Here is a 144179-nt window from a genome sequence, read left to right as displayed (position 1 = left end):
TATGTTTAGGATTGTAATGTCCTCCTGTTGGAGTGTGCCCTTAATCAATATAAAGTGACCTTCCTTATCTTTCTTGACTAACGTTGGACTGAAGTCTACCTTGTCAGATATTAGGATAGCAACCCCTGCTTGTTTTCTAGGCCCATTTGCTTGAAACACCATCTTCCAACCTTTCACCCTAAGATAATGTCTATCCTTTGTAGAAAGGTGAGTTTCTTGGAGACAACAAATTGTAGGATCCTGCTTTTTAACCCAGTCTGCAAACCTATGTCTTTTCGTTGGGGCATTGAGGCCGTTGATATTAAGAGATATTATTGAAAGGTGTGTATTTATGTTTGCCTTTTTTTTTTTTTTTTTTTTTTTTGTGGTTCTGGTTCTACCTGTGCTCTCTTAGCAAGTATTTGATTATTGCTTGTTTTTTTCTAGGTTCCTTATATGTGTGCTTTTCCTTTTCTTCAGCATGGAGGATTCTATCAAGTATTTTCTGTAGAGCTGGTTTTGTCTTCAAATACTCCTTTAACCTGCTTTTGTCATGGAATGTCCTTATTTCTCCGTCTATTTGAATGGATAACGTTGCAGGATAAAGTAACCTTGGTTAACAGTTGTTATCTTTCAGAACTTGGAATATATAACTCCAAGCCCTTCTGGCTTTAAAAGTTTGTGATGAATAATCTGCTGTAATCCTGATGGGCTTGCTTTTGTAGGTAACTTGATTTTTCTCTGTAACTGCTTTCAATATTTTTTCTTTGGTGTGTGTGTTTGGAAGTTTGATTATAATATGGCGAGGAGAGGTTCTTTCCGGGTTTTGTCTGGCTGGGGTTCTAAAGGCTTCCTGTATCTGCATTGGCACCTCTTTCCCAATTTATCAAAATTTTCTTCTGTGATTTTGTTGAAGACACCTACTATGCCTTTGGAGTGGAATTCTTCTCTTTCTACTATGCCCTGAATTCTTATATTGGATCTTTTCATAGTGTCCCAAATATCTTGAAATTCCCACTCATACTTTTCTATAAGTTTGTCTTTCTCTTTGTTGGACTGTATTAGATCTGCCACCTGGTCTTCTAGCTTAGATATTCTGTCCTCTCCCTCATCCATCCTACTGGTGAGATTTTCTACAGAGTTTTTTATTTCATTAACTGTGTTCTTCATTGCTAGTAATTCTGACTGGTTTTTCTTTATTATTTCTATTTCCTTATTTATGTCTTGTATTGCCTTCTTTATTTCATTAAATTGGTGTCCTGTGTCTTCCTTGATTCCTTTGATTTCCTCTTTGATTTCTTCTTTGATTTCTTTGTTCTTTGACCTCTTTGAACATATTTATAATCATTCTTTTGAACCCTTTCTCAGGCATTTCCTCTAAGTCGTTCTCACTGGAGGACATTTCTGATGCATTAATACTTTTAGGTGGATTTATATCGTCTTGCTTTTTAGTGTTTCTTGTGTTATAATGTATATATTTTTGCATCTTGGATTAAGTTAATGCTTGGATTTTCTAGCTAGCTAGGTATTCTTAGCTGTATCAATTGATTTGATGTTATATATTTTCAGGGTAGGAGCTTAAGGTGTTAGGTGTGGCTCTTAAGACTCTCAGAGTATCTACAAAGGTGTTCCTAGGGGTTGAGTTTCCCTGCTATGGGAGTATTCAAGCAGGCTGAGTGGAATAAAATACAGGTAGATTCTAAAATTTAACTAAACACTCTACACATTCAATCAAAAACAGCCCCAAGTATGTATGCACGAGTAGTTATTATAACGACCAGATTCTCTATCACCATAGAAGTGAAGATTTCTGGTCTGTTGAGGGATCAAAGTCAGCTTGTGACCAAGTGAGACCCTTCCCTGGTACAAACCCAGTTACCTTGAATGAGTTTGGTCTCAGTCAAGTTGCTGCCTGGGTCGTCGGGCTGCTGTTCTGGTTTCTGGAGCTGGGCACTGGCTTTTCCTGCAGGGCAAACCGAGCCTGGCAAGTTTGGCCCTGTAGATCAACACCCCTGCTGTTGGAACTGCTGCTGCTAAAGCTGCCACTGCTGGGTCTGTAGCTGCTGCTCCTGATGCTGCTGCTGCTGGGCCCACTGCTGCTACTGCCTCTGCTTCTGCTGTAGCTGCCACTACTGGAGCCACCACTGCTGCTGAAGCTGCTGCTGCTGTGCCCACTGCCCTACTGCCACTGAAGCTGCTGCTGCGGGATCTGCTGCTGCTGTTGCTCCTGGGTCTGCTGCTGCTGGCTCTGCCACTGCTGCTGCAACTGGAGCTGCTACTTTTGGGGCTGCTGTTACCGTGCCGGAGCCACTGATGTTGCTGCCAAACTCTGCTCCTGCTTGGGTCCCGCAGTTGGCTCAAGTTGGCGTGGCCGGGTCCCGGGACCATTGCTCTGTTTGCTGGAGCTGAGTTCAGGTGGTGGGGGAGGGGAGGGAGCCGCAGCTGCTCTGGTTCTCTCTGTTCCACGTGTGCTTCTACCTCATGGTCTGCTCCTCCATTGCTCACTGCCACTCTCCCTTCACATTTCCTGAGTTGTGGAGAGCGCTGGTGTGAGTGGAAGCTCCCGCACCTGGCTTTTCCTGCGGCTGGAGCTGAGTCTGGCTGCTTTCTGTTGCACTGCCACTGCTGCAGTTGGCAGAGCTGCCGGGGCCACTTTTGCCAACCTCTGTGATCTCTGGATGCTCTGGATCTCTCCTACTTCTCCGCTGCCGCTTCAATTTCCTATACACCTCACTTTTTAGTAAAAGTGTGTATTTTGCTGAGTTGTTTTTGGTCTTTTTTCCCCCTTAGGCTGCTTTGGCATGGTACCTATGCCGCCATCTTAACCGGAAGTCCCCTCTTTATATATTCTGGATATTCATCCTCAGTCAGATATATAGCTTGCAAAGATTTTCTCCCATTCTGAAGATTGTCTCTTTGCTCTATTTACAGTGTCCTTTGCTATGCAAAGGCTTTGTTATTGCATGATATCCCAGTGATTGATTAGCGGTTTTATTTCCTGAGCAACTAGGGTTACATTCATAAAGTCATTGCCTATGCCGATATGTTGAAGAGCTTCCCCTACTTTTTCCTCTAGCAATTTTAGAGGTTCAGGTCTGATATTAAGGTCCCTGATCCACGTGGACTTGATTCCTGTGCATGGAGAGAGACAAGGATCTATTTCCGTCCTTCTACATATAGATATCCAATTTTCCCATCACCAGTTGTTGAAGAGGCTGTCTTTTCTCCAATGATTTTTTTTAGCATTTTTGTCAAAAATCAGATGGATGTAACTGCCTGGATTAAAATCTTGGTCCTCTATTCTGTTCCATTGATCTACATGTCTGTCTTTGTGCCAATAACATGCTGTTTTTGTTACTATGGCTTTGTAATATGGATTAAAATCTGGTATGGTGATACCACCAGCTTATTTTTGTTGCTCAAAATTGTTTTGGCTATTCGATGTTTTATGTGCTTCCAAATGCATTTTAGGATTTTTTTTTTCTATTTAAATGAAGAGTGCCATAGTAATTTTGATGGGAATTGCATTAAACATGTATAATGTTTTGGTTAGATTGACATTTTTACAATATTGATTCTTCCAATCCAAGAACAAGGGATGTCTTTCTATTTCCTAATGTCTTTTGCAACTTCTCATTTGAGTGTTTTAAAGTTTTCATTGTAGAGATCCTTCACTTCCTTGGTTAGGTTTATTCCAAGGTAATTTATTTATTTATTTATTTAATTTATTTATTTTTGAGGCAAATGTTAATGGGAGCGATTCCCTGATTTCATCCTCTGCATGTTTGTTTTAGTATACAGGAAAGCTACTGATTTCTGTGTGTTTATTTTGTACCCTGCTACATTGCTAAAAGTGTTTATCAGCTGTAACAGTTTGCTGGTAGAGTCTTTAGGGTTCTTTATGTATAGAATCATATCATCTGCAAATAAGGTTAATTTTTTTCCTCTTTCTTTACATTTTGTATCCCTTTTATGAGTGTCTCTTGCCTTATTACTATAGCTAAGACTTCCAATACTATATTAAATAAAAGTGGGAGTAGTGGACATCCTTGTCTTCTTCCTGAATTTAGTGGAAAAGATTCAAGTTTTTCCCCATTTAATATTATATTGGCTGTAGGTTTGTTATAAATAGCCTGCACTATATTGAGATATGTTCCTTTTATTCCCAGTTTCTGTAGGAATTTTACTATGAAGGGATGTTGTATTTTGTCAAATGCCTTTTCTGCATCTACTGAGATGATCATGTGATTTTTGTCCTTCAGTCCACTTATACAGTATACTATACTTACAATGCTCATCCATCCTTTCATCTCTGGGATAAAGCCTACTCGGACATGGTGAGTAATCTTTCTGATATGTTCTTGTATTATGTTTGTCAATATTTTATTCAGAATTTTGTTTTGTTTTGTCTTTCACGGTAGGACCTCATTCTAGCCCATGCTGACCTGGAATTAACTATGTAGTCTCAGGGTGGCCTTGAACTCATGGTGATCCTTCTATCTCTACATCCTGAGTGCTGGGGTTAAAGGCATGCACCACCACACCCGGCTTTGTTCATATTTTTGCATCTATGTTCATGGGGAAGATTGGTCTGTAATTTTTTTTTTGTCCTGTCTTTGACTGTTTTTGTTATCAGGGTAATGCTGGCTTCATATAAGGAGTTTGGTAGGATTCTTTCATTTTCTATTTTATGGAAAAGTTTGAGACGCATTAGTGTTAGTTCTTCCATGAAAGTTTGGTAAAATTCACTAGTGAATCCAACTGGGCCTGAACTTTTTTTAGTTGGGAGATTCTGCCTGGATCTCTGTACTTGTTATAGATCTATTTAAATGGTTTATATCATCTTGATTTAATTTTGGTAGGTCATATAAATCTAGAAAATAATCCATTTCTTTCATATTTTCTAACTTCATGGAGTGTATGTTTTTAAAGTATATAATTATGGTTTTTTAATTTCTTTGGTATCTGTTGTAATGGTCCCTTTTTCATATCTAATTATATTAATTTGTGCCTCTTCTTGCTTTCTTTTGACCAGACTTGCTAAGGGCTTATCAATCTTTCAATGAACCAACTCTTTGTTTCATTGAATTTTTGGGCGGGGGTTTCTATTTCATTAATTTATGCCCTAATCTTTATTATTTCTTCCTATCTACTGATTTTTGGTGTGCCTTATTCTTCTTTTTCCAAGGCCTTAAGATAAAGTATTAAGTTGTTTACTTGCAACCTTTTTAATTTCTTTTTTTAATTTTTTTATTTTTTATTTTATTTCTATTTTTTTATTTGTGAGGAGAGAGAGAAGAGAGAGACTGTATATGTGTGTACCAGTACCTCTTGCCACTTCAAACTCCAGAAGCATGAGCCATTTTGTGCAATTGACTTTACATGGATACTGGGGAATTGAACCCAGGCCATCAGGGTTTACAAGCAAGAGCCTTTAACCACTGAGCTATCTTCCCAGCCCCTTCCACTTATATTTTTAAAAAATTATTTATTTATTCGAGAGAGAAAAAGGGAGGAAGAGAGAAACAATGGGCACTCCAGGGCCTCTAGGCACTGCAAATGAACTTCAGACACATGCACCACCTTGTTCATCTGGTGTTATGTGGGTCCTGGGAATTGAACCTGAGTCCTTGGCTCTATAGGCAAGTGCCTTAACCACTAAGCAATCTCTCCAGCACCCCTCTTATATTTTGGTGTCCCAATCTGCTTTCTGTTTTCTTGTTTTGTTTTGTTGTTTTTTTCCTCAAGGTAGGTTCTCTTTCTTGCCCAGGCTGGCCTTAAACTCCTACCTCTGTCTCCCAAGTGCTGAGATTAAAGGCACGTAACACCATGCTCACTCAGCCTCACCTGTCCTCTGTTACGGAATGTGGTCATGGAGTATCAAGTAAAGGCAATCAGGAGTTTTAAACTAAATTTGTTGCAATTTTATCTCTTGACAAATGGGATTATGGAGTCTATTAGGGAAGAAAAATATTTTTTTGTAATTCATTTGAATCAGAGTTGATCATAGCTTTCTTCTTCTTCTTTTTTTTTTTCCAAGGTAGGGTTTCACTCTAGCCCAAGACCTGGAATTCATTATTTAGTTTCAGGTTGGCCTCGAACTCATGGTGATCCTTCTACCTCTGCTTCCTGAGTGCAAGAATTTTTTTTTAATTTTTATTAGCATTTTCCATGATTATAAAAAAAAAATCCCATGGTAATTCCCCCCCCCCACTTTCTCTAATTTCTTAATATAGGCAATTATAGCTATAAATTTTCCTCTTAGGACTGCCTTCATTTTGTCACAAAACATTTGGTATATTTTGTTCTCTTTATCATTGGATTCTATGAATTTTTTGATTTCCTGTTTGGTTTTTTCAATGACCCAATCAGTCAGTAGTGTACTGTTTAGTCTCCATGATTTTTTATATCCTCTATAGTTTTTCTTGTTGCTGATTTTTAGTTTAGTCCCATTGTGATCAGATAGCATACAAGAAGTTATTTCAATTTTCTTGTATTTGTTAAGATTTGCTTTGTATCCTAATATATGGTCTATTTTAGAGAACATATGATGTGCTGCTGAGAAAAGTGTGTATTCTGTAGCATTTGGCTGGAATGTTCTGTTAAGTACATTTGTTCTATGACATCATTTAATCCAGATCTTTCTCTGTTGATATTTTTGCCAAGATGATCTGTCAATAGAAGAAAGTGGGGTATTGAAATCACTCACTACAATTTTGCTTGGTATTATCTGTAACCTTAAGTCTAATAGTGTTTGCTTGATGAAATTGGGAACACCCATGTTAGGTGCACATATGTTTAAAATTGTAACATTTTCCTATTGAATTTTTCCTTTAATCAATATAAAGTGAACTTCTTTATCTTCCCTCACTAATGTTGGTTTGAAGTATATCCTGTCAGATATTGGCATAGCAACACTTCCTTTTTTCCTAGGCCTATTTGCTTGGAATATTGTTTTCCATCCTTTCACCCTAAAGTAATGTCTGTCTTTTATGGAAAGCTGAGTTTATTGGAAGCAACAAACATAAGGATCCTGCCTTTTAATACAATCTGCAAGTCTGTGTCTTTTGATTGGGGCAATTTTTGGTTGAGGCCATTGATATTAAGAGTTATTATTGAAAGGAATGTATTTGTACTTGCCATTTTCTTGTTTTGTAGTACTTTCTTTTCCTCTGTCCTTTATTAAGTGTTTTTCCAGTATGATTTGATTTGCCATGTTTCCTCATATGTATGCTTTCCTTTCTCTTCAGTGTGGAAGATCCCTTCAAGCATTTCCTGTAGAGCTGGCTTAGTTGTCATAGACTCTTTTAGTTTGTTTTTGTTGTGTAATGTCCTTATTTCTCCATCAATTTGGATGGATAGCTTTGCTGGGTAAAGTATTCTTGGTTGACAGTTGTTGTCTTTCAAAAGTTGGAATACATCAAACCAAGCCCTTCTGGCTTTTAAAGCTTGTGTTGAGTAATTTGCTGTCATCCTGATGGGCTTGCTTTATAAGTGACTAGCTTTTTCTCTCTAACTGCTTTCAATATGTTTTCTTTGGTTTGTGTGTTTGGTAGTTTAATTATAATAAGGAGAGTTGCTTTCCAGATTTTGTCTGTTTGGTGTCCTAAAGGCTTTCTGTATCTGCATTGGCATCTCTTTCCCAATTTGGGGAAAATTTTCTTATATGATTTTGTTGAAAACACCTATTGTGCATTTGGAGTGGAATTCTTATCTTTCTACTATACTATACCCTGGATTCTTATGTTTGATCTTTTCACAATGTCCTAAATATCTTGAAATTCCCATTCATGCCTTCCTATTACTTTGTCTTTCTCTTTGTTGGACTGTGTTACATCTGCCATCTGGTCTTCTAGTTTAGATATTCTGTTCTTATTTCTAGTGGTGAGACTTCCTACCGAGATTTTATTTGACTTACTGTGTTTTTCATTGCTAGTATTTCTGACTGGTTTTTCTTTATTATTTCTATTTCCTTATTCATGTCTTCTATTGACCTCGTTGTTTCATTAAATTGGTTTCCTGTGTGTTTTTTGATCCCTTTGATTTCTTTGAGCATTTTTATAATCTTTTTTTTTTTTTAAATCTTTCTCTGGCATTTCTTCTAAATCAGTCTCACTGGAGGTTATTTCTGAGGAATTTTGGAGGAATTATATTTTCGTTATTTTTTTGTGTTTCTTATATTGTTGAGATTTTTGCATCTTTTGCATCTGGGGTTAACTTGGTGCTTGGCTTTTCTAATAATATGCAGTATCCTTATCTGAATCAATCAATCTGCTATTATAAATCTTCAGGGTAGAAGCTTAAGGTACAAGATGTGGCTCTTAAAAGACTCTCAGAGTAACAAAAGTGACCCTACATGTTGGATTTGCATGCTATGTGAGTATTCTTGTAGGCCAGGTGGAACAAAATGCAGGCAAATTCTAAAATTTAACTGAACAGTATACACATTCAAAACCACCACAGAGAATTTATGCAAGAGTAGTTATTAAAACAAACAAATCCTCTAACAAAGTCAAAGTCCCTATGGACATGTGTTGCCCACACCCTTAATCTTGTCAAATGGGAGGCTGATATTTTTGGTCTGTAGAGGGTTCCAAGGTCAGCTTGTGACTGAGTGAGACCCTGGCCCAACATAGGCCTGAAGAGGAGAGAAAGGCACTATAAGTTAGGAAACAAAAAAAATGACAAGCCCCAAAATGTTTCTTATTTAAGAGTCACAAATCCAACTACCCATCAGATTTAACACATAATTTACCCTGACATGGAATGTGCAACTAGCACTTCAGATGCAAGCCTATATCCCAGGCTTTTTTGGTGGATACTGACCTGGTGGAAGCCCAGTTACCTTTTGGGATGGCTTTGATCTCAGCTATGCTACACACCTGCTTGAGTGCCTTTTTGCTGCACTGTGGGCTCAAGTAGGCTGGCTGGGTCTGTGGGTTGCTGCTCTAATAACCTGTGCTGGGTGCTGTGTAGGTGAGCTCTCTTCCTCAAGTATCTGGTAGTTTCTGGTTCTTGTGCTGGCGGTGGGTGATAGAGGCTGTGGATGGTGGCTGAAGTTGTTTTGCTGGTCCCTGCAATCCTCTTCCTCACTAGCCACTCTGCTGGTCCCTTCAGGTTTCTTGAGTTTGCAAGGAGATTGGTGTACATGGAAAATCCTCTCACCCGGGTTTTCCTGTGGCTCAGGCATAGCCTGGCAACTGCAGCCAGGTGGGCCTGGTGCCACGCTGCTGGAGCCACTTCTGCCTGCTTCTGTAGTCTCTAGCCATTCTGGATCTTTCCTACTTCTCTGCTATGGTTAATTATTTCTTATAAGCCATCACTTTTTAGTAGAAGAGTGTATTTTGGTGCTTTTTTTTTTTCTCTCCTCTAGGCTGTTTTGGCATGGCTTCTATGCCACCATCTGAACTGGAAGTCCATTTTTTTTTCTTTATGAGTTAGAAAGCATTCTTTTTATTTCTCCCCCATGAAATGGGTTATAAAAGCCATCAAAATTTCTCCTCTAAATATTTAGTATTTTATTTAGTTTTTTTTTTCAGTGAAAAGGGCATTAAATGTTGACTTAATTTCTTTAATGCTTGTAGGCCAATTAAAGTTGCTTTTGTGTGAATTTTATCACATATTGTCTTTCAAGTAATTGATGGATTTTATCTATGTTATCAACTTTGTGAGCATAATGTTATTCATAGTATTTATTATCCTTTTAATAACAATGAAATTGTAATGATGGCTCCTTTCACGCCTGACACTGGTAATAGATATTCTTTGCTTTGTTTTTCTTATTTTTAGTTAGATGATCATGATTTTTATTGATCATTTCAAAAACTAGACTTTGGAGTCAGTGATGTTTTTATCTTTTGTTATTCTATTTTCCATTTCCTTGATTGATACTCTAATTTTTCTCCCTGTCATGAGGATTGACTCCAGAGGCTTACACAAATTCAAGAAAGCTCTCTGCCAATGAAGTAAAAATTCAGCCCAATTTTACCATAGGTTCTGGTAAGTTGTCAAGGATGGTCTTGAACATATGATCAGCTTGGCTCAGCCTCCCAAGCAACTCAGATTGCAGGTGTATGCCACCATGCTTGAATTATGCTATAATTTCATCATTTCTTTTCTATGTTTTTCAATTCTAGTGATCAAACCAATGGCCTTGAGTATGCCAGAGAAGTGATCTACCATCAGACTATATCTCTAGCCCTTCCTTTTTTTGAGTTAATGTCTTACTCAGTTGACCAGGTAGGCCTTAAATTTGTGAACATCGTGAACTGGGATTATAGGTCTATATCACTAGGCTTTTTCTTGTTTTGTATCAACCTTTCTCTCTCATTTTCATCTTCTTCCTCATCCTTGTTTTCTTATTCCCCCATTTCCATTTTCCTAAGGTAAAGCATAGTTATTTGTTTTAGAGCTTCTGAACACATATATTAGGCCTACTATATATGAGTTCAAATATGCCAATACATTAGAGCTAATATACATATTTAATGGTATCAGTTTTCCTGCATATACTAATTTTTCTTTTCTTTTTGTTTTAAATTTTTTACTTATTTACTTGAGAGTGATAGACACAGAGAGAAAGACAGATAGAAGGAGAGAGAGAGAATGGGCGCACCATTTCCAGCCTCTGCAAACGAACTCCAAACGTGTGCGCCCCCCTTGTGCATCTGGCTAACGTGGGACCTGGGGAACGGAGCCTCGAACCGGGGTCCTTAGGCTTCACAGGCAAGTGCTTAACTGCTAAGCCATCTCTCCAGCCCCTAATTTTACTTTCCACAAGCAATGTTTTCTGCCTTAGTGTAAATCATTTCCACAACATGGTAAAATTCAATGGTGAAAAACAATTCAAATACTTCTGATGTCTGACTCCTTCCTGTGTTCATCATAGTATTAAGGGCTGACCTATGCCACTGAGTTCAGACACAAAATAAGACACCATACCCTGATATTGCTAGACAATACAAACAAGGAGGTGTAGTTGTTACTATTAGGACTGAAAAATCAGTGACAAAAATGGTAGTATTCAAAAGACTTCTGATTAAGATGGCAGTGTAGTGCCATGCCAAAGAGCCTAGGAAGGGAAATAAGCAGAAAAACAGCACAATACACTCTTCTATTGAAAAGTTAAGGTGTATAAAGAATTATCAACCACAGCAGGGAAGCAGGAGAGCCCGAAAGCTTCTAGCAAATATGCAACCAGCCAGGATTGGCTCTTACTGAGGCTCTGCTCCAGTGGCCTGCTGGAAAGAGCTATACACATGTGAACATAAGTAGGGAGACTCTCTACTCAAACCAACCTCCTTTCAGAGTTGGGAAACCTCAGGAAGAGGACAGCAGGGACCAGCTAAGCAGCTCTTGAGGAAGAGAATCATGGGGACCAGCTGGGCAGCTACAACTTTGGCTTTGGGCACTCTGTATAGCCTCCCCTCCAATAACCACCAGTGCTGGGAAACACTGGAGGCCTGAGGAAGGGATCTCAGCCATACAACATCCAGCACAGCTGATTGGAACAGCCTATTCATTGACCAGCCAAACCTGTAGTGCAGTTTGAAAGGGACCCAGGCAGGCACACAGCATAGGTGAGACCAGAAGCCATCTGAAAAGGTAACAGCCTACATACACTGGGTCACTATCTGCCCCAAAGCCCAGTATATAGGCCTGCACTGGAAGTGCTAAATTGCACCTTCCAAGTTAGGGAAGGTTATATGTGATTGATGGTCAGCTTTGCCATTCTTAAATAAGCTGTATTTGAGGGTTGATTTTTGTGTCTTTTACATTTCCTTTGTCTTCTTCTTCTATCATTCCTGGGGGCAGGGTCTCACTTGGATTCAGGTGGACCTGGAACCCTTTACAGACCAGAAATCTCAGCCTCCCAGTTGACAGGATTGAGGGTGTGGAGTAACATACACCATTACAGGCTTTGATTTTGTTAGATGATCTGTTTGTTTTAATCCCCACTCTTACACATGTACTCCATGCTGCTTTTAATTGATATTGCTTAGTTCAATTTTAGAATTTGCCTGTGATTTACTCTACCAGCCTACTGGAGTACTTGCATAGCAGGCAAACTGAACACATAGGGTCACCCCTGCTGTTCCTCCAGGAGTAATATGAGAGTCACACATGGCACCTAAAGCTCCTACCTTGAAAATGTATAACATATCTAAGGATACTATAGATAATTAGACAAGCCAAACAGCAATTTAACTCAAGATGCAGAAATCTCTACAATATAAGACAAAAAACTCAGAAAAATGAAGATAATATAATTTCACCAAAATTATAAATCCATCAGAAATGACCTCCAGTGAGACTGATTTAGGTAAAATACATGACAAAGATTTTAAAAGAATTAATATAACTGTTTTCAAAGGATTCAAATAAAGCAGAGGAATCAAAGAAGAAAAACTCCTTAAAGAGAACACTGGAAACCAACTTAATGAAATAAGGAGGTCAATATAAGACATGGGTAAGAGAATAGAAATACTGAATAAAAAACAACCAGAAACATTACAAATGAAAAAGACATTAAGTCAAATAAAAAACACTATAGAAAGTCTCACCAATAGAATGGATCAAAGAGAGTACAGAATATCTAATCTAAAAGATGTGGCAGATCTCATACAGTCCAACAAAGAGAAAGACAAATTAATGGGAAGATATGATTGGGAATTTCAATACATTCTGGTCACAATGAATAGATCAACAGAAGAATTCAGGGTAAAGTAGGAGAATTTTACTCCAAAAGCATAGTAGAAATTTTCAATAAAATCACACAAGAAAATTTTCTCCCAGTAGAGAAAAGTTCTGAAAGATAACATCTGTCAACAAAATTACTTTATCCACCAAAGATACCATCCAAAGTGATGGAGGCATAAGGACATTAATCATCATCAACAACAGCAACAAAACAGACTAATGGAATATATGACGACTAAGCAAGCTCTACAGAAAATACTTGAAGGGATCCTTCAATCCGAAGAGAAAAAAACATACAAACATGAGGAAACAGGCAAAAGTAAAGCATACTTAAGTAACACTTAATACAAGAGAGTAAAGGAAAAACAGGAAACACTACAAAACAAGAGATTAAATACACACCTTTCAATAATAACTCTTAATATCTATGGCCTCAATGCCCCAACCAAAACACAGAGGCTTGCAGATTGGATTAAAAGGCAGTATTTTTCTCTTTGTTGCCTCCAAGAAACTCATCTCTCCATGAAAGACTGACACTATCTTAGGATGAAAGGATGGAAAATAGTATTTCAAGCAAATGGGCATAGAAAACAAGCAGGTGTTCCTGCCCTAATATCTAACAGGACAGACTTGAAAGCAACATTAGTTAATAAATATAAAGCAGGTCAGTTTATATTGATTAAAGGAACAATTCAATGGGAGGACATTATAATTCTAAACATATATGCATCTAAGATAGGTGCTACTAATTTCATCAACAAACATCATTAGACTTTTGGTCAAGGATAACACCAAACACAATTGTTGTGGGTGACTTCAATACCCAACTGTCATCCATTGACAGGTCAACCTGAAAAGAAGTAAACAGAAACAAGTAGATTAAATGATGTCATATAACAAATGGACCATCAGATATCTACAGAATATTTCATCCAAATGCTGTAGAATATACATTCTTTCCAATAGCACATGGAACATTCTCTAAAATAGACCATATATTAGGATACAAAGAAAATGTTGACAAATACAGGAAAATTGAAATTAATCCTTGTACTCTATCTGATGATAATGAGATTAAAGTACAAATCAGCAGCAAGAAAAACCATACAGCATACACTAAATCATATACACTAAACAGTACACTCTGAGTGATTAATATATCTTTGAAGAAATCAAGAAGGAAATTGAAAATTTCACAGAATTAAATGATAATGATAATACAACATACTAAAACCTTTGACACAATAAAGGTAGTCCTAAGAGGGAAATTCATAATTTTAAGGGCCTATATTAAGAAATTAAAAAGGCTGCAAGTAAACAACTTAATGCTTCACCTTAAGGCCTTGGAAAAGCAGAACAAGGCATACCAAAAATCAGTAGATGGGAAAAAATAACTAACATTAGGGTGGAAATTAATGAAACAAAAATCCAAAATCAATACAAAGAATCAATGAAACAAGAGTTGGTTCTTTGAAAGAACAAGCAACATTAATAAACCCTTAGCAAATTTGACCAAAAGAAAGAAAAGAGACACAAATTAATAAAATTAGAGATGAAAAAGGTACAATTACAACAGATACCAATGAAATTCAGAAAATCATAAAGACATATTTTGAGAACATATACTCCACTAAGTTTGAAAATCTGAAATGGATGATTTCCTAGACTTATATGATCTACCAAAATTAAATCAATATGTGATAAACCATTTAAACAGATCTAAAACAAAGGAAAAGGACGGCATGGGCAGGGGTTGCACCTCATTTCCTAGCTAACTTCAGGTGGAAAACAGCTGCAAAAGAGTGTGCCAAACATTGGCAAGGAGAAGCTGGCTATAACATCCTTAAGTCCACCTCCAACAATATACCTCCTCCAGTAAGGATCCAATGCCCAAATTGACATCATTTGGGGACCTACCATTCAGAACATTTCCAACAAAACAAAACTACATTGCAAATTCAATGAATATCTCTTTCCTACATTTGTTATACTCCATAGTGCCAAGTAGGCTACCAAATTTGTTAATTCAGGGGGAATAAAGTTGACTTTAAAGAGCAGGAAACTTCTTTACCATCAAGGCCACTTACTTTCAAAATAGTCTACATTCTTTCTGCTGTCCCAATATAAATCAGCTGGCCCAATCTTACTAGTTGCAATCTTTCAAATAATTGCAGATGAACTGAGCTGTTGTCTTGAGCTTGAAGCTTTAATTTCTTTCTGTGCCATATTCATCTGCTTACACCAGACCAATTTATGCAACACAACCCTGCACAAGTTCTCAGGACATGAGCATGACAGCACGCTTTTCACATAAACTGCCTTTATCCCAGTCCAGACAAAGCTCTTTCTTCCCCTCATGATGCAAAACCCACAGTCCACAGTTCCTACATTTAAGTCTTTCAACTCTAAGCAGAATCCATCAAGCTGTATCTTCAGCATCTCTTAGGCCAAGATTTCAAATCTCTCCACATCCCTACTGCAAATGAGTCCCAAAGCCAAAAGCTACACAGTAAGGTTTCTAGCAGAAATGATCCCACTACTTGCATCAATTCAAATACCAATACAAATTTAAGAACATACAGAAAGGATCCTGTATCCTGACCAAGTGTGAATCAGCCCTTAGATATGACATATGTAACTTTAATCAATGTTATACTTCACATCAATAGAATGAAGGATAAAAGTCATAAGATCAGGGCTGGGGAGATAGCTCAGTTGTTAAAGTACTTGCCTCACACACATGAGAACTTGAGTTTGATTCTAGCACCCACATAAATGAGGGGTAAGGTGGCATATTCCTGTAATCCCAGGGCTGTAGAGGCATAAATAGATGGGTTATGGAGCTTCCTGGACACCAAATCTAGCTTAAATGGTGAGTTCCAGGCCAATGAGAAATCCTGGTTGTTGTGTATAAGAAAGAACACCTGACATTGTTCTGTATTTTCCACAGACATGTGCACACATACCCACACATACATGCACCCATACACATGAATATGCCTACACATGTATACACAACACATATGCAAACAAAATCATAGTTTGTCTTATTACAATAAATCCAAAAAAGTATTTGACAAAACTCAGTTCCATTTAATCTTTCAACACATTGTATATAGAAGAAATTTATCTATACACTATAAAACTCGTATATGAAAAGCTCAAAACTAATGGTGTCGTAGTTAATAAAAGCAAACAACTTTCCCTCTCAGAGCAGGAATAAAACAAGGATTTCCCCTCCTTTCACTTCTGCTTGTTATGGTACTGGAAGTCTTAGCCTGGCATATTGGACAGTATATAGAAATGACACCATCAAATTGTGAAGGAATAATTAAGATAATTTCTCTTTGTTAATAGCACAATCATATAGGTAGAAAACCCTGAGTCCTGATAGTAATTAGATTTAACAAATGAATCATTCACCAGTTTAATCAGACAAATTAAGAACACTTCTAACAAATGGGGTTATTTAAACAAAAACATTGCTCTGTCTTAATAATTACTGTGGTCTACCCATGACAGTGTATGGGCAGGTAGGTGGACCAGCCTGGGATGAGCCTAAACAATGGTACTAAACTGCCTGTATTTGCTGAAAAGAAAACTAATAAATTAAATAAATAAATAAAAATTAAAAAAAAATTTTTTTAAAGATATCTCTGATTTGGTGTTCTCTGATGCATTAGTCACTATAGCCAAGATACAGAAATGAGAAAAATGTCTAAAAATTAAGAATGGGTAAATAAAATGTGGCATATGTACAAAAAAATAATAATTACTGTGTCCCCAGTTCCTGAATCCCATGCTCAGGAGGGTATATGGGTGGAGTGAGTACACCAAAGCTCCCAGTTCCTTCCATACCTCCAAGTTCTCTAGTTCTGGTTCCCCTGCTGCTGGCTTTGGGCTGCCTGGATCTTGCAAGCTTGCTGAAGAAGCAGGCCCTGTGGTCTGCCTTTTAAATGGCCACTGGGTCCCCAACTCCCAGATTCCCTGCTCCATTAGAAGTGAGTAGGCCAGAGCTTTCAGTTCCTTGCCCATCTCCTAGTTCCCTGGTCCCAGTACCCCTGCTGCTGCCTTGGGGCAGCCTGGTCCCTGCATGTAGGCTGCAGAAGCAGGAATTTTGCTCTGGTTTCCTAATTGACTGGCCCTGGGTACCCAAATCCCTATCCCATTGAGCCAGAGGGTACATGGGCCACTGTAGAAGCTGGCCTCTTGTCCCTGGCTTTCCAGCTTCCTGGCTCCTAGTTCCCCACAGCTGATCCCTGTGTGCTGAAGATTATGGGCAAGGGGAGTGAGCAGGCCAGAATTCCTAGTTCCCTAGGTACCTTTGACTTACTTGCAATCTACACAATCTGTGCATCTCTAGTCATAACCATATTATACACCAATCTGGTTCACACTTGAAACAGGACAACCACTGAGGATCCTACAAGGACAAATACTTGCTTCACCCTCAATAGAATAAAAAATTCCCCCAAGATGGGTAGACCACAATGCACACACACACACAAAAAAGTCAGAAAACTGAGAGATCTCCATCAAGGATGCCTAGTCCCCCAATGAAGCCTCCAATGAAATAATAGAGAAATCAACAGAAATTGAATCCTAAAATGAAAACACAACAACCAATGAGACCCGGATCAAAAAAATTTCTGAACTGGAAGCAAACCATCAAAAAACCAACAATTGTATCAGTGAAATTGAGCAGAATACTCAGCTTTTGACACTAGGTTTAACTTAATTGAATAAAATCATAGACACCTCAAATAGATATAAATGAATTGAAGGTGCATCAACAAATGGGAAATATCAATAATCAGTTGAATAAGCTTAATAAAGACTTGATCAAATGCAAGAATAAATTCCAGGAAGCATTAAGAAAATAGACCTTGAACTGAAATTGTACCTCAAAAAAGAAATGGACATGATGCAAAATAACAACAGAAAACAAAAATCAAATAGAGGTTTTAAAAACCTTTCTAGAACCCCTCAATAACAGAGTTACTCATGTGGAAGACAGAACCTCTGAGCTGGAAGATAAGACAGAAGAAATTGATTGAGAGACCAAAAACTTTGCCAAGTTCAAAAAATCATGTGAACAGAATCCTCCTTAACTCATTTCATGAAGCTTGCATCATCATAATTCCAAAACCAGACAAAGATAAAACAAGAAAAGAAAACTACAATCCTATATCCCTGATGAATTTGAATGCAAAGATCCTGAACAAACTCTTCTCAAACCAAATTCTACAACAATAAAAAGCATTATCCACCTTAATAAAGTAGGCTTCATCCTAGGGATGCAGAAATGGTTTAACATAGGAAAATCAGTGAACATAATATGCCACATAAATAAATTTAGTCAAAAGAATCACATAATCATCTCAACTGATGCAGAGAAGACCTTTGACAGAATACAACACCACTTCATGAGCAAAATTCTAGAAAGAATAGGCAAGGAGGGTTTATATCTCAACATATAAAGGCTATATATAAAGCACCTAAAGCGCAATAATATTTAATGGGGAAAGACTCAAAAAGTTCCCACTGATGTCAGGAACAAGACAGGAGTGCCCACTCACAACACTGCTCTTCAATGTAGTACTAGAAATAACCTAAGCAATAAGGCAGATATTAGTAAAAAGGGATACAAATAGGACAGGAAGAAGTCATGTTAGCCCTATTTGCAGAAAACATGATCCTGTAAATAAGTGACCCAAAAGTCTCCATATCCAAACCTCTAACAATGATTAATTTCCTTCAGTAAAGTGGCAGGATACAAAAACAACACAAAAAATCAGTAGCTATTCTATATGCAAAGGAAAAATATACAGAGAAAGAAATCAGTCAGGCGTCCCATTTTCAACAGCAACAAAAATTAAATACCTTAGAATAGCACTACCCAAGGATGTGAAAGACCTATATAATAAAGACATATTAAAAAAAAAAAACTCAAGAAAGAAATTGAGAAGAACTTGAGTAGAAGGAAAGACTTCCCATGCTCCTGGATAGGTAGAATTAATATTGTGAAAATGGAAATTCTATACCAAAAGCAATATACAGATGTTATGCAATACCAATAAGAAATTCCAGCATCATTCTTCACAGAGATAGAAAAAATGATCTCAAAATTTATATGAAATGCCACCAGGCTTTGGATATCTAAACATATCCTCAGTAAAAAAACACCTCTGGAGGTATCACCACACCAAATCTAAAGCTATATTACAAAGTCATAGTAACAAAACAGCATGGCATTAGCATAAGAACGGAAACAGACCAGTGGAACAGAATTGAGGATCTAGACCTGGGAAGAAATCTTCACCGGCTATACCACTGACAGAAGTCTAATATCTAGAATCTACAAAGAACTGAAAAGCTAAACAATAAAAAAATCAAAGAACCCACTCCAAAAATGGGGCAGAGAACTGAATAGGAAGTTCTCAGAGAAAGAAATACAAATGACTAACACACATTTAAGAAAATATTCAACATCTCTAACCATTAGGAAAATATAAATTAAAATAACTATGACTTGGAGACAAAGATTATACTTTCCAGTGTCAAGCTCTCATTAGTCTTTGGCTAAAAGAGAGGCTGCATAATCAAATTCTCCCTAAATTAATAACTAATAACTTGCTGGAAGTCATTAAAAAATCTCACAACATGGGCTGGAGAGATGGCTTAGCAGTTAAGCGCTTGCCTGTGAAGCCTAAGGACCCCGGTTCGAGGCTCGGTTCCCCAGGTCCCACGTTAGCCAGATGCACAAGGGGGCGCATGCATCTGGAGTTCGTTTGCAGAGGCTGGAAGCCCTGGCGCACCCATTCTCTCTCTCTCCCTCTATCTGTCTTTCTCTCTGTGTCTGTCGCTCTCAAATAAATTAAGAAAAAAAAATCTCACAACAACAGATGTTAGTGAGGATGTGGAGAAAGAGTGACACTTATCTGTGGGAATGTAAATTTGTTCAACTACTATGATTCCTGAGAGCTACCAAGAGACCCAGTTATTCCCTGACTGGGCATTTATCCTAAATAGACCATGTATCACTACAGATTTATTTGCTCAACCATGTTTATAGCTAAGAACTGCAATCAACCCAGGATCCCATCACTGGATAAATGGATAATGAAGTTGTGGTACACTTACACAGTGGAATTCTACTCAGCAGTAAGAAAAAAAAAAAAAACGATATAATGAAATATGTAGAAAAATGGGAAGGCTTGGAACAGATCATATTCAGTGAACTCACAAAGTCACAGAAAGATAAAACACTGTATGGTGTCACTTATCTGTGGTTCCTAACCTGTAGAAGTGAGTTGCTGCCATGTCTGATAGGCAACTTAAGGTACAAACAATAGGAATGGAAGGATTTGGGTGAGGGGGAGGGAAGAGTGGGGAAAAACAAACACAAAAGTAAATCCAATATGAACTGGTACCTTAGAAACCTTTATCCTTGGAGATAGACTAAAAGATACAATTCTTAAAAGGAGTAAGGGTGGAGCACCTGGAAAGAAGGGCCCTGGAGGGTGTGGGAAGAAACTTAAGCTTAAAATTTTTTTTTTTTTGTCTCTAGCCTATAACTCCCTGTACCAGAAATCAGTTGCTATCCACAATGAGCTGTTGATTGGAAAGACTACAAGTTCTCCATATCAAGGCAGGTTTCTATCAAAACACTTGATTACCCACCTGAAGCAAAAGATAAGACCCTATTGCTGAAGACACCATATTCTGCCTACACAGAGCATAGAGAGACCTGGGGGGAGCCTGGAAGAGAGCCAATCCCCAGACAGTTAGCCCATCTAGTGCTGGAAAGTGCTACACAGCTACTGGGGGAAAGTGGCCAACAATGATCTGAGCAACTAGGGGGTCTAAGATACTCAGAAGCAAACACCCTGACAGGATGTACTCACCAATTTGATAGTGGCACACAGCCTTAGTGGGTAAGCAGTAGCTTTCAGATTGGCTAAGAGAGCCATGCAGTGTAAAGGGACCCATATCTGGAATTGGGAAGCACTTCAGAATCCTATGGAGACATAGATGATACTTTCCAGTGTCAAGCTCTCATTAGTCTTTGGATAAAAGAGGAGCTGCATAATCAAATTCTCCCTAAATTAATAATGCTTATCCCATTTACACTATGCTGACTTCACTCTCCATTTGAGAATGTGTTCTTTCTTTTCAGAAGGCAGTGAGACCCAAGGAGATAAACTACTCCTCTCGCTTCAGCCAAGCCACAGCTGAAACTACAGAGGAATTGCAGAGACAATCAAGAGTGCTTCTTCCATGCTGAACCACATAATCAGCTCCAGAGTGAAGGAAACAGACCTGGAAGATACTCAGCCCTTAGCAAGGTAGAGATCCAGTGGCTGCTAAGAGCTCATCACTGAAGTAGACTTAAAACTCACCCACCATAGCTCAGGGAATTTTGTGGAAGAAGGGACAGAAAGATTGTAAGAGCCACAGGTTGAGACATCATGCCCAGAGGCATTTCCTCCTCACAAAAAGTAATTGTCTGCTGCTCCCACATTGCGTAACTCAAAACCCCATAGGGAATACCTGCAACCTCACTGAGGAGGATCCCCAGTAGAATGGGGGCAGGGATAAGGGAAAAGAGGGTACCAACACATGAAGCATCCTACAAAATATGTTGCTAATAATAATAAATTAAAAGTAAAAACACTATGCATATTCATAAAGAGATAGAAATTATGTAAAAGAAACCAGTGACTTTTTGGTACCTTTCTTCCTGTAGTGAAAAGTATAAACACTCGCCACATAATCCAAGAAGAATATCAAAGCTGAATAAGGTACAAGAAAACAAAGATAGGCTCTTGTGATACAATCTAAAGAAAATAAAGGAAGAAAGAAAGAAGAAAAGATGGATGGATGAATGGATGGAAGGAAGGAAGGAAGGAAGGAAGGAAGGAAGGCAGGCAGGCCAGACAGACTGGGTTTAGTTTCTCTGTATCCACATTGCACCAGATGCCCAGAGTGACACCTGTATCTGGAGAGTGTTTTCAATGGCAGAAGGCCCTGGCATTCCAATACTCTCTCTTTATCTTCTTGCATATAAAAATATCTATAAAAAGAATGGGGACCATTTTTTCTACTAATTTTCCTTGGCTGCTCCTTCTCTCTAAAATTGTGTGTGTGTGTGCACATATATTTGTATATATGCATATGTGTGTTGGCATATATGTGCCATGGTGTGAATGTGGAGGTCAGAGGGCAACCTTGATTGTTGGCCTTCTCCTTCTCTATTGTTTGTTTTTCAGGTGGCCTAGCCAGTAAGCTTCTAGGAGATCCTCCCATCCCTGCCTCCCATCTTGCCCTAGGCTTTCTGGGATTATAGGCACTTGTGTTACTACATATAGCTTTACATGAATTCTGGGGATCTGAACTCCAGTACTCATGTTTGCATGGCAAGCAATTTATCCACTGAGCTATCTCCCTAGCACCTGTTTCTAAAACTTCTGTTGTCTGCTGTCAGTCAATAGCATACAGAGTTGTATGTCACTAAACTAGAAGGGCCCCAATTTTCAAGACTAGTACAGTCTCTAGATTTAGGAACCCAGCGACCCTGCCCCTTCTGTAGCATAAATTGGAAAAATCCCTCTCCTATAGTTGGGAAGAAGCTCCTCTTGAATGGATCATAATTGTGAAATATCTTTTTGGAATATTCCTCTCCTGTTCCAACCTGAACCCAGAGGAGGCAGAATTGTTACATCACAGCATTTCCTTGACTTGACTGAGCATGTGGCAGGCTTGGACCAAATTTTTATAATGACTTTAATGAGCCATCACTCATAGCTACTACTTCTCCCCCAACTCTTATTCAGGCAGTAACCTGGCACATGTGCTAACGCCTTGCCCAAGAAGCTCATTGGGAGGAACCTACATTCTACAAATAGACTGTGGCAAAAAGCTATTGCTTGCACCCAAAAGTAACACAATTACAAAGAGGACACAGATTATGAGGGAACATAGTCTAAAAACAAAACAAGAAATAAAGAATTGCACAACATTCATCCATACTAATGTTTGGGATGTCGGGCACCCAACACAAGATTCCACAGGAAGATGCTATGGGAATATTTACTCTTGTTTCTCCAGGGGGTGCCATTTTGGTGGTAATTAGAGCTATACTTCTTCATTTTCTTCCTTCCATTCCACTGTAGGCCATCATGGGAAACTCCTGGCCTAACAGTATCTCTTTTTGGTGTATTGTTAATCATTGGCAAAAGTTTGACACAGACAGGCTTTGGAAAAGGCATATCATTATTTTATTGCAACACAGCCTGAACCCAATAAAAACCGGGGGACAAAAAGAGATGACCCAAGAATGGCAGGCTTAATTATATCTTTTATATAAAAGACAAAGGAAATGACCTGAAATCCTTTGCTGAGGACATTATGACCGTGTACCACGACTCCTCCATTTTAAGTTGGCTAAGGAAAGACAGAAAAAAAGGGCACTCGAACCCTGACCCTGACATTGCAGATGATCCATTTCTGAGATGCCCACATGTCCCTCAGAGAGATTCATAACACCCTTACCGTTCTCCCATCAACACTTAATCAACCGAAGGTCAACAATGTCATCAGGTAGCATCTGTGGCACTCCACATGTAGTTATCTTCAACTACAATCACAATTGGGTGCCTGAGGAACTTCCTTTAACAGCATTTCTACCTCTCCCTTCCTTCCTGCCTGCCTGCCTGCCTGCCTGGTTTCTTTCTTTCTTTCTTTCTTTCTTTCTTTCTTTCTTTCTTTCTTTCTTTCTTTCTTTCTCTCTTTCTGTTCTTTCCTGTCTTTTTTGCATTTTCCCTCATTCCTCCTTCCCACCCTCCCTTTTTTCGTTCCTACCTTTCTTATTTATATTTGTATTGTTTCCTTTTTAAATTATTTTGTTTTATTATATGCAGAGAGAGTGGGAGAGAGAGAAAGAGTGGGGGGGGGAGCGCAAATGGGTGTACCAGGGTCTCTTTCCACTGCAAATGAACTCCAGATGCATGTGCCACCAATGTGCATGTGGCTTATGTGGGACCTGGATAATCGAACCTGGGTCCTTAGGCTTCACAGGTAAGCACCTTAACCACTAAGCCATCTCTTCAGCCCTTGGTGATTTTTTTCAAGGCTGGGTCTCTCTCTAGTCTAGGTTGGCCTCACTATGTAGCACAGGCTGGCCTCAAACTCATGATGCTCCTCTTACCCCAACCTCCATATGTTGGGATTAGAGGCATGTGCTACCACACCCAGCTTCCAACTCTCACTTAAAAAAAATATTTTTAATGTTTTATTTATTTATTAGCAAGCCAAGAGAAAGAAAGAGAGAGACAGAGAGAGGGAGCAAATGAGAATAAGCCTGGGCATACCAAATCCTTACAGCCCCTTATACATTCTGGTTTGAAAGTTTCTGTTATGCTTTAAAGTTTCTTCTTCTTCTTCTCATTCCCCTTCCTCATCCTCTTCTTCTCCTTTTTCTTTTACTATTTAAAAAATATATTTTTTGGTGTGTGTGTATATGTGTGTAGTAGGTGTGGTGGGGTATGTGATGCAATATGTGTGTGGTATATGGATTTGAGTGCACAGATGCACATGCCCTGCGCCTTTGTTTGTGGAGTTTAGAGGAGAATATCAGGTGTCCTCTCTATTCTCATCCTCCTGTTCCTGGAAAAAGACTCTCAATCAACTCAAAGCTACCATTTTCAGGTTTATTTAAAATCAAAATACTCCAGTGATTATCTAGTCTCCGACCACCTCATGACTGGGGTTATAGATGTGTGTGACCATATCTAGCCACTGGAAGATGGATCATGGTTTACAGTGGAGACTCAAGAATGTTTAGATATACCAGAACTGTGCAAGGGAACCATAGAGGCTGTTGGTTAAGGTTGGAAGTTATTCCCATCTACTCAGCACAGCTGGAGGGACAGAAATGGAAAATCTGGAGACTGTCAGTCACTGGTTATGATATGGAAGTTAACCTGAAGATGTTTGATGTTTGCTTGATGGTTATTGAATTCATCATTCTAATCTCTCATTTTTATGCTTTATAGCAGTTGAAAATGTTTACTCTGTGCCTTCATATATTGCAAATGTATAACTTGTTTATACATTTGTTACAAACTCACAGCTAAGAGGCAGTCTTAAGCCTTTGATGAGACTAGACACTTTTATACTATCTGAATTTGGTAAAGACTATGGTGACCTTTGAAACTGAACTAAATACACCTTACAAGATGTAGATGGTTATGAATCTATTGGAGGGCAGTGGCAGAATGCAGTGGTTTGAATGAATGTTCCCCAATTGATTCAGGAGTTTCAGGAGTTTATTAAAGCTTGTAATTTACATCTGAAGAAGGTGTCACAGGGGGAAAGAATTGGAATTCCAGCCTAAAATATGCAATTTTTTGACTGGTGTTCCTAGAGTATGCTAGCATATGCTGGTGATTCCTTTTCTCTCTGCATGGACTTGTGAAAGGCAGCCAACTTATTACATTTTGTAACTTCCCCTAGATTTATAAGCTTCAATAAATCCCTTTCTCTCATAAACTATGTCTGTACTGGAGGCTCATCTCAGCAACCTGAAGCTGTCTACAACAGCATTTGTGTGTGTGCATACATATGTATGTGCTCATGTGCACTTGTAATTAGGTACTGATCCTTTAGAACTAAGCCCTTGAAGAGCTTAGCAACTTAATTTCCATGTTTCTTTCTAATGATAGCTTATTTTATCTCATGAACAAAACTTTTTTTTGAGATATATGAAAAAGATTATATAAACCCTGTTATTCCTTTCTCTCATTGGATCTGTCTAGATTCAATTGCCTAGCAAAACCTATCAGACCACAGCACATGGTTGCTTGTATTTCACATTAGTTTTCTAAGGCTTTGTGCATAGGGCAATGGAAAATAAATGGCTTCAACATTATAAATTTAGTTTCTAATATGTTGGAAGGCAAGATGTCCAATGTTTTGATATTCTCAGGGTCATATTTCCTCTGAAGGTGCCAAGAAATATTTATTTCAATAACCTTCCAAATTGGCAGTCCTTTGGTTCGTGGAAACATAATTTTACTCTTTTGCTGTTCTGGTTATCTTTTCATTGTTGGTGCAAAATGCCTGATAAATGCAGTTTACAAGAGGAAGGTTTTATTTCATCTTACAGTTCCAGATTACAGTCCAACATGGTGGGAAAGGCATGGGAACAGGAATTTGAGGCAAACGGTCACATTCAGTCCACAGTGAGAATGTAGAGAGGGTGGAATGATGCTTGCTGCTCAGCCAGATTTCTCCATTTAACATACTCCAGGACCTACTTGTAGTTAAAGTGGGTCTTTCCACCTCAAACTAATCAAGATAATTCCACACAGGTGAATTTATGTCATCAAGTTGACAATCAATATGAACCATCACACTAGCTTTGCTCTGTGTCTAAAATACTATACTTTCATAGGATTACCTACTTATATCAGATAATATTTATGTTAAAGGAAAAATTATTACAGGAGATAAGAAAGGTCATTGTATCAGACAAAAGCGCAATTAATCAGCATGATAATAATAAGTACCTATGTACAATGTCAGAACACCTATGTATACTCAACAAACTTTGACACATCTGAAAAGTGAAATGAAAGGAATATGAAAATAGTAGGAGACTTTGATATCCAACTTCAATAATGGCTGTACTATTCAGACAGAAAATAAATAAACAACAGATTTGCCCAACATTATAGGGTAAGTGAAGCAAACAGGCATAGACAGGATGTGCACCCAACAGAGGTGGAAAATACATGAGCATTTTTCATGACTTGTCTGTGATATACAGAAGAAATTACAATGCTTTTTTAAGAAGATTGATAACATGTATCTCTTCTGACAACCTATAAGGAAAACTAGAAATCAGTAACAGAAATAAAGCTGAAAAATTTACATATGTGTTTAAATTATGTATTACCCCATGGAATACACAATGGGTCTCATGAGTTAAAAGGGAAAATTTAAAGACATCTTGAGCTAAACTAAAATTAAGTCAGAATATTCCAAAATTTATAACAAAAGAAGGGGAATATGTAGCATATAGGAGTTGGAAATATTGGGTCAAACTAAGATGAAAAATAACAGAGGAAGGATAGCACAAAGATAAGAATAGAATAAATAGGTAAAAAATGAATAGAAATAAAAATGAAGCAAAAAGTAGTTTTGAAGTTGAAAAAGAAGCCAGACCTGGTGGTATAGGCCTGTAGTTCTAGATACTTGGGATTGGTGTGCAGAGTATGTTGAAAACTAATTTGAGTAATCTAGTGAAACATTATTTCAAAATAAAAATGTAAAAAGTGTTGATATAGCTCAGTAACAAGGTGCTTACCTAGCATTTCCAAGGCCTTATAGTCAACCCTCAGTGCTGCAGAGTAAGTAAAAATGAGGAAAGAAAGGAAGAAAGAAAAAGAAAGAGAAAGAGGAAGGTAGGATAGGAAGAAAGGAAGGAAGGAAGGGAGAATGGAAGAAAGAAAGGAAGGAAAAGAAAGAAAAAAGTCAACAACAACAAAAAATCCAGTCAGTAAGTGGGCAAATGATCTCAACAGATACTTCCCAAAGAACAAATGGCCAAAATATATGAAAAAAAAGAAAAGTCCAGCATGATTAGAGGAGGCAAATCATTTTTAGCCCATTTGGAATGGCAGTTATCCAAACAAAACAATACAAACAAACTGAAAACCAAATTATGGGTGAGCAGTGCCACAGGTCCACCTCTGCCCCAGCATAGACTAGGCCACTCACTTCTCAGGTGAGTGATCCTCCTGTATCCCAGTGTGTGCAGACAACCTGTCAGTACCCTCATCCCCACCACAGTATAGAAGACTCGATAGGCCTACTTAACTCTGCCCACACTCTCCCATGCACTCAGTTCTGACATAGGGCTAGACTTCTCTCCCATGCAACTCTTAAGCAAGGCAGGCTAAGTTTCTCAGATCCCCAGCAAGCAGCCCTACACTTGCCTAGGTTGGCATACAGACCACACATGTGCCCTGGAGCACAGGGCACTAGGCCATTTAGGTAATTGCTGAGCATGCCTGCTGTACCCAAACCAGTCATGCTTGTAAAAAAATACACTACCATTCACCCCTTTCCCCAACCCCATAACAGGGAAGACTAGGTCCTCTCTGATTTGACTCTGCTCTATACTCAGCCTAGGTATGTATGTAGACCACCCTCAAAGTTCTTCCCAGAGAAAAGCTGGCCAATAAAATCTCCAATGTAGCTGCAGATAATTGCATTCTCACCAAGACAAAGAAATTATATCCAGAGAGAGAAACCCCTAAGCAGAATGAAATAATGAGAAGACAAAAATGATTAGTCCCATATTTGATGCCTCCAATGAGAACTACCTAGAAGAAACTCTAGACATAGACTTCCAAAATACAATTGTGATAAGCAGATAAAACAAACATGAAGTACATGAAGGAATAGGTAAATGACACTCAAGACAATAAAAAATTCAATATACATCTGAATGAGTTCAAAGAGGACAGGAAAAAAATGCATAATCAATAAACTAAATGCAATGATAAAGTAAAAACAAGTAAGGAAAATTGAATCCAGAAAAGAGACAGAATTGCTCAAGAAAAACCTAATGGAAAAAAAATGAAATAACTTGAATAAAAGTCTCCCAGCAAAGCCTTGCCAATAGACTAGACCATGTGCAAGACAAAATATCAGTACTTATGAGTAAGGATGAGAAAATAGATCAGGCGACAAAATACAATGATGAATACAAAAAAAAAAAAAAGATATATGGAAGAATATGAGAGAAATTTTGGATACTTTTAAAAGACCAAACTTCAAATCATGTGCATACAGAAGGAAAGTCAAGGATATAGAAAATACCTTCAATAAAATTATAGTAGAAAAATGTCCAAACTTGACAAACATGAGGCATGTAGAATGCAAAATAGTTAGGACCAGAAGACATATTTCCCATGTCATATTATAGCTAAACCACTAATTAAACAAACTCAGAATGGAGTATTTAAAATTTTGAAGCACAATAGCTTTCTATCCAAACTACTATGCCTAGCAAAACTATGCCTCATAAAAGAAGAAGCTTCTCCTGCTGAAAGCTTGCTATATAAACAAACATACCAGCCCTATAGGGAATACTAGTGGAATATGTCATACTGAAGAGTAGAGTAAATAGACTCAAGAGGCTACAGAAGGGAAAAACATAACAATAATCAAAATTAGAACAGTTGTGGAAGCCAATGAAGACCAAGAAAACACCAAATGCACAAAATCATCAACATAGCAGAGATTAACTTACACCTTACAATTATAACTCTGAATAGCAATGGATGCAATGCCCTCAAAAACAGGCTGGATCAGTAAACAAGACCTATCCAATTGCTGTGTTTAAGAAACCCTCCTTACCGTTAAAGGCAGTCAGCAGCATGGGATGACATAATGGAAAAAGATTCTCTAAGCAAAGGAAAATAGGGAACAAGCAGGTGTGGCTATTCTTATATCTCACAAAACAGACTTTAAACCAAAAGTAATCAACAGAGATTAAAACAAAATCATTTTTTTTAAATTTTTTATTTATTTATTTGAGAGTGACAGACACAGAGAGAAAGACAGATAGAGGGAGAGAGAGAATGGGCGCGCCAGGGCTTCTAGCCTCTGCAAACGAACTCCAGACGCATGCGCCCCCTTGTGCATCTGGCTAACGTGGGACCTGGGGAACCGAGCATCGAACTGGGGTCCTTAGGCTTCACAGGCAAGCGCTTAACCACTAAGCCATCTCTCCAGCCCAAAATAAAATCATTTTATACTCATCAAGAAAGCAATTCAACAAGAAAATATAATTCTCAACATATATGCCCCAAATAATGGTGCGCTAAATTTTATAAAGCAGTATCTACTATATTTTAAATTGGACATAAATGCCCACACAACAGTAAGTGACTTTAATACCCCGTTATGTCAATGGACATATCATCTAAACAGAAAATGGATAAATAATAGAGCTAAACAGCACTTTAGATCAAATGAACTTAACGGACATCTACAGAACATTACATCAAAACCCTACACAATACCCATTCTTAGCAGTTCACAGAATCTTCTCTAAAATAGATCATATATTGAAACATAAAGCAAGTCTCCACAAATTTGGAAAAATTGACATAACTCTTTGTATTACATTCAACTATGATGCAATAAAGCTAGAAATGACAAGAGAAACAAGAGAAAATACAAAAACTCCCAGAGATTGAACAACACACTACTTGATAATGAATGGGTGATTGAAGAAACCAAAAAGGAAAGAAAAACATTTCTAGAATGGAGTGAAAATCTTACCAAGGCCTAGGAGAAAATAAGGGAGTTTTAAGGGGAAAGTCGAGAGTTCTAAATGCCTACACTACATAAAAACAGAGACATCAAATAAATAACTTAATGATTCATCTGAAGACTTTGGAAAAACAAGAACAATCCAAATTCAAAAGTACCGGATGGAAAATCAAGATCAGAACAGAAATTGATGAAGTAGAAATTAAGAAAATAATTTTAAAATTTATGAAACAAAGATGTGGTTCTTTGAAAAATGTAAACAGGATTGATAAAACTCCACCCAAACCCACAACAAAAGAAAGAGAAGACCCTTATCAACAAGATTAGAGATGACAAAGGAGACATTACAACAGATACCAGTGTAACTGAAAGAATAATAAGGACATATTTCTTTTTTGTTGTTGTTGTTTTTGGCTTCTCGTGTGCTTGAGTGACAGGTATGTACCACAAGGCCAGGCTACAATTATCTTTTTTTAAATTAATTAGTTTTTTATTCAGCAAATACAGTCAATTTGGTACCATTATTAGGCTCATCTGTGACCTACCCCCCCCCTTGGCCCCTCCTTGTTGAGTTATATGGGTCATGCATTGTGGAGTTAGCCCACATATGGGTAAGATAAATGTCTCTGCATACCATGACCCAACATGTGGCTCTGACATTCTTTCCACCCCGTCTTCCGCAAAATTTCCCTGAGCCATGTTGGGTTCATTTTTGGTCTGCTTCAGTGATGAGGTGTTGGGGACCTCTGGATCTTGGGCTCTCTGATTTGGTAGTTGATTTTTCTCTGTGTTGGTCTCCTTCCCCCTTGTGCTGGTATCCAGTTCATCAGGACTACAGCACCCTTGCTTGTTTCACCAGTTTTTCTTAGTTTCAGCCAGGGCCCTTTTGAGGTATGATGGGGTGGCTCCCTCCTTAGAAGCTACATCTATCTGAAAAAGAGAAGCAGACTCTCCAATGGAGAATAAGTTAGCACAAAGACAAGTGAGATAACTCTTACTTTTTTTAAATACAGAATTTAATAGGTGTAGGCCCTCTTGTAGCCCATGATTGATGGTAGCTTGATAATGGAGAGAGGGCTTATGTTTGGATGTGGTTCTGAGTTGTTTCCTAGCTCCAGCTATGGGTCCCATACCACTGAGGGGATCAGTAAGCCAAATCATGAGCAGTTAGTTCCCCAACATGGCTGTGTGCTACTACTGCACTTGTGTGGGCATCTCAACAGGTTATTTGCTGCTAAGGGGGGTTAGACCATGAGTTGCTTGGACAGATATTGGTCATTTTCCCCCAGTCGCCCATGTAGCACCTTGTGGCCCTAGACGTGCTGACTGTGGGTGGACTGACTCTTCTACCTTCTAGCCATGCCATTGCATTTTACGTATCAACCACATAATGTGTCTTCAGCCGTAGGGTTTTACCCCTAACTTTGGTGGGTCATCAAGTACCCTGACAGAAATCTGTCTGTCTTTTAGGAAACCTTGTACGTCTCTCTGATCAAAAGCTCATTGTGGATGATGGCCACATGCTGGTTCTGGGAGTTATAGGTCAGTGCCCACTAAGAGTAGTAGGAAAAAGATAACTAATACACAAGAGTTAGAAAGGAGAGAGAGAGAGAGAGAGAGAGGGAGGGAGGAAGGGAGGGAGGGAGGGAGGGAGGGAAGGAGGGAGGGAAGATGTAGAACATTAAGGTTAGTCTTCATCATACCCTCTCTGGTGTCTTGTGATTCAGGTGTTCTCTGTAAGGACCTGGTGAAGGTTCAGCCATTTGTTCTGCCTTTTAGGAAGTAGAATTTTATGGTACCATTGCCATTTGAGTCTAGATTTGTGTTTCCCACCACTTCTATGCCCACCACACCCAGCTGAGAATCTGTTTTTGACTGATGGCAGTGAATATCAGACCCATCAGTGAAAAATCCAATTCCTTAGCATGAGATGAGCCATGTCTTTTATATTTACCAGGGCCCAGGAAACACACGCTTTAAGTCAGGTTTGCATTGATGGTGAAATTATCCAACCACGAGCAGCTTGAGGTGGAAAATGTTTATTTTGGCTTACAGACACAAGAGGAAGCTTCATGATGGCTGGGAAAAATGATGGCATTGGCAGAGGGTAGACATTACCTCCTGCCCAACATCAGGTGGAAAATAGGAAAAGGAGAATGTGTCCAACACTGGCAAGGGAAAACTGGCTTTAGTATCCATAAGTCGACCTCCAACAATACACTGCCTCTAGGAGGTATTAATTCCCAGTTCCCCCTTGGCTGGCAACTTGGCATTCAGAACACGTAAGTATATAGGGAACACCTGAACCACCTCTTTCTGTTCCTGGCTTGTTTGGCCCTGAAAGGCCCAGCAGTGAGGCCTAGTGGAACTTCCTGAGCCTAGCTAAAGTTTGGCGACCTGTCTCTGGCCAGCTAGGACTCAGCAAGATGCCTAATGGCTTCTGGCCTTCTACCTCCATGTGGCAATGGTAATTACCATTTCAATAGTTAAAGTTTACTATTGGCCCTTACTTCTCCCCCTCCCCATCCTACAATCCCCACCTTCATCCCCAACATGATGTAGGCAACCGCTTATAGCAATAAAACACATTTTTCTGTGAGTTCCTGCTTCAAAAAGACTCCCAACTCAGTTTGGTTTTTCTCTGGTGGCCAGGAGAGGTTTCTGAGTCGTCATACGCTCATCTTCCTCCTTAATCCCTTGGGAGAAACCAGCAGGCCTCATCCTTCCACAGTACTACCGGTGCTCTCAGAGTCCGGCAGACTAGTACCCCTGTGAGAGGCAGCCCTTGAGGAGGTAATCAGTGTACATGTGCAGGTAAGCATACCCTCATGAGTTATAAGGCAATTTTCATATTTAATGCTCTAATTTTGCTTCTATAGCCTGTACTTACTTGTCGATATCTCTTCATTCTCTTTCTCTTTCCTTTCACTTTCAGTTCACAGACAAACTGCATCTGTGGCTTTTGTACAACACGTTTACCTATCTTTTGGATCCTTGTGGTTGTGTTGTACTCGTGTGTATGTGGGTTGCTATTGCCCTAATTTTATGGACATTTCTCTCTCAACTTTATAATATGGGACAGTTTACCTCTAAATCCAATCTGCCTTAGAATCTCTCAGGGAACTCCTAAAGAGTAGAGAGCTTAATTTGACTGATAATCAGGCTCGACAGACCTGGGATTGCCTTCTTAAGTTGGCGCCATGGGTGCCAGAAGGAAATCTCTTTGATTGGGACACGTGGGATAGAGACCCTTGTTTTTCAGGCACAAGCAGAGAAGGGTCAAATACCCCCCTCATGGGCCCTCCCTATGATCTCAACCCTCAAGGAATGCTTCCCTCCAAGGCCAGCCAAACATAAACAAAAGACAGAGGAAAAAGATAGTATACAGCCTGATCCAGCTACTCCTCCTAGAGATACAGCTTTAAAAGCCCCAGAAAAGGGTACATCTTTATACTACTCACTTGATCCCTTTGAGAGTGCTCCCTGGCCTTCCAGGGGACTTCCTCCACCTCCTCCATCGACTAACCCTTTCTGGATCCCCTCGGCCCCTCCTTCATATTCAGTCACCAAGCCGCCAGAAAATAAAGCTACTTTTTACTTCAATCTATATCTTGGGGGCAATTGCCCTGCTGCCTGGTATCCGTGGGAAGCTCAGGACCTTAAAGAGCTTAAAAGGGTGGTCTTGGAGGATGGACCCAACTCTCCTTGGGCTGTGACCCTATTACAGGGACTTTCCCATCAGCCTTGTACAACCCAAGAGTGGAAAAATCTATCCAGGGCTGTCTTGTCAGGTCCCCTATACATTTAGTGGTGTGCCTTTTAAAAAGATGAATGCCATACACAGGCAGAACGAAACCAAAGTCAACAGCCTCCAGTGCTGATAACTTTTGGGATGCTCTCTGGTATCCCTGACCAATATGCTACAGGCATGCAACAGACAGCTATCCCTGACCCATATAAGGACCAAGTCAGGGCACTGGGCTTGGTGGCATCAGAAAACTTGATGAGGAACCCTCTGAACCCCCTTATGAGTATTACTCAAAATCCATCTGAGAGCCAGGCATGGTGTCGCACGCCTTTAATCCCAGCACTTGGGAGGCAGAGATAGGAGGATCACTATGAGTTCAAGGCCACCCTGAGACTACAGAGTTAATTCCAGGTCAGCATGGACTAGAGTGAGACCCTATCTCAAAAAACAAAAACAAAAACAAAAACAAATCCATCTGAGGATTTGGCTACATTTATTGATAGGGTGGAAAAAAGTCTCCAAAGAAAATTTCCCCCAGGGGCATTACAGGATCAGTTTACTAAAATGTTGTTTTGGGAAGGGATGACAGCCGATCACTGGCTCACCTGTGTGGGTCTCAAGGACAACTCCATGAGTAGATGGATTGTAGCCACCAAGGACGTTGGCACTATCTCCTATCAGGCTAGGGCCATGGCTGCCGCCCTTCAGGAAAGTAAACAGAGAGATTTGGCCACTATGATCTGTGCATTACAGTTAAATCCTAAAAAACCAATGTGTTTCAGGTGCAGGGAAGAGGGCCACTTTAAAAAGGAGTACCCCAACAAGACAAAGCCTCCCCTGCCCTCTTGGGGGATGACCAACGCACTCACACCCGTTGCCCTCAATGCAGTAAGGGGTTTCATTGGGCTAGGGAGTGCCAATCAAATTTTGACATACAAGGAAAGCTTTTAAGCTCCCAGGGCCCCCCTGAGCCCCATTAAAGAAGGGGAAAGAGACTATCAAAGCCCATTGGACAGTCCCCCTGGTCCCCGGCCTTAGACCCAAAATTATTTTAAATATTGGCAATAAAAAATTCAAACTTCTCATTGACACTGGAGCAGACTGAACAGTCCTGAGAAAGGAGGAAGTGCCCCCTTCCTGGCAGCTTGTGCCCGGCCCTGCCCTACTTTAGGAGTTGACAGACAGTCCACCTCCTGGGAGACTGCCACGTGGCTCCCTTGGACTGACCCAGGTGGGGACAGGGGAAAAGTTTGCCCTCTCATGGTGACTGGGCTCACTGCTAACTTATTGGGGCAAGACATCCTTGGAAATGCTGAGGCTTTCATCACTACTGACCATAAGGCCTTTTATAATGATTTGTTAGATTAAAAAAATATCAGCAACAGTTTGAGGAAGGGAGGGAATGCCATCCCAATTACTCCAATGAACACCCCCAATTCTAAGGGCCACTGTCCAGGCCCCCCCCCATTTAAACTCCAGTGGAGACCGGGGCAGCCCATATGGGTTGAGTAGTGGCCTCTCCCTTCTATGTTACACCAACTCCACATACTTATTGATCAACAGTTAGAGGCTGGACATATCTGTCCCTCCACTAGTCCCTGGAACTCTCCTGTCTTTGTCATAAAAATGCCTAATGGGTCCTAGAGATTTTTACATGATTTAAGGAAGATCATGCATGATCCCCCTTGGAAACCCCCAGAAGAGACTCCCATGGATCCCAGCTATTCCCAGTATATACCATATTACTATCATTGATATTAAAGATTGCTTCTTCTCTATTCCTCTCCATCCAGGAGACATGGAAAACTTTGCATTCTCTGTACCCACTGTTAATTTTTGTGGCCCAGATAGGAGATTTGAGTGGACTGTCTTACCTCAGGGCATGGCTAATAGCCCACCCATTTGTCAATATTACCTGTCATCCATTTTCTCTTCTCTTATCAATCTCCCCAATACCCTGTTTTATATTTATATGATGATTTTATTCTTGGGTGCCTAGATTCCTCCACACTTCAGGACCTTACCCACCAATGTCTAACTATCCTTCATACTCACAGCTTTAAAGTAGCTCCTAAAAAAGTTCAAACTGTGCCTCCCTTTAAGATCTTGGGCTCGATCCTTACCCTAGATACAGTTTCACCTGTTAAACCACAACTTTATATTCAGGATTCTTACACCTTGCCTCAACTCTAGAAGCTCTTGGGAGAAATTAATTGAATGAGACTCTGGATACCATAACTACTGAAAAGCTGTCCCCTTTGTTTGACGTCCTAAAGGATCTTAACTTCTCTCAGGTAGTTTTGTCCCTATGTCATCAACAAATTTTTCATAAGGTACAACAGGCTATAAATGCTGTGACCCTAAAGAGGTTCAATCCTGATTTGTCCATCTCCCTCTACATTTTCTCTGGGGAAACATTATGCACTGCACTGTTGGCCGAGGAAGGTGAGCCCATCCAATAGGTCCACCTCTCAATTGGTGGGGTCCCAGAGTTTATTCTATAACCAACCAGGTTGCTGATTGCATTATCAAGGGCAGAGACACCCCCATCTGGTTGTTTGGCACAGAACCTCACCTTATTGTCACTCCCTTTAAGATAACAGATTTCACCTGGCTTCAGAGAAATAATAACAGAGTTGCTACAGCTCTCTAGGGGTTTCTAGGTAAAATTGATTGCCATTATGGCCCCCACAAGTGGATGAGTTCTTTCTCCAGGTTAGAATGGAAGCCCCCCAGGCTCTTTCTGTCTCAACCTAACCCGTGTTTACCGATGGAGGGCGCCTGGGGGCTTCCCTAGTCGTTTACCCTCCCTTAAAACAGGAAAAAAAAAAAGCCTATGCCCATAAAGTCAGTCTCCTATGAGGTTGAGGGGTCAGCACAATTCAAAGAACTATTTGCTGTCGTTCTAGCTTTGGACACTATTCAAGAGCCATTTAAATTATTTTCTGACAGCCGTTATGTTGTTAATTTATTACCCAACCTGGTTGAGGCCCATATTAGACTGGACTCCAGCCCTATATCTCCTTTGATGATTCAGGCTCGTTCCCTACTCAAACAAAGAATTAACCCCATTTTTCTTCAACATCTCAGGAATCATCAAAACTCAGGATTTCTCTCTTGAGGAAACAATTTGGCTGATAAAATGGCTTTTATGCCTCAGTGTAATACTATTACAGAAGCTACACATTTCCACTTATTGACCCATGTCAGCTGGAGAGGTCTCAAGCACAGGTTTCCACAAGTACCAGTCAAGGACCTTAAAAAAATTGTCCATACTTGTAAGTCCTGTCAGCCTTTCCTCCAAGTGCCCCCCCCCCCCATTCAAACTACAGGAAGCAATTCTCAAGGGCTCCATCCTAATCATCTTTGGCAAATTGACATTACACACTATTCTCCATTTGGAAAACTTAAATATATTTTTCTTTCAGTTGGTACCTTTTCCCGTACCTTCTGGGCTTGGCACATGCTGGGGGAAAATCTAAACATGCCATTGCTCATATGCTTCAATGTTTTGCCATTCTTGTGCTGCCTGATCAAATTAAAACAGATAATGGCCCCTGCTTCATAAGCAAGGCCTTTATAGATTTTCTCCAGACCTGGAAAAGCTCACATTCCACAGGCATCCCATACAACCCCCAGGCCAGGCTATCATTGAAAGATATAATCAGACTCTCAAATCTCAATTACAAAAACAAAAGGGGGAATCCTTACCCCCACATGACCAACTAAAAAAGGCATTATTCATCCTAAATATTTTAAACTCTTCTAAAGAAGATAAACAATTATCTCCTTTTCAAAAACATTGGTCCTCATCTGTTACCTACAGTTCTATCTTGGTAAGATGGAGGGACCCATTGACTGGGGCCTGGAGAGAGCCTGATATGCTCCTCACAGCAGGGAGAGGGTTTGGATGTGTCTTCCCTCAAGATGAAAAAAGACCCATTTAGGTACCAGAGAGAGACCTAAAATATTTGTCCCAACAAGGGGATACTGACAATCACTTCTCTAGGGAGTGTCCCGCCCCTGAGGACTGTTCCTAAAATGGTCTGTCACCCTGCTAAACTAAATAACTCCCTTGTGGAGGATTGCTGGCTTTGCCTCTGATCTGGGCCTCTTGGGCTGCTTGCAGTACAACTGTCTATAAGACCTTAAAAAATTGCTCAGCCACCTTCCCCATCCCCGTCCAGCTTTTCCCAATGTTTCCTCTGGGCATTTGGGCCCGGCCTACCCCTAATAATTCTAGTATAGATGTGGGATACATTTATCCTTCCTTCTGTACTTTTAACACAACTGAGCCCAGTGCTCAACGCTGCCCCCCTTCTGAAATGGCTTATGTTTGTGGAGGTGGGATGGCCTATGACTTTCTGCCCACCAATTGGATGGGCCTTTGTGCCCCAGCCACCTTAATCCCAGATGTAGATATCATTCCTGGAAGCTAGATTCCCTGGATGAGGTAGTCCTTCAAAACAGGAGGGGACTAGACCTACTAACAGCTGAAAAGGGAGGCGTATGTTTGTTTTTACAGGAAAAATGCCGCTTTTACACCAATAAATTGGGAATCACCCAAGACAATATTAAGAGGCTCCAGGAAGACTTGGAGAGGAGGCAGTGGGACCTCCAGGACAACCCACTGTGGATGGGCTTACATGACTTCTTACCCTACCTTCTCCCTCTACCTGGACCCCTCCCCCTCTTTCTCCTTCCCCTCCTCCTTATCCTCACTGTTGGGCCTTGTGTAATTAACAAAATTACACAATTTATTCACCAGTGGCTAGAGGCAATAAAACTTCATAAGGTCTAGATACATTATCACAGGCTGGAAACTCAGGAATTAAGTTCCTCAGATGACCCACAGCCACCTCCTCTGCCCTCCATGTGACCAATGACGGGTAAGATCCCCAGAGGGGGACAACCTAAGACAGGCCATGGAGTGTGTTCTCAGCGAGCTAAACACATGGTACCCCATGACGGGTAAGATCCCAAGAGGGGGACAACCTAAAACAGGGGCCATGGTGACTAATGCTCTTACAAAAACAAAAGGGGGAGATGTTGGGCCCTGAAAGGCCCAGGCATGAGTCCTAGTGGAATTTCCTGAGCCTAGCTAAAGTTTGGCAACCTGTCTCTGGCCACCTGGGACTCAGCAGGACACCTAATGGCTTCTGGCCTGCTACTTCCATACAGGAGTTGAAATTACCATTTCAATAGTTACAGTTTACTATTGGCCCTTACCTTTCCCCTACCTCCTAAAATCCCTGCCTTTGCCCCCAACATGATATAGGCAACTGCTCATAGCAATAAAGCAAGTTTTTCTGTGAGTTCCTGCTTCGAAAAGACTCCTCACTCAGTGTGGTTTTTCTCCAGTGGCTAGGAGAGTTTTCTGTGTCATCGTACACTCATCTTCCTCCTTACCCCTTGGGAGGAACCAGCAGGCCTGGTCCTTCCACAGCACTACCTGCCCGGGGAGGAGCCTGGCACTGGCCCCCATAAAATAATAACCATCCATTTTGTAAAATGCAATGCATTCAGTCAAACTTTAAAAGTTCCCATAGATTTAAGATTTATCAATCTAAATGATATTAAAATGTCCCCAAAATCCAAGGTCTTTTAACTGAACAATAATACCAAAGTACCACCCCCACCCCCCAAAATACATAATGGCACAGAATGAACACAGGAAAGTGGATGGAACTGGAGATTATCATGTTAAACAAAGTCAAGCCCAGAACAGTAGGATGGACTACAAGCATTGGTACTTCTCTAAGTATCAAAGGGATGTTTCTCTATTAAAAAATGAATGGCTGGGCTGGAGAGATGGCTTAGCGATTAAGCGCTTGCCTGTGAAGCCTAAGGACCCTGGTTCGAGGCTCGGTTCCTCAGGTCACACATTAGCCAGATGCACAAGGGGGCACACGCGTCTGGAGTTCGTCTGCAGAGGCTGGAAGCCCTGGAGCACTCATTCTCTCTCTCTCCCTCTATCTGTCTTTCTCTCTGTGTCTGTCACTCTCAAATAAATAAATAAATAAATAAATTTTAAAAAAAATTTAAAAAAAAATGAATGGCTGTGGAGGGAATAGCTCAGACAGTAAGCCACTTGCCCTGGAAGCATGAGAATCTGAGTTCAATTCCTAAATACTCATTTGAATGGCTGGGTGTGTTGGCATTCACTTCTAACTCCAGATCTGGGAATGAGGAGGCAGAGACATGGAGATCACTGGGGTTTATTGACCATCCAGTGTTGTCTATTTGGTGTGTTCCAGGGCAATGAGTGATGCTATCTAAAGAAACTGTGGACAGAATTTCCATCAGTGAAGTGGCAGGATACAAAACCAACACAAAAAAATCAGTAGCAATTCTAAATGCAAAGGACAAATATACATTTTCAATAGCAATAAAAAATTAGATACCTTAGAATAACACTACCCAAGAATGTGAAAGACCTATATAATGAAAATATATTTAAAAAAACTCAATAAAGAAATTGAGAAGGACCTGGTAGAAGGAAAGACTTCCAATGCTCCTGGATAGGTAGAATTAATATTGTGAAAATGGAAATTCCATACCAAAAGCAACTACAGATTAAAAAAATATTTTTATTAGTTTTGTATTCAGCAAATACAGGCAGTTTGGTACCATTATTAGGCTCATCTGTGACCTACCCTCTCCCCATTGGCCCCTCCTTGCTGAGGTATATGGGTCATGCATTCCGGAGTTAGCCCACAGTTATGGGTAAGATAAATGTCTCTACATATCATGACCCAACATGTGGCTCTGACATTCTTTCCACCCCGTCTTCCGCAAAATTTCCCTGAGCCATGTTGGGTTCATTTTTGGTCTGCTTCAGTGATGAGGTGTTGGGGGCCTCTGAGGCTCTGGCTCTCTGATTTGGTAGGAGTTGATTTTTCTCTGTGTTGGTCTCCTTACCCCTTGTGCTGGTATCTGGTTCATCAGGGAAACAGCACCCTTGCTTGTTTCACCAATTTTTCTTAGTTTCAGCCGGGGCCCTTTTGAGGTATGATGGGGTGGCTCCTTCCTTAGGACCTACATCTGTCCGAGAAAGAGAATCAGATTCTCCAAAGGAGAGTAAGTTAGCACCAGGACAAATGAGATAACCCTTACTTTTTAAAATAGACAATTTAATAGGTGTAGGCCCTCTTGTACCCCATGATTGATGGTAGCTTGATATTGGAGAGTGGGCTTATGTTTGGGTATGGTTCTGACTTGTTTCCCAGCTCCAGCTATGGGTCCCATACCACTGAGGGGATCAGTTAGCCAAATCAAGAGCAGTTAGTTCCCCACCATGGCTGTGTGCCACTATTGCACTGGTGTGGGCATCACAACAGGTTATTTACTGCTAAGTAGGTTAGACCATGAGTTGCTTGGACAGATATTGGTCATTTTCCCCAGTCGCCCATGTAGTACCTTCTGGCACTAGATGTGCTGATTGCCTGGGGACTGACTATCTTCTAGCTTCCAGCCATGCCATTCCATTTTACGTTTCAACTGCATATGGTGTCTTCAGCAGTAGGGTCATACCACTAACCTTTGGTGGGTCATCAACTACTCTCACAGAAATCTGTCTCTCTTTTAGGAAACCTTGTAGGTCTCTCTGATCAACAGCTCATTGTGGATGATAGCCCCATGCTGGTACTGGGAGTTACAGGTCAGTGCCTACTAAGAAAATGAGGACAAAGATAACTAATATACAAGAGTTAGAGAGAAGAGAGTGAGAGAAAGGGGGGGGGGGGAGGGAGAGGGAGAGAGGGAAGATGTAGAAGATTAAGGTTAGCTTTGATCCTCTCCTCTCCAGTGTCTTGTGGTTCAGGTGTTTCCTGTAAGGTCCTGGTGAAGGTTCAGCCACTTGCTGTGCCTTTCAGGAAGTAGAAATTTATGGTACCATTGCCATTTGGGTCTAGATTTGTGTTTCAAAGGGGTGGGAAACACAATATACAGATTTTATGCAATACCAATAAAAAATTCCAGCATCATTCTTCACAGAGACTGAAAAAATGATCTCAAAATTCATATGAAATGCGAACAGGCTTTGGGTATCCAAACATATCCTCAACAAAAGAAACACCTCTGGAGGTATCACCACACCCATTCTAAAACTATATTACAAAGTCATAGTAACAAAAAAGCATGGCATTAGCATAAGAACAGAAACATAGACGAGTGGAACAGAATTGAAGACCTGTACCTGGGAAGAAATCTTCACCAGCTATACCACTGACAGAAGTCTAGTATCTAGAATCTACAAAGAACTAAAAAGCTAAACAATAAAAAAATCAAATAACCCACTCCAAAAATGGGGCAGAGAACTGAATAGGGAGTTCTCAGAGGAAGAAACACAAATGACTAACACACATTTAAGAAAATTTTCAACATCCCTAACCATTAGGAATATATAACTTAAAATAACTGAGGTTCCACCTTGCTGGAGGTCATTAAAAATATCTAACAACAACAGATGTTGGTGAGGATGTTGAGAAAGAGGGACACTTATCCGCTGTTCGTGGGAATATAAACCTGTCCAAGCACTATGGAAATCAATATAGAGATTCATGAAAAGGATGAATATAGAGATAACAACAGACCCAGTTATTCCATGACTGGGCATTTGTCCTAAATGCTCCATGTATCACTACAGAGATATTTGCTCAACCATGTTTATAGCTGCTCAACTCATTATAGCTAAGAACTGCAATCAACCCAGGTTCTCATCACTAAATGAATGGATAATGAAGTGTACTTATACATACTTCTAGGACCACAAAGAAGAGCAAATGTGATATTCATCTTTCTTTGTCTTGTTTATTTCCCATAGTATGATAATATCCAGTTGTATCTATTCTCTAGCAAACAACATGACATTAGTCCTTATAGCTGAATAAAACTCCACTCTTTTATTACAACAAATATCATGTTCTGGGTGATATGAAAATAATTTACATATTATAGTTATGGATTTTGGGTACTCTAAGGTTAAGGGGCTGTTTTTCATTGGGTCCTTTCTGGGACATCATTCCATGGTGGAGAGCACTCATGAACTTGTGGGTCCTTGCTTCATTACTAGCACCACACGTTTGATAACACTAGATGAGCATTCTATGAGAATGAGCTTAATCCTGGTCACGAAGGACAAGCCTAAACACCTCATAAAGGCCCCAACTCTCAATACTGTCCTGTTGACAATTAAAACTCAAGCAAGTTTTTGGAGGGGGCAATCAAATGTTAACAGCATGTATAAAAATGGTAGCAGTTTATTATATGCAGGTACTGTATATACAAGAAACAATAATTTCTCAAGATGGTTCCATTAGATTTTTACCTATTTCCTCCATTAGAAACATACAGCAAAGAGTGGATCAGGCAAATCAGTCATGGTAAGTGAGTTAAGAGATGGGTGATGGTGTAGTACACACTGGACTAGTGCTCCTATTCTATGTTGCTCAGATATGGGTCTTTAGACTTTCAATGAGAAGTGTGTATGACTGTTGGTTTCAACTTTGCTAAGCTAGGAGAAGTAATTTGTATTATCCAAAGCTTCATAGTCTGCCTCCCTACTTTCTTGCACAATACACATTCAAAGTGTAGTGACTGACACAATGAAGAAATTGTGTATGTGATTGAGGCAAGCCTCTCACTTTCCCATGCCTTGTGCTCAGATAAACACAAATTATGAAAATATTTGTTTTTGGTAATTTCAAACCAGCCAAATAACATCTCATACATCCCTCATTTTCAGCAAATGTTACTTGGGTAAAAGTAATGCTGGTAATAAATAATGATGTTGACTAATCATGATGCTTAGGCATACTTATGCATCTCACACTGGATATTATGAAGAGGTTTAGGCCTTCTCTATCAGTAGAGAATGTCAGCCATGACTTGGCTGGGCAAATGTCATCCTCAATTCACATGGGACATCAGGCAAGTAATATAGATCGGAAGAAGAATCTTCTTGCTCCCCATATTTCAGAACTGTTTCTTGTATTTGGGACATTAGTTCAACTAGTCCTCATGTCTACAGCTTTCTTACACCCCTTAATTATATTCAAAACTTCATGGAGGGGTTTACATTTTGTTTTATTTTCCTAAAGGTTATAAAACTGTCTAAGAGATTCTAGACTATGTAAATCATACATACCTTCTTGAAGCACCATTATAAACAAAGTTACAAAGGCGTTAAGTGGCGATTGCAATTAACATTGGTGTTTCAGTTAGGTTGCATTGCTGGCAGAACTCACCCAACCAAGAATAGTTTTTGGGAAAAAAGGGGTTTATTTTGGTTTAAAGACTCGAGGGGATGCTCTATGATGGCAGGGATAAACGATGGGTTGAGCAGAGGGTGGGCATCAATGCCTGGCCAACAAAAGGTAGACAATAGGAACAGAAGAATGTGCCAAACACTGGCATGAAGATACTGGCTATAACGCTAATAAACCCTCCCCCCAACAATACACTGCCTCCAGGAGGCTTTATTTATTTATTTTTTTGATTTTTCTTTATTAGTTTTCTATTCTGCAAGTACAGGCAGTTTGGTACCATAATTAGGCTCATCCATGACCTACCCCCTCCCTATTGGCCCCTCCATGTTGAGGTATATGGGTCGTGCATTGTGGAGTTAGCCCACAGTTATTGGTACGATAAATGTCTCTGCATATCATGACCCAACATGTGGCTCTGACATTCTTTCAGCCCCGTCTTCTGCAAAATTTCCCTGAGCCATGTTGGGTTCATTTTTGGTCTGCTTCAGTGATGAGGTGTTGGGTCCTCTGGGGCTCTGGCTCTCTTATTTGGTAGGCATTGATTTTTCTCTGTGTCGGTCTCCTTCCCCCTTGTGCTCATATCCAGTTCATCAGGAAAACAGCACCCGTTCTTGTATCTCCAATTTTCCTTAGTTTCAGCCAGGGCTCCAGGAGACTTTAATTTCCAATTGCCATCAGCTGGGGAGAGTAGCATTCAGAATACCTAAGTTTATGGGCAACACATGAATCAAACCACCACATTCCATCCCTGGCACCCATAAATTTATATCCATACATAATATAAAATGCAATGCATATAGTAAAACTTTAAGAGTACTCATAGTTTTTATCAATCCTAATGATGTTCAAACATCACCATAATGCAAGTTCCTTTAACTGAGCCATAATACCAAAAAATCCCAAAACCCATAATGGCATAGAATAAACATTCACATTGCAAAAGATGGCACTGGGCATAGCAGGGAAATATTCAACCAATACAAGATGTAAACTGGGCAAACATTGAACTCTGTAGTTCCATGTCCAACAATTCGGATAGAGATCCAGTAAAAAGTCTCCAAGAGAGGTGTGGTTGGAATCCAGAAGAGAGCCAGTCCCCAGACAATTAGCCCATTTAGGGCTGAAAGGCATTGCATGAGCTACTAGGGGTAAGTGGCCAACATTTGTCTGAACAACTCAAATTCTGAGTGATTCAGAAGCAAACAACCAGATGTGATGCTCACACAAGTGCAATAGTGGCACACAGCCATGGTGGATAACCAACCACTCTTGACATGGCTAACAGATCCACTCAGTGAAAGGAAACCATATCTGCAAATGGGAAACAATTCAGAATCATATCCAGAACATGTTTGTGCTTTACATTGTCAGGCTTCCACTAATCTTGGGCTATAAGTGTTGGTTTATAGATTTTAAAGAAATTCCAATTCAATTTCTATCATTGCCCAAGAAAAGTTATTTAAGAAAACATCCAAACTATTGTAATGTCTCTCTTCTTGCTTTGTTGAAGCAAGGTAAATCCTATGATGCTCACAGATCCACTCCTTAATTAGAAATTATACCCAGGAGTTGACAGCCAGAATGTGTAGCCCGCACTACTCACACTGGAGATCAAAGGGAAGAGGCAGACAATAGTCAGCACAGAGATTTGGAACAGGTTGCATGGTTTGAGGACTCAAACCACGGAGGAGAGAGTATGTTCAATTGATGGTATTCAATTGGAACTTGGTGCAGACTCTGGGATTCAGCATTCTGTGCTAGGCTATTTGTAATTTTACTGAACATCTACAGGTGGCAATGCCTTTGTTCTTGGAAGTGGAGTGTCTATATGGTAATCATGTGCAATGGAAAGCTACTGCTGCATCCACATAAGAGCTGTGACTGAGACACTACCCACAGGAATGTCAATCAACAGATCTCCAGGTTTTCAGTCTCTTGTGCCTCTCCTGAGGATGGATTTTTCTAGGGAGACCTGGCACTCAGGAGAAGGGTATATAGGCTCTCCCTCTCCCTGTGACAAGCAGAATGAAAACAAAAATGGGCTTTGGAACTGACAAACATAAGGACAACATACATGTCCACACAAGCATGTGTACACATGTACACATCACACACATGCACACAGCACACATGTGTCACATGCTGATACATAGTTCATACAGATGTACATAACACACACACACACACCACAGACACCATATAGAAGACCTATGAGTTAGATCTTTGCTTATGGAACGCAGAGATTTGTTTCATTAAGAATAAATCAATAAATGGCTTAAAGTAATGAAAAATATGAATATTATTGGGCTTATTTTATTTACTTGTGACTGTGTATGGTCCTGAAATAATGTAGATCTCTAAGAGTTTCTGACTGCTTCTGAAAAAGGCAACAGCATTTCTACTACTAGGACACTACAAACTAACACAAATTGAAATTCCCAAGGGATTCGGTATGGTTTATGAGTTTGGAGTAATTTTCTCTTCCGTGCCATCTGAAGTTTTGACCTTGTACTCTTCTTTCCAAGGTTCATCATCAACTTTTTCTGCCTCAGGCAATGTTTGGACATTGGATTCTTGCCTCTTGGGTGATAATTTGACCTTTATATAGAGGCAAATTAACAAACAGAATAACAAAAAACAAAAAGCAATCCAAACATACATTCCAACGGAATTATGGGTGCGGGTCACATTTTCTGCAGGTTTTCTCTCAGGAGGAGGGCCACTGTCAACACTCCCTCCAGAGCCCTGTATCAGGCACTGTGGGGGGCTCCACCCCAAGTCACAATGGCAGTGATGTTTATTGTTGCAGGCTCCTTTCCTATTGCAGGTGTCTAGTGAACAATCACTTCTCCAAATTGACTTACGAACACACTTACTGTTGATGCACACATGATCCTCACCACAGCCTGTGCCATCCTTCACATTTCCAACATCAGGAAGGGGCATCCCCCAGTGGTGGTCAGTACTCCAGCAGGTGACACCATTGAAGTGATTCCAATGCACAGTGGAGTGGTCTTGCATGGAGGGAATCTCTGCCACATTCTCACACTGAACTCTGCCACAGAGGATGTTTGAGATATCACAACTTAGGTATTTTTCGCTGGTGGCACCACAGTTGCCAAAACGGTCTCCTCGGGTGTTCATTTCTCTGTAACAAGTCTGATTTGCACTCTTGGCTTCCTTACCAAAAATTTGGCGACACTGTTCATCACGCTGATTACACCTCTTTTCATAGCAGTAGCCACCATCCTTGCAAGGGCTCCCATCCTGCACATACACATCTTCAGGACACTTGTGTGAGGTTCCATTGCACCACTCTGGGAGGTCACATTCATTGTACCTTTGTCTACACATTGTGCCACGTGGCATGAATAGACAATCTTTGCAACAAAGCCCAAAGGCACATTCAGCACCATATCTCAGAACACAGCCTACCATACAACATGGATCTTCTTCACACAGCATAGAAGAACCGCAGTCACATTCCTCTCCATCTTCAACGAAACCATTCCCACAGAAGCTCCAGGAGAAGATGTGTGATTCATTTGGTGCATTGCGCATGCAAGTCTTTTTTGCAGTCTGTTCAATGAAATCAGAATAGCTGCAGTTGCTGAATTTCCAGGCATTGTTGGCAACTGGGGACATAATGCATCCTCCTTGCCCACATGTACAGGTGTGTTCATCATGCTTCATGCCCAAATTGTGACCCATCTCATGTGTTGCAGTAAGTGCAACCATAGCTAAGTTTTCCAGTATGAGAGTAATGACTCCACAGTTAAGATTTGGGTGACATACACCACTAAGATAGGCATAACCAATATCTATGCCATAATCTTTATGAACAAAAACCTGTGCAATATCATGATGTGTACGAAAACTAAAGCTGATGAACTTCCAAAAGCAAAAGTTACCGAGGAGAGATTCAATGTTATCTACAGGCACGGGATTTCCTTTATTCCAGACCTCAATGGCAAGTAAAACTATATTAACATCCAAAGAAGTAAAAAGGGAATTCATTTCATTAACTATCGTGAATATTTCCTGTACTAGATTGGAGAGATTACCATTGAGATGAATGAATCGATTATGGTCGATAACTACTGCCAGCTCAATAAACCATCTATGAGTGAACCAGCCCTTATAATCACTTTGCATCAGCATGGAATTGGCACTCTCTTGAAGCTTCATTTGTCGTGCTATGTCTTCTTCTGTTAATCTACATCTCATGGGAGGCACCTCTGTCTCCCCACTGTCCATCTTATAAACTAGATGTTCAAATATGGAAGAAGGGCTCTTGGGCTTGATTTCATAAACAGTGTTGTTTATATGTAATGTTCCTTGAAAGCCTCCCAGGCAAGTGGTAAGGGAAACTAGGGACTCTGGGTCCCCGTCCACATACCCATAGTAGTAGCAATCCTTCGGGATGAAAGGCTGGTCCTCATGGAGATTCCCCTGCTCAGTGTAGGTGAACACAGACAAGTGTCTGGATATCAAAAACTTCTTAACTCTTAGTTGCATAATATGTTTCTGGCCCCCAAAGTACAGACTATAAGTTAGCCAGCCTGGAGACCTCATGCCTCTACTAGTGCCAGAGACTCTCAAGGGTATCACCACTTCTAGTGAACTGTGGAGTTGAGCATGCCCAGACAGGGGCCACGCAGAGAGGAAAAACCATATTCCCAGCCAGAGGTGCAGATCTGAGATCCTGATATGCAGCAGGGCCTCATCTACAGCCACCATGTCCTGTAGAGGGAGTAAAGAACGGGTAGTAGGAGAACCTGCTTCCTGTATCCTCCTTTGGTTTGGTTGCATGCAGCACTGACCTTTAATGCTCTCTCTACTGGCAGAATCCATCCATCAGAGTAGCAGGACTGAAAGAAATAGGAAAACAATGGTGGTCACAGGACTGGACAAACATGATCAGGTTAGAGTGGAGGAAAAATGCACAGAGTGTAGGTTATATATGAGGAAAAGATATAACTTAGCATACTGGCAGTGGATTTGCTCTAATTGTTGTGGGACAGTCAGATGGTATGTATGAAGGCTATGGGTTCATAGCTTCTAAACACAGGTAAAGGCTACATGATCTCCTATAAGGTTTTATCATATATATATATATATATATATATATATATATATATATATATATATATATATATATATAATAGATAAATATATGTTTGTATATTACTTTTGTAAGGCTAATATATATATGTATATTTGGTATAAATATCAAGATTCCATCTTTTATCAAATGATGAATTAATTAGTTATACTACTACATTAAGAGAGCTATGTAAAAAAAAAAAAAAAAGCAGTTCCATTAAACATTTTTCCCACTGGTACTTACTGCATGAAACAAGTTTTTTCTTTCTCTAAAGTTTCAAAGAACAGGTTTTCCATCTAAAGTGCTAGGATAGTATAGGAAAGAATGGGATGGGATGAGATGAGATGAGATGGGATTGAATAGAACAGAATAGAATAGAACAGAACAGAACAGAACAGAACAGAACAGCACAGTTTGGAATAGAATTAGAAGAGAGTAGATACCTTTGTTTACTGACGGAAACTACGAGAGTTGATAGGAGTATCTTTGATTAATAGGTGGATCCTGTACTTAAGTGCTTTTTGTGTGTAATTATATTCATAAGACAAACAATATTTTGTAAAGTTTCTCACCATATAACATGAAAAAGAACTCTAACTGCGAAAGTAAACATTGGTGATAGAAGAATACTGAAAACAAAACAAGAATCTATGAGAAATGAAAAAAACCAAGGAACCACAAAAGAAAGATGAAACTCTTAGGAAGTTAGCATGCTGAGAGAATGGCATCACAATTCCTGGCATTTTAGCATTAGAAATTAGGTAGCTCCAAAATCAAACTTCAGATGGATTTACCATGGAAATAAAAATATATATACCCTCATCATAGAAAAACACAAATATTAAAAAGTGGTTAAATAGAGCTGGAGAGATGGCTAAGTGGTTAAGGTGATTGCCCCTGAAGCCTAAGGACTCATGTTCGTCTCTCCAGGTACCACTTAAGCCAGGTGCACAGTGATGCAAGCACACGACTGCACATGCACACAAAGGGGGGCATGTGTCTGAAGTTCAGTTACAGTGGCTGGAGGCCCTGGGGAGCCAAACCTCCCCCAACCCATAAAAATAAATTTAAAAGGGTTATATAAAACAAATGGGGCCAGGATTATGCCTTATGCCTACAATTTTATTATTCCTCTTAGGTAAGAGGATCTCCATAAGTTTTAGGCCAGCTTGGCGGGAGAGTGAGTTTCACATCAACCTAGCTTAGAGTGAGACTTTGCCACAAAAGAAAAAAAATATATAAATGTACTAGCACATATTTGTGTAAATAACAAATTGGTAGTTGCACAATGCCTGGCTTACAATGCTGGTTAGTTGCTTTATCTTTGAGGGAAATGTTAATAAAAGTGATTAACATATAGATACTGTGCTTCACACCTGGGAAAAAAGTGCATGATACAAGCCTAAATAAATGAATCATCTGCACTTTTCACAATGTCTGGTACAGAGGTACACTCCGAGAGTGTGGAAACATACAATGAATATTTCACATGTAAGTTGCCTATTTTCATTGACCTATGTGAAAATATCCAGAGGACTTATGACATCAAAAACTGCCAGATAATCTGAGGCAATAAAGAACTATCATGTAAAGTGAAATCTGCTACAAGGAATATAAACACATTGATCTGATCATCACTACTTCCCACAGTAGAGAATACAGAAGTATTCCATTATCCATAGTTTCCTGAACCTAGAACTCTTTTCACCTGAACCTTTCTCTTATTTTTACTCTAAATTTCTGCAAAATAATATTCCTGTCAGTTATAGAATCTGTCTTTTCAAGAAGGCTACTAAGTTTCTTCTCTGATCATACTTTTTAATGGAGATCTCCATCATCATCCAAATAATTTTACAAAATAATATCTATCTGAATAATTAGAGACCCAGCAATAGACATGATTCCCACTCTCAAATTCTCATGGGACACAAAACCAGATGTTCGATCATAAGTTTCTTTTACTGCCAAAGCCCCTTCTGAACCATTAAACTGCCACCTGTCTTTAGATTTTTATCTTTTCATCATTATTTTTCCGAAAATTAATTTTATACAAAGCTCACATAATTTTGGTACCTACTATTATTTCTCCACCAATAATCTTTCCAAAATCCTCCTTCTGTTTACTAAGTATATGTATAATATATATAGCCCTGGTATGTGAGTTACTGTTTGTAGATTACATTGTAAAAATTGGAGATCAAAAATCTTAATTGATTTATATCCACACCACTCTTATCCATCCTAATGCTTACATAACTCAAGGTTAGACACAATTTTATTCTCAATTGAAATTTACTTATGAAATATGCAGTGAATTCCACTAACTTTTCCGGTTATGTTTTCCCACTTTTCAGGTCCCCTTTATTGTGCCCACCATCCTTATACCAAATCTCCAAATCCGTCTGTCCAACAACCATTGAGCAAATTGCCCAACATAATGTAGATGAATGATTTCTCAATGTTCACTACTTCTGCAGTATACTGCCAACACATCTGGCAAAAGAAATTGCAGTCTATGAGAGGGCAGGGAAAGGGAATACACACATAAGATTAGGATAAGACACCCAGACAACTCATTCAAAGCCCTGATATTTTCTCAAACATTCCCATGCATTTAACACTTTTCACTAACTTCTAAACTGCTGTTTTGCTCTCTGAATTTTCAACATTTCCTTATCATTGACATTCTGTTTTTAGCAAGTCATTATGATTAAACAAGAATTATTCATTAATGCTTATTTGACACCAGATGAGATTTTCTTCCCTCAGACTTTACCATTGTGCATAGGTGGCAGTTGATTTGTTTCAGGCTGAATATTGTCCCCTTCATTAGGGTTACACAATGTTGTGATTTTTAGGAAAAGTAATAACATAGAATAAAGAAAGTGATTCTGATACAACATGCTAAGAGACTTAAAAGACAACAAGATCAGTAAAAAGAAAAATTAAGAAGTCTCCAAACGGCAACAATCTAACATGATGATTAGCTGTCCACATGTGTCCTCTGGCTTGATTTCTCGGGGATTATGATGATGGAATGCTTTATGATATAAGTGTGTTATTCATTAATGCTATAGTTTTGTTGAGAATGAGCTTAACCAATACAGATCCAGTAGAATTTTTTCCTAAAACCTCATATTTCAAGCAGGTCACAGAGAAAAAAAAACTTGAATGATATTTGAATTAGGGATTTTTTGTAATCTCTATTTAATTTTATATGATGACTTCACAGGCCACAGCTCCTGAAAGGTTAGAACATCTTTCATAATGTGATTTGGTGACTCATAATTGGTACTCACACACCATCTTTAGCCAAATCTGTATTCCTCTCACAAAATCTTCAACTTAATCAATATGTGTATCCTACATATCAACTAGCCTTCACTTTCATTTACATTCTAATTCAACTAATTTTACTCCAAGAATTAGAACGACACATAAGCATGAGTTTAGAGGCTCCCAACCAAACAGAAGAACAGCATATACAAAAGACATAGTCCTCCTCAGAGAATTATGGCACATGTAGAGATTGAAGTGAATGTCTCTCAATTGATTCAGGTGTTTATTAAAGCTTTTCATTTAGATCTCAAGCCACCTGTCTGGAGGAGGTATCACTAGGAGGGCATATTTGGAATTTAAGCCTAAGATATGCAAAATGCCTGAGCTTTGCCTGGTGTTCTACCATTAGATCTGTAAGCTTCAATAAATCCATCCTCCCATAAACTCTATCTGGTCTGGAGGCTCATGCCAGCAACCTGAAGTTGTCCTATAAAGAACTGGTACGAGATTGTGAGGAGTGGTTGAGATGAATCAGACTATGTGGATTTGGGTCTCTTGGAACTTGTATGCTGTAGGAATAGAAATTTAGTGCTTGCAAATGAACACACCTTCTGGAGTGAGCAGTAATCCAAGTATTATGGACTATTTCTGATGAAAGTTAGAAAATGCTACATGCATTGAGAATTATGGGTGAGCAGTTTCACAGGTCCACCTCTAACCCAGCATAGTACAGTAGGCCACTCACTTCTCAGGTGAGTGATCCTCCTGTATCCCAGTGTTTATAGACAACCTGTCAGTACCCTCATCTCCACCACAGTATGGAATCCTTGATAGGCATATTTAACTCTGCCCACATTCTCCCATGCACTCAGTTGTGACATAGGGCTAGACTTCTCTCCCATGCAATTCTTAAGCAAGGCAGGCTAAGTTTCTCAGATTCCCAGCAAGCAGCACATGTTCTGAGCCCTACACTTGCCTAGGTTGGCATACAGACCACGCATGTGCCCTGGAGCACAGTGTACTAGGCCATATAGGTAATTGCTGAGCATGCCTGCTGTACCCAAACCAGTCATGCTTGTGAAAAATACACTTCCATTCACCCCTCTCCCCACCCCCATAACAGGGAAGACTAGGTCATCTCTGAGTTTACTTTACTCTGTACCCAGCCTAGATATGTATGTAGTCCACCCTCAAAGTTCTTCCCAGAGAAAAGCTGGCCAATAAAATATCCAATGTAGCTGCAGATAATTTCATTCTCACCAAGACAAACAAATTATATCCAGAGAGAGAAACCCCTAAGCAGATCAAATAACAGAAGAAATAATGAGAAGTCATTCCCACCAAAAATGATTAGTCCCATATTTGAAGCATCCAAAGAGAACTACCTAGAAGAAACTCTAGACATAGACTTCCAAAATACAATTGTGATAAGCAGATACAACAAAATGAAGTCAAGAGGACAAAAAATTCAATGTATATCTGAATGAATGCAAAGAGGACAGGAACAAATGCATAATCACCTAAATGCAATGATAAAGTAAAAACAAGACAGGAAAATTGAACTCAGTAAAGAGACAGAGATGCTCAAGCATAACTTTATGGAAAAAAAATGAAATAACTCAAATAAAAGTCTCCCAGGAAAGACTTGCCAATAGACTAGACAATGTGCAGGATAAAATATGAGTCTTTGAGAGTAAGGAAAAGAAAATAGAAAGGATGACCATAATACTATGAGAAATTCCCCCCAAAAAATATATGAAAGAGTGAGAGAAATTTGGAACTTTTTTAAAGACCAAACTTCAAACCATGTGCATACAGAAGGAAAGTCAAGGATATAGAAAATACCTTCAACAAATTATAGCAGAAAAATGTCCAAATGTGACACATGAAAAGCTGATCCATGTACATGAGACATGTAGAATGCAAAATAGATAGGACCATAAGACATATTTCCCATGTCATATTATAGCTAAAGCACTAATTAAACAAACTTAGAATAAAGTGTTTAAATGTTTGAAGCACCATAGCTTTCTATCCAAACTACTATACCCAGCAAAACTATGACTCATAATAGAAGAAGCTTCTCCTGCTGATAGCTTGCTATAAAAACAAACATACCAGCATTCAGACAGCCCTATAGGGAATACTAGTGGAATATGTCATACTGAAGAGCAGAGTAAATAGACTCAAGAGGCTACAGAAGGGAAAAACATAACAATAATCAAAATTAGAACAGTTGTGGAAGCCAATGAAGACCAAGAAAACACCAAATGCACAAAATCATCAACATAGCACAGATTAACTTACACCTTACAGTTATAACTCTGAATAGCAATGGATGCAATGCCCTCAAAAGAGGCTGGATCAGTAAACAGGACCTATCCAATTGCTGTCTTTAAGAAACCCTCCTTACCATTAAAGGCAGACAGCAGCAGGGGATGACATAATGGAAAAAGATTCTCTAAGCAAAGGAAAATAGGGAACAAGCAGGTGTGGCTATACTAACATCTCACAAAACAGACTTTAAACCAAAAGTAATCAACAGAGATTAAAACAAAATCATTTTATACTCATCAAGAAAGCAATTCAACAAGAAAATATAATTCTCAACATATATGCTCCAAATAATGGTGTGCTAAATTTTATAAAGCTGTATCTACTATATTTTAAATTTGACATAAATCCCCACACAATGGTGAGTGACTTTAATAATCCATTATGTCAATGGACATATCATCTAAACAGAAAGTGGATAAATAATAGAGTTAAACAACACTTTAGATCAAATGAACTTAACAGACATCTACAGAACATTCCATCAAAACTCTACAGAATACCCATTCTTAGCAGTTCACAGAACCTTCTCTAAAATAGATCATATATTGAAACATAAAGCAAGTCTCCACAAATTTCAAAAAACTAACATAATTCTTTGTATTGCATTCAACTATGATGCAATGAAGCTAGAAATGACAAGAGAAAATACAAAACTTCCTGGAGATTGAACAACATACCAGTTAATAATGAATGGGTGATTGAAGAAACGAAACAGCAAATAAAAATATTTTCTATAACTGGATGAAAATCAGGCCAAAGCCTTGGCAAAAATAAAGGAGTTTTAAGGGGAAAGTCTAAAGTTCTAAATGCCAACAGTACATAAAAAGATAGACATAAAATAAATAACTAAATGATCCATATGAAGTCTTTGGAAAAACAAGAACAATACGAACTCAAAAGTACCAGATGGAAAATAATAATCAAGATCAAAACAGAAATTGATGAAATAGAAATTAAGAAAATGAGTTTAAAATTTGTGAAACAAAGATGTTGTTCTCTGAAAAAATTAAACATGATTGATAAAACCCCACCTAAATCCATAACCACAAAAAAAAGAAGACCCTAATCAACAAGATTAGAGATGACAAAGAAGACATTACAACAGATACCAGTGAAACTGAAAGAATCATAAGGACATATTTCACAATCCAGAATTCCATCAAATTGGAAGGTTTGGAAGAAATAGATTAATTCCTTGACACATAAGATATATGAAAGTTAAACACAGATGAGGTACTAATCTAAGTATAGCAGTAACATTCAGTAAGACTGACAGAGTAGTTAATAGACTCCTGGCCAAAATGTCCTAATCCAGATAGACCATTTACTTATGCCATACCTTTATACAAGCGTTAAAACTATTGTTTCTTAAATTACTTCACATAATTGAAAAGAAGGTAAGGCTCCCTATTTTATTCTATTAAGCCAGCATTACACTAATATCAAAACCAGATCGAGCCAAGTGTGGCGGCGCAGGCCTTTAGTCCCAGCACTTGGGAGGCAAAGGTAGGAGGATCACCATGAGTTCGAGGCCACACTGAGACTACATAGTGAATTCCAGGTATGGGCTAGATTGAAACCCTAGTTCCGGAAAAAAAAAAAAAAAGGCAGAGACACAATAAAAATAAAGAATTATAGACCAGATCCCTAGTGAACTTAGATGCAAAAATATTTTTAAAAGTCTTGCAAATGGAATCCAAGAACACATGAAAATATCATCTACCTCAATCAAGTACGTTTCATCTCAAGGATTCAGGAATGGCTAAGGATATGGAAATCAATAAATGTAACATATCGCATAAGTACACTTGAGGAGAGAAATCACATGATGATCTCAATACATGCAGAAAAGGCCTTCAACAGAATAAAACATCCTGCCTGGCTGATTGATTTTGTAGCTTGTAGGATTCACTGCTTGTTCACATTGCTGCAGACCTTTATTCCCCAGCTGACACAGCACTTTCCAGCACTAGCTGGCAGAAAACTGGCTTCCATATAATTTCCAGCATGATATCTTTCAGTGTTCTGTGATTGTAGCCTGTGGTGTCTTCAGCAATAGCGTCTAACATTTTTCTAGTGGGTAACAAAGTGCTTTGGCATTGGCCTACATTGTTTAAGGCACAATAGTGGAACATGTATGAGGTAACCAATTGCTCTCTAATTATATATAAGTCCCATTTACTGGGAGGGAATTTGTACCTGGTATTGAGAAGCAAGTCAGAACCCTGTGGCTTGGAATGTCCTAGAGCATAGAGAGAAGCTTCCAGTGTTCTTTGATGAAAAGTAGAGGTTATATGTGTCCAAAAAAAAAAAGTCTTCTAAATTATGTTCATCCAATTTTATTAATGCTGCTCTCACTCTGGGCTAGAGAATCTTGTGTTTTTTTTTTTTTTTTTTTTTTTTTTGTAATACAGTTTCAGAGTCAGGGTGACCTAATATTTACTATGTGGTCTCAAGCTTCCTACCTCTGCCTCCCAAGTGCTGGGACTAAAGGCATGCACCACCACAAACGGATGAGAATCTTTTTTGACTGATAGCAATGAATATCAGGGAGACCCAAGACCCATCAGTGAAAAAGCCTTAGCATGAGATGAACCACCTCTATTATATTCACCAGGGCCCAGCAAACACACTCTTGAAGTCAGGTTTGCATTGATGGCAGAAATCATCCAACCATGAGCACCTTGAGGGGGATAATGTTTATTTTGGCTTACAGATGCAAGAGGAAGCTTCATGATGCCGGGGGGTCGGGGAGAAATGATGGCATGAGCATAGGGTGGATATTACCTCCTGACCAACATGAGATGGAAAATAGGAAAAGGATTGTGTGTCCAACAGTGGCAAGGGAAAACTGGCTATAATATCCGTAAGTGTACCTCCAGCAATACACTGCCTCCAGGAGGTGTTAATTCCCAATTCCACATTGGCTGGCAACTTAGCATTCAGAACACTTAAGTATATGAGGAACACTTGAACTACCTCTTTCTGCTCCTGGACCACATAAACTAATAACCATTCATGTTGTAAAATGCAATGCATTGGTTCAATTCCAGCCAACATGGCTACTGCCTAGCTGCGCTTCAAATCCTGGCAAAGAAACGGAAGACAGTAAGGGTACACTGGGGCTTGTAGGGGAGAGAAATCTCTAATAGATTGCCAGTAAGAGGCACATGGGACAGGGGACAGGGAATTGCAGATCCCCTCACAGGCAGATAGCCCAAATTCCCCCCAAATAGCTGCTGTATCTGCCGCTGCAACCACTGCATGTCTATCGATCCCTGCCTGCAGAAGCTTAGATGGCTCAGCACACTCGCAAATTTACTGCTCTGGCCACCATGCATCCAGCGAATCCTGGCAATAACAGGGAATCCCTGATTCCCTCAGGAGCGGGTAGCCCACTCCTCCCTATATCCACAGTGCAGCTGCGCGCAAATCAATCCCTGCATTGGGAAGCTCAGACTGCTCAACCCACTTGCTTGCATACTGCTCCTGCAGCTTCACGTTCAGCAAGCCTGGTCCCACAGCAACTGCCACCCGAGCTCAGACTTTGTCTCTCCTTATGCCAGCTCAGGTGTCTTCCCCAAACCTGTCTGCCATGCCAGCCATCCGCCACTGCCCTGTGGTGGGGGAGCGCAGACTGCTTCTGGGTCCCAGTGTACCCAGCCAGAGTTTGGACTGCTTCAGTGCTTGGTACTCCTGTGTCCCTCCTCGCTTGAACACAGGCAGCTTTGGCGCATTACCACTTGAGAATTCAGGCAACTTTGGCACCCCTGCCAGGCAGTAGGTCAGGTGGCTTTGGCAAGTGAGAGCCAAACCCCAGGCTGCTTTGCAACTGCCCCAGGCTACTTCAGATTCCCATTGTGTTGAGCCCAGGCTGATCCACCCACCTACATGCCCATACACTGTCATGGGCAGACCACAGAGCAAAAGAAATAACATGTAAAATCAAATGAAGAAAATCCAGCTAGATCACCCAGTCCTACAATGAATACATCTAACCAAAGCCTAGATGAGTCACTAGGATCAGAACATCAAATGGAAGCTATGAGCAATGCAACCCTGACCAACCTACTGGTAGATCTTGCGGGAAAGCAACAAAGGGCCGCTAATCGTGTGGACATTGCCATCACTAAACTAGAGCTAATAGATAAGAAATTGGAAGGAGTTCAAAGAGTTATTAGAATTGAGGGAGAGTGAAACAAAAGACCTCAAAAATCAGCTGTCCATGCTAAATGAAGACACAAAGAAATGCAAGGATGAATTCCAAGAATCATCAAGGAAATCAGAAAATGATGTGAAAAGGGAGCTTGACAGAGGAATGGAAATTATACATAGAAAAGCAGTAGAAAATGCAAACCTAATTAACAAGTCCAAAACTCTCTAGAAGTTCTCAAGAATAGACTCAGCCAAGTGGAGGATAGAAACTCTGATCTGGAAGACAAGATGGAAGAAACAGTTTGAGAGTTCAAAAATTTCAGTAAGTTCAAGATTTCCTGTGAACAGAACATGAGGGAATTGTGGGATACACTGAAACATCCTAATAACAGGATCACTGGCATACCAGAAGGAGAAGAAATTCAGACCAAAGGCATGGAGAACTGATTTAACAAAATAATTGAAGAAAAGTTCCCCAGACTCTTAAAAGAAAGGCCCATCAAATTAACAAAATTCAAAATGAAAAAGGAGAGATCACAACAGACATCAGTGAAATTGGGAGAATCATCAGGACTTATTTCAAAAACCTCTACTCCACAAAACTGGATAATGTGGAGGAGATGGAAAATTTCCTGGATGCATACCATCTATCAAAGCTAAACTCAGAGCAGATTAATCACTTCAATTAACCCATCACACTCATGGAAATTGAAAAAGTAATAAAAAAAAAACCTCCCCCAAAAGAAGAGTCCAGGACCAGATGGCTTCTCAGCTGAACTCCATCAAACCTTCATGAAAGAACTCAAACCAATCTTCTTCAAACATTGCCAAAGAATTGGAGAACAGGGAAAGCTACCCAACTCCTTTTATGTAGTATCACCCTAATTCCAAAACCAAGCAGAGATGCCACAAGAAAAGAAAATTAACAAGAAAAGAAAACTACCGGCCTATTTCCCTGATGAACTTAGTTGCACAAGGGGTAAGGAGACCAACACAGAGAAAATTCAATTCCTACCAAATCAGAGAGCCAGAGCCTCAGAGGCAACCAACACCTCATCACTGAAGCAGACCAAAAATGAACCCAACATGGCTCAGGGAAATTTAGCTCTATTCACTGATGACATGATTGTATATATAAGAGACCTGAGAGACTCCATTGCAAAACTCCTGAAGGTGATTAACTCCTATAGCAAAGTAGCAGGATACAAAATAAATGCACAAAAATCAGTAGCCTTACTATATGCAAATGACAGAGATACAGAGAAAGAAACAAAGGACATGGTCCCATTTTCAGTAGCAACAACAACAAAAAATACCTTGGAATAACGTTAACAAAGGAAGTGAAAGATCTATACAACAAAAACATCAAAACACTCAAAAAGGAATTGAGGAGGACTTGGGAAAATGTAAAGACCTCCCATGCTCCTGGATAGGCAGAATTAACATTGTGAAGATCACAATCCTACCAAAGGCAATATACAAATTTAATGCAACTCCAATTAAAATCCCTACAGTGTTCTTCACAGAAACAGAAAAAAATGATTTCAAATTTCATATGGAAAAGCAGAAAGCCTCACATATCCAAACGTATCCTCAGCAAAAGAAACACCTCTGGAGGCATCACCATACCTGATCTAAAGCTATATTACAAAGCCAGAGTAATAAAAACAGCATGGTACTGGCATAAAAACAGGAGTATAGACCAATAGAATAGACTTGAGGACCCAGACTTTGGGGCAAGCAACTATAGTTACTTGATATTCGACAAACCCGAACAATATAGGCTGGAAAAAAGACAGCATCTTCAACAAATGGTGCTGGACAAACTGGATAACTATATGCAGGTAACTGAAATTTGATCCACACATTTTCCCCATGCACTACACTCAAATCCAAATGGATCAAAGACCTCAACATAAGACCAGAAACTCAGGTACTTCTGGAAGAAAATTTAGGAAGTACTTTCCATGCTATAGAAATGGAAAAAAACTTCCTGAACAAATCCCAGGCTGGAGAAGTAGGAACACTCACCCACTGTTGGTGGGAATGTAGGTTGGTACAACCACTTTGGAAAGCAATATGGAGGCTCCTGCAAAAGGTGACTATAGAGATACCAAGTGACCCCGTTATTCCCTTACTGGGCATCTACCCTAAAACCTTCAAACCACAGGCCAGAGAGATTTACTCAACCATGTTTGTAGTGACTCAATTCATAATAGCTAAGAGCTGGAATCAACCCAGATGTTCATCACTAGAAAAATTCATAACTAAGATGTGGTATATCTATACAATGGCATTCTATACAGCAGTAAGAAAATGACACAATGAAATTTTAGGAAAAATGGTTGAACCTGGAACAGATCATTCTCAGTGAACTTACCCAATCCCAGAAAAAAAAAATCGCCACATAGTCTCACTCATCTACAACACCTAACCTGAATCTACCCAAGATACCTTAGATATCCAGCAAGCATCTCATGGACTAGATACTAGGACGGAAGGGGAGGGAGGGGCAGGCATTGAAGGGTTGAGAAACACAAATCTAGACCCAAATGGCAATGGTACCATCAAACTCTACTTCCTAAAAGGCAGACTAAATGGCTAAACCTTCACCAGACCCTTACAGGGAACACCTGAACCACAAGACATTGGAGAGGGTAAGATCAAGGCTAACCTTGTTCTTCTACATGTTCCCTCCCTCCCTCTCCCTCTCTTCGCTCTAACTCTTATATATTATTTATCTTTTTCCTCATTTTCTTAGTAGGCACTGACCTGTAACTCCCAGTACCAGCATGGGGCTATCATCCACAATGAGCTGTTGATCAGAGAGACCTACAAGGTTTCCTGAAAGACAGACAGATTTCTATGAGAGTACTTGATGACCCACCAAAGGTTAGTGGTATGACCCTATTGCTGAAGACACCATATGTAGTTGAAACGTAAAATGTAATGGCATTGCTGGAAGCAAAAAGAGTCAGTCCCCAGAAAGAGTGTCTAGTGCCAGAAGGTGCTACATGGGTGACTGGGGGAAAATGACCAATATCTGTCCAAGCAACTCATGGTCTAACTTACTTAGCAGCAAATAACCTGTTGAGATGCCCACACGTGATATAGTGGCACACAGCCATGTGGGGAACTAACTGCTCTTGATTTGGCTAACTGATCCCCTTCAGTGGTATGGGACCCATAGCTGGAGCTGGGAAACAAGTCAGAACCATATCCAAACATTAGCCCACTCTCCAATATCAAGCTACCATCAATCATTGGCTACAAGAGGGCCTACACCTATTAAATTCTCTATAAAAAAAGTAAGGACTATCTCATTTGTCCTGGTGCTAACTTACTCTCCGTTGGAGAATCTGCTTCTCTTTTTCAGATAAATGTAGATTCTAAGGAAGAAGCCACCACATCATACCTCAAAAGGGCCATGGCTGAAACTAAGAAAAATTGGTGAAATAAGCAAGGGTGCTGTTTCCCTGATGAACCAGATACCAGCACAAGGGGTAAGGAGACCAACACAGAAAAAATTCAATTCCTACCAAATCAGAGAGCCAGAGCCTCAGAGGCCCCCAACACCTCATCACTGAAGCAGACCAAAAATGAACCCAACATGGCTCAGGGAAATTTTGCAGAACCACATGTTGGGTCATGGTATGCAGAGACACTTATCTTACCCATAACTGTGGGCTAACTTCACAACACACGACCCATATACCTCAACAAGTAGGGGCCAATGGGGAGGGGGTAAGTCACGGATGAGACTAATAATGGTACCAAACCGACTGTATTTGCTGAATACAAAACCACTTAATAGAAAAAATTAAAAACAAAACAACAGAAAAAACCGATAGGCATTCTATATGCAAATGACAAATGTACCGAGAAAGAAATAAGTTCCACCTTGCTGGAAGTCATTAAAAAAATGTAACAACAACAGATGTTGGTGAGGATGTGGAGAAAGAGTGACACTTATCCACTGCTCGTGGGAATATAAACTATGGAAATCAATATAGAGATTCCTGAAAAGGATGAACATAGAGATAACAACAGACCCAGTTATTCCCTGACTGGGCATTTGTGCTAAATGCTCCATGTATCACTACAGAGATATTTGCTCAACCATGTTTATAGGTGCTCAAATCATTATAACTAAGAACTGCAATCAACCCAGGTTCCCATCAATGGATGAATGGATACTGAAGTTGTGGTACACTTACACAGTGGAATTCTACTCCGCAGTAAGAAAAAAAAAATGATGTAATAAAATGTGTAGAAAAGTGTACAGACTTGGAACAGATCATACTCAGTGAACTCATAATGAGAGAGAGAAAGCGAATGGGTGTGCCTGTGCCTCTTCCAACTGCTAATGAACTCCAGATGCATGTGCCACAATGTGCATGTTGCTTATGTGGGACCTCCATAATTGAAACTGGGTCCTTAGACTTCACAGGTAAGCACCTTAACCACTAAGCCATCTCTTCAGTCCTTGGTGCTTTTTTTTTTTTTCAAGGCTGGGTCTCTCTCTAGTCTAGGTTGACCAGGAACTCACTGTGTAGCACAGTCTAGACTCAAACTCATGATGCTCCACCTACATCAGCCTCCATGTGCTGGGATTAGAGGCATGTGCCACCACACCCAGCTTCCAACTCTCACTTTAATAAATATTTTTAATGTTTTGTTTATTTATTTGCAAGCCAAGAGAGAGAAAGAGAAAGAGAGAGGGAGAGAATGAGAATGAGTCTGGGCATACCAAGAGGACCTCCTGCCATAGCAAATGATCTTCAGATGCATGTGCCACTTGGTGCATCTGGCTTTATGTGGGTACTGGGGAATTGAATCCAGGCTATCAGGCTTTGCAGGCGACCACCTTAACTGCTGAACCAGCTCTCCAGGCCCCAACTCTCATTTCTGTCTTTCTTAAATCTTCTTATGACTGCTTACTCACACAGACCTCTTCAGTCCAGTATCAATTGTGATGTTTGATTGATTAGGATACCTGCTTCCTTCATCTACCATCTTTAATGCTTTCAGTGGTACTATATTCACGATTATGTTAATTTTACGTATAGCACTCATATTTTGTGACACACATAAATGTTGGGTCAGATGCAGAGAACAAAATGAGGAAATCAGATCCAAATTATAATGCTTAATAGATTTGATATGATCCAGGTATTTGTTTCTTAAAGGCTAGCTCAACTTTTTCTTCTCCCTGGTGACTACATTCCTGCCCACTTACTTTGGTCTGTAGCAGATCCTAGACATGAGCATTCTTGTATCAGGAACATAGAACCATACCTGGTTTTTGCATATAGAAAACGTGATGTGTGGCAAATAAGGAGAATTGTGAGCTGATGTTCCCAAAAGGAGCCCCAAATAGTAACCCACAGCTCTTGAGCCCTCTCTTCCTCAGGTGGTCCACTGCCTCTATGGCAGTGTGTCAAAAATTGTGTTTTTGTTTTGGTCTTAATAAAACTTCTTGCTAACTTACTTTTTATGTGTATCTTTTCTAATTCTTTGATGGGATACTAAGAACCTGGTAACACCCACATAGGAGCCACTGGTAACATGCGGGCTCAAATCTAGAGAATAATCCCCTTCGATTCCATGTCTTATCTTCTGTGCACACATAGGCTTGGACAATCCTGTCACTATGGCTCTGCTGAGTTTCACTTACACTTCAGCTCTGCACGTTAGATTTTCATGCACACGGCTGTCCAAGACAACATACTTGTTGGCTATAATTGCGGAAGTGGAGGGCAGCCCTGTTCTGTAGTTGCTCCAGCCATCATCCTAGCGGAGGTTTACCATCATGGCTCCAGCCCTGTGACAAATCTCTACATGGCTCCCCTGGCTATCTGGAGTATGATTTGAAATTTAGGTGGAAGATATGATGTTCTCAAAATTCTTACATTCTGCCATCTTAGTAGCACATTGGAAATTCGAAGATTTTCTGCTTTTGGACCCAAACCCTTCCCCATCCATTTACAAACAATTATTTTCACTCTTTAAATGGCCAGGTTGGGAGTCTTTCCACTCTGCTTCTGTTGACACTTTGATCTTTAGATATTTCTTTTCCAGAAATCCTAGATTGTCACTCTAAAGTCCAAGCCCTGGCCATGACTAAAGTGCTGAAAGTTTCTTTCCATCTGTGCAAGTATAGCCTTTCCAACACTTTCCAATACCCTGTTTCTTATTGTCATCCATACCTTATTTCTTTTTTTTTTTTTTTAGAAGCATTCCCCTTTTTCTTTCTTTCTTTTTTTTTTAGTGAATTAGTAAGTTTATTTAGATTAAGTGCAGGAGTATAGGTGAGAGTTACTTACAAGAACAGGAGGAAGTCAAAGAGCTACATCTCCAAAATGTGTCTTCTAACATAGAAGTGGACTCACAAAAATTGCCTCAGCTTATCAGGAATTTCCTATATACATTCAAAGTAACTAGTGTAGCCCGCTCCAATTGAATGCCTAATTTACATCCCAGTGGTATAATCATCAGCTCAACAGAAACTTCCCACACAAATGCAAAGTAACCGAACCAATGCACCCAGACTTGAATCCTAATTTTCATCCCCCCAAATATAACTCCCCATCCTGGTAGCTAAGCTTCCTCTTTTTCTGATCCTCACCAGCTTTATGGTGATTTGTTTTCATGATGGTAGCCAATCTGACAGGAGTAGGATGGAATCTCGACATAGTTTTAATCTACATTTCCCTGATGACTAGAGGTGTAGAACATTCTTTTTTAGATGTGTATGTGCCATCTGTATTTCTTCTTTTGAGAACTGTCTATTTAATTCCATAGCCCACTTTTTAATTGGGTTGTTTGATTTCTATTCTTTTCCAATTTAATTTGTTAGTTTTCTTTTCAGCAAATACAGGCCGTTTAGTACCATTGTTTAGGCACATCCATGATATACCCCCTCCCATTGGACACTCCTTGTTGATGTAAATGGGTCGTGCATTGTGGAGTTAGCCCACAGTTATTGGTATGATAAATGTCTCTGCAAATCATGACCCAACATGTGACTCTGACATTCTTTCCACCCCCTCTTCCGCAAAATTTCCCTGAGCCATGTTGGGTTCATTTTTGGTCTGCTTCAGTGCTGAGGTGTTGGGGGACTCTGAGGCTCTGGCTCTCTGATTTGGTAGGAGTTGATTTTTCTCTGTGTTGGTCTCCTTCCCCTTTGTGCTGGTATCCAGGTCATCAGGAAACCATGGTATTCCTATTACTGTCAATATGCTGATCACAACCACTGAAGCAATATTTAGGAAATTCCAAAGTTTCCCTGGCATTCTGTACTGAACCCTCAAGAAACCGAACCTTAATGTTTTTTATAGCTACTCCTCAAATTCTTACAGCCCCTTACACGTTTTCTGGTTTCAAAGTTTCTGTCATGCTTTAATATTTCTTCTTCTCCTCTTCCTTCCCCTTCCTCATCCCCCTCTTCTCCTTGTTTTACTATTTAAAATATTAAATTTTTGGGTGTGTGTGTCTATATGTGTGGTGTAGGTGTGGTGTGGTAGGTGTTGCAATATGTGTGTGGTGTATGGATTTTTGTGCACAGATGCACATGACCTGTGCCTATGTTTGTGAAGTGCAGAGGAGAATGTCAGGTGTCCTCTTTCCTCAATGTCCTGTTTTCTTGAGAAAAAGTCTCTCAATCAACCCAAAGCTACCATCTTCAGGGTTTTCCTTAATCAAACACTACTGTTATTTTCTAGTCTCTGACCACCTCAGGACTGGTGTTATAGATGTGTGTGACCATATCTAGTTGCTTATTTGGGTGCTGGAGAATCATATTCTGCTTGCTTCAGTCCCTCTCGGGACACAGTGCTTATTCAGAAATCACTTTTAACTGTTGAGCCATCTCTTCAGCCACTGAAACACTTATATATTCATTGCACATGGTGTTGTTTCATGAAGACAATTTATTTCAAATAGATCATGTACTTTTTCTATGTTCACCCAGTCTTGTTCCCTCCTCTTAGTTCCCCTTTTCTTTTCTCTACCACTACTCTCCATTCATATATGTATGTGTTTTGTGTTTTTATACATATTTCTAGGACCACAAAGAAGAGCAGAAGTGATATTAATCTTTCTTTGTCTTGTTTATTTCCCATAATATGATACTTTCCAGTTGTCCATTCTCTAGCAAACAACATAACATTATTCCTTATGGTTGAATAAAACTGTACTCTTTTATTACAACAAACATCATGTTCTGGGTGATATGAAAAGAATTTACGTATTATAGTTTGCATATTATACTTATAGATGCTGGGTACGCTAAGGTTAAGGGGCTGTTTCTCATTGGGCCCTTTCTGGGACATCATTCCATTGTGGAGAGCACTCATGAACTTGAGGGTCATTGCTTCATTACTAGCAACACACCTTTGATAACAATAGATGAGCATTCTATGAGAATGAGCTTAATCATGGTCATGAAAGACAAGCTTAAACAACTCATAAAGGCCCCAACTCTCAATAGTCCCCTGTTGACAATTAGAACTCAAGCAAGTTTTGGGGGAGAACAGTCATATGTTAACAGCACATATACAAATGGTAGCAGTTTATTATATCCAGGTACTGTATATACAAGAAACAATAGTATCTCCAATTCTGATAATTCTAACCAGCAACAAGTCTCTGGAGTTTCAATTCCACCCCTCCAGCTAGACTACTCACAGTCTGGCAAAACTTCATCTGGGGCCGGCAGCACTCCTTCCCAGCCATCTCATGGTCCCATCGTCTCCACTACAACCAATATTTTATTCTCATGGCTTTGTGAAGTCTCCATGCAAGCATCCAGCAAACCATCACACTTCCCATGGACGTTTCCATAACACAAGACCATGTTGCAAATTCAATGACCCTCTGTTTTCTGTATTTATTTAGTCCATAATACCAGGTGGGGTGCCAATTTGTTAACTCAGGGGGGAATAAAACAGCCTTTGAAGAACAGGACACTCCTTAAGTATTCTGTCTCCTTCAAAAGATTCTACATTATTCCTGTTGCCCCAGTGCAGGTCGGCTGACCCTATCTCAAAGGCTGTAATCTCTTATATAATCGCAGCTGAACAGACAGAAATTTCAGACCAAAGTTTTCATTTCTGTGCCATATCCTTCTGCTTACACCAGTCGACTTCTACAAAATACAACTGTGCACAACTTCTTAGGACGTGGGCATAACATCAAGCCTCTTACACAAACTGCTTGTAGCCCAGTGCAGACAAAGCTCCTTTTCATCCTCATAAGCCAAACCTCACAGTCCATAGTTCTTACTGCATCCAAGTCTTTCAATTCTGACCAGAAAAATCATTTCACATTCCTCTTGAAGATCAGCTCTAAAAACCCAAAGTCTCATAGTCTGGTGTCTTGCAGCAACCCCACTCCTTGGTACCCACATGACTGTTGCAGTCAGGATCTCATTGCTGGCAGAATTCACCAAGCCAGGATCATCTTAGAAAAGAAAAAAGGAGGGGTAGGTTATTTTTGCCTACAGACCTGAGGAGAAGTTCCGTGATGGCAGGGGAAAAGAATGGCATGAGCAGAGGGTGCACATCAAACTCTGGCCAAAATAAGGTGGACAATATCAATTGGAGAGTGTGCCAAAGACTGGCAACAGTAAACTGGGTATAACATCCATAAACCCACCCCCAACAATACACTACATCCAGGAGGCTTTGATTTCCAGTTGCCATCAGCTGGGGAGACTAGCATTCAGAATACCAAAGTCTATGGGAGACACCTGAATTAAATCACCACAATTGGTTTATAGATTTTAAAGAAATTCCAATTCAATTTCTATCATTGCCCAAGAAAAGTTATTTAAGAAAACATCCAAAATTTTGTGATGTCTCTCTTTTTGCTTTGTTGCTTATTGAAGCAAGGTAAATCCTATGATGCTCACAGATCCACTCCATAATTAGAAATTATACCCAGGAGTTGACAGCCAGAATGTGTAGCCCTCACTACTCACACTGGAGATCACAAGGAAGAGGCACACAACAGTCAGCCCAGAGATTTGGAACAGGTTGCATGGTTCGAGGACTCAAACCTCGGAGGAGAGGGTATGTTCAATTGATGGTGTTCAATTGGAACTTGGTGCAGACTCTGGGATTCAGCATTGTGTGCTAGGCTGTTTGTAATTTTACTGAACATCTACAGGTGGCAATGACTTTGCTCTTGGAAGTGAGGTGTCTATATGTTAATCATGTGCAATGGAAAGCTACTGCTGCATCCACATAAGAGCTGTGACTGAGACACTACCCACAGGAATGTCAATCAACAGATCCCCAGGTTTTCAGTCTCCTGTGCTTCTCCTGAGGATGGATTTTCCTTGGGAGGCCTGACACTCGGGAAAAGGGTGTATAGGCTCCCCCTCTCATTGTGACAAACCGAATGAAAACAAAAATTTGCTTTGGAACGGAGACATAAGAACAACATACATGTCTACACAGGCATGTGTACACATGTGCACACCACACACATGTACACAGCACATATTTTTCACATGCAGATACACAATTCATACAAATGTACATACCACACACAAACACACACACACACACACACACACACACACACACACACACACACACCACAGACACCACACAGAAGACCCAAAGTTACACGTTTGTGTATGGAACACAGAGATTAATTCCATTAAGAATAAATCTATCGGGCTGGAGAGATGGCTTAGTGGTTAAGCGCTTGCCTGTGAAGGCTAAGGACCCAGGTTCGAGGCTCAGTTCCCCAGGTCCCACGTTAGCCAGATACACAAGGGGGCACACGCGTCTGGAGTTCATTTGCAGTGGCTGGAAGCCCTGGAGGGCCCATTCTCAATCTCTCTCTCTCTATCTGTCTTTCTCTCTGTGTCTGTCGCTCCAAATAAATAAATAAAAAATAGATAAAAAAATATAAAACAAATAAAGTAAATAAAAAAAGAATAAATCTATCAATGGCTTAAAATAATGAAAAGTATGCATATGACAGGGCTTACTTTTATTCAGTGGTAAGTGTGTATGGCCCTGAAACAATGTAGATCTCTGAGAGTTTCTGACTAGTTCTGAGAAAGGTAACAGCATTGCTACTACCAGTACACTACAAGCTAACACAAAGTGAAATTGCAAAAGGATTGGGCATAGTTTATGAATTTGGAGTAATTTTCTCTTCCATGCCATCTGAAGTTTTGACGTTGTACTCTTCTTTCCAAGGTTCATTATCATGCTTTTCTGCCTCAGGCAATGTTTGGACATTGGATTCTTGCCTTTTGGGTGATAATTTGACCTTTATATAGAGGCAAATTAACAAACAGAATAATAAAAAACAAAAAGGAATCCAAACATACATTCCAACGGAATTTTGGGTGCGGGTCACATTTTCTGCAGGTTTTCTCTCAGGAGGAGGGCCACTGTCAACACTCCCTCCAGAGCCCTGTATCAGGCACTGTGGGGGGCTCCACCCCAAGTCACAATGGCAGTGATGTTTATTGTTGCAGGCTCCTTTCCTATTGCAGGTGTCTAGTGAACAATCACTTCTCCAAATTGACTTACGAACACACTTACTGTTGATGCACACATGATCCTCACCACAGCCTGTGCCATCCTTCACATTTCCAACATCAGGAAGGGGCATCCCCCAGTGGTGGTCAGTACTCCAGCAGGTGACACCATTGAAGTGATTCCAATGCACAGTGGAGTGGTCTTGCATGGAGGGAATCTCTGCCACATTCTCACACTGAACTCTGCCACAGAGGATGTTTGAGATATCACAACTTAGGTATTTTTCGCTGGTGGCACCACAGTTGCCAAAACGGTCTCCTCGGGTGTTCATTTCTCTGTAACAAGTCTGATTTGCACTCTTGGCTTCCTTACCAAAAATTTGGCGACACTGTTCATCACGCTGATTACACCTCTTTTCATAGCAGTAGCCACCATCCTTGCAAGGGCTCCCATCCTGCACATACACATCTTCAGGACACTTGTGTGAGGTTCCATTGCACCACTCTGGGAGGTCACATTCATTGTTACTTTGTCTACACATTGTGCCACGTGGCATGAATAGACAATCTTTGCAACAAAGCCCAAAGGCACATTCAGCACCATATCTCAGAACACAGCCTACCATACAACATGGATCTTCTTCACACAGCATAGAAGAACCGCAGTCACATTCCTCTCCATCTTCAACGACACCATTCCCACAGAAACTCCAGGAGAAGATGTGTGATTCATTTGGTGCATTGCGCATGCAAGTCTTTTTTGCAGTCTGTGCCACGAAATATGAATAGCTGCAGTTGCTGAATTTCCTGGATTTGTTGGAAATTGGGGCCATTATGCATTCTCTTTCCCCACATGTACAGGTGTGTTCATCGTGCATCATTCCCAAACTGTGACCCGTCTCATGTGCTGCAGTACGTGCAACCCTAGCTAAGTTTTCCCTTATGAGAGTCATAACTCCACAGTTAAAAATTCGGTGACATACACCGGTAACATAGGCAAAACCAACATATATGCCGAAATATTTATGAACATAAAGGTGCGCAATGTCATGTTGTATACGATGATTAATGTTCTTAATCTTCCATTTGCAAAAGTCACCGAGGAGAACCTTTAGGTCATCTATAGGCACAGGATTTCCTTTATTCCAGACCTCAATTCCAAGTAAAGCTATATTAACATCCAAAGAAGCAAGAAGGGAATTAATTTCATTAACTATAGTAAATATTTCCTGTACTAGGTTGGAGAGATTACCATTGAGATGAATGAATCGATTATGGTCGATAACTACTGCCAGCTCAATAAACCATCTATGAGTGAACCAGCCCTTATAATCACTTTGCATCAGCATGGAATTGGCACTCTCTTGAAGCTTCATTTGTCGTGCTATGTCTTCTTCTGTTAATCTACATCTCATGGGAGGCACCTCTGTCTCCCCACTGTCCATCTGATAAACTAGATGTTCAAATATGGAAGAAGGGCTCTTGGGCTTGATTTCATAAACAGTGTTGTTTATCTGCAATGTTCCTTGAAAGCCTCCCAGGCAAGTGGTAAGGGAAACTAGGGACTCTGGGTCCCCGTCCACATACCCATAGTAGTAGCAATCCTTCGGGATGAAAGGCTGGTCCTCATGGAGATTCCCCTGCTCAGTGTAGGTGAACACAGACAAGTGTCTGGATATCAAAAACTTCTTAACTCTTAGTTGCATAATATGTTTCTGGCCCCCAAAGTACAGACTATAAGTTAGCCAGCCTGGAGACCTCATGCCTCTACTAGTGCCAGAGACTCTCAAGGGTATCACCACTTCTAGTGAACTGTGGAGTTGAGCATGCCCAGACAGGGGCCATGCAGAGAAGAAAAACCATATTCCCAGCCAGAGGTGCAGATCCGAGATTCTGATATGCAACAGGGCCTCATCTACAGCCACCATGTCCTGTAGAGGGAGTAAAGAACGGGTAGTAGGAGAACCTGCTTCCTGTATCCTCCTTTGGTTTGGTTGCATGCAGCACTGACCTTTAATGCTCTCTCTACTGGCAGAATCCATCCATCAGAGTAGCAGGACTGAAAGAAATAGGAAAACAATGGTGGACACAGGAGTGGACAAACATGATCAGGTTAGAGTGGAGGAAAAATGCACAGAGTATAGGTTATATATGGGGAAAAGATATAACTTAGTATTCTGGCAGTGGATTTGCTCTAATTGTTGTGGGACAGTCAGATGGTGTGTATGAAGGCTATAGGTTCATAGCTTCTAAACACAGGTAAAGGTTACATGATCTCCTATAAGGTTGTATCATATATATATATATATATATATATATGTATAAGTATATGTTTGTATATTACTTTGGTAAGGCTAATATATATGTATATTTGGAATAAATATCAATATTTCATCTTTTATCAAATGATGAATTAATTAGTTATACTACTACATTAAGAGAGCTGTGTAAAAAAAAAAAAAAAGCAGTTCCATTAAACATTTTTCCCACTGGTACTTACTGCATGAAACAAGTTTTTTCTTTCTCTAAAGTTTCAAAGAACAGGTTTTCCATCTAAAGTGCTAGGATAGTATAGGAAAGAATGGGATGGGATGAGATGAGATGAGATGGGATTGAATAGAACAGAATAGAATAGAACAGAACAGAACAGAACAGAACAGCACAGTTTGGAATAGAATTAGAAGAGAGTAGATACCTTTGTTTACTGAAGGAAACTACGAGAGTTGATAGGAGTATCTTTGATTAATAGGTGGATCCTGTACTTAAGTGCTTTTTGTGTGTAATTATATTCATAAGACAAACAATATTTTGTAAAGTTTCTCACCATATAACATGAAAAAGAACTCTAACTGCGAAAGTAAACATTGGCGATAGAAGAATACTGAAAACAAAACAAGAATCTATGAGAAATGAAGAAAACCAAGGAACCACAAAAGAAAGATGAAACTCTTAGGAAGTTAGCATGCTGAGAGAATGGCATCACAATTCCTGGCATTTTAGCATTAGAAATTAGGTAGCTCCAAAATCAAACTTCAGATGGATTTACCATGGAAATAAAAATATATATACCCTCATCATAGAAAAACACAAATATTAAAAAGTGGTTAAATAGAGCTGGAGAGATGGCTAAGTGGTTAAGGTGATTGCCCCTGAAGCCTAAGGACTCATGTTCGTCTCTCCAGGTACCACTTAAGCCAGGTGCACAGTGATGCAAGCACACGACTGCACATGCACACAAAGGGGGGCATGTGTCTGAAGTTCAGTTACAGTGGCTGGAGGCCCTGGGGAGCCAAACCTCCCCCAACCCATAAAAATAAATTTAAAAGGGTTATATAAAACAAATGGGGCCAGGATTATGCCTTATGCCTACAATTTTATTATTCCTCTTAGGTAAGAGGATCTCCATAAGTTTTAGGCCAGCTTGGCGGGAGAGTGAGCTTCACATCAACCTAGCTTAGAGTGAGACTTTGCCACAAAAGAAAAATTATATATAAATGTACTAGCACATATTTGTGTAAATAAGAAATTGGTAGTAGCACAATGCCTGGCTTACAATGCTGGTTAGTTGCTTTATTTTTGAGGGACATATTAATAAAAGTGAGTAACATATAGATACAGTGCTTCACACCTGGGAAAAAAGTGCATGATACAAGCCCAAATAAATGAATCATCTGCACTTTTCACAATGTCTGGTACAGAGGTACACTCCGAGAGTGTGGAAACATACAATGAGTATTTCACATGTAAGTTGCCTATTTTCATTGACCTTTATGAAAATATCCAGAGGATTTATGACATCAAAAACTGCCAGATAATCTGAGGCAATAAAGAACTATCATGTAAAGTGAAATCTGCTACAAGGAATATAAACACATTGATCTGATCATCACTACTTCCCACAGTAGGGAATACAGAAGTATTCCATTATCCATAGTTTCCTGAACCTAGAACTCTTTTCACCTGAACCTTTCTCTTATTTTGACTCTAAATTTCTCCAAAATAATATTCCTGTCAGTTATAGAATCTGTCTTTTCAAGAAGGCAACTATAGTTTCTTCTCTGATCACAGTTTTTAATGGAGATCTCCATCATCATCCAATTAATTTTACAAAATAATATCTATCTGAATAATTAGAGACCCAGCAATAGACATGATTCCCACTCTCAAATTCTCATGGGACACAAAACCAGATGTTCAATCATAAATTTCTTTTACTGCCAAAGCCCCTTCTGAACCATTAAACTGCCACCTGTCTTTAGATTTTTATCTTTTCATCATTATTTTTTCGAAAATTAATTTTATACAAAGCTCACATAATTTTGGTACCTACTATTATTTCTCCACCAATAATCTTTCCCAAATCCTCCTTCTGTTTACTAAGTATATGCATAATATATATAGCCCTGGTATTTGAGTTACTGTTTGTAGATTACATTGTAAAAATTGGCCATCAAAGATCTTAATTGATTTATATCCACACCACTCTTATCCATCCTAATGCTTACATAACTCAAGGTTAGACACAATTTTATTCTCAATTGAAATTTACTTATGAAATATGCAGTGAATTCCACTAACTTTTCCGGTCATGTTTTCCCACTTTTCAGGTCCCCTTTATTGTGCCCACCATCCTTATACCAAATCTCCAAATCCGTCTGTCCAACAACCATTGAGCAAATTGCCCAACATAATGTAGATGAATGATTTCTCAATGTTCACTACTTCTGCAGTATACTGCCAACACTTCTGGCAAAAGAAATTGCAGTCTATGAGAGGGCAGGGAAAGGGAATACACACATAAGATTAGGATAAGACACCCAGACAGCTCATTCAAAGCCCTGATATTTTCTCAAACATTCCCATGCATTTAACACTTTTCACTAACTTCTAAACTGCTGTTTTGCTCTCTGAATTTTCAACATTTCCTTATCATTGACATTCTGTTTTTAGCAAGTCATTATGATTAAACAAGAATTATTCATTAATGCTTATTTGACACCAGATGAGATTTTCTTCCCTCAGACTTTACCATTGTGCATAGGTGGCAGTTGATTTGTTTCAGGCTGAATATTGTCCCCTTCATTAGGGTTACACAATGTTGTGATTTTTAGGAAAAGTAATAACATAGAATAAAGAAAGTGATTCTGATACAACATGCTAAGAGACTTAAAAGACAACAAGATCAGTAAAAAGAAAAATTAAGAAGTCTCCAAATGGCAACAATCTAACATGATGATTAGCTGTCCACATGTGTCCTCTGGCTTGATTTCTCGGGGATTATGATGATGGAATGCTTTATGATATAAGTGTGTTATTCATTAATGCTATAGTTTTGTTGAGAATGAGCTTAACCAATACAGATCCAGTAGAATTTTTTCCTAAAACCTCATATTTCAAGCCGGTCATAGAGAAAAAAAAACTTGAATGATATTTGAATTAGGGATTTTTTGTAATCTCTATTTAATTTTATATGATGACTTCACAGGCCACAGCTCCTGAAAGGTTAGAACATCTTTCATAATGTGATTTGGTGACTCATAATTGATACTCACACACCATCTTTAGCCAAATCTGTTTTCCTCTCACAACATCTTCAACTTAATCAATATGTGTATCCTACATATCAACTAGCCTTCACTTTCATTTACATTCTAATTCAACTAATTTTACTCCAAGAATTAGAATGACACATAAGCATGAGTTTAGAGGCTCCCAACCAAACAGGAGAACAGCATATAACAAAAGACATAGTCCTCCTCAGAGAATTATGGCACATGTAGAGATTGAAGTGAATGTCTCTCAATTGATTCAGGTGTTTATTAAAGCTTTTCATTTAGATCTCAAGCCACCTGTCTGGAGGAGGTATCACTAGGAGGGCACATTTGGAATTTAAGCCTAAGATATGCAAAATGCCTGAGCTTTGCCTGGTGTTCTACCATTAGATCTGTAAGCTTCAATAAATCCATCCTCCCATAAACTCTATCTGGTCTGGAGGCTCATGCCAGCAACCTGAAGTTGTCCTATAAAGAACTGGTACGAGATTGTGAGGAGTGGTTGAGATGAATCAGACTATGTGGATTTGGGTCTCTTGGAACTTGTATGCTGTAGGAATAGAAATTTAGTGCTTGCAAATGAACACACCTTCTGGAGCGAGCAGTAATCCAAGTATTATGGACTATTTCTGATGAAAGTTAGAAAATGCTACATGCATTGAGAATTATGGGTGAGCAGTTTCACAGGTCCACCTCTAACCCAGCATAGTACAGTAGGCCACTCACTTCTCAGGTGAGTGATCCTCCTGTATCCCAGTGTTTATAGACAACCTGTCAGTACCCTCATCTCCACCACAGTATGGAATCCTTGATAGGCATATTTAACTCTGCCCACATTCTCCCATGCACTCAGTTGTGACATAGGGCTAGACTTCTCTCCCATGCAATTCTTAAGCAAGGCAGGCTAAGTTTCTCAGATTCCCAGCAAGCAGCACATGTTCTGAGCCCTACACTTGCCTAGGTTGGCATACAGACCACGCATGTGCCCTGGAGCACAGTGTACTAGGCCATATAGGTAATTGCTGAGCATGCCTGCTGTACCCAAACCAGTCATGCTTGTGAAAAATACACTTCCATTCACCCCTCTCCCCACCCCCATAACAGGGAAGACTAGGTCATCTCTGAGTTTACTTTACTCTGTACCCAGCCTAGATATGTATGTAGTCCACCCTCAAAGTTCTTCCCAGAGAAAAGCTGGCCAATAAAATATCCAATGTAGCTGCAGATAATTTCATTCTCACCAAGACAAACAAATTATATCCAGAGAGAGAAACCCCTAAGCAGATCAAATAACAGAAGAAATAATGAGAAGTCATTCCCACCAAAAATGATTAGTCCCATATTTGAAGCATCCAAAGAGAACTACCTAGAAGAAACTCTAGACATAGACTTCCAAAATACAATTGTGATAAGCAGATACAACAAAATGAAGTCAAGAGGACAAAAAATTCAATGTATATCTGAATGAATGCAAAGAGGACAGGAACAAATGCATAATCACCTAAATGCAATGATAAAGTAAAAACAAGACAGGAAAATTGAACTCAGTAAAGAGACAGAGATGCTCAAGCATAACTTTATGGAAAAAAAATGAAATAACTCAAATAAAAGTCTCCCAGGAAAGACTTGCCAATAGACTAGACAATGTGCAGGATAAAATATGAGTCTTTGAGAGTAAGGAAAAGAAAATAGAAAGGATGACCATAATACTATGAGAAATTCCCCCCCAAAAAATATATGAAAGAGTGAGAGAAATTTGGAACTTTTTATAAGACCAAACTTCAAACCATGTGCATACAGAAGGAAAGTCAAGGATATAGAAAATACCTTCAACAAATTATAGCAGAAAAATGTCCAAATGTGACACATGAAAAGCTGATCCATGTACATGAGACATGTAGAATGCAAAATAGATAGGACCATAAGACATATTTCCCATGTCATATTATAAAGCACTAATTAAACAAACTTAGAATAGAGTGTTTAAAAGTTTGAAGCACCATAGCTTTCTATCCAAACTACTATACCCAGCAAAACTATGACTCATAATAGAAGAAGCTTCTCCTGCTGATAGCTTGCTATAAAAACAAACATACCAGCATTCAGACAGCCCTATAGGGAATACTAGTGGAATATGTCATACTGAAGAGCAGAGTAAATAGACTCAAGAGGCTACAGAAGGGAAAAACATAACAATAATCAAAATTAGAACAGTTGTGGAAGCCAATGAAGACCAAGAAAACACCAAATGCACAAAATCATCAACATAGCACAGATTAACTTACACCTTACAGTTATAACTCTGAATAGCAATGGATGCAATGCCCTCAAAAGAGGCTGGATCAGTAAACAGGACCTATCCAATTGCTGTCTTTAAGAAACCCTCCTTACCATTAAAGGCAGACAGCAGCAGGGGATGACATAATGGAAAAAGATTCTCTAAGCAAAGGAAAATAGGGAACAAGCAGGTGTGGCTATACTAACATCTCATAAAACAGACTTTAAACCAAAAGTAATCAACAGAGATTAAAACAAAATCATTTTATACTCATCAAGAAAGCAATTCAACAAGAAAATATAATTCTCAACATATATGCTCCAAATAATGGTATGCTAAATTTTAGAAAGCTGTATGCACTATATTTTAAATTTGACATAAGTCCCCACACAATGGTGAGTGACTTTAATAATCCATTATGTCAATGGACATATCATCTAAACAGAAAGTGGATAAATAATAGAGTTAAACAACACTTTAGATCAAATGAACTTAACATACATCTACAGAACAGTCCATCAAAACTCTACAGAATACCCATTCTTAGCAGTTCACAGAACCTTCTCTAAAATAGATCATATATTGAAACATAAAGCAAGTCTCCACAAATTTCAAAAAACTAACATAATTCTTTGTATTGCATTCAACTATGATGCAATGAAGCTAGAAATGACAAGAGAAAATACAAAACTTCCAGGAGATTGAACAACATACCAGTTAATAATGAATGGGTGATTGAAGAAACGAAACAGCAAATAAAAATATTTTCTAGAGCTGGATGAAAATCAGGCCAAAGCCTAGGAGAAAATAAAGGAGTTTTAAGGGGAAAGTCTAGAGTTCTAAATGCCTATAGTTCATAAAAAGAGAGACATAAAATAAATAACTAAATGATCCATATGAAGTCTTTGGAAGAACAAGAACAATACGAACTCAAAAGTATCAGATGGAAAATAATAATCAAGATCAAAACATAAATTGATGAAATAGAAATTAAGAAAATGAGTTTAAAATTTGTGAAACAAAGATGTTGTTCTCTGAAAAAATTAAACATGATTGATAAAACCCCACCAAAATCCAAACCAAAAGAAATAGAAGGCCCTAATTAACAAGATTAGAGATGACAAAGAAGACATTACATCAGATACCAGTGAAACTGAAAAAATCATAAGTACATATTTCAAAATCCAGAATTCCATCAAATTGGAAGAAATAGATTAATTCCTTGACACATAAGATTTATGAAAGTTAAACACAGATGAGGTACTAATCTAAGTATAGCAGTAACATTCAGTAAGACTGACAGAGTAGTTAATAGACTCCTGGCCAAAATGTCCTAATCCAGATAGACCATTTACTTATGCCATACCTTTATACAAGCGTTAAAACTATTGTTTCTTAAATTACTTCACATAATTGAAAAGAAGGTAAGGCTCCCTATTTTATTCTATTAAGCCAGCATTACACTAATATCAAAACCAGATCGAGCCAAGTGTGGCGGCGCAGGCCTTTAGTCCCAGCACTTGGGAGGCAAAGGTAGGAGGATCACCATGAGTTCGAGGCCACACTGAGACTACATAGTGAATTCCAGGTATGGGCTAGAGTGAAACCCTAGTTCCAGAAAAAAAAAAAAAAAAAAGGCAGAGACACAATAAAAATAAAAAATTAGTTCCGGTCAAGATGGTGACCGCCTAGCTGCACTACAAACAACGAAGGGAAAAAAGGCAAGTATTCAAGGGAAATTAGGAAATTTTTGAAGAGGGAGGGCACAGATTGGGATAAAAGAGGGAAGCACACACCCCCGGGACCCACGGCCGCCACCCCGCCCGCCGCAAATAACTGCATCGGGCGCGGCCCCGCGCCCAGCGGCCCGGCGCCCTGTGCACACCAATCCCCACGCGCCCCGGCGGCCCAGCGCACCCCACAACCCCCATGCCCCACGCCTGCCGCACCCCCGCACCCCCCCAGCGCGCCCCTCCCCCCAGCGCGCCCCACGCTCCCTATCCACACAGGGCAGACGCGGCCCAAGCGAACCAAGGCTTCCCGCGCCCCGAGGCACCCAGGACTGCCCTGAGTCCCCGCGCGCCCAAGACCCCTGTGCCCCACCCCCGCGTGCCTGGAGACCACCCCACGCCCGCCCCACCCTCCCGCGCGCCCCACCCCCCGCGCGTTCCGTGCTCTCTATCCACACACAGCAGGCACGCCCCAAGCGCCCCGCGCCCCGGGCGCCCAGGCGTGCCCCGCACCCCCCGCGCCCCCCCGCACGCCCTGAGACCCCCACGCCCCACCCCCACACGCCTCGAGCCCCCCCGCGTGCCCCGCCCCCGCCTCCCCCCCCAGCGCGCCCAAAGCTCCCTACCCACACGCGACAGGGGCGCTCAAAGCGCCCTGCAGTGTCCAGCGCCCTGGCGCCCAGGTGTGCCCCGCGCCCCCCCGCGTGCCCCGAGACTCCCCGCGCCCCACCCCCGCGCTCCTTGAGACCCCCCCCCGTGCACCCCACCCCCACCGCGCGTCCAGACTGCCCCACAGCGTCCCGCAGCATCCAGCACTCCATCTTACCTCAGCGTGCTCCACGCCCCCTGCGCTATCCGCGACCCCCTGGGCCCCCTCACCCCCCCCCCGCGCGATACTCCCCTTCCCCCCCCTGCGAGTCCAGAGCACCCCACGGTATCCCACAGCGCCCCACGCTCCTAGCTGCCCCCCCTCCCCTCACGCCCTGCTGTTCTCACATCACTTGCCTCCGGTCAGTTTCTGCTGTGTCCTGATTCCGTACCCACATCATCTGCCTCTGCACTACAATTGCACGTGCAGTGGGCCCAGTCCCACAGCAAGAGCCACATAAGTCCACACTGAGTCACTAGCGCCAGCGCAGGTGCCATCCCCTACCTGTACATCGCCACCCATCCCCCACTCCCCTGAGGCGGAAGAGCACAGACTGTTTACAGACCCCAGTGTACCCAGCCAGAATCTAGGCACCTTCAAGGCTTGCTACCTCAGTCCCTTTTCAAGCTCAAAGGCAGGCAGCTTAGGTGCATTACAGGGTGAGAATTCAGGCAACTTTGGTGCCCCTGTCAGGCTATAAGTAGGCGGCTTTGGCAAGAGTGAGCAAAAACCCAGGCTGCTTACAACTGCCCCAGGCTGCCTTGGACTTGCATTAAGCTAGATCCCAGGCTGCTCCACCCACCTACCTGCCCATACACTGACATGGGTAGACCACAGCGCAACAGAAATAACAGGAAAAATAAAATGGAAGAAAATCCAGACAGGTCACCCAGTCCAACAAGGATCACAACAAACCAAAACATAGAAGAGTGTTTAGGATCAGAACATCAAGTGGAAGCAATGAACAATGCAACCCTGACCAAACTACTGCTAGAACTGACAGGAAAGCTACAAAGGATAGATAATCGTATGGATGCTACCATCACTAAGCTAGAGCAATATGATAAGACACTGGAAGGAATTCAAAGAGAGCTAAGAGAGTTGAGGGAGAATGAAAAAAAAAGAGGACCTTAAAAATCAGCTGGCCACACTAAATGAAAACATAAAGAAATGCAAGGATGATTTCCAAGAATCACCAAGAAAATCAGAAAATGAGACAAAAAGGGAGCTGGACAAAGCGATGGAAGTGATACATAGGAAAGTAGTAGAAAATGCAAACTTAATTGAACAAGTCCAAAACTCACTAGAGGCTCTCAAGAATAGAGTCAGCGAAGTGGAAGATAGAAATTCTGATCTGGAAGACAGGATGGAAGAAACAGTTCGAGAGTCCAAAAATTTCAGTAAGTTCAAAAGTTCCTGTGAACAGAACATGAGAGAATTGTGGGATACACTTAAACGTCCTAATATCAGAATCATTGGAATACCAGAAGGAGAAGAATATCAGACCAAAGGCATGGAGAACTTATTTAACACAATAATTGAAGAAAACTTCCCCCGTCTCTTAAAAGAAAGGCCCATCAAGATTCAAGAAGCAAACAGAACTCCTAACCGACTAGACCAAAGGAGAAACTCCCCAAGGCATATTATCATTAAGATTCTAAACATTGACACCAAGGAAAAAATCCTAAAAGCAGCTAGGGAAAAACAGCACACCACTTTCAAAGGAAACCCCATCAGAATTACTTCAGACTTCTCAATGGAAACCCTGAAAGCTAGAAGGGCCTGGAATGATACTCTCCAAACTCTAAGAAACTATGGCTTTCAACCTAAACTACTCTACCCAGCAAAAGTTTCCCTTATAATAGATGGTGAAAGGAAAACTTTCCATGATAAAATTCAGCTTTACAATTATATGAACACAAAACCAAACCTACAGAAAGTACTCCAGGAAATTCTCCACAGAGAAGAAACAAATAACCAAACACAAATGCCTACAAGAAGAAGATCACAGCAATCAAACCCAGAGTAGATACAAAAAAAAAAAAAAAAATTCCATGGAAATGCCAACACACCTCTGCCACCACAACATGACAGGGATCAAATCAAATCTCACAGTCATCACCCTAAACATTAATGGCCTTAATTCACCCATCAAGAGACACAGGCTAACAGGGTGGATCAAAAAATTAGACCCCTCAATCTGCTGCCTTCAAGAAACCCACCTTACCACTAAAGACAGAAACCTCCTCAGGGTGAAAGGGTGGAAAACAATATTCCAAGCAAATGGGAATAAGAAACAAGCAGGTGTAGCTATATTAATATCAGATAAAGTTGACTTCAAACCAAAAACAATCAAAAAAGACAAAGAAGGCTACTTCTTACTTGTAAAGGGAACAATCCATCAAGAGGATATTACAATCATAAATCTGTATGCACCAAACACAGGGGCACCGCAGTTCATAAAACAAAACCTACTTGACAATAAAACAGAAATAACCACCAACACCATCATAGCTGGGGACATTAACACACCATTATCAGTAATAGACAGATCATCCAAACAGAAGCTCAACAGGGAAGTAAGAGAGCTCAACAAAACCATAGAGCACTTACACCTAACAGACATCTACAGAACTTTCCACCCCAAATCCACAGACTACAAATTCTTCTCAGCAGCCCATGGAACATTCTCTAAAATAGACCATATACTGGGTCATAAAGATAGCCTCCACATATTTAGGAAAATCGACATAATTCCCTGCATGATATCAGATCATAATGCTATATTCCTAGAAATCAACAACAAAAAAACCAACAAGAGCCCCAACGGCAACTGGAAACTGAATAGCACACTCTTAAACAATAAATGGATAGTGGATGAAATAAAAAATGAAATTGGAAAATTCCTGGAATTGAATGACAATGAGAACACATCATACCAAAACTTGTGGGACACAATGAAGGCAGTCCTCAGGGGAAAATTCATAGCACTCAATGCCTTCATAAAAAAGACAGAAAAATCCCAAATCAATAGCTTAACCATCCACCTAAAGGCATTGGAAAAACAAGAAAAATCCAACCCAAAGAGCTCCAGAAGGAAGGAAATAATTAAAATCAGAGCAGAAATTAATGAATTGGAAACCAAGGAAACAATTAAGGCAATTGACAAAACAAAGAGCTGGTTCTTTGAAAAAATAAACAAGATTGACAAACCTCTGGCCAATTTGATCAAGCAAAAAAAGGAGAGACTCCAAATTAACAAAATTCAAAATGAAAAAGGAGAGATTACAACAGACATCAGTGAAATTGGCAGAATCATCAGGACTTATTTCAAAAACCTCTACTCCACAAAGCTGGAAAATGTGGAGGAGATGGATAAATTCCTGGATGCATATCATCTACCAAAGCTAAACTCAGAGCAGATCAACCACCTCAATGAACCCATCACGCTCATGGAGATTGAAAAAGTAATAAAAAACCTCCCAAAAAAGAAGAGTCCAGGACCAGATGGATTCCCAGCCAAATTTTATCAAACCTTCATGGAAGAACTCAAACCAATCTTCCTAAAACTGTGCCACACAATTGAAGAACAGGGAAAACTACCCAACTCCTTCTATGAAGCTAGTATCACCCTAATCCCAAAACCAGGCAGAGACGCCACAAGAAAAGAAAACTATCGACCTATTTCCCTAATGAACATAGATGCAAAGATCCTCAACAAAATTCTCGCAAACCGAATCCAACAACACATCAAAAGCATTATCCACCTTGACCAAGTGGGATTTATCCCAGGAACACAAGGGTGGTTCAACATACGAAAATCTGTCAATGTAATACACCACATAAACAAGCTTAAACATAAAAATCACATGATCATTTCAATAGATGCAGAAAAGGCCTTTGACAAGATACAACATCACGTCATGATCAAAACATTGGAGAGAATCGGTATGGCCGGTTCACATCTTAATATAATAAAGGCAATATACAAAGCTCCAAAGACCCAAATAATTCTTAATGGAGAGAGACTGGAGGAATTCCATTGAGATCAGGAACAAGACAGGGATGTCCTCTCTCACCTCTGCTTTTCAATATAGTTCTGGAGGTCCTAGCCCAAGCAATAAGGCAGGAGAAGGAAATAAAAGGGATACAATTTGGAAAGGAAGAAGTTAAGTTAGCTCTATTCACTGATGACATGATTGTATATATAAGAGACCTGAGAGACTCCATTGCAAAACTCCTGAAGGTGATTAACTCCTATAGCAAAGTAGCAGGATACAAAATAAATGCACAAAAATCAGTAGCCTTACTATATGCAAATGACAGAGATACAGAGAAAGAAACAAAGGACATGGTCCCATTTTCAGTAGCAACAACAACAAAAAATACCTTGGAATAACGTTAACAAAGGAAGTGAAAGATCTATACAACAAAAACATCAAAACACTCAAAAAGGAATTGAGGAGGACTTGGGAAAATGTAAAGACCTCCCATGCTCCTGGATAGGCAGAATTAACATTGTGAAGATCACAATCCTACCAAAGGCAATATACAAATTTAATGCAACTCCAATTAAAATCCCTACAGTGTTCTTCACAGAAACAGAAAAAAATGATTTCAAATTTCATATGGAAAAGCAGAAGGCCTCACATATCCAAACGTATCCTCCACAAAAGAAACACCTCTGGAGGCATCACCATACCTGATCTAAAGCTATATTACAAAGCCAGAGTAATAAAAACAGCATGGTACTGGCATAAAAACAGGAGTATAGACCAATAGAATAGACTTGAGGACCCAGACTTTGGGGCAAGCAACTATAGTTACTTGATATTCGACAAACCCGAACAATATAGGCTGGAAAAAAGACAGCATCTTCAACAAATGGTGCTGGACAAACTGGATAACTATATGCAGGTAACTGAAATTTGATCCACACATTTTCCCCATGCACTACACTCAAATCCAAATGGATCAAAGACCTCAACATAAGACCAGAAACTCAGGTACTTCTGGAAGAAAATTTAGGAAGTACTTTCCATGCTATAGAAATGGAAAAAAACTTCCTGAACAAATCCCAGGCTGGAGAAGTAGGAACACTCACCCACTGTTGGTGGGAATGTAGGTTGGTACAACCACTTTGGAAAGCAATATGGAGGCTCCTGCAAAAGGTGACTATAGAGATACCAAGTGACCCCGTTATTCCCTTACTGGGCATCTACCCTAAAACCTTCAAACCACAGGCCAGAGAGATTTACTCAACCATGTTTGTAGTGACTCAATTCATAATAGCTAAGAGCTGGAATCAACCCAGATGTTCATCACTAGAAACATTGATAACTAAGATGTGGTATATCTACACAATGGCATTCTATACAGCAGTAAGAAAAAATGACACAATGAAATTTTAGGAAAAATGGTTGAACCTGGAACAGATCATTCTCAGTGAACTTACCCAATCCCAGAAAAAAAAAATCTCCACATAGTCTCACTCATCTACAACACCTAACCTGAATCTACCCAAGATACCTTAGATATCCAGCAAGCATCTCATGGACTAGATACTAGGACGGAAGGGGAGGGAGGGGCAGGCATTGAAGGGTTGAGAAACACAAATCTAGACCCAAATGGCAGTGGTACCATCAAACTCTACTTCCTAAAAGGCAGACTAAATGGCTAAACCTTCACCAGACCCTTACAGGGAACACCTGAACCACAAGACATTGGAGAGGGTAAGATCAAGGCTAACCTTGTTCTTCTACATGTTCCCTTCCTCCCTCTCCCTCTCCCTCTCTTCGCTCTAACGCTTATATATTAGTTATCTTTTTCCTCATTTTCTTAGTAGGCACTGACCTGTAACTCCCAGTACCAGCATGGGGCTATCATCCACAATGAGCTGTTGATCAGAGAGACCTACAAGGTTTCCTGAAAGACAGACAGATTTCTATGAGAGTACTTGATGACCCACCAAAGGTTAGTGGTATGACCCTATTGCTGAAGACACCATATGTAGTTGAAACGTAAAATGTAATGGCATTGCTGGAAGCAAAAAGAGTCAGTCCCCAGAAACAGTGTCTAGTGCCAGAAGGTGCTACATGGGTGACTGGGGGAAAATGACCAATATCTGTCCAAGCAACTCATGGTCTAACTTACTTAGCAGCAAATAACCTGTTGAGATGCCCACACGTGATATAGTGGCACACAGCCATGTGGGGAATTAACTGCTCTTGATTTGGCTAACTGATCCCCTTCAGTGGTATGGGACCCATAGCTGGAGCTGGGAAACAAGTCAGAACCATATCCAAACATTAGCCCACTCTCCAATATCAAGCTACCATCAATCATTGGCTACAAGAGGGCCTACACCTATTAAATTCTCTATAAAAAAAGTAAGGACTATCTCATTTGTCCTGGTGCTAACTTACTCTCCGTTGGAGAATCTGCTTCTCTTTTTCAGATAAATGTAGATTCTAAGGAAGAAGCCACCACATCATACCTCAAAAGGGCCATGGCTGAAACTAAGAAAAATTGATGAAATAAGCAAGGGTGCTGTTTCCCTGATGAACCAGATACCAGCTCAAGGGGTAAGGAGACCAACACAGAGAAAATTCAATTCCTACCAAATCAGAGAGCCAGAGCCTCAGAGGCAACCAACACCTCATCACTGAAGCAGACCAGAAATGAACCCAACATGGCTCAGGGAAATTTTGCAGAACCACATGTTGGGTCATGGCATGCAGAGACATTTATCTTACCCATAACTGTGGGCTAACTTCACAACACACGACCCATATACCTCAACAAGTAGGGGCCAATGGGGAGGGGGTAAGTCACGGATGAGACTAATAATGGTACCAAACCGACTGTATTTGCTGAATACAAAACCACTTAATAGAAAAAATTAAAAACAAAACAACAGAAAAAACCGATAGGCATTCTATATGCAAATGACAAATGTACCGAGAAAGAAATAAGTTCCACCTTGCTGGAAGTCATTAAAAAAATGTAACAACAACAGATGTTGGTGAGGATGTGGAGAAAGAGTGACACTTATCCACTGCTCGTGGGAATATAAACTATGGAAATCAATATAGAGATTCCTGAAAAGGATGAACATAGAGATAACAACAGACCCAGTTATTCCCTGACTGGGCATTTGTGCTAAATGCTCCATGTATCACTACAGAGATATTTGCTCAACCATGTTTATAGGTGCTCAAATCATTATAACTAAGAACTGCAATCAACCCAGGTTCCCATCAATGGATGAATGGATACTGAAGTTGTGGTACACTTACACAGTGGAATTCTACTCCGCAGTAAGAAAAAAAAAATGATGTAATGAAATGTGTAGAAAAGTGTACAGACTTGGAACAGATCATACTCAGTGAACTCATAATGAGAGAGAGAAAGCGAATGGGTGTGCCTGTGCCTCTTCCAACTGCTAATGAACTCCAGATGCATGTGCCACAATGTGCATGTTGCTTATGTGGGACCTCCATAATTGAAACTGGGTCTTTAGACTTCACAGGTAAGCACCTTAACCACTAAGCCATCTCTTCAGTCCTTGGTGCTTTTTTTTTTTTCAAGGCTGGGTCTCTCTCTAGTCTAGGTTGACCAGGAACTCACTGTGTAGCACAGTCTAGACTCAAACTCATGATGCTCCACCTACATCAGCCTCCATGTGCTGGGATTAGAGGCATGTGCCACCACACCCAGCTTCCAACTCTCACTTTAATAAATATTTTTAATGTTTTGTTTATTTATTTGCAAGCCAAGAGAGAGAAAGAGAAAGAGAGAGGGAGAGAATGAGAATGAGTCTGGGCATACCAAGAGGACCTCCTGCCATAGCAAATGATCTTCAGATGCATGTGCCACTTGGTGCATCTGGCTTTATGTGGGTACTGGGGAATTGAATCCAGGCTATCAGGCTTTCCAGGCGACCACCTTAACTGCTGAACCAGCTCTCCAGGCCCCAACTCTCATTTCTGTCTTTCTTAAATCTTCTTATGACTGCTTACTCACACAGACCTCTTCAGTCCAGTATCACTTGTGATGTTTGGTTGATTAGGATGCCTGCTTCCTTCATCTGCCACCTTTAATGCTTTCAGTGGTACTACATTCACGATTATGTTAATTTTACGTATAGCACTCATATTTTGTGACACATGTAAATCTTGGGTCAGATGCAGAGAAAAAAATGAGGAAATCAGATCCAAATTATAATGCTTAATAGATTTGATATGATCCAGGTATTTGTTTCTTAAAGGCTAGCTCAACTTTTTCTTCTCCCTGGTGACTACATTCCTGCCCACTTACTTTGGTCTGTAGCAGATCCTAGACATGAGCATTCTTGTATCAGGAACATAGAACCATACCTGGTTTTTGCATATAGAAAACGTGATGTGTGGCAAATAAGGAGAATTGTGAGCTGATGTTCCCAAAAGGAGCCCCAAATAGTAACCCACAGCTCTTGAGCCCTCTCTTCCTCAGGTGGTCCACTGCCTCTATGGCAGTGTGTCAAAAATTGTGTTTTTGTTTTGGTCTTAATAAAACTTCTTGCTAACTTACTTTTTATGTGTATCTTTTCTAATTCTTTGATGGGATACTAACAACCTGGTAACACCCACATAGGAGCCACTGGTAACATGCGGGCTCAAATCTAGAGAATAATCCCGTTCGATTCCATGTCTTATCTTCTGTGCACACATAGGCTTGGACAATCCTGTCACTATGGCTCTGCTGAGTTTCACTTACACTTCAGCTCTGCACGTTAGATTTTCATGCACACGGCTGTCCAAGACAACATACTTGTTGGCTATAATTGTGGGAGTGGAGGGCAGCCCTGTTGTGTAGTTGCTCCAGCCATCATCCTAGCGGAGGTTTACCATCATGGCTCCAGCCCTGTGACAAATCTCTACATGGCTCCCCTGGCTATCTGGAGTATGATTTGAAATTTAGGTTGAAGATATGATGTTCTCAAAATTCTTACATTCTGCCATCTTAGTAGCACAATGGAAATGCGAAGATTTTCTGCTTTTGGACCCAAACCATCCCCATCCATTTACAAACAATTATTTTCACTCTTTAAATGGCCAGGTTGGGAGTCTTTCCACTCTGCTTCTGTTGACACTTTGATCTTTAGATATTTCTTTTCCAGAAATCCTAGATTGTCACTCTAAAGTCCAAGCCCTGGCCATGACTAGAGTGCTGAAAGTTCCTTTCCATCTGTGCAAGTATAGCCTTTCCAACACTTTCCAATACCCTGTTTCTTATTGTCATCCATACCTTATTTCTTTTTTTTTTTTTTTAGAAGCATTCCCCTTTTTCTTTCTTTCTTTTTTTTTAGTGAATTAGTAAGTTTATTTAGATTAAGTGCAGGAGTACAGGTGAGAGTTACTTACAAGAACAGGAGGAAGTCAAAGAGCTACATCTCCAAAATGTGTCTTCTAACATAGAAGTGGACTCACAAAAATTGCCTCAGCCTATCAGGAATTTCCTACATACATTCAAAGTAACTAGTGTAGCCTGCTCCAATTGAATGCCTAATTACATCCCAGTGGTGTAGTCATCAGCTCAACAGAAACTTCCCACACAAATGCAAAGTAACCAAACCAATGCACCCAGACTTGAATCCTAATTTTCATCCCCCCATATATAACTCCCCATCCTGGTAGCTAAGCTTCCTCTTTTTCTGATCCTCACCAGCTTTATGGTCATTTGTTTTCATGATGGTAGCCAATCTGACAGGAGTAGGATGGAATCTCGACATAGTTTTAATCTACATTTCCCTGATGACTAGAGGTGTAGAACATTCTTTTTTAAATGTGTATGTGCCATCTGTATTTCTTCTTTTGAGAACTGTCTATTTAGTTCCATAGCCCATTTTTTGATTGGGTTGTTTGATTTCTTTTCTTTTCCAATTTAATTTATTAGTTTTCTTTTCAGCAAATACAGGTAGTTTGGTACCATTGTTTAGGCTCATCCATGATCTACTCCCTCCCATTGGACACTCATTGTTGATGTAAATGGGTCGTGCATTGTGGAGTTAGCCCACAGTTATTGGTATGATAAATGTCTCTGCAAATCATGACCCAATATGTGACTCTGACATTCTTTCCAACCCCTCTTCCGCAAAATTTCCCTGAGCCATGTTGGGTTCATTTTTGGTCTGCTTCAGTGCTGAGGTGTTGGGGGCCTCTGAGGCTCTGGCTCTCTGATTTGGTAGGAGTTGATTTTTCTCTGTGTTGGTCTCCTTCCCCTTTGTGCTGGTATCCAGGTCATCAGGAAACCATGGTATTCCTATTACTGTCAATATGCTGATCACAACCACTGAAGCAATATTTAGGAAATTCCAAAGTTTCCCTGGCATTCTGTACTGAACCCTCAAGAAACCGAACCTTAATGTTTTTTATAGCTACTCCTCAAATTCTTCACGTTTTCTGGTTTCAAAGTTTCTGTCATGCTTTAATATTTCTTCTTCTCCTCTTCCTTCCCCTTCCTCATCCTCTTCTTCTCCTTCTTTTACTATTTAAAATATTAAATTTTTGGGTGTGTGTGTCTATATGTGTGGTGTAGGTGTGGTGTGGTAGGTGTTGCAATATGTGTGTGGTGTATGGATTTTTGTGCACAGATGCACATGACCTGTGCCTATGTTTGTGAAGTGCAGAGGAGAATGTCAGGTGTCCTCTTTCCTCAACGTCCTGTTTTCTTGAGAAAAAGTCTCTCAATCAACCCAAAGCTACCATCTTCAGGGTTTTCCTTAATCAAACACTACTGTTATTTTCTAGTCTCTGACCACCTCAGGACTGGTGTTATAGATGTGTGTGACCATATCTAGTTGCTTATTTGGGTGCTGGAGAATCATATTCTGCTTGCTTCAGTCCCTCTCGGGACACAGTGCTTATTCAGAAATCACTTTTAACTGTTGAGCCATCTCTTCAGCCACTGAAACACTTATATATTCATTGCACATGGTGTTGTTTCATGAAGACAATTTATTTCAAATAGATCATGTACTTTTTCTATGTTCACCCAGTCTTGTTCCCTCCTCTTAGTTCCCCTTTTCTTTTCTCTACCACTACTCTCCATTCATATATGTATGTGTTTTGTGTTTTTATACATATTTCTAGGACCACAAAGAAGAGCAAAAGTGATATTAATCTTTCTTTGTCTTGTTTATTGCCCATAATATGATACTTTCCAGTTGTCCATTCTCTAGCAAACAACATAACATTATTCCTTATGGTTGAATAAAACTGTACTCTTTTATTACAACAAACATCATGTTCTGGTGATATGAAAAGAATTTACGTATTATAGTTTGCATATTATAGTTATAGATGCTGGGTACGCTAAGGTTAAGGGGCTGTTTCTCATTGGGCCCTTTCTGGGACATCATTCCATTGTGGAGAGCACTCATGAACTTGAGGGTCATTGCTTCATTACTAGCAACACACCTTTGATAACAATAGATGAGCATTCTATGAGAATGAGCTTAATCATGGTCATGAAAGACAAGCTTAAACAACTCATAAAGGCCCCAACTCTCAATAGTCCCCTGTTGACAATTAGAACTCAAGCAAGTTTTGGGGGAGAACAGTCATATGTTAACAGCACGTATACAAATGGAAGCAGTTTATTATATCCAGGTACTGTATATACAAGAAACAATAGTATCTCCAATTCTGATAATTCTAACCAGCAACAAGTCTCTGGAGTTTCAATTCCACCCCTCCAGCTAGACTACTCACAGTCTGGCAAAACTTCATCTGGGGCCGGCAGCACTCCTTCCCAGCCATCTCATGGTCCCATCGTCTCCACTACAACCAATATTTTATTCTCATGGCTTTGTCAAGTCTCCATGCAAGCATCCAGCAAACCATCACATTTCCCATGGACGTTTCCATAACACAAGACCATGTTGCAAATTCAACGACCCTCTGTTTTCTGTATTTATTTAGTCCATAATACCAGGTGGGGTGCCAATTTGTTAACTCAGGGGTGAATAAAACAGCCTTTGAAGAACAGGACACTCCTTAAGTATTCTGGCTCCTTCAAAAGATTCTACATTATTCCTGTTGCCCCAGTGCAGGTCGGCTGACCCTATCTCAAAGGCTGTAATCTCTTATATAATCGCAGCTGAACAGACAGAGATTTCAGACCAATGTTTTCATTTCTGTGCCACATCCTTCTGCTTACACCAGTCGACTTCTACAGAATACAACTGTACACAACTTCTTAGGACGTGGGCATAACATCAAGCCTCTTACACAAACTGCTTGTAGCCCAGTGCAGACAAAGCTCCTTTTCATCCTCATAAGCCAAACCTCACAGTCCATAGTTCTTACTGCATTCAAGTCTTTCAATTCTGACCAGAAAAATCATTTCACATTCCTCTTGAAGATCAGCTCTAAAAACCCAAAGTCTCATAGTCTGGTGTCTTGCAGCAACCCCACTCCTTGGTACCCACATGACTGTTGCAGTCAGGACCTCATTGCTGGCAGAATTCACCAAGCCAGGATCATCTTTTAGAAAAGAAAAAAGGAGGGGTAGGTTATTTTTGCCTACAGACGTGAGGAGAAGTTCCATGATGGCAGAGGAAAAGAATGGCATGAGCAGATGGTGCACATCAAACTCTGGCCAAAATAAGGTGAACAATATTAATTGGAGAGTTTGCCAAAGACTGGTAACGGTAAACTGGCTATAACATCCATAAACCCGCCCCCAACAATACACTACATCCAGGAGGTTTTGATTTCCAGTTGCCATCAGCTGGGGAGACTTGCATTCAGAATACCAAAGTCTATGGGAGACACCTGAATTAAATCACCACAATTGGTTTATAGATTTTAAAGAAATTCCAATTCAATTTCTATCATTGCCCAAGAAAAGTTATTTAAGAAAACATCCAAAATTTTGTGATGTCTCTCTTTTTGCTTTGTTGCTTATTGAAGCAAGGTAAATCCTATGATGCTCACAGATCCACTCCATAATTAGAAATTATATCCAGGAGTTGACAGCCAGAATGTGTAGCCCTCTCTACTCACACTGGAGATCACAAGGAAAAGGCACACAACAGTCAGCCCAGAGATTTGGAACAGGTTGCATGGTTTGAGGACTCAAACCTCGGAGGAGAGGGTATGTTCAATTGATGGTATTCAATTGGAACTTGGTGCAGACTCTGGGATTCAGCATTGTGTGCTAGGCTGTTTGTAATTTTACTGAACATCTACAGGTGGCAATGCCTTTACTTTTGGAAGTGAAGTGTCTATATGGTAATCATGTGCAATGGAAAGCTACTGCTGCATCCACATAAGAGCTGTGACTGAGACACTACCCACAGGAATCAACAACAATCAATCAACAGATCCCCAGGTTTTCAGTCTCCTGTGCTTCTCCTGAGGATGGATTTTCCTTGGGAGGCCTGACACTCGGGAAAAGGGTGTATAGACTCCCCCTCTCCCTGTGACAAGCCGAATGAAAACCAAAATTTGGTTTGGATCAGACAGACATAAGAACAACATACATGTCCACACAAGCATGTGTACACCACACACATGTACACAGCACATGTTTTTCACATGCAGATACACAATTCATACAAATGTACATACCACACACAAACACACACACACACACACACACACACACCACAGACACCACACAGAAGACCCATGAATTAGAACTTTGTGTATGGAACACAGAGATTAATTCCATTAAGAATAAATCTATCGCCGAGCGTGGTGGCGCACACCTTTAATCCCAGCACGCGGGAGGCAGAGGTAGGAGGATCGCCATGAGTTCAAGGCCACCCTGAGAGTACAGAGTTAATTCCAGGTCAGCCTGGACCAGAATGAGACCCTACCTGGAAAAACCAAAAAAAAAAAAAAAAAAAAGAATAAATCTATCAATGGCTTAAAATAATGAAAAGTATGCATATGATAGGGCTTACTTTTATTCAGTGGTAAGTGTGTATGGCCCTGAAACAAGGTAGATTTCTGAGAGTTTCTGACTAGTTCTGAGAAAGGTAATAGCATTGCTACTACCAGTACACTACAAGCTAACACAAAGTGAAATTGCAAAAGGATTGGGCATAGTTTATGAATTTGGAGTAATTTTCTCTTCAGTGCCATCTGAAGTTTTGACCTTCTACTCTTCTTTCCAAGGTTCATTACCATGCTTTTCTGCCTCAGGCAATGTTTGGACATTGGATTCTTGCCTCTTGGGTGATAATTTGACCTTTATATAGAGGCAAATTAACAGACAGAATAACAAAAAACAAAAAGGAATCCAAACATACATTCCAACGGAATTATGGGTGCGGATCACCTTTTCTGAAGGTTTTCTCTCAGGAGGAGGGCCACTGTCAACACTCCCTCCAGAGCCCTGTATCAGGCACTGTGGGGGGCTCCACCCCAAGTCACAATGGCAGTGATGTTTATTGTTGCAGGCTCCTTTCCTATTGCAGGTGTCTAGTGAACAATCACTTCTCCAAATTGACTTATTAACACACTTACTGTTGATGCATACATGATCCTCACCACAGCCTGTGCCATCCTTCACATTTCCAACATCAGGAAGGGGCATCCCCCAGTGGTGGTCAGTACTCCAGCAGGTGACACCATTGAAGTGATTCCAATGCACAGTGGAGTGGTCTTGCAAAAAGGGAATCTCTGTCACATTCTCACACTGAACTCTGCCACAGAGGATGTTTGAGATATCACAACTTAGGTATTTTTTGCTGGTGGCACCACAGTTGCCAAAACGGTCTCCTCGGGTGTTCATTTCTCTGTAACAAGTCTGATTTGCACTCTTGGCTTCCTTACCAAAAATTTGGCGACACTGTTCATCACGCTGATTACACCTCTTTTCATAGCAGTAGCCACCATCCTTGCAAGGGCTCCCATCCTGCACATACACATCTTCAGGACACTTGTGTGAGGTTCCATTGCACCACTCTGGGAGGTCACATTCATTGTTACTTTGTCTACACATTGTGCCACGTGGCATGAATAGACAATCTTTGCAACAAAGCCCAAAGGCACATTCAGCACCATATCTCAGAACACAGCCTACCATACAGCATGGATCTTTTTCACACAGCATAGAGGAACCACAGTCACATTCTTCTCCATCTTCAACGACACCATTCCCACAGAAACTCCAGGAGAAGATGTGTGATTCATTTGGTGCATTGCGCATGCAAGTCTTTTTTGCAGTCTGTGCCATGAAATACGAATAGCTGCAGTTGCTGAATTTCCTGGATTTGTTGGAAATTGCAGCCATTATGCATTCTCTTTCCCCACATGTACAGGTGTGGTCATCGTGATCCATGCCCAAACTGTGACCCGTCTCATGTGCTGCAATAAGTGCAACTCTAAACAAGTTGTTCCTTATGAGAGTCATGACTCCACAGTTAAGATTTGGGAGACATATACCAGTAACAAAGGCAAAGCCAGCATATTGGCGATAATCTTTATGAACATAAAGGTGTGCAAGGTCATGTTGTATACGATGATTAATGTTCTTAATCTTCCATTTGCAAAAGCCACCGAGGAGAGCTCTTATGTCATCTATAGGCACAGGATTTCCTTTATTCCAGATCTCAATTCCAAGTAAAGCTATATTAACATCCAAAGAAGCAAAAACGAAATTCATTTCATTAACTATAGTGAATACTTCCTGTACTAGGTTGGAGAGATTACCATTGAGATGAATGAATCGATTATGGTCGATAACTACTGCCAGCTCAACAAACCATCTATGAGTGAACCAGCCCTTATAATCACTTTGCATCAGCATGGAATTGGCACTCTCTTGAAGCTTCATTTGTTGTGCTATGTCTTCTTCTGTTAATCTACATCTCATGGGAGGCACCTCTGTCTCCACATTGTCCATCTTATAAACTAGATGTTCATATATGGAAGAAGGGCTCTTGGGCTTGATTTCATAAACAGTGTTGTTTATATGTAATGTTCCTTGAAAGCCTCCCAGGCAAGTGGTAAGGGAAACTAGGGACTCTGGGTCCCCGTCCACATACCCATAGTAGTAGCAATCCTTTGGGATGAAAGGCTGGTCCTCATGGAGATTCCCCTGCTCAGTGTAGGTGAACACAGACAAGTGTCTGGATATCAAAAACTTCTTAACTCTTAGTTGCATAATATGTTTCTGGCCCCCAAAGTACAGACTATAAGTTAGCCAGCCTGGAGACCTCATGCCTCTACTAGTGCCAGAGACTCTCAAGGGTATCACCACTTCTAGTGAACTGTGGAGTTGAGCATGCCCAGACAGGGGCCATGCAGAGAAGAAAAACCATATTCCCAGCCAGAGGTGCAGATCCGAGATTCTGATATGCAACAGGGCCTCATCTACAGCCACCATGTCCTGTAGAGGGAGGCAAGAACGGGTAGTATGAGAACCTGCTTCCTGTATCCTCCTTTGGTTTGGCTGCATGCAGCACTGACCCTTAATGCTCTCTCTACCGGCAGAATCCATCCATTAGAGTAGCAGGAATGAAAGAAATAGGAAAACAATGGTGGTCACAGGACTGGACAAACATGATCAGGTTAGAGTGGAGGAAAAATGCACAGAGTGTAGGTTATATATGGGGAAAAGATATGACTTGGCATAGGTGCAGTGGATGTGCTCCAACTGTTGTGGGACAGTCAGATGGTGGGTATGAAGGCTCTAAATTCATAACTTCTGAACACAGGTAAAGAATACATGAACTCTTATTAGGTTTCATTATATACATAATAATAATATAATAGATAAGTATATAAGTCTGTATATTACTTCAGTGATGCAATATTGACTTGTATATATACTTACTTGGAATAAAATCAATAGTTCATCTTTTATCAAATGATGAATTAATTAGTTATACTACTACTTAAGAGAGCTATATTTAAAAAAAAGCAGTCACATTAATTGCCCCATGGTACTTACCTAATGGAAAAAGTATTTTCATTTCCAAAAGTTTCATATTACAGGTTTTCCATGTAAAGTGCTAGGGTAGAATAGGGTAGGATAGGAGAGGATGGGATGGGATGTGATGGGAAGGGATGGAAAAGAAAGAACAGAACGGTAAGGAATAGTATTAAATAGAGTAGATACCTTTGTTTACTGATGGAAACTACTAGAGTTGGTAGGAGTATCTTCGATTAATAGGTGGATCCTGTTTTCAAGTGTTTTTTTGTGGGTAAATATTCTCATAAGACAAAAAATATTTTTCAAACTTTTTCACCATATAACATGAAAAAGAACTCTGACTGGGACACTAAACGTTGGGGTTGGAAGGATACTGAAAACAAAACAAGATTCTATGAGAAATAAAGAAATCCAAGGAACCACAAAAAAAGATGAAACTCTCAGGAAGTTAGCATGCTGAGATAATGGCATCACAATTCCTGGCATTTTAGCATTAGAAGTAACGTAGCTCCAAAGATCAAACTTCAAATGGATTTACCATAGAAATAAAAATATCTATACCCTCCTCATATATAAACTTAAATGATAAAAAGTGGTTAAATAGAGCTGGAGAGATGGCTAAGTGGTTAAGGTGATTGCCCCTGAAGCCTAAGGACTCATGTTCGTCTCTCCAGGTACCACTTAAGCCAGGTGCACAGTGATGCAAGCACACGACTGCACATGCACACAAAGGGGGGCATGTGTCTGAAGTTCAGTTGCAGTGGCTGGAGGCCCTGGGGAGCCAAACCTCCCCCAACCCATAAAAATAAATTTAAAAAGGTTATATAAAACAAATGGGGCCAGGATTATGCCTTATGCCTACAATTTTATTATTCCTCTTAGGTAAGAGGATCTCCATAAGTTTTAGGCCAGCTTGGCGGGAGAGTGAGTTTCACATCAACCTAGCTTAGAGTGAGACTTTGCCACAAAAGAAAAAATATATATAAATGTACTAGCACATATTTGTGTAAATAAGAAATTGGTAGTAGCACAATGCCTGGCTTACAATGCTGGTTAGTTGCTTTATTTTTGAGGGAAATGTTAATAAAAGTGAGTAACATATAGATACTGTGCTTCACACCTGGGAAAAAAGTGCATGATACAAGCCTAAATAAATGAATCATCTGCACTTTTCACAATGTCTGGTACAGAGGTACACTCCGAGAGTGTGGAAACATACAATGAGTATTTCACATGTAAGTTGCCTATTTTCATTGACCTATGTGAAAATATCCAGAGGACTTATGACATCAAAAACTGCCAGATAATCTGAGGCAATAAAGAACTATCATGTAAAGTGAAATCTGCTACAAGGAATATAAACACATTGATCTGATCATCACTACTTCCCACAGTAGGGAATACAGAAGTATTCCATTATCCATAGTTTCCTGAACCTAGGGCTTTTTTCACCTGAACCTTTCTTTTATTTTGACTCTAAATTTCTGCAAAATAATATTCCTGTCAGTTATAGAATCTGTCTTTTCAAGAAGGCAACTATAGTTTCTTCTCTGATCACAGTTTTTAATGGAGATCTCCATTTTCTTCCAAATAATTTTACAAAAAAATTTCTATCTGAATAATGAGAGACCCAGCAAAAGACATGATTCCCATTCTCAAATTCTCATGGGGCACAAAACTAGATGTTCGATCATAAGTTTCTTTGACTGCCAAAGCCCCTTCTGAACCATTAAACTAGCACCTGTCCTTAGATATTTATTTTTTCATCATTATTTTTCCGACCAATTAATTTTACACAAAGCTCACATAATTTTGGTATCTACTATTATTTCTCCACCAATATTCTTTCCAAAATCCTCCTTCTGTTTACTAAGTATATGTATAATATATATAGCCCTGGTATTTGAGTTACTGTTTGTAGATTACATTGTAAAAATTGGCCATCAAAGATCTTAATTAATTTATATCCACACCACTCTTATCCATCCTAATGCTTACATAACTCAAGGTTAGACACAATATTATTCTCAATTAAAATTTACTTATGAAATATGCAGTGAATTCCAGTAACTTTTCCAGTGATGTTTTCCCACTTTTCAGGTCCCCTTATTGTGCCCACCATCCTTATACCAAATCTCAAAGTCCGTTCAACAACCATTGAGCAAATTGCCCACCTTAATGTAGATGAATGATTCATCAATGTTTATTACTTCTGCAGTATACTGCCAACACTTCTGGCAAAAGAAATTGCAGTCTATGAGAGGGCAGGGAAAGGGAATACGCACATAAGATTAGGATAAGACACCCAGACAGCTCATTCAAAGCCCTGAATTTTCTCAAACATTCCCATGCATTTAACACTTTTCACTAACTTCTAAACTGCTGTTTTGCTCTCTGAATTTTCAACATTTCCTTATCATTGACATTCTGTTTTTAGCAAGTCATTATGATTAAACAAGAATTATTCATTAATGCTTATTTGACACCAGATGAGATTTTCTTCCCTCAGACTTTACCATTGTGCATAGGTGGCAGTTGATTTGTTTCAGGCTGAATATAGTCCCCTTCATTAGGGTTACACAATGTTGTGATTTCTTAGGAAAAGTAATAACGTAGAATAAAGAAGGTGATTCTGATACAACATGCTAAGAGACTTAAAAGACAACAAGATCAGTAAAAAGAATGTCCACACATGTCCTCTGGCTTGATTTCTCGTGGATTATGATGATGGAATACTTTATGATATAAGTGTATTATTCATTAAAGCTATAGTTTTGTTGAGAATGAGCTTAACCAATACAGATCCAGTAGAATTTTTTCCTAAAACCTCATATTTCAAGCAGGTCATAGAGAAAAAAACTTGGAATAATATTTGAATTACGGATTTTTTGTAATCTCTATTTAATTTTATATGATGACTTCACAGGCCACAGCTCCTGAAAGGTTAGAACATCTTTCATAATGTGATTTGGTGACTCATAATTGATACACACCATCTTTAACCATATCTGTTTTCCTCTCACAACATCTTCAACTTAATATGTGTATCCTACGTATCAACTAGCCTTCACTTTCATTTACATTCTAATTCAACTAATTTTACTCCAAGAATTAGAACGACACATAAGCATGAGTTTAGAGGCTCCCAACCAAACAGTAGAACAGCATATAACAAAAGACATAGTCCTCCTCAGAGAATTATGGCACATGTAGAGATTTAAGTGAGTGTCTCCCAGTTGATTCAGGTGTTTTTTAAAGCTTTTCATTTATATCTCAAGCCATCTGTCTGGAGGAGGTATCACTAGGAGTGCATATTTGGAATTTAAGCCTAAGATATGCAAAATGCCTGAGCTTTGCCTGTTGTTCTACCATTAGATCTGTAAGCTTCAATAAATCCATCCTCCCATAAACTCTATCTGGTCTGGAGGCTCATGCCAGCAACTTGAAGTTGTCCTATAAAGAACTGGTACGAGATTGTGAGGAGTGGTTGAGATGAATCAGACTATGTGGATTTGGGTCTCTTGGAACTTGTATGCTATAGGAATGGAAATTTAGTGCTTGCAAATGAACACACCTTCTGGAGCAAGCAGTAATCCAAGTATTATCGACTATGTCTGATGAAAGTTAGAAAATGCTACATGCATTGAGAATTATGGGTGAGCAGTTTCACAGGTCCACCTCTAACCCAGCATAGCAGACTAGGCCACTCACTTCTCAGGTGAGTGATCCTCCTGTATCCCAATGTGTGTAGACAACCTGTCAGTACCCTCATCCCCACCACAGTATGGAAGACTTGATAGGCCTACTTAACTCTGCCCACACTCTCCCATGCACTCAGTTCTGACATTGAGCTAGACTTCTCTCCCATGCAATTCTTAAGCAAGGCAGGCTAAGTTTCTCAGATCCCCAGCAAGCAGCACATGTTCTCAGCCCTACACTTGCCTAGGTTGGCATACAGACCACGCATGTGCCCTGGAGCACAGGGCACTAGGCCATTTAGATAATTGCTGAGCATGCCTGCTGTACTCAAACCAGTCATGCTTGTGAAAAATACACTACCATTCTCCCCTCTCCCCACCCCCATAACAGGGAAGACTAGGTCCTCTCTGAGTTTACTCTGCTCTATACCCAGCCTAGGTATGTATGTAGACCACCCTCAAAGTTCTTCCCAGAGAACAGCTGGCCAATAAAATCTCCAATGTAGCTGCAGATAATTTCATTCTCACCAAGACAAACAAATTATATCCAGAGAGAGAAACCCCTAAGCAGATCAAATAACAGAAGAAATAATGAGAAGTCATTCCCAACAAAAGTGATTAGTCCCATATTTGAAGCTTCCAAAGAGAACTACCTAGAAGACACTCTAGACATAGACTTCCAAAATACAATTGTGATAAGCAGATACAACAAAGGTGAAGTCAAGAGGATTAAAAATTCAATATATATCTGAATGAATGCAAAGAGGACAGGAACAAATGCATAATCAACTAAATGCAATGATAAAGTAAAAATAAGACAGGAAAATTGAACTCAGTAAAGAGACAGAGATGCTCAAGAATAACTTTATGGACAAAAATGAAATAACTCAAATAAAATGCAGCCAGGAAAGACTTACCAATAGACTAGACAATGTGAAGGACAAAATATGTGTCCTTGAGAGTAAGGAAAAGAAAATAGAAAAGATGATCAAAATACAATGAGAAATACAAAAAAAAAAAAAGAAAAGTATATGAAAGAATGAGAGAAATTTGGGTCTCTTTAAAAAGACCAAACTTCAAAACATGTGCATACAGAAGTAAAGTCAAGGATATAAAAAATACCTTCAACTAAATTATAGCAGAAAAATGTCCAAATGTGACACATGAAAAGCTGATCCACGTACATGAGACATGTAGAATGCAAAATAGATAGGACCATAAGACATATTTCCCATGTCATATTATAGCTAAAGCACTAATTAAACAAACTTAGAATAGAGTGTTTAAAAGTTTGAAGCACCATAGCTTTCTATCCAAACTACTATACCCAGCAAAACTATGACTCATAATAGAAGAAGCTTCTCCTGCTGAAAGCTTGCTATAAAAACAAACATACCAGCATTCACCCAGCCCTATAGGGAATACTAGTGGAATATGTCATACTGAAGAGTAGAGTAAATAGACTCAAGAGGCTACAGAAGGGAAAAACATAACAATAATCAAAATTAGAACAGTTGTGGAAGCCAATGAAGACCAAGAAAACACCAAATGCACAAAATCATCAACATAGCACAGATTAACTTACACCTTACAGTTATAACTCTGAATAGCAATGGATGCAATGCCCTCAAAGGATGCTGGATCAGTAAACAGGACCTATCCAATTGCTGTCTTTAAGAAACCCTCCTTACCATTAAAGGCAGACAGCAGCAGGGATGATATAATGGAAAAAGATTCTCTAAGCAAAGGAAAATAGGGAACAAGCAGGTGTGGCTATACTAATATCTCACAAAACAGACTTTAAACCAAAAGTAATCAACAGAGATTAAAACAAAATCATTTTATACTCATCAAGAAAGCAATTCAACAAGAAAATATAATTCTCAACATATATGCTCAAATAATGGTGTGCTAAATTTTATAAAGCTGTATCTACTATATTTTAAATTTGACATAAATCCCCACACAATGGTGAGTGACTTTAATAAACCATTATGTCAATGGACATATCATCTAAACAGAAAGTGGATAAATAATAGAGTTAAACAACACTTTAGATCAAATGAACTTAACAGACATCTACAGAACATTCCATCAAAACTCTACAGAATACCCATTCTTAGCAGTTCACAGAACCTTCTCTAAAATAGATCATATATTGAAACATAAAGCAAGTCTCCACAAATTTCAAAAAACTAACATAATTCTTTGTATTGTATTCAACTATGATGCAATGAAGCTAGAAATGACAAGAGAAAATACAAAACTTCCTGGAGATTGAACAACATACCAGTTAATAATGAATGGGTGATTGAAGAAACGAAACAGCAAATAAAAATATTTTCTATAACTGGATGAAAATCAGGCCAAAGCCTAGGCAAAAATAAGGGAGTTTTAAGGGGAAAGTCTAGAGTTCTAAATGCCTACAGTACATTAAAAGAGAGACATCAAATAAATAACTAAATGATCCATCTGAAGTCTTTGGAAAAACAAGAACAATATGAACTCAAAAGTACCAAATGGAAAATAATATTCAAGATCAAAACAGAAATTGATGAATTAGAAATTAAGAAAATAATTTTAAAATTATTTATCTCAATGGACATATCATCTAAACAGAAAATGGATAAATAATAGAGTTAAACAACACTTTAGATCAAATGAACTTAACAGACATATACAGAACATTCCATCAAAACTCTACAGAATGTCCATTCTTTGCAGTTCACAGAACCTTCTCTAAAATAGATCATATATTGAAACATAAAGCAAATCTCCACAAATATGAAAAAATTGGCATAACTCTTTTATTACATTCAACTATGATGCAATACATCTAGAAATGACAAGATAAATAAGAGAAAATACAAAAAGTCCTAGAGGTTGAACAACACACTTGTTAGTAATGATTTGGTGATTGAAGAAACCATAAAACAAATAAATACATTTTGGGTTTGAATGAGAATCCTACCAAAGCCTGGGAGAGAATAATGGAGTTTTAAGGGGAAAGTCTAGAGTTCTAAATGCCTACGCTACATAAAAAGAGAGACAACCAATAAATAACTAAATGATCCATCTGAACACTTTGGAAAAACAAGAACAAGCCAAACTCTAAAGTACTAGATGGAAAGACATAATCAACAACTGAACCGAAATTGATGGATTAGAAATTAAGAAAATAATTTTAAAATTTTATGAAACAAAGATGTGATTCTTTGAAAAAAATCAACATGATTGATAAAGCCCCACCTAAATCCAAACCAAAAGAAAAAGAAGGCCCTAATTAACAAAATTAGAGATGACAAAGAAGACATTACAACAGATACCAGTGAAACTGAAAGAATCATAAGGACATATTTCACAATCCAGAATTCCATCAAATTGGAAGATTTGGAAGAAATAGATTAATTCCTTGACAAATATGATTTATGAAAGTTAAACACCGAAGAATTAAATAATCTAAGTTTAGCAGTAACATTCAGTAAGATGAAGAAGTAGTTAAAAGACTCCTGGCCAAAAAGCCAGATAGAACAGTTACTTATGCCAAACCTTTAGACAAGCACTAAAACCATTGTTTCTTAAAATATTTCATATAATTAAAATGAAGGTAGTGCTCCCTAACTTCTTCTATAAAGCCAGCATTGCACTAATATCAAAACCAGATAGAGCTGGGTGTGGTGGCACATGCCTTTAGTCTCAGCTCTTGGGAGGCAGAGGTAAGAGGTTCACCATGAGTTTGAGGCCACGCTGAGACTACATAGTAAATTTCAGTTCATGGCTACAGTGAAACCCTACCTTGGGGAAAAATAAACAAAGACACAATAATAAAAAAGAATATAGACCAACATCCCTAATGAACTTAGATGTAAATACTTTTTTTTAAAGTCTTGCAAATGGAATCCAAGAACACATGAAAATATCATCTACCTCAATCAAGTAGGTTTCATCTCAAGGATTCAGGAATGGCTAAGGATATGGAAATCAATAAATGTAACATATCACATAAATACACTTGATGAGAGAAATCACATGATGATCTCAACACATGCAGTAAATGCCTTCAACAGAATACAACATCCTGCCTGGCTGATTGATTTTGTAGCTTATAGGATCCACTTCTTGTTCACATTGCTGGATTCCTTTATCCCCCAGCAGCTGACACAGCACTTTCCAGCACTAGCTTCCATATAATTTCCAGTGTGATATCTTTCAGTGTTCTGTGATTGTAGCCTGTGGTGTCTTCAGCAATAGCGTCTAACATTTTTCTAGTGGGTAGCAAATTGGCCTACATTGTTTTAGGCACAATAGTGGTACATATGTATGGAGTAATCAATTGCTCTCTAATTAGATATAAGGCCCATTCACTGGGAAGGAATTTGTACCTGGTATTGAGAAGAAAATCAGAACCCTATGGCTTGGAATGTCCTAGAACATAGAGAGAAGCTTCCAGTGTTCTTTGCCTAAAGAAAGAGTCTATACCTTCCCCCCCCCCCCCCGCAAAAAAAGTCTTGTAAATGTCTATGTTCATACTATTTATCTATGCTGCTCTCACTCTTGGTTAGAGAATCCCGTGTTTTTGTTTGTTTGTTTTGAGATGCGGTTTCACTGTAGCCCAGGGTCAGGCTGACCTAGAATTTAATGTGTGTGGTCTCAACCCTCTTACCTCTCCCTCCTTAGTGCTGGGACTATAGGCATGCACCACCACGCCCAGCTGAGGATCTGTTTTTGTCTGATGTCAGTGAATATCAGGGAGACCCAAGAACCATCGGTTGAAAAGCCAATTCCTTAGCATGAGATGAGCCACCTCTGTTATATTTACCAGGGCCCAGGAAACACACTCTTGAAGTCAGGTTTGTATTGATGTCAGAAATCATCCAACCATGAGTAGCTTGAGGGGGAAAATGTTTATTTTGGCTTACAGATGCAAGAGGAAGCTTCAGGATGGCAGAGACAAATGATGGCATGTGCAGAGGGTAGACAATACCTCCTGACAAATATCAGGTGGAAAATAGGAAAAGGAGAGTGTGTCCAACACTGGCAAGGGAAAACTTGCCATAGTACCCATAAGTGTACCTCCAACAATACACTCCCTCCAGGAGATGTTAATTCCCAATTCACCATTGGCTAGAAACTTAGCATTCAGAACACTTAAGTTTATGGGGAACACCTGAACCACCGCTTTCTGCTCCTGGACCCCATAAACTGATAACCATCCATGTTGAAAAATGCAATGCATTCAGTCCAACTTTAAAAGTACCCATAGATTCAAGATTTATCAATCACAATGATGTTCAAATATTCCCATAATCCAAAGTTTTTAACTGAATATTAATACCAAAATACCCTCACAAAACACATAATGGCACAGAATAAACATTCATGCTACAAAAGATGGTATTGGCATAGTAAAGATATATTCAACCAATACAAGATTTAAACAGAGCAAACATTAAACTCTGTAGCTCCAAGTCCAACAACTCTAGCTAGTAACAAGTCTCCAAGTCCAATAATTCTGACCCAGCAACAATTCTCTGGAGTTCCAATTTGACCCCTGCAGCTAGCCTACTCACAGTCCTGGAAAACATCATCCAGGGCCTGAAGCTCTCCTTGGCAGTCATCTTGTGGTCCCAGCATCTCCACTGGGTCTCCACTGAAACCCATGGTTCATCCTCATGGCTCCATAAGGTCTCTACACAGACAACTAGCAAACCTGCTTCACACTGCCCATGACCATTTCAAAAGCACAAGAGAGTGTTGCAAATTCAATGACCCTCTCTTTTCTTCATTTGTATACTCAGTAAGACCAGGTGGGGTGCTAATTTGTTAATATAGGGGTGAGTAAGCAGACTTTGAAGAACAGGACACTCCTTGAGCATTTAGGCCCTCTCAAAAGGCTGTATGCTTTCTGTTGTCCCAAAGCAAGTCAGTTGGCCCACTCTCCATGGCTGTAATCTCTCATAAACTTGCAGTTTTAGCCCAAAGATTTCATTTCTGTGCCATATCCCTCTGCTCACACCAGTCCATTTCTACGAATGCAATCCTGTACAAGTTCTAAGGACACAGCTATCACAGCAAGACTCTCACACAAAGTGCCTCTAGTCAGGTCCAGGCAAAGCTCTTTCTCATCCGCACAAGCTAATCCTCACAGTTCATAGCTCTTACTACATTTAGGTCTTTCAGCTCTGACCAGACTAGTCCATCAACTTACAGCACTTCAAGTTGTCTCTTAGGCCAAGATTTCAAATCCCACCACATTCCTTTTGAAAATCAGCTCCAAAAGGCCAAAGTCACATAGTCAGGAGTTCAGCAGCAATCTCACTCCTCTGGTACCAACTATACTGTTGCAGTCAGATTCACATTGCTGTCAGAAATCACCTGACCAAGAGCAGTTTCTGGGGGGAAAAAAGGTGTATTTTAGCTTACAGACTCAAGGGGAAAGTCCATGATGGCAAGGTAAAAGGATAATATGAACAGAGAGTGAACATCACCTCCTAGCCAACATCAGATGGGCAATAAGAACAGCAGTGTGTGCCAAATACTGGCAAGGGGAAACTGTCTACAATACCCATAAGCCTGCCTCCAGTAATACACTGCTTCCAGGAGGCATTAATTCCCAAATCTTCATCATCTGGGAACCTAGCATTCAGAACACCTACATTCATAGGAGACAGCTGAATCAATCCACCACACACACCCTCCAAGGCTCAAGAAACATTGAAGAAGTGGGTGCAGAAAGAATGTAAAACCCACAGGGTGGGAAGGCTTACTGTGAGGCATTGTCCTCTTTATGGGAACTGACTTGCACATTCATGACCTCACAGTGATTACTGACACCCTCACTGAGGAGGTGGGTGGGGAAGAGGGGACATAAGTGGATAGCCTGATGGGAATATGACAAATCTACAATATGTCCATGTATTAAAGTTCCAAATAAGAAAATTTAAAGTAAAAACAATACCTACATATTATAGAGATTATGTAGGAAAAATGAAAACTTTAACTCTGCTGATGGGAATATAAACCAGTAAGTTACTTCGTAAAGTATTATGAAAGCCTTCTGAAAACTATAACTGCCCTATGATCCAGCCGTACTACTCCTACATGGATACCCAAAAGACATAGAGCCAGCATGGAAAAGGGATGCCTGCGCAGCTATGTTTATCACAGCACTATTCCAAACATTATGGAATCAGCCTACAGGTCTGTTAGCAAGTGAATGAGTGAAGAAAATATGGCATATCTACACTATGGACTATTATTCAGCCATAAAGAAGAATAAAATCAGGTCATGTACAGGAAAGTGGATGGAACTGCAGATTTTCATGTTAAACGAAGTCAAGCCCAGAACAGTAGGATGGACTGCAAGCATTGGCACTTCTCTAAGTATCAAAGGGATGTTTCTCTATTAAAAATGAAGAGCTGGGGAGGGCATAACTCAGACATTAAGCCACTTGTGCTGGAAGAACGAGAATCTGACTTCAAATCCTAAATACTCATTTAAATGGCTGGGTGTGGTGGAATTCACTTCTAACTTCAGATCTGGGAATGAGGAGGCAAAGACATGGAGATCACTGGAGTTTATTGACCATCCAGTGTTGTCTCTTTGGTGTGACCCAAGGCAATGAGTGATGATATCTCAAGAAAACGTGGACAGAATTTCCATCAGTAAAGTGGCAGGATACACAACCAACTCAAAAAAATCAGTAGCCATTCTATATACAAAGGACTAATATACAGAGAAAAAAATCAGTCAGGTGTCCCATTTTCAACAGCAATAAAAAAGTTAAATACCTTAGAATAACACTACCCAAGGTTATGAAAGACCTATATAATGAAAACACTTTTTTAAAAAAATTCTCAAGAAACTGAGAAGGACTTGGTAGAAGGAAAGACTTCCAATGCTCCTGCATAGGTAGAATTATTGTGAAAATGGAAATTCCATACCAAAAGCAATGTACAGATTTTATGCAATACCAATAAAAAATTCCAGCATCATTCTTCACAGACTAGAAAAAAATGATCTCAAAATTCATACGAATTGCCACCAGGCTTTGGATATCCAAACATATCCTCAGCAAATGAAACACCTCTGGAGGTATCACCACACCCAATCTAAAGCTATATTACAAAGTCATAATAACAAAACAGTATGGCATTAGCATAAGATCAGAAACAGATCAGTGGAACACAATTGAAGACCTGAGAGGAAATCTTTACCAGCTATATGACTGACATAAGTCTAATATCTGGAATCTACAAAGAACTGAAAAGCTCGGGCTGGAGAGATGGCTTAGCGGTTAAGCGCTTGCCTGTGAAGCCTAAGGACCCCGGTTCGAGGCTCGCTTCCCCAGGTCCCACGTTAGCCAGATGCACAAGAGGGCACACGCATCTGGAGTTCGTTTGCAGAGGCTAGAAGCCCTGGCGCACCCATTCTCTCTCTGTCCCTCTATCTGTCTTTCTCTCTGTGTCTGTCGCTGTCAAATAAATAAATAAAAATTAAAAAAAAAAAGAACTGAAAAGCTAAACAATAAAAAAATCAAAGGACCCACTCCAAAAATGGAGCAGATAACTGAATAGGGAGTTCTCAGAGGAAGAAATAAAAATGACTAACACACATTTAAAAATGTTCAACATCCCTAACCATTAGGAAAATATAAATTAAAATAACTATGAGATTCCACCTTGCTGGAAGTCATTAAAAAAAATTAACAACAACAGATGTTGGTGAGGATGTGGAGAAAAAGGGACACTTATCCACTGTCCATGGGAATATAAACTTGTTTAAGCACTATGGAAATCAATATAGAGATTCCTGAAAAGGATGAACATAGAGATAACAACAGACCTATTTATTCACTGGCTGGGCATTTGTCCTAAATGCTCCATGTATCACTACAGAGATATTTGCTCAACCATGTTTATAGCTGCTCAAATCATTGCAGCTAAGAACTGCAATCAACCCAGGTTCCCATCACTAGATGAATGGATACTGAAGTTGTGGTACACTTACACAGTGGAATTCTACTCTGCAGTAAGAAAAAAAATGATGTAATGAAATGTGTAGAAAAGTGTACAGACTTGGAACAGATCATACTCAGTGAACTCATAATGAGAGAAAGAAAGCGAATGGGTGTGCCTGTGCCTCTTGCCACTGCTAATGAACTCCAGATGCATGTGCCACCAATGTGCATGTTGCTTATGTGGGACCTCCATAAGTGAAACTGGGTCCTTTGGCTTCACAGGTAAGCACCTTAACCACTAAGCCATCTCTTCAGTCCTTGGTGTTTTTTTTTTTTCAAGGCTGGGTCTCTCTCTAGTCTAGGTTCACCAGGAATTCACTGTGTAGCACAGGCTAGACTCAAACCCACGATGCTCCACCTACCTCAGCTTCAATGTGCTGGGATTAGAGGCATGTGCCACCACACCCATCTTCCAACTCTCACTTTAATAAATATTTTTAATGTTTTGTTTATTTATTTGCAAGCCAAGAGAGAAAAAGAGAGAGAGAGGGTGGGGGGAATGAGAATGAGCCTGGGCATGCCCAAAGAACCTCCTGCCACAGCAAATGATCTTCAGATGCATGTGCCACTTGGTGCATCTGGCTTTATGTGGGTACGGGGGAATTGAATTCAGACTTTCAGACTTTGCAGGAGACCACCTTAACCACTGAACCATCTCTCCAGGCCCCAACTCTCATTTCTGTATTTCTTAAATCATCTTATGACTGTTTACTCACACAGACCTCTTCAGTACAGTATCAATTGTGATGTTTGGTTGATTAGGATGCCTGCTTCCTTAATCTGCTACCATTATTGCTTTAGGTAGTACTACATTCTCTATGATTTTAATTTTACGTATATCGCTAATATTTTGTGACACATGTAAATCTTGGGTCAGATGCAGAGAAAAAAATGAGGAAATCAGATCCAAATTATAATGCTTAATAGATTTGATATGATCCAGGTATTTGTTTCTTAAAGGCTAGCTCAACTTTTTCTTCTCCCTGGTGACTACATTCCTGCCCACTTACTTTGGTCTGTAGCAGATCCTAGACATGAGCATTCTTGTATCATGGACATAGAACCATACCTCGTTTTTGCATATAGAAAACGTGATATGTGGCAAATAAGGAGAATTGTGAGCTGATGTTCCCAAAAGGAGCCCCAAATAGTAACCCACAGCTCTTGAGCCCTCTCTTCCTCAGGTGGTCCACTGCCTCTATGGCAGTGTGTCAAAAATTGTGTTTTTGTTTTGGTCTTAATAAAACTTCTTGCTAACTTACTTTTTATGTGTATCTTTTCTAATTCTTTGATGGGATACTAACAACCTGGTAACACCCACATAGGAGCCACTGGTAACATGCTGGCTTAAATCTAGAGAATAATCCCCTTCGATTCCATGTCTTAACTTCTGTGCACACATAGGCTTGGACAATCCTGTCACTATGGCTCTGCTGAGTTTCACTTACACTTCAGCTCTGCACGTTAGATTTTCATGCACACGGCTGTCCAAGACAACATACTTGTTGGCTATAATTGTGGGAGTGGAGGGCAGCCCTGTTCTGTAGTTGCTCCAGCCATCATCCTAGCGGAGGTTTACCATCATGGCTCCAGCCCTGTGACAATCTCTACATGGCTCCCCTGGCTATCTGGAGTATGATTTGAAATTTAGGTGGAAGATATGATGTTCTCAAAGTTCTTACTTTCTGCCGTCTTAGTAGCACATGGAAAATGCAAAGATTTTCTGCTTTTGGACCCAAACGCACCCCCATCCTTTCATAAAAAAAAAAAAAAATCTTCACTCTTTAAATGGCCAGGTTGGGAGTCTTTCCACTCTGCTTCTGTTGACACTTTGCTCTTTAGATATTACTTTTCCAGAAATCCTAGTTTGTCACTCTAAAGTCCAAGCCCTAGGCCATGACCAAAGTGCTGAAAGTTCCTTTCCATCTGTGGCAAGTATAGCCTTTCCAACAGTTTCCAATACCCGGTTTCTTATTGTCATCCATGCCTTATTTCTTATAGTATTCCTATTACTGCCAATATGCTGATCACAACCACTGAAGCAATATTTAGGAAATTCCAAAGTTTCCCTGGTATTCTGTACTGAACCCTCAAGAAACCGAACCTTAATGTTGTTTATAGCTACTTCTCAAATTCTTACAGCCCCTTACACGTTTTCTGGTTTCAAAGTTTCTGTCATGCTTTAATGTTTTTTCTTCTCCTCCTCCTTCCCCTTCCTCATCTTCTTCTCCTTCTTTTGCTATTTCAAATATTAAATTTTTTGGCGTGTGTGTGTATATGTGTGGTGGTGGTGTGGTGTGGTAGGTGATGCAATGTGTGTGTGGTGTATGGATTTTTGTGCACAGATGCACATGACCTGTGCCTATGTTTGTGAAGTGCAGAGGAGAATGTCAGGTGTCCTCTCTTTCCTTAACGTCCTGTTTTCTTGAGAAAAAGTCTCTCATTCAACCCAAAGCTACCATCTTCAGGGTTTTCCTTAATCAAACACTACAGTTGTTTTCTAGTCTCTGACCACCTCAGGACTGGTGTTATAGATGTATGTGACCATATCTAGTTGCTTATTTGGGTGCTGGAGAATCATATTCTGCTTGCTTCAGTCCCTCTCGGGACACAGTGCTTATTCAGAAATCACTTTTAACTGTTGAGCCATCTCTTCAGCCACTGAAACACTTATATATTCATTGCACATGGTGTTGTTTCATGAAGACAATTTATTTCAAATAGATCATGTACTTTTCCTATGTTCACCCCAGTCTTGTTCCCTCCTCATAGTTCCCCTTTTCTTTTCTCTACCACTACTCTCCAGTCATATATGTATGTGTTTTGTGTTTTTATACATATTTCTAGGACCACAAAGAAGAGCAAAAGTGATATTAATCTTTCTTTGTCTTGTTTATTTCCCATAATATGATACTTTCCAGTTGTCCATTCTCTAGCAAACAACATAACATTATCCCTTATGGTTGAATAAAACTGTACTCTTTTATTACAACAAACATCATGTTCTGGGTGATATGAAAAGAATTTACATATTATAGTTTGCATATTATACTAATTGATGCTGGGTACGCTAAGGTGAAGGGGCTGTTTCTCATTGGGCCCTTTCTGGGACATCATTCCATTGTGGAGGGCACTCATGAACTTGAGGATCCTTGCTTCATTATTAGCACCACACCTTTGATAACAATAGATGAGCATTCTATGAGAATGAGCTTAATCATGGTCATGAAAGACAAGCTTAAACAACTCATAAAGGCCCCAACTCTCAATAGTCCCCTGTTGACAATTAGAACTCAAGCAAGTTTTTGGGGGGAACATTCAAATGTTAACAGCATGTATCAAAATGGTAGCAGTTTATTATATCCAGGTACTGTATATACAAGAAACAATAGTATCTCCAATTCTGATAATTCTAACCAGCAACAAGTCTCTGGAGTTTCAATTCCACCCCTCCAGCTAGACTACTCACAGTCTGGCAAAACTTCATCTGGGGCCGGCAGCACTCCTTCCCAGCCATCTCATGGTCCCATGGTCTCCACTGGGTCTCCACTGCAACTGACATTTTATTCTCATGGCTTTGTCAAGTCTCCATGCAAGCATCCAGCAAACCGGTTTCACATTTCCCATGGACGTTTCCAAAACACAAGACCATGTTGCAAATGCAATGACCCTCTGTTTTTTGTATTTATTTAGTCCATAATACCAGGTGCCAATTTGTTAACTCAGCAGGGAATAAAACAGCCTTTGAAGAACAGGACACTCCTTAAGTATTCTGTCTCCTTCAAAAGATTCTACATTATTCCTGTTGCCCCAGTGCAGGTTGGCTGACCCTATCTCAAAGGCTGTATATAATTACAGCTGAACAGACAGAGATTTCAGACCAAAGTTTTCATTTCTGTGCCATATCCTTCTGCTTACACCAGTCGACTTCTACAAAATACAACTGTGCACAACTTCTTAGGACGTGGGCATAACATCAAGCCTCTTACACAAACTGCTTGTAGCCCAGTGCAGACAAAGCTCCTTTTCATCCTCATAAGCCAAACCTCACAGTCCATAGTTCTTACTGCATTCAAGTCTTTCAATTCTGACCAGAAAAGTCCATGAAACTGCACTTACAGCACTGCAAGGGGTCCCTTAGGTCAAGGTTTCAAATCATTTCACATTCCTCTTGAAGATCAGCTCTAAAAACCCAAAGACTCATAATCAGGTGTCTGGCAGCAACCCCACTCCTTGGTACCCACATTACTGATACAGTCAGGTCCTCATTGCTGGCAGAAATCACCAAACCAGGATCATCTTTTGGGAAAAAAAAAAACAGTGAGGGAGGTTATTTTTGCCTACAGACATGAGGAGAAGTTCCGTGATGGCAGGGGAAAAGAATGGCATGAGCAGAGGGTGCACATCAAACTCTGGCCAAAATAAGGTGGACAATATCAATTGGAGAGTGTGCCAAACACTGGCAATGGCAAGCTGGCTATAACATCCATAAACCCGCCCCCAACAATACACTACATCCAGGAGGCTTTGATTTCCAGTTGCCATCAGCTAGGGAGACTAGCATTCAGAACACCAAAGTCTATGGGAGACACCTGAGTTAAATCACCACAACTGGTTTATAGATTTTAAAGAAATTACACTTCAATTTCTATCATTGCCCAAGAAAAGTTATTTAAGAAAACATCCAAATTTTTGTGATGTCTCTCTTCTTGCATTGTTGCTTAATGAACTAAGGTAAGTCCTATGATGCTCACATATCCACACCATAATTAGAAATTATACCCAGGAGTTGACAGGCAGAATGTGTAGCCCTCACTATTCACACTGGAGATAACAGGGTAGAGGCACACAACAGCAGTCAGCCCAGAGATTTGGAACAGGTTGCATGGTTTGAGGACTCAAACCTCGGAGGAGAGGGTATGTTCAATTGATGGTATTCAATTGGAACTTGGTGCAGACTCTGGGATTCAGCATTCTGTGCTAGGCTGTTTGTAATTTTACTGGACATCTACAGGTGGCAATGCCTTTGCTCTTGGAAGTCAAGTGTCTATATGGTAATCATGTGAGACTGAAAACTACTGCTACATCCGCCTAAGAGCTGTGACTGAGACACTACCCACAGGAATGTCAATCAACAGATCCCCAGGTTTTCAGTCTCCTGTGCCTCTCCTGAGGATGGATTTTCCTAAGGAGACCTGGCACTCAGGAAAAGGGTGTATAGACTTCCCCTCTCCCTGTGACAAGCAGAATGAAAACACGAAGGTGCTTTGGAACTGACAGACATAAGGACAACATACATGTCCATACAAGCATGTGTACACATGTACACACCACACACATGTACACAGCACATATATATCACATGCATATACGCACTTCATACAGATGTACATACCAGACACGCACACACACCCCACAGACACCACACAGAGGACCCATGAGTTAGAATTTTGTGCATGGAACACAGAGATTAATTCCACTAAGAGTAAATCAATCAATGGTTTAAAATAATGAAAAGTATGCATATGATAGGGCTTACTTTTATTCAGTGGTGAGTGTGTATGGCCCTGAAACAAGAGAGTTTCTGAGAGTTTCTGACTAGTTCTGAGAAAGGTAATAGCGTTTCTCCTACCAGGACACTACAAACTAACACAAAGTGAAATTTCAAAAGGATTGGGCATAGTTTATGAATTTGGAGTAATTTTCTCTTCCGTGCCATCTGAAGTTTTCACCTTCTACTCTTCTTTCCAAGGTTCATAACCATGCTTTTCTGCCTCAGGCAATGTTTGGACATTGGATTCTTGCCTCTTGGGTGATAATTTGACCTTTACATAAATGCAAATTAACAAACATAATAACAAAAAACAAAGGGGAATCCAACCATACATTCCAACGGAATTATGGGTGCGGATCACCTTTTCTGAAGGTTTTCTCTCAGGAGGAGAGCCACTATCAACACTCCCTCCAGAGCCCTGTATCAGGCACTGTGGGGGGCTCCACCCCAAGTCACAATGGCAGTGATGTTTATTGTTGCAGGCTCCTTTCCTATTGCAGGTGTCTAGTGAACAATTACTTCTCCAAATTGACTTATGAACACACTTACTGTTGATGCATACATGATCCTCACCACAGCCTGTGCCATCCTTCACATTTCCAACATCAGGAAGGGGCATCCCCCAGTGGTGGTCAGTACTCCAGCAGGTGACACCATTGAAGTGATTCCAATGCACAGTGGAGTGGTCTTGCAAAAAGGGAATCTCTGTCACATTCTCACACTGAACTCTGCCACAGAGGATGTCTGAGATATCACAACTTAGGTATTTTTTGCCGGTGGCACCACAGTTGCCAAAACGGTCTCCTCGGGTGTTCATTTCTCTGTAACAAGTCTGATTTGCACTCTTGGCTTCCTTACCAAAAATTTGGCGACACTGTTCATCACGCTGATTACACCTCTTTTCATAGCAGTAGCCACCATCCTTGCAAGGGCTCCCATCCTGCACATACACATCTTCAGGACACTTGTGTGAGGTTCCATTGCACCACTCTGGGAGGTCACATTCATTGTTACTTTGTCTACACATTGTGCCACGTGGCATGAATAGACAATCTTTGCAACAAAGCCCAAAGGCACATTCAGCACCATATCTCAGAATACAGCCTACCATACAGCATGGATCATTTTCACACAGCATAGAGGAACCACAGTCACATTCCTCTCCATCTTCAACGACACCATTCCCACAGAAACTCCAGGAGAGGACGTCTGATTCATTTGGTGCATTGCTCATGCAAGCCTTTTTTGCAGTGTGTGAAAAGAAATAATAATAGCTGCAGTTGCTGAATTTCCTGGATTTGTTGGCAATTGGGGCCATTATGCATCCTCCTGTCCCACATGTACAGGTGCGTTCATCGTGCATCATGCCCAAACTGTGACCCGTCTCATGTGCTGCAGTAAGTGCAACTCTAACCAAGTTTTCTCTTACGAGACTAATGACTCCACAGTTAAGATTTGGTTTGCATACACCAGTAACATAGGCAAATCCAAAATAATAGCCAAAATATTTATGAACAAAAAGCAGTGTAATATCATGATGTATACGATGATTAATGTTGGTAATCTTCCATTTGCAAAAGTCACCAAGGAGAACTTTCATGTCTTTTGTAGGCACAGGATTTCCTTTATTCCAGACCTCAATTCCAAGTAAAGCTATATTAACATCCAAAGAAGCAAAAACGGAATTCATTTCATTAACTATAGTGAATATTTCCTGTACTAGGTTGGAGAGATTACCATTGAGATGAATGAATCGATTATGGTCGATAACTACTGCCAGCTCAACAAACCATCTATGAGTGAACCAGCCCTTATAATCACTTTGCATCAGCATGGAATTGGCACTCTCTTGAAGCTTCATTTGTCGTGCTATGTCTTCTTCTGTTAATCTACATCTCATGGGAGGCACCTCTGTCTCCACATTGTCCATCTTATAAACTAGATGTTCAAATATGGAAGAAGGACTCTTGGGCTTGATTTCATAAACAGTGTTGTTTATATGTAATGTTCCTTGAAAGCCTCCCAGGCAAGTGGTAAGGGAAACTAGGGACTCTGGGTCCCCGTCCACATACCCATAGTAGTAGCAATCCTTCGGGATGAAAGGCTGGTCCTCATGGAGATTCCCCTGCTCAGTGTAGGTGAACACAGACAAGTGTCTGGATATCAAAAACTTCTTAACTCTTAGTTGCATAATATGTTTCTGGCCCCCAAAGTACAGACTATAAGTTAGCCAGCCTGGAGACCTCATGCCTCTACTAGTGCCAGAGACTCTCAAGGGTATCACCACTTCTACTGAACTGTGGAGTTGAGCATGCCCAGACAGGGGCCATGCAGAGAAGAAAAACCATATTCCCAGCCAGAGGTGCAGATCTGAGATCCTGATATGCAGAAGGGCCTCATCTACAGCCACCATGTCCTGTAGAGGGAGTCAAGAACAGGTAGTAGGAGAACCTGCTTCCTGTATCCTCCTTTGGTTTGGTTGCATGCAGCACTGACCTTTAATGCTCTCTCTACTGGCAGAATCCATCCATCAGAGTAGCAGGACTGAAAGAAATAGGAAAACAATGGTGGACACAGGAGTGGACAAAGTATGATCAGGTTAGGTTGGAGGTAAATGTGCAGAGTATAGGTTATGTTTGGGAAAAAGTCATGACTTGGCATAGTGGCAGTGGATTTTCTCCAATTGTTGTAAATCAGTCAGATGGTGGGTATGAAGGCTATTGGTTCAAGCATCTGAACACAGGTAAAGGATTCTTGATCTCCTATAAGATATATATATATATAAGTGAGCTATGTTAAAAAAAAAAAAGAAAGAAAGAAAGCAGTAACATTAATCATTTTGACCCATGGTATTTACATCATGGACAAGTATGTATTTTCCAAAATTTTCAAACTACAGGTTTTCCATCTAAAGTGCTAGGATAGAATAGGATATGATGGGATGGAATGGGATGGGATGGGGTGGGATGGGGTGGGATGGGTGGGATGGGATGGGAAGGGATGGGATGGGATGGCATGGGGTGCGATGGGTGGAATGGGTGGGGATGGGGTGGGATGGGTGGGATGGGATGGGGTGTGATGGGTGTGATGGGATGGGGTGGGATGGGGTGGGATGGGGTGGAGTGGGATGGGGTGGGATGGGGTGGGAAGGGGTGGGGTGGGATGGGATGGGTGGGATGGGATGGAGTGGGATGGGATGGGATGGGATGGGGTGGGATAGTATGTGTTGGGAAGTGGTATGATGGGGTGGGATGGGATGGGGTCTGATGGGGTGGGGTGGGGTGGGATGGGATGGGATTGGTTGGGATAGGATGGGTGGGATGGGGCGGGATGGGATGGGGTTGTGTGGGATGGGATGGGGTGGGATGGGGTGGGATATGGAGGGATGGGATGGGGTGGGGTGTGGTTGGGTAGGATGGGATGTGGTTGGATGGGTGGGATGGGTTGGGATGTGATGGGGTGGGATGAGGTGGGACGGGGTGGGATGGGATGCTGTGGGATCGGTAAGATGGGATGTGATGAGGTGATATGGGGTGGGATGGGATGGGGTGTGGAGGGGTGGGATGGGGTGATATGGGGTGGGATGGGATGGGGTGTGGAGGGGTGGGATGGGGTGATATGGGGTGGGATGGGATGGGGTGCAGAGGGGTGGGATGGGGTGGGAGGAGATGGGTTGGGATGGGATGGGATGGGATGGGATGGAGTGGTATGTGGTTTGAAGGGGTGGGATGGGATGGGTAGGATGGGATGGGGTGGGATGGGATGCGGTGGGGTGGGATGGGGTGGGATGTGGTCGTGTGGAATGGGGTGGGGCAGGGTGGGGTTGGGTGGGATGGGATGGGTTTGAGTGTGATGGGGTAGGATGAGGTGTGATTGGGTGGGATGGGGTGGGAGTGGATGGGATGGGATGGGATTGTTTGGGATGGGATAGGATGGGGTGGGGTGTGTCGGGATGGAGTGAGATGTGGTGGGATGGGTGGTATGGGATGGGGTGGGATGGGGTGGGATGGGATGGGATGGGGTGGGGTGGGGTGGGATGGGGTGGGGTGGGGTGGGATGGGGTGGGATGGGATGGGGTGGGATGGGGTTGGGTGGTATGGGATGGGGTGGAATGTGGTGGGATATGGAGGGATGGGTTGGGGTGGGGTGGGATGGGATGGGTTGGGATGGGATTGGGTCTGATGGGATGGGATGGGGTGGAATGGGATGGGGTGGTGTGGGGTTGGGATGGGGTGGGATGGGGTAGAATGTGGGGTGTGGGATGGTGTGGGTTGGGGTGGGATGGGATGGGGTGGGGTGGCATAGTATCTTGTGGGATGTGGTGGGATGGGATGGAGTGGGATGGGATGGGGTGGGGTGGAATGGGATGGTATGGGATGGGATGGGTTTTGATGGGGTGGGATGGGGTGGGATGGGGTAGGATGTGGTGGGATGGGATGGTATGGGATGGGATGGGGTGGGATGGGATGGGTTTTGATGGGGTGGGATGGGGTGGAGTGGGATGGGGAGGGATGGGATGGGGTGGGATAGTATGTGGTGGGATGGGGTGGGATGGGGTAGGATGTGGTGGGGTGGGATGGGATGGGATGGGGTCTGATGGGATGGGATGGGATGGGGTGGGATGGGATGGGGTGGGATGGGGTGGGATGGGATGGGGTCTGATGGGATGGGATGGGGTGGGATGTTGTGGGGTGGGGTGGGATGGGGTGGGGTGGGATGGGGTCTGATTGGATGGGATGGGGTGGGATGCGGTGGGATGGGTGGTATGGGATGGGATGGGATGGGGTGGAATGGGATGGGATGGGTTTTGATGGGGTGGATGGGATGGAGTCGGATGGGGTCTTGTGCAATGGGGTGGTATGGGGTGGGGTGGGATGGGATGGGTTGGGATGGGTTGGGATGGGGAGGGATGGGGTGGGATGGGATGGGTTGGGATGGGTTGGGATGGGGAGGGATGGGGTGGGATGGGTTGGGATGGGGTGGGATGAGATGGGATGGGGTGAGATGGGTGGGATGGAATGGTATGGGGTGGGATATTATGTGGTGGGATGTGGTTGGATGGGGTGGGATGGGATTGGGTGGGTTGGGATGGGTTGGGGTGGGACGGTGTGGTTTGGTGTGGTATGGGATGGGTTGGGATGGGATGGGGTCTGATGGGATGGGACGGGGTGGGATGGGATTGGGTGGTGTTGGGTTGGATGGGGTTGGGTCGGATGGGATTGGGTGGGATTGTGTGGGATGGTGTGGGGTGGGGTGGGATGGGTGGGGTGGGATGGGATGGCGTCTGATGGGATGGGATGGGGTGGGATGCAGTGGGATGGGTGGGGTGGGATGGGATGGGGTGGTATGGGATGGTGTGGTGTGAGGTTGGATGGCGTGGGATGGGGTGGGATGGGATGCAGTGGGATGGGGTTGAGTGGTATGGGATGGGGTGGAATGGGATGTGGTGGGGTGGGATGGGATGGGGTGGGATATGGTGGGATGGTGTGGAGTGGGGTGGGATGGGATCGGGTGGGATGAGGTGGGATGGGGTGGGATGGGATGGGTTGGAATTGGATGGGATGGGATGGGATGGGATTGGGTGGGATGGGGTGGGTTGTGATGGGGTGGGTTGGGTCGCATGGGATGGGATGGGATGGTGTGGGATGGGTTGGGGTGGGATGGGATGGGATGGATTGCATGGGGTGGGATGGGATGGGATGGGTTTGGATGGGATGGGTTTGAACAGAACAGAATGGAATACTATTAGAATAGGTAGATAGATACCTTGGTTTACTGAAGGAAACTACTAGAGTTGGTAGCAGTATTTTTTATTAATCAGTGGTTGCTGTTCTTAAGTTGGTTTTGTGTGTAATTATATTCATAAGACAAAAAATATTTTGCAAAGTTTCTCACCACATAACATGAAAAAGAATTATAACTGGGACAGTAATCATTGGGGAAAGAAGAATACTGAAGACAACAAGGTTCTATAATAAATGAAGAAATCCACAGAATAAAGGAAAGAGGCAACTTTCAGGAAGTTAACTTGCTGAGGTAATGGCATCACTATTCCTGTCATTTTAGCATTAGAAGTTATGTAGCTCCAAAGACCAAACTTCCAATGTATATACCACAGAAATAATCTACACCCTCATCATATGAAAACACAAATATTAAAAGTTGGATAAATAGGGCTGGAGAGATGGCATAGTGGTTAAGGTGATTGCCCCTGAAGCCTAAGGACTCATGTTCGTCTCTCCAGGTACCACTTAAACCAGGTGCACAGTGATGCAAGCACACGACTGCACATGCACACAAAGGGGGGCATGTGTCTGAAGTTCAGTTACAGTGGCTGGAGCCCCTGGAGTGCCAATCCTCCCCCACCCCGTAAAAAATAAATATCAAGGAAGTTAAGTAATACAAATGGGGCCAGGATTGTGGCTTATGCTAACAATTTTATTATTCCTCTTAGGTAACAGGATTTCTACAAATTTCAAGTTAGCGTGGAGGGAGAGTGAGTTTCACATCATCATAGCTTACAGTGAGGCTTTGCCACAAAAAATTAAATGTACTAGCACATATTTGTGTAAATAAGAAATTGGTAGTAGCACAATGCCAGGCTTACAATGCTGGTTAGTTGCTTTATTTTTGAGGAAAATATTAATAAAGGTGAGTAACATATAGATACTGTGATTCACACCTGGGAAACAAGTACATGATACAAGCCTAAATAAATGAGTCATCTGCACTTTTCAGAATGTCTGGTACAGAGGTACACTCCGAGAGTGTGGAAACACACATTGAGTATTTCACATGTAAACACATAGATCTGATCAACATTAATTCCCACAGTACGGAATAAAAAAGTATTCCATTACCCATAGTTTCCTGAACCTAGGACTCTTTTCACCTGAAACTTTCTTTTATTTTGACTCTAAACTTCTATTTCCATGCAAAATAATATTCCTGTCAGTTATAGAATCTGTCTTTTCAAGAAAGCAACTATAGTTTTATTCTGTTCACAGTTTTTAATGGAGATCTCCCTTTTTCTCCAAATAATTTTACAAAAAACTTCTATCTGAACAATGAGAGGCCCAGCAGCATGATTCCCACTCTCAAATTCTCATGGGGCACAGAACCAGATATGCCATCCTAAGATTCTTTTACTGCCAAAGCCCCCCTGTGAACCATTATACTAGCACGTGTCTTTAGATATTTATCTTTTCCTCATTATTTTACCAACCAATTAATTTTACACAAAGCTCACACAATATTGGTATCTACTATTACTTCTCCACCAATACTTTTTCCAAAATCCTCCTTGTGTTTAGTAAGTATACATATAAAGTATATAGCCCTGATATTTGAGTTACTGTTTGTAGATTACATTGTAAAAATTGGTCATCAAAGGTATTAATTGATTTATATCCACAATACTCTTGTCCATCCTAATGCTTACATTACTCAAGGTTAGACACAATTTTATTCTCAATTAAAATTAACTTATGAAATACGCAGTGGATTCCAGTAACTTTTCCTGTCATGTTTTCCCACTTTTCAAGTTCCCCTTATTGTGCCCACCATCCTTATACCAAATCTCGAAGTCCATCTGTTCAACCACCACTGACAAAATTGAGCAACTTAATGTAGATGAATGATTTGCCAGTGTTTACTACTTTTGCAGTACACTGCCAATACTTCTGGCAAAAGAAATTACAGTCTATGAGAGGGCAGGGAAAGGGAGTACGCACATAAGTTTAGGATAAGACACCCAGACAGCTCACCTCAAAGCCCTAATATTTTCCCAAACATTCCCATGAATTTAATAATTTTCACTAACTTCTAAATTGCTGTTTTGCTCTCTGAATTGTCTACATTTCCTTATCATCGACATTCTGTTTGTTTTTTTTTTGCAAGTTGTTATTATTAAACAAGAATTCTTCATTAATGCTTATTTGACACCAGGTCAGATCTTTTCCCCCAGTCTTTGCCTTACCATTGTGCATAGGTGGAAGTTGATTTGTGTCAAGCTGAATATTGTCCCCTTCATTAATGTTACACAATGTTGTGATTTCTTAGGAAAAGTAATAATGTAGAATAAAGAAGGGGATTCATATACAACATGCAAAGAGTCATAAATAAGATCAATAAAAAGAAATTGAGAAGTCTCAAAATTGTAACATTCTCACATGATTATTAGCTGTCCACACATGTCCTCTGGCTTGATTTCTAGTGGATTATGATGATGGAATACTTTATGATATAAGTTGATTATTCATGAATGCTGTAGTTTTCTTGAGAATGAGCTTAACCAAGACAGATCCAGTAGAATTTTTTCCTAAAACCTCATATTTCAAGCAGGTCATAGAAAAAAAAACTTGGAATGATATTTGAATTAGGGATTTTTGTAAACTCTATGTTATTTTATATGATGACTTCACAGGCCACAGCTCCTGAAAGGTTAGAACATCTTTCATAATGTGATTTGGTGACTCATAATTGATACTCATACACCATCTTTAAACAAATCTCTTTTTGACTCACAACTTCTTCAATTAATCAATATGTGTATCCTAATTATCAACTAGCCTTCACCCTCATTTACATTCTAATTCAACTAATTTTACTCCAAGGATTAGGAACAACACATAAGCACCAGTTTAGAGGCTCAAAACCAAAAAGAAAACAACATATAACAAAAGACACAGTCCTCCTCAGAGAATTATGGCATGTGTGGTGATTTGAGTGAATGTCTCCCAATTGATTCAGGTGTTTATTAAAGCTTTTCATTTAGATCTCAAGCCACCTGTCTGGAGGAGGTATCACTGTGAGGGCATATTTGGAATTTAAGCCTAAAATATGCAAAATGCCTGAGCTTTGCCTGGTGTTCTTCCTTTAGATCTGTAAGCTTCAATAAATCCATCCTCCCATAAACTCTATCTGGTCTGGAGGTTCATGCCAGCAACCTGAAGTTGTCCTATAAAGAACTGGTACGAGATTGTGAGGAGAGGTTGAGATGAATCAGACTATGTGGATTTGGTCTTTTGGAACTTGTATGCTGTAGGAATGGAAATTTGGTGCTAGCAAATGAAAACACCTTCTGGAGCGAGCAGTAATCCAAGTATTATGGACTATTTCTGATGAAAGTTTGAAAATGCTACATGCATAGAGAATTGTATTTGGAAGCTTAGCTCATGAACTTTCTAAGGTGAAGGAAAGAGAGCCAAAAACCTTGTTGTAACTGGCTACTGGCATAATGGCTGATAGTGTTCTGCTTCTCAGGCCCAGAGAGTTTGATCAAGGTTCAATTTGTAATGGACCGATATGCTTGGCTAAAGATATAAGACTGAGAGATATAAGATTTAAAACTGGAGAAATTAAAACAAGTTTAAATTTTACTGGCACAGAGTCTGGCTTTAAGTTAGTGAAACTGCTATGGTAAAATCATATTAGCAATCTTAAGCAAGATAGCCCAATTGCATTGCATTCATATGATGGAGAGGATGCTTGAGGGAAGAATGATAGGAATAAAAACTCTTTGGATAGGAGTTGACTGAAAGGAATGAACTTGCTCTTTAAGTTGCTGCTTTATTTTGTCCTTAAATTAATTATATGGCTATGTCCTGCACACCTGGTATTGATTTTGGAAAAATAATAAAAAGAAAAAAGAAGAATAGAAAAAAAAATTTGTGGAGTGCATCAGGAGGTACACATGGTTCCAGGAGCCACTACTGAGATGTGGCATATAGGCAGGGCATGATGACCCTAATGAAGATGTTGGCAAAGCCATTGGAAGATGGATCATGGTTTGCAGTGCAGACTCAAGAATGTTTAGATATACCAGAATTGTGCAAGGGAACCAGGGAGGCTGTTGGTTAGTTTGGAACTTCTTCCCAACTACTCAGCACAGCTGGAGGGACAGAAATGGAAAATCTGGAGACTGTCAGTCACTGGTTATGATATGGAAGTTAACCTGAAGATGTTTGATGTTTGCTTGATGGTTATTGAATTCAACATTCTAATCTCTCTCATTGTTTGCTTTATAGCTGTTGAAAATATTTACTGTGTGCCTTTATATGTTGAAAATGTACAACTTGTTTTGATTTTACAGGACTCACAGCTAAGAGGCAGTCTTAAACCTCAGATGGGACTTGGGACTTTGAAACTATCAGAAATTGGTAAAGACTATGGTGACCTTTGAAACTGGACTAAATACAGCTTACAAGATGTAGATGAATCTATTGGAGGGCAGTGGCAGAATGTAGTAGTTTGAATAAGTGTTCCCCAATTGATTCAGGAGTTTCAGGAGTTTAAGCTTGTAATTTACATCTGGAGAAGGTGTCACAGGGGGAAAGAATTGGAATTCCAGCCTAAGATCTGCAATTTTTTGATTGGTGTTCCTGGAATGTGCTAGCATATGCTGGTGATTCCTTTTCTCTCTGCATGGATTTGTGAAAGGCAGCCAACTTATGACATTTTGGAACTTCCCCTTAATTTGTAAACTTCAATAAATCCCCTTCTCTCATAAACTATGTCTGTACTGGAGGCTCATTCCAGCATCCTGAAGCTCTCTACAACAGCATTTGTGTGTGTGCATACATATGTATGTGCCCATGTGCACTTGTAAGTAGGTACTGATCCTTTAGAGCTAAGCCCTTGAAGAGCTTAGCAACTTGATTTCCATGTTTCTTTCTAATGATAGCTGGCTTCATCTCAAGAACAAAACTTTTTGTTTGAGATTTATGACAAAGATAATATAAAACCCTGTTATTCCTTTCTCTCATTGGATTTGTCTAGATCCAATTGTCTAGCAAAACCTCTCAGGCCATAGCACATGGTTGCTTGTATGTCACATTAGTTTTCTAATGCTTTCTGCATAGGATAATAGAAAATAAATGGCTTCAACATTATAAATTTATTTTCTAATATATTGGAAGGCTAGATGTCCAATATTTTGATATTCTGAGTGTCACATTTCCTGTTATGTTGCCAAGAAATACTTATTTCAATAACCTTCCAAATTGGCAGTCCTTTGCCTTCTGGAAACATAATTTTACTCTTTTGCTGTTCTGGTTATCTTCTCATTGCAGGTGCAAAATGCCTGATAAATTCAGTTTATAGGAGGAAGGTTTTATTTCACCTTACAGTTCCAGATTACAGTAAAACATGGTAGACAGGAATTAGAGGCAACTGGTCACATTTAGTCCACAGTGAGAATGTAGAGAGGGTGGAATGATGCTTGCTGCTCAGCCAGATTTCTCCATTTAACATACTCCAGGACCCACTCGCAGTAAAAGTTCGTCTTTCTACCCCAAACTAATGAAGATAATTTCTTACAGATGAATTTAGGTCAATCAATATGAACCATCACACTAGCTTTGCTCTGTTTCTAAAATACTCTACTTTTAAGGATTAGCTACATATATCAGACAATATTTATGTTAAATGTATAATTATTACAGGAGATAAGGAAGATCATTATATAAGAGCAAAGCTCAATTAATCAGAATGATAATAATAAGTACCAATATACAATGTTAGACCACCTAAGTATATTCAACAAACTTTGACAAATCTGAAAAGTGAAATAACAGGAATATGAAAATGTTAGGAGACTTTGATATCCAACGTCAATAATGGCTGTGGTATTCAGACAGAAAATAAATAAACAACAAATTTGCCCAACATTATAGGGTAAGTGAAGCAAACAGGCATAGACAGGATGTGCACCCAACAGAGGTGGAAAATACATGAGCATTTTTCAGGACTTGTCTGTGATATACAGAACAAATTACAATGCTTTTTAAGAAGATTGATAACATGTATCTCTTCTGACAACCCATAAGGAAAACTAGAAATCAGTAACAGAAATCAAGTGGAAACTTTCACATATGTGTTTAAATTATGTATTACCCCTTAGAATAACCAATGGGTCAGATGAGTTCAAAGGAAAATTTTAAAGACATTTTGAGCTAAACTAAGATTAAATCAGAATATTCTAAAATTTGTAACAAATAAGGGTGAAATATAGAACATAGGAATTGGAAATATTGGGTCAAATTAAGATGAAAGATAGCAGAGGAAGGATAGCACAAATATTAGAATAGAATAAATAGGTAAAAAATGAAAAGAAATACAAATGAAGCTAAAAGCAGTTTTGAAGGTGAAAAAAAAGCCAGACCTGGTAGTTTAGCCCTGAATTTCTAGATACTTGGGATTGGTGTACAGAGTGCATTGAAAACTAATTTGGGTAATCTAGTGAAACCTTATCTGAAAATAATTATGCAAAAAGTGTTGCTATAGCTCAGTAACAAGGTGCTTGCCTAGAATTTGCAAGGTCTTATAGTCAACCCTCTGGGTGCAGAATAAGTAAAAATGAGGAAAGGAAGGAAGAAAGAAAAACGGGAAGGGAGGAAAGGAAGGAAGAAGGGAAAGAAAAAAAGTCAACAACAAAAATCCAGTCAATAAGTGGGCAAATTATCTGAACAGATACTTCTCAAAAGATCAAATGGCCAAAATACATGAAAAAAAAGAAAAGTCTAGTATGATTAGAGGAGTCAACTCATTTCCAGTCCATTTAGAATGGCCATTATCCAAACAAAACAATACAAACAAACTGAAAAACAAATTATGGGTGAGCAGTTTCACAGGTCCACCTCTAACCCAGCATAGCAGACTAGGCCACTCACTTCTCAGGTGAGTGATCCTCCTGTATCCCAATGTGTGTAGACAACCTGTCAGTACCCTCATCCCCACCACAATATGGAAGACTTGATAGGCCTACTTAACTCTGCCCACACTCTCCCATGCACTCAGTTCTGACATTGAGCTAGACTTCTCTTCCATGCAATTCTTAAGCAAGGCAGGCTAAGTTTCTCAGATTCCCAGCAAGCAGCACATGTTCTCAGCCCTACACTTGCCTAGGTTGGCATACAGACCACGCATGTGCCCTGGAGCACAGGGCACTAGGCCATTTAGGTAATTGCTGAGCATGCCTGCTGTACTCAAACCAATCATGCTTGTGAAAAATACACTACCATTCACCCCTCTCCCCACACCCATAACAGGGAAGACTAGGTCCTCTCTGAGTTTACTCTGCTCTATACCCAGCCTAGGTATGTATGTAGACCACCCTCAAAGTTCTTCCCAGAGAAAAGCTGGCCAATAAAATCTCCATTGTAGCTGCTGTTAATTGCATTCTCAGCAAGACAAAGAAATTATATACACAGAGAGAAACCCCTAAGCAGATCAAATAACACAAGAAATAATGAGAAGACATTTCCACCAAAAATGACTAGTCCCATATTTGAAGCCTCCAAAGAGAACTACCTAGAAGAAACTCTAGACATAGAATTCTGAAATACAACTGTGATAAGCAGATACAACAAACATGAAGTACATGAAGGAATAGGTGAATGACACTCAAGAGAATAAAAAGTTCAATATACATCTGAATGAGTTCAACGAGGACTGGAAAAAATGCATAATCAACTAAATGCAATAATAACATAAAAACAAGACAGGAAAATTGAACCCAGAAAAGAGACAGAGGTGCTCAAGAATAACTTAATGGAAAAAGATGAAATAACTCAAATAAAAGGCTCCCAGGAAAGCTTTAACAATAGGCTAGACCATGTAAAGGACAAAATATCAGTACTTGAGAGTAAGGGAGAGGAAATAGATCAGATGACCAAAATACAATGACAAATACAAAAAAAAAAAAAGATATGTGAAAGAATATGAGAGAAATTTCGTATACATTTAAAAGACCAAGCTTCAAAACATGTGCATACAGAAGGAAAGTCAAGGATATAGAAAATACTTTCAATAAAATTACAGCAGAAAAATGTCCAAAGGTGACAAGTGGAAAGCTGATCCACGTACATGAGGCATGTAGAATGCAAAGTAGATAGGACCAGAAGAGATATTTCCCATGTCATATTATAGTTTAAACACTAACTAAACAAACTTTGAATGGAGTATTTAAAATTATGAAGCACAATAGCTTTCTACCCAAACTACTATGCCCAGCAAAACTATGCCTCATAAAAGAAGAAGCTTCCCCTGCTAAAAGCTTGCTATATAAACAAACGTATCAGCATTCAGCCAGCCCTATAGGTAATACTAGTGGAATACGTCATACTGAAGAGTAGAGTAAATAGACTCAAGAGGCTACAGAAGGGAAAACATAACAATAATCAAAATTAGAACAGTTGTGGAAGCCAATGAAGATCAAGAAAACAGCAAACTGCACAAAATCATCAACAGAGCAGAGATTACAATTACACCTTACAATTATAACACTGAATAGCAATGGATGCAATGCTCTCAAAAACAGGCTGGATCAGTAAACAGGACCTATCCAATTGCTGTCTTTAAGAAACCCTCCTTACCATTAAAAGCAGACAGCAGCATGGGATGACATAATGGAAAAAGATTCTCTAAGCAAAGGAAAATAGGGAACAAGCAGGTGTGGCCATACTAATATCTAACAAAACAAACTTTAAACCAAAAGTAATCAACAGAGATTAAAACAAAGTCATTTTATACTTATCAAGAAAGCAATTCAAGAAGAAAATATAATTCTCAACATATATGCTCCAAATAATGATGCACTAAATTTTATAAAGCAATGTCTACTATATTTTAAATTGGACATAAATCTCCACACAATGGTAAGTGACTTTAATACCCCATTATGTCAATGGACATATCATCTAAACAGAAAATGGATAAATAATAGAGTGAAACAACACTTTAGATCAAATGAACTTAAGAGACATTTACAGAACATTCCATCAAAACTCTACAGAATACCCATTCTTAGCAGTTCACAGAACCGTCTCTAAAATAGATCATATATTGAAACATAAAGCAAGTCTCCACAAATTTGGAAAAACTGACATAACTCTTTGTATTACATTCAACTATGATGCAATAAAGCTAGAAATGACAAGAGAAACAGGAGAAAATACAAAAACTCCTGGAGATTGAACAACACACTACTTAATAATGAATGGGTAATTAAAGAAACCATAAAACAAATAAAAACATTTCTAGAATTGAATGAAAATCCTACCAAAGCCTGGGAGAAAGTAAGGGAGTTTTAAGGGGAAAGTCTAGGGTTCTAAATGCCTACACTACATAAAAAGAGAGACATCAAATAAATAACTTAATGATCCATGTAAAGGGTTTGGAAAAATCAAGAACAATCCTAACTCAAAAGTACCAGATGGAAAACCAAGATCAGAACAGAAACTGATGAAGTAGAAATTAAGAAAATAATTTTAAAATTTATGAAAAAAAGATGTTCTTCTTTGAAAAATGTAAGCAGGATTGATAAAGCCCCACCCAAACCCACACCAAAGTGAAGAACCTAAGTAACAAGATTATAAATGACAAAGGAGACATTACAACAGATACCAGTGAAACTGAAAGAATCATAAGGACATATTTCAAAACCAGAATTCCCATGAAATTGGAAAATTTGGAAGAAATGGATGAATTCCTTGACATATATAATTTATGGAAGTTAAACACAGAATAGGTTAATAATCTATGTGTAGCAGTAACATTCACTAAGATTGAAGGAGTAGTTAAAAGACTCCAGGCCAAAAAGGTCCAAATCCAGATGAACCATTTACTTATGCCAAACCTTTATACAAGCATTAACACCATTGTTTCTTAAATTATTTCTCATAATTGAAAATAAGGTAATTTTCCCTTTCTTCTACTATAAAGCAGGCCTTGCACTAATATCAAAACCAGATAGAGCCAGGTGTGGTGGTGCATGCCTTCAGTCCCCGCACTTGGGAGGCAGTGGTAGGAAAATCACCATGAGTTCGAGGCCACCCTGAGACTATATAGTGAATTCCAGGTCTGGGCTAGAGTGAAACCCAACCTCAGAAAAAAAAAAAAAAACAGGGCTGGAGAGATGGTATAGCGGTTAAATGCTTGCCTGTGAAGCCTAAAGACTATGGTTCGAGGCTCAATTCCCCAGGATCCATGCACAAGAGGGCGCACGCATCTGGCGTTTGTTTGCAGTGGCTGGAAGCCCTGGCGCACCCGTTCTCAATCTCTCTCTCTGTCTCTTTCTCTCTCTCTCTCTGTCACTCTCAAATAAATAAATAAAAAATGAACAAAAACACCCACAAAAAACAGAGACACAATAAGAAAAAAGAATTATAGACCAACATCCCTAATGAACTTAGATGCAATATGTTTTTAAAGTCTTGCAAATGGAATCCAAGAACACATGAAAATATCATCTACCTCAATCAAGTAGGTTTCATCTCAAGGGTTCAGGAATGGTCAAGCATATGGAAATCAATAAATGTAATATATCACATAAATACACTTAATGACAGAAATCACATGAAGATCCCAACAGATGCATAAAAAGGACTTCAACAGAATACAGCATCCTGCCTGGTTGATTGACTTTGTAGCTTGTAGGATTCTCTGCTTGTTCACATTGCTGGTGACCTTTATCCCCCAGCAGCTGGCACAGCACCAGCTAGTAGGGAACTGGCTTCCATATAACTTCCAGCATGATATCTTTCAGTGTTCTGTGATTGTAGCCTGTGGTGTCTTCAGCAATAGCGTCTAACATTTTTCTAGTGGGTAACAAAGTGCTTTGGCATTGGCCTATATTGTTTTAGGTGCAATAGTGGTACACATGTATGGGGTCATCAATTGCACTCTAGTTAGAGATAAGGCCCATTCAGTGGGAGGGAATCTGTACCTGGTATTGAAAAGCAAGTCAGAACCCTATGGCTTAGAAGGTTCTAGACCATAGAGGGAAGCTTCTAGTATTCTTTGACTAAAAGAAGAGATTATACTTGTCATTAAAAAAAGTCTTCTAAATGTCCATTTTCATCCGGTTTTATGAATGTTGCTCTCACTCTTGGCTAGAGAATCTCTTTTTTTTTTTTTTTTTTTGAAATACGGTTTCATTCTAGCCCAGGGTGAGGATGACCTAGAATTCACTATGTGGTCTCAACCCTCCTCTGCCTCCTAGGTGCTGGGACTAAAGGCATACGCCACCATGCCCAGCTGAGGATCTGTTTTTGACTGATGGCCGTAAATATCAGAGAGCCACCTCTATTATATTTACCAGGGCCCAGGAAACATACCCTTGAAGTCATGTTTCCATTGATGGCAGAAATCATCCAACCATGAGTAGCTTGAGGGGGAAAATGTTTATTTTGGCTTACAGATGCAAGAGGAACCTTCATGATGGAGGGGGAAAATGATTGCATGAGCAGAGTGTAGATATTACCTCCTGACCAACATCAGGTGGAAAATAAGAAAAGGATTGTGTGCCCAACAGTGTCAAGGGAAAACTGGCTATAATACCCATAATTGTACATCCAACCATACACTCCCTCCAGGAGGTGTTAATTCCCAATTCACCATTGGCTAGAAACTTAGCATTCAGAACACTTAAGTTTACGGGGAACACCTGAACCACCTCTTTCTGCTCCTGGACCCCATAAACTGATAACCATCCATGTTGAAAAATGCAATGCATTCAGTCCAACTTTAAAAGTACCCATAGATTTAAGATTTATCAATCCCAATGATGTTCAAATAACCCCATAATTCAAGGTCTTTTAACTGAACAATAATACCAAACACCCGCCCAAAACACATAATGGCACAGAATAAACACTCATGCTACAAAAGATGGCACTGGGCATAGTAAAGATATATTCAACCAATACAAGATTTAAACAGAGCAAACATTAAACTCTATAGCTCCAAGTCCAACAACAGTAGCTAGTAGCAAGTCTCCAAGTCCAATAATTCTGACCCAGCAACAATTCTCTGGAGTTCCAATTTGACCCCTGCAGCTAGCCTACTCACAGTCCTGGAAAACTTCATCCAGGGCCTGAAGCTCTCCCTGGCAGTCATCTTGTGGTCCCAGCATCTCCACTGGGTCTCCACTGAAACCCATCGTTCATCCTCATGGCTCCATAAGGTCTCCACACAGACAACTAGCAAACCTGCTTCACACTGCCCATGACCATTTCAAAAGCACAAGAGAGTGTTGCAAATTCAATGACCCTCTCTTTTCTGCATTTCTATACTCAGTAAGACCAGGTGGGGTGCTAATTTGTTAATATAGGGGGAGCAAGCAGACTTTGAAGAACAGGACACTCCTTGAGCATTTAGGCCCTTTCAAAAGGCTGTATGCTTTCTGTTGTCCCAAAGCAGGTCAGCTGGCCCACTCTCCATGGCTGTAATCTCTCATAAATTTGCAGTTTTAGCCCAAAGATTTCATTTCTGTGCCATATCCCTCTGCTCACACCAGTCCATTTCTACGAATGCAATCCTGTACAAGTTCTAAGGACACAGCTATCACAGCAAGACTCTCACACAAAGTGCCTCTAGTCAGGTCCAGGCAAAGCTCTTTCTCATCCGCACAAGCTAATCCTCACAGTTCATAGCTCTTATTGCATTTAGGTCTTTCAGCTCTGACCAGACTAGTCCATCAACTTACAGCACTTCAAGTTGTCTCTTAGGCCAAGATTTCAAATCCCTCCACATTCCTTTTGAAAATCAGCTCCAAAAGGCCAAAGTCACATAGTCAGGAGTTCAGCAGCAATCCCACTCCTCTGGTACCAACTATACTGTTGCAATCAGGTTCACATTGCTGGCAGAAATCACCTGACCAGGAGCGGCTTGTGGGAAAAAAAAAAAAAAAGGTTTATTTTAGCTTACAGACTCAAGGGGAAGGTCCATGATGGCAGGGTATAATGATGGCATGAACAGAGAGTGAACATCACCTCCTGGCCAACATCAGATGGGCAATAAGAACAGCAGCGTGTGCCAAATACTGGCAAGGGGAAACTGTCTACAATACCCATAAGCCTGCCTCCAGTAATACACTGCTTTCAGGAGGCATTAATTCCCAAATCTTCATCATCTGGGAACCTAGCATTCAGAACACCTACATTCATAGGAGACAGCTGAATCAATCCACCACACACACCCTCCAAAGCTCAGGAAACATTGAAGAAGAGGGTGCAGAAAGAATGTAAAACCCACAGGGTGGGAAGGCTTACTGTGAGGCATTGTCCTCTCTATGGGAACTGACTTGCACATTCATGACCTCACAGTGATTACTGACACCCTCACTGAGGAGGTGGGTGGGGAAGAGGGGACATAAGTGGATAGCCTGATGGGAATATGACAAATCTACAATATGTCCATACATTAAAGTTCCAAATAAGAAAATTTAAAGTAAAAACACCACCTACAAATTATAGAGAGAATGCAGGAAAAGTGAAAACTTTAATTGTACTGATAGGAATACAAACCAGTAAGTTACTTTGTAAAGTATTATGAAAGCCTTCTGAAAACTATAACTGCCCTATGATCCAGCTGTACTACTCCTACATGGATACCCAAAGGACATAGAGTAAGCATGAAAAAGGGATGCCTGCGCAACTATGTTTATCACAGCACTATTCCAAACATTATGGAATCAGCCTACAGGTCTGTTAGCAAGTGAATGAGTGAAGAAAATATGGCATATCTACACTATGGACTATTCAGCCATAAAGAAGAATAAAATCATAAAGAAGAATAAAATCAGGTCATGTACAGGAAAGTGGATGGAACTGCAGATTTTCATGTTAAACAAAGTCAAGCCCAGAACAGTCGGATGGACTGCAAGCATTGGTACTTCTCTAAGTATCAAAGGGATGTTTCTCTATTAAAACATGAGCTGGGGGGCAAATAGCTCAGACAGTAAGCCACTTGCCCTGGAAGCATGAGAATCTGAGTTCAATTCCTAAATACTCATTTAAATGGCTGGGTGTGTTGGCATTCACTTCTAACTCCAGATCTGGGAATGAGGAGGCAGAGACCTGGAGATCACTGGGGTTTATTGACCATCCAGTGTTGTCTATTTGGTGTGTTCCAGGGCAATGAGTGATGCTATCTTAAGTAAAAGTGGACAGTATTTGAGGAACAGTATCTAAGACTGTCTTCTGGCCACTATATATGTGCCCATACTTACATTCACAAACATGCATACACATACATAACAGAAAACAAGGAGAAATGATAACACTGGAAAATAGAAGGTTGTGTGTCTCACATAAGCATTAATGTATATAATTAGTATGAGTTAGTAAAAACTAAAGAACAGAAGAAAATGATGACACATAATGTTCAAAGAACATCTCTTTTTGCTTTTCTTGGGACTCTAACATAAGGGATGTTACAACTTTTTATCCTAGTTAGTTTTCAGTTTGTGTTTTCTGTAATTTTCCCTGTAGGAACACTTGCATTGGCCTTTCTTCCTGCTAAGAAATTCAGGAACCTGATCGCTCTAGTCAAATATTCAGCGTAACTACTGAGTTCCTGTTATGTTTTATAAATTTTACTTCTAAATACCAATTTTATTGTTTTCTAATTCACTGAGTATATTCTACATTCTTATATTTTGTACATTTCCCCCTACTAAAAGTTGTGTTAATCCTAATCATTTTAATGCACTGTTTTTGTCTACTGTAGAAAATGTTTTAATGCTATTTATATTTTATTCCTTTTTGTTTCCTATGATCTTTCATTAAATTTGCTAATGATTAGTCTAAGCTCCAGTATTTTTGTTGTGTTTTTCTTATATGTCTTAGTCTGTTTCCTGCTGTGTGGTCCAAGTAATATAGTTTGGGTAATTTTCAAATAAGATATATTTGTGCTCACGGTTGTGAGGTCTAGGCACTCTAAAACTGAGGGCCTATATCTGGTGAAGGGCACATCTAGTGTGGTACTGTATCCCATGCCAAATGGTAAAAGGGGAAGCAAGAGCACCTAAATGACAGAGAAAGCCAATCCTGTGACAACTATCCCATTCCCATATAAATGGCTTTCATTCATCAGGATCTAATCATTGCTTAAAATCCTCACCTTCCAGCCCTATTACTTTAGCAATTCAACTTCAGCATGAGTTTTTGAGGGCTCATTCACACCATATCATTCCATGCCCCTAAAGGCACATGTATCTCCATAGGATGCTTTCATTTGAATACACTCATCCCTAACATCTTAACTCATTTCCTTCTTCAGATAAAAAGTCCAGAATCTCCTCTAACTTAGATATGACAAGAGTCCAGGAAATGATTCATTTTCTTAGGGAGAATGCAATCTGACCTTGTGGTTTTGAAGTTACTGCCAAAATACAAAGGAAGGACAGACATGCTGTACACAGTACTATACCAAAAAGAAGAAATATTCAAGATGAATGGGGCAGTTAAATTAAAAAATCAAATGAAACAAATGCTGGTGAGGATGTGGAGAAATAGGAGCCCTCATTCACTGCTGATGGGAATATAAGGTGGTACAACCACTATAGAAAGCAATATGGAGACTCCTAAAAAGGTTAACTATAGAGTTACCAACAGACCCAGTTATTTCCTTACTGGACATTAACCCTAAAAGCTTCATACCTCAGTTCAGAGATATTTGTTCTCTCTGAGAGATCTCTCATAGATTTGCATATTTATAGCTGCTCTATTCATAATAGCTAAGAGCTGGAATCAACCCAGATGTCCATCATTAGATGAATGGATCACCAAGATGTGGTATATCTACACAATGTTCTACACAGTAGTAAGGAAAAATGACATAATGAAATTTGAAGAAAAAAAGACTATGCCTTCAGAAACAACAAAAACCTTATGTAATATGAAAGGAGGGCAAGCTCTCAGGAAGGTAATGTGCTAGACACTCTCACCAAAATCCCTGGAATTTTAGGACTAGTAGTTAACTCTGAAGATCAATGTTCAAATGGATTTAATCTCAGAAAAGAAAAACTATACGTATCTCATATACAAATACTGAAATATTTGTGCCAACAATACAAATGTAGTACATATTTGTGAAGGTGAGAAATTTGGTAGTAGCAGAGCGCCTAGATTGCTGCAGGATTCATTACTTTATTTTTTTTAATTTTTTGTTGTTATTTTTATTTATTTTAGAGTGACAGAGATAGATAAAGAGAGAGAGAGAAAGAGAGAGAGAGAGAGAGAGAGAGAGAGAGAGAGAGAGAGAGAGAGAGAGGGAGAAAATGGGCATGCCAGGGTCTCCAGCCACTGCAAATGAACTCCAGATGCGTGTGCCCCCTTGAGCATCTGGCTAATGTGGGTCCTGGGGAATCAAGCCTCAAACCGGGGTTCTTAGGCTTCACAAGCAAGTGCTTAACCGCTAAGCCATCTCTCTAGCCCTAGTTACTTTATTTATGAGTACATCTTCAATAAAAATGCAAAAGGGTCTGGGAATATGGTTCAGTAGTAAAAGCAATTTTTTGCAAAGCCTGAGAACCTGCATTCAATTCCCCTAGTACTCACATAAAGCCAGATGCACAAAGTAGTACATGCATCAGAAGAAGCCTTGATATGTCTTTACTCTTTTCTCCTCCTTCCATGTCTCTCGCTCTTCAAATATATTTTAAAAGTATGTAAGATGTGGAAACTATGGTGTATATTGGAGGTTTCCAGTGGATGATACAAGCCTATGTAACTTGTGGGTTTGATGTTCCTGCATATTTTAGAGGCTAAGATACATTTCAAGACTGTCAACATAAGTATTTTACATATAAATTGGCTGTGTTGACCAAATGAAAACTTCCACCAGGCTCATGCAGTCACTAAAGCGATGGGATTAAGCACTACTAGACTACGGGGTGGGGTGGGCTGGGGGGACAGTGCCAGCCACCATGGAAAATGAAATCCCAGATGAGGAGGGATTTAAAGACACTGACTGAAGACCACTTTCCACAGTAGGGAAAAATGACAGACTCAGCACATAACTTTTCCCCGACCTAGAATCCATTCATTTCAACTGAATTTTTATTTATTTTGCTTCTACTTCCCATTAAATAATTCATTTCCTGAAAATTATTGACAATCTCCCCTAACTTCTCTATTGCATCATTGTCATTATTTTTTCTTTTCCAACTTCCCAAATTTGTTCTCCATATTTTTCAAAGGTTTGAGTATCTATTACCTTCTTCTCCACCAATGACCTTACCCAAATCATTTTGTTTAGCAAGGAGGTGAGTAACCTATACATAACCTGCTGTTTTTACTCTGACCTTCAAAGATCTTTAGCCTTTGACCTATATTTATGTCCACACACACTAGTGAACCACACCTTTGTGTTTAATTAAAACGTACTCATCAAATTCATGGAGGACTCACATAATCTTTTTGTTTCTCCCTTTTCAAATCCCCATCACTGTGCCTGCAATCAGTATAAAAACTGTAGACTTCATCATTTCCACCACCACTATACAAATCACTCAATCAGATGTAGATGTCATTCTTTTTGCAGCCTTTAACATTTCTGTTATATGTTACCAACATTTCCAGAAATATGAGTTACAATGTATATTTAGAGGAGTTGGGGAAGAGGAAAAAAAAAAAAACACAATATCTGTGGAAGATAGCTTGGCCCTTCAGTTTGTACCTTGAAGTCATGAATAGAATTTTTTCCAAATATTTTCATACTAATAATAATTTTGCAATGTGGCCCACAATATTTTTTAACTTTTTGATTTTATACATTTTCTCAATATTACACAGGACCCTCAGATGGAAACTGACATTGTCTTGATAATTTTTTGATAAATTATTATTATTGAACTGCAAGCATGGTACTTTAAGTTATAAAACCAAAAATCCTTTACTTACATGATTAACATTTAGCTTGGTATTTTCCCCAGTCTTTAGTTTGTCATTGCACATACAGGGCAGAAGATTTGTTTCAAGAAGAACATTATCCTATGCTCATCTATAAAACAACAAGAGTACCTTCATTGCTTGAGAAAATAGAGACAAGTTTGCTGATCAAAATACTAAAGAAGCTACAGAAGACAGCAAATCAGTGAAAGGGATCCTGGAGAACAAAATTGTTAGTAAAATTCTGACATGCTGTTTTGCAGCTTATCTATCCTGATACATATTTAGTTATAATTATGGAACATTGATGTTTTGCAAATAGAAAGGATTATTGGCTCACAATGTGATATAGTTGCTGATGAATTTAGCCTATACAAAAACCTCAGACTTGATTCTTAGGACTTTATCTTGTAACAGGTTATAGGCACAAACTGGACAGAAAAATTGAGCCACACTGTCCACTTCACACATTATTTTATACAATGACTATAGTGCTCCTGAGAGACCATAACACTTTCAGTCACACAGTGCCTAGCAATACCTACATAAGACCCTCATAATAGGAGAAAAAAATGATGACATCAAATTAAAAGAGAGACTAGTGGAGAGACGGAGGGGATATGATGGAGAGCAGAGTTATGAAGGGGAAAGTGGGGAGGGGAGGGAAATACCATGGTTTGTTGTCTGTACTTACAGAAGTTGTCAATAAAAAACATATGTATTAAAAATAGAAATAAAAAATGTGTAGTGCCATATTAGAGACTTAAATATTTTCACATACCACTTCTTATTCATTCTGTTTGCTTCTCCCCATTTTGTCACAGAATACATCAATTTCTGTAGCCTAATTACCACTTAGCCCTCAACATCATTTACAGCTCATCTTACAAACTATGAATAGAATCACATTAAAAAGAGTTTATAGTGTCCCAACCAAATACATAGGAAATAATAGGATAATAGGAAGTCATAAGGGGCATACCCCAGTTTCTAAACAGCTGGTCGAGAATTAAGGTGTGAATGTGTGCCCATGTGAGAGCAACTTGTACTTCTACCCTTTATGCTTAAACTCTTGAATATCTTACCAGGAAATGTAGTGATGATTTCTACTTATGGCTCTATTAATGACTTGTATCTAACAGCATCTTCTAAGTAAATATTCATGTGAAACTTCAGTTGGCAAAGAAAATATAAATCTTCCTCTTCCCTTTGTCTCTCATTGGATTAGAATCTATATCTAATTGCCTAGCAACAGAAGCCTAAGTCTAGGCACCTAGCAACCTGCTTCCTCTCCTTTGTGCCTCTACCATCTCAATCAAAACTTATTTCTATTTACTTCTTCATGTGAGTAAACTGAATTCCTTATTGTTTTTTTTGTTGTTGTTGTTTGCTTGTTTGTTTGTTTTCCGAGGTAGGGTCTCACTGTATCCCAGGCTGACCCGGAATTCACTCTGTAGTCTCAGGGTGGCCTCAAACTCACAGCAATCCTCCTACCTCTACCTCCTGAGTGCTGGGATTAAAGGCGTGTACCACCACACCCAGCCCCCCCCTTTTTTTAAACACTTCATTTTTTATTTATTTATTTGACAGAGAGAGAAAGAGGCAGAGAGAAGGAGAATGGGCACACCAAGTCCTCCAGCCACTGCAAACGAACTCCAGATGCATGCGCCCCCTTGTGCATCTGGCTTATGTGGGTCCTGGGGAATAAAACCAAGGTCCTTTGGTTTTGAAGGCTAATGCCTTAACCACTAAACCATGTCTCCAGCCCTGAACTCCTTGTTTTATTTACTATGTTCTTGTAACTACCAATATGAACAGATCTCATATTCTTTTTTTAATTTTTAAAAGTATTTTGAGAGAGAGACAGAGAGAATTGGCACACCTGGGCCTCAGTTACTGATATTGAACTCCAGAAGCTTTCACCACCTAGTGGGCATGTGCAACCATGTGCTTGCCTCCCCTTTGTGGGGCTGACTTATGTGGGATCTGGAGAGTTGAATATGGCTTCCAGGCAAGTGCCTTAACCACTAAGCCATCTTTCTGGCCCCAGATCTCATATTCTTATTCCAATACACAATATAGAAGAAAAAAAGACATGAATAAAAATAACATATGCATAAATCCCATTGTTAAACTGACTATTTGGCTGTTTTCTACGTACTGTTTGGGGAAGATTAATGTGATGGTTTTATGTCAACTTCATTGGTTTAATACACAACTAAAGGGGAATATGTTTAAATACTTAAAACAACTAGAAATAAAAGACATGACATTACAACAGGTGCTGCAGAAATCAAAGGGAACGTAAGGGTCTATTATAAACAACTGTATACCAACAAATTAAATAACAGAATAAATGGATAGGATGCAAGAGTCATACAACCTACCAAAGCTGCGATTATAGTTATGAACACATAATAATTATTCAAATTAATGGAATAAACTATGATATTTCCACACATGAATGCTTTATGCATTGATCCTGTTCATTATTCTTCTATCTACTTCACAGGTTCCTCTTCCTATTTTCTTATAGCTCCTTCTTAACCCCTAGTAACTCCTCTTCTAGTCACCTTTTGGTTTCATAAGTTTCCACACATAATAGAAAACATGTGCTACTTGTTTTTCTATGTCCAGAACTTCCCTTCTTTCCTCATCCTTTACCTACTTTTTTTTTTTTTTTTAGACAAGATTTCTCCAGGTAACCCAGGCTGTCCTGGAACTCATGATTCTCTTGCCTCAGCCTACTGAATGCTGAGATTATAGGCATCCACTGCCCTCATTTAGCTGATCTTTATGGTGATATGATGTTCCACTCTGTATGTTTACTACACTTTCTTTCTCTGTTCATTGACAGGCTGTATCGAAATCACGGTTATCGAGTAGTGCCACAGTAAACATGGCTGTGCAGCTCTCTCTTTCATATGTTGATTCTACTTCCCATGGATAGATACTTATGAGTAGGATAGGAGGATCATAGGGTAGTTTCATTTTTAAATTATTTATTTATGTATGTATTTAAGATAGAGGGAGGGACAGAAGAAAAGCCCTAGTTTTGTTTGTTTCAATAGACATAGTGACTCAATAAAAGCTGCACTATTTTAAATTTCCACAAATACTGCATGAGTTCATTTTTTTCTCCACACTATGATCAGCAATTTTTAAAAATAATAGTCATTCTAATTGGAGTAAGATGGAATCTCTGACTTTTTTCTTAAACACTGCATGTTAGCCAAGTACTTTCATAACTTCTATCTGTAGAACCTGTAGAACACTGGATTTCTGTGCACTTAAAAAAACAAAACAGAGTAATTGGGAGAGTTACATTTCATAGTTCCTGTAAAATACTGAGAATGTTAAAACTAAAATGTATAGCATGATCTTGAAGCATAGGCTGAAGCTTCAGCAAGATTCTGAGTTTTGTGTAACACCTCAAGAAGCAAAGAAAAATGAGAAATATGGCTGACCTTTTTCAGATTTTCAGTCTTATAATGTATACTTCTCATTAGACTTTTGGGCATTTTCCTCTCCCAACTTTTTGGTTTTTTGGTGCTATTGTTTGTTTTTTGTTTTTTGTTTTTTGGTGGGGTGGGAAGAAAGCTTCATTTTGTTCGGGGAGTCAGCCCATACCCAGTCTCAGAATTTCTAAAACTGTTCTTTGGTGCCCCCCGGCCTTGGAGATTTTGAACACCCGGACGTGCACAGTCTTTCTCGGGGGCCTGTGCTCGCCCATTGTCACGATGTCGCCGGTCTGCGCATGCCTGAAGCAGGGGCACAGATGCACGGACATGTTCTTGTGGCCCTTCTCAGAACCATTGTACTCGCCCGTGTAATGGAGACGGTTCCGGAGGATGACACTGGTCCTCTGCATCTTCATCTTGGTCACCCCTCCAGACCGGTCTGTCCTCGGATGGAGACATTACCAGTGAAGGGCATTTCTTGTCTACGTAGGTGTCCTCCATGGCCTCTTCGGGCATGAGTGACAAGGCCGATCCCCCTGCAGGACCAGGTGAGTTCTCTTGGCCAGTTTCTCCCAGCAGCACCCTCTTCTGGTTTGGGAAAACGACAGGCTCTCTCAGTCTGAATGTCCGCCATCTTCCCTGAAGGCTGAGGAAGACAGCTCTCCCACCTTTCTTATATTACTGTCAAAGGATTAGTGAGTAATAATTGAAAAGTTTCACAGCAAAACAACTATCCCAAAAGAAGGTCCATACACTTAACTGGAAAAGTCTCTCTTCTTGCTTCTTTTACTTCTGTCGTCATCATTTTTTCCAATCCTCTCCTTTCCTATTTGGGATCCTGTGACCTCAATTACAGAATAAAGAGTTAAATCTATGAATGTAAACTTCTCTTGCCATTTTCCCTTACTCAAAATCAGTTATAATTTGAGTCCTCAATGCAGAGAGCCATGTTTTCTTCTTAACTTGTTTGCAAAACAGGTTTGTTGATGAAGTTAGTGAGTTAATTAATTAAATAATTCCAAGTTATGTATTAGTCTTCCTCACTCTTTTAATGATGGACATATTCTTAATTGAGTTGAAGAGAGAGATAAGGGGGGAAATTTACCAATATGTTTAAAAATATAAAGATTGTGAAGAAGGCAGCTGTGATTGTGCTGGCAGTAAGGATGCTTTCAAGATTTTGGTTTGTTTTTTCCTCTG

The 144179-nt window shown here is 40.0% G+C and overlaps 4 protein-coding genes and 1 pseudogene across 4 annotated transcripts; all 5 read right to left on the bottom strand.

Annotated features, from left to right (window-relative positions):
• Positions 1–46503: 46503 nt before the first annotated feature.
• LOC123457775 (disintegrin and metalloproteinase domain-containing protein 25-like) lies at positions 46504–48900 on the bottom strand. The gene has a single exon (XM_045142419.1). It carries the CDS (start codon positions 48898–48900, stop codon positions 46504–46506), a length of 2397 nt encoding a protein of 798 aa, XP_044998354.1.
• Positions 48901–70075: 21175 nt separating this feature from the next.
• Positions 70076–72358, bottom strand: LOC123457773 (disintegrin and metalloproteinase domain-containing protein 25-like). The gene has a single exon (XM_045142411.1). It carries the CDS (start codon positions 72356–72358, stop codon positions 70076–70078), a length of 2283 nt encoding a protein of 760 aa, XP_044998346.1.
• A 97-nt stretch (positions 72359–72455) lies between these two features.
• LOC123457768 (disintegrin and metalloproteinase domain-containing protein 25-like) lies at positions 72456–112040 on the bottom strand. The gene is made up of 8 exons (XM_045142401.1): positions 111972–112040; positions 99944–99998; positions 99746–99825; positions 94942–97025; positions 91993–92098; positions 91441–91475; positions 90932–90958; positions 72456–72489 (listed from the first exon to the last, which is right to left on the bottom strand). Exons 1-8 carry the CDS (start codon positions 112038–112040, stop codon positions 72456–72458), a joined length of 2490 nt encoding a protein of 829 aa, XP_044998336.1.
• A 1300-nt stretch (positions 112041–113340) lies between these two features.
• Positions 113341–132972, bottom strand: LOC101609556 (disintegrin and metalloproteinase domain-containing protein 25-like). The gene is made up of 3 exons (XM_045142395.1): positions 132961–132972; positions 116176–118259; positions 113341–113464 (listed from the first exon to the last, which is right to left on the bottom strand). The coding sequence occupies exons 1-3, from the start codon at positions 132970–132972 to the stop codon at positions 113341–113343; spliced, it is 2220 nt and encodes a 739-aa protein (XP_044998330.1).
• A 10182-nt stretch (positions 132973–143154) lies between these two features.
• Positions 143155–143613, bottom strand: LOC123457649 (annotated as a pseudogene).
• Between the last annotated feature and the right edge of the window lie 566 nt (positions 143614–144179).

Source organism: Jaculus jaculus, chromosome 1 (genome assembly GCF_020740685.1).
Source record: "Jaculus jaculus isolate mJacJac1 chromosome 1, mJacJac1.mat.Y.cur, whole genome shotgun sequence".
NCBI classification, from domain to species: domain Eukaryota; kingdom Metazoa; phylum Chordata; class Mammalia; order Rodentia; family Dipodidae; genus Jaculus; species Jaculus jaculus.
This window is presented reverse-complemented; position numbering and strand designations above follow the sequence as displayed.

Excerpts from the sequence above, each read along its gene's own strand:
- LOC123457775 (XM_045142419.1), bottom strand. The coding sequence starts at position 48,900 with ATGGATTCTGCCAGTAGAGAGAGCATTAAAGGTCAGTGCTGCATGCAA.
- LOC123457773 (XM_045142411.1), bottom strand. The coding sequence starts at position 72,358 with ATGGTGGCTGTAGATGAGGCCCTGTTGCATATCAGAATCTCGGATCTG.
- LOC123457768 (XM_045142401.1), bottom strand. The coding sequence starts at position 112,040 with ATGGGGGTGCGTTTGGGTCCAAAAGCAGAAAATCTTTGCATTTTCCAT. Across the intron at positions 99,999-111,971 it reads TGCTACTAAGACGGCAGAAA|AATGTCAATGATAAGGAAAT; the intron begins GTAAGAACTTTG and ends TGCTAAAAACAG. Across the intron at positions 92,099-94,941 it reads ACCCATAATTCCGTTGGAAT|GTGTGTTGCTAGTAATGAAG; the intron begins GTATGTTTGGAT and ends TTGTTATCAAAG.
- LOC101609556 (XM_045142395.1), bottom strand. Across the intron at positions 113,465-116,175 it reads ACCCATAATTCCGTTGGAAT|GTGTGGTGCTAATAATGAAG; the intron begins GTATGGTTGGAT and ends TTGTTATCAAAG.